This window comes from Myxocyprinus asiaticus, chromosome 49 (assembly GCF_019703515.2).
Source record: "Myxocyprinus asiaticus isolate MX2 ecotype Aquarium Trade chromosome 49, UBuf_Myxa_2, whole genome shotgun sequence".
NCBI lineage: Eukaryota > Metazoa > Chordata > Actinopteri > Cypriniformes > Catostomidae > Myxocyprinus > Myxocyprinus asiaticus.
The window spans coordinates 25354453-25472750 of NC_059392.1; the positions used below are offsets into that span (position 1 = coordinate 25354453).

General features: G+C 39.4%; 4 protein-coding genes and 1 long non-coding RNA gene across 6 annotated transcripts; 2 read left to right on the plus strand and 3 right to left on the minus strand.

The window, feature by feature from the left end:
- The first annotated feature begins 9712 nt into the window (after positions 1–9712).
- LOC127438353 (apoptosis-stimulating of p53 protein 2-like) lies at positions 9713–59207 on the plus strand. The gene is made up of 18 exons (XM_051693878.1): positions 9713–10239; positions 19864–20005; positions 23566–23679; positions 29414–29490; positions 29636–29737; positions 30165–30351; positions 42729–42913; positions 43439–43603; positions 47862–48036; positions 48172–48279; positions 48563–48642; positions 49016–49406; positions 50599–51356; positions 54285–54422; positions 54543–54676; positions 55184–55350; positions 57051–57250; positions 57947–59207. The coding sequence occupies exons 1-18, from the start codon at positions 10231–10233 to the stop codon at positions 57986–57988; spliced, it is 3174 nt and encodes a 1057-aa protein (XP_051549838.1). The 5' UTR covers positions 9713–10230; the 3' UTR covers positions 57989–59207.
- Positions 38833–39643, minus strand: LOC127438371 (uncharacterized). The gene is made up of 3 exons (XR_007896728.1): positions 39584–39643; positions 39412–39497; positions 38833–39024 (listed from the first exon to the last, which is right to left on the minus strand). It is a non-coding gene; the product is annotated as an uncharacterized LOC127438371 (long non-coding RNA).
- A 1814-nt stretch (positions 59208–61021) lies between the features above and the next one.
- On the minus strand, positions 61022–74394 carry LOC127438359 (GTP-binding protein 2-like). The gene is made up of 12 exons (XM_051693892.1): positions 73962–74394; positions 72345–72371; positions 72057–72241; positions 71840–71945; positions 70934–71131; positions 70630–70804; positions 68936–69155; positions 66932–67067; positions 66783–66841; positions 66189–66360; positions 65888–66052; positions 61022–62890 (listed from the first exon to the last, which is right to left on the minus strand). The coding sequence occupies exons 1-12, from the start codon at positions 74154–74156 to the stop codon at positions 62702–62704; spliced, it is 1827 nt and encodes a 608-aa protein (XP_051549852.1). The 5' UTR covers positions 74157–74394; the 3' UTR covers positions 61022–62701.
- A 6415-nt stretch (positions 74395–80809) lies between these two features.
- On the minus strand, positions 80810–86952 carry LOC127438363 (chromobox protein homolog 6-like). Its single transcript, XM_051693900.1, has 6 exons — positions 86845–86952; positions 86170–86213; positions 85601–85666; positions 85186–85252; positions 83494–84504; positions 80810–83020 (listed from the first exon to the last, which is right to left on the minus strand). The coding sequence occupies exons 1-6, from the start codon at positions 86911–86913 to the stop codon at positions 83018–83020; spliced, it is 1260 nt and encodes a 419-aa protein (XP_051549860.1). The 5' UTR covers positions 86914–86952; the 3' UTR covers positions 80810–83017.
- Positions 86953–92382: 5430 nt separating this feature from the next.
- Positions 92383–113924, plus strand: LOC127438355 (85/88 kDa calcium-independent phospholipase A2-like). 2 transcript variants are annotated; one of them, XM_051693881.1, is made up of 17 exons: positions 92383–92503; positions 93359–93573; positions 94058–94273; positions 94664–94844; positions 97144–97331; positions 97536–97632; positions 97705–97887; positions 99123–99231; positions 101855–101971; positions 103362–103452; positions 105448–105611; positions 106454–106604; positions 106695–106831; positions 107284–107438; positions 110692–110859; positions 111064–111137; positions 112721–113924. In XM_051693881.1, exons 2-17 carry the CDS (start codon positions 93365–93367, stop codon positions 112863–112865), a joined length of 2385 nt encoding a protein of 794 aa, XP_051549841.1. In that variant the 5' UTR covers positions 92383–92503; positions 93359–93364; the 3' UTR covers positions 112866–113924. The 2 variants fall into 2 exon arrangements, with proteins under 2 accessions (XP_051549841.1, XP_051549842.1); XM_051693882.1 differs by lacking the exon at positions 101855–101971.
- The last annotated feature ends 4374 nt before the right edge of the window (positions 113925–118298 follow it).

A 118298-nucleotide genomic window follows, 5' to 3' on the forward strand; every position in this document is an offset into this window, starting at 1 on the left:
AAAAGCACATAAAGGCAGCATAAAAGTAATCCATAAGACTCCAGTAGTTAAATCCATGTATTCAGAAGTGATATGATAGGTGTGGGTGAGAAACAGATCAATATTTGTCATTTTTTGCTAGACAGCAGGGGGCGATATGCAGAGAAGAATGTGAATCACCAAAAACTCAAGAAGAAGAATGTGAAGGTGATCTGTTTCTCTGTTTCTCATCCACACCTATCACATCGCTTCTGAAGATATTGATTTAACCACTAGAGTCTTAGTATTACTTTTATGCTGACTTATTTTTGTTTTAGCTTTAAAATGTTACCACCCATTCACTTGCATTGTATGGACATCTGATTTCAGCAGATGAAATAAAGTCATACACATATGGGGTGGCATGAGGGTGAGTAAATAATGAGAATTGTAATTTTTGGGTGAACTATCCCTTCAAGGGCTCTTGTCAGATCTGGATGAATTTGCCAATAAGAAGAGAGGTTTGGAAACATTTCTAGTAATTATTACAGTGAAAACGTGAAAATGTACCACAAGGACATTATATATATAATGCTGAAATATAAACCAAAGCAAGATCATGCTTTACTAATGCCTACTTTCGCTATTTCATAGCTTTTAAAGTCCTGTGTGGATTCTTATTTCAGTGTAGTTACAGTTTTCAATGTCGAAAGAATTTAGATCATTAGTTCTGTACAGCAGTACCACCGCTCTCTAAATGCAGAATACGCAGCCTAGTGAGTAGGGCACCAACCCCGGTCGTGGAACACACGCTGTGTCTGAAACCATCCCCTATCCACTATATAGTACACTATTTCAAGTGTCTGCCATTTTGTAGAGCTGGGAGTTTAGTGCTTTCTTCACTCCTGCAATGGTTTATTTCATGCTGGATGTATTAAATAACTTTCTGACAAATCATTATTTGATTAAAATAACATCATAACATAGAGAGGCAAAACAAACAGATACATTTTAAAATGTACTCTTTATTTGATAAAATATGTTTACTCTTTATATTAACACACAGTATATATTAAACATGACAAACAGAATGAAGATTTATTGTATTAATATATTATTTAATAAGAATAACAAGTAAGGCCCAAGTATTTTAAAATTTAATATGTGACGTTGTTTCTGCGACAGCCCCAGAGCTCCGACACTCGGTGTGTACGTCAGCATCCGAATTCACTCACTCATTTCGTTCACTCACTGCTGAGATATAGTGCACTAACTGCCATTCACTATATAGGAAATAGTGAATGAGTGAACGATTTCATTCAGCCACTCTCTTCGCCATACGATCGCCTCGCGCCCCTCGCTGTGCACGCGCAGAAATGCTGTCTGTTCGCGCTCCATTTGTCAATCACACGAACAGCAGAGCAAAAGGCATTTACACTTAACTTGGATGTTTACATGGATTTATACAGTTAATCCACCCGAAGTAGCTGCAATATTTTCCAGTAAATGCATAAATACTGCTCATGACATGCGGGATGCGGGACAAAGCGCACTGATATATTGCTGCACTGATTTAAAAATGTACACATAAAAACTGATGTCATAAGAGCCCAGTTACATAATCACCCTGAAAATGACCATCACATTACACCGAAAAGCCCACGTTAGCATTAGAGCCAAAACTTACCTCAGCGTGCTGTCTTAAGTTGAAGCTGTGATTTTAATCTTGAAATATCTGCTTGTCTTGGTGTTAAATGAAGGCATTGCATGACGAAACTATTCTTTTTTCACTGTGCGGAGCGAAGAAAGTGTTTCACTTTGAAGAGTGTGATGCTGCAGTAGTGATTGAGTGACAGTCTGTGTCAGCAGCGCACAGCTGTGTGAACTTCCGCTCTTGTAAAAGTCCCATTCAATAATCTCTCAATAAATTACACATTAATTAAATTAAACCCAGTAATGTAACGACAGGAACGCCACCCATTGTAAAGAAGTAAAAGTAAAACAAATTAATTAGAAATTTTCTTGAGTGAGAATAAAAAGTACCCACTTTTAAACCTACTCTAAAAGTTCATTTTTTTCCCAAAAGTTACTCAAGTAAATGTAACTGAGTAAATGTAGCACGTTACTATCCACCTCTGTGGAAATGCATCATGGCAGTATTACCGAGTTCTTTAAAGTACCTGTAAATATCATGGTACAATATGTTAAACGTTCAGTATCATGGTATATATATCGAAGTACCATGGTGTTAATATCTAATAGCATAACTGTACTGTCAAAGTAGTTTACATTTTTGAAAGTATTTCAACTAGAGCGGTGTCAGTAAATAAGTATTTGGTAGAGTAGCTAAATTTCTATTAGCTTGCCCAACACTGTGAATTCTTCAGTGCATTACATTAATCAAGTAGTAATATTTGTGCATATTTTAACAGGACCTATGTTTGCAAATTTTCACGTTTTTAAATATCTTAATTGTCTATTGCATTTCTTGAGGGAAAACATGAAAACATGTATTTTTTTAAATAATATGAAATGCAGATGTAATAGAAAATGTATTTAAATCTATGCTGTGACTTTAATAATCTTGTTTATTTCTAATATTTTTGTTTTGTCTAGTAGAAGTTCTGAATGGTTGGTTATTGAATATCAACCTGGCTATGATTACCTGCCTCATGTCAACGACCCGATCCCATGCTAATATACAGAACAGCACTTTTGCAATTGTTTCTGATCATTTTTTTGAAATGTTTTAGCATTAATATGATGCAGTATTTAGAGCCTAACAATTCAATATATTTTTAAATGTGCATATTTACAATACTGTTAGAAAACCATGTGCCACCCTGAAAATATAATATCTGGACCCATTGTGGCCACCACACTTGGCAAAAGCTTAAATGAAAGCACTAATGAGTATGAATTCAACCTCTCTTATAGGGATAAATTCACCAAACAGTTGTGACTTTATTGCGCATGTTGTTTCAGCACAAAACCTGCATCTTATTCAGAAAACACCTGCAATCTAGCTTAAAGGAATAATTCACCCAAAAATCTAATTCTTTTGATAATTTACTCACTTTTTTTCCATCTCAAATACGTATGACTTTCTTTCTATAGTGGAACATAAACATAAAAGATTTCTGGCTGGAGATATAGTATGTGTTTATATCTACAGTATACAATGCGAAATTCAATGGGAACCAAAACTTTCAAGCTCCAAAAAGGACTTAAAGGCACACAAGGAAGTACAATCAGCTTCAAATCATGATCGCACCAAGGAGACTGCAGATGTCAAGATTTATATTGAAAAGGGAGTTGCATTTTGTAACAGTTTCTCAACCTAAACCAGTGATATTACTTCAGAAGCCATAGATTAAACTACTCGAGTCGTATGGATAACCTTCATTCTGCCTTTATGTCCCTTTTGGAGCCCATTAACTTGCTTTGTATGGCTATAAACGCATCTGATCTCCATCACAATATCTTAGTTTTCTCAGAAATACATATCAATTTATTGTCATTAATTTCTGTGCAAACACTCCTTTTTATGTAAATTAGGCTCTGTGGAAAGCAGGCTGTAACCTAAGTTTTATTCAAAAGAGATTTTTGTGTAGTTCAGCAGTAATTTATCAAATAATGATGAAATGGTGGAGAAGAGGGTTACAATCTTGCATATATCCACATGCGCGGTGTAGTCGAGCACACTTTCAGCATGTTAAAGAGGTGATTCAGGTGTCTGGATCACTGTAGCGAAGTGATGCTTTACCGTCAAATTGTGTTCAGCTCCGATTTGCACAATTCCTTTTGTGTATCGAGCACTTAATCAGCGCATGCATATAAATACCGCTTTTACCAGGTACAGTTCATTCTTAGGGAATTCCCCCAACAATGTGTTTCCATCTCAACATGACCAAGCTGGATCTTAGCCTGATTTTGTTTTTAGCTACAAGAAGGTTTGTTCATTGGAACAAACCCTAGTAAAGGAACCCAACTGGCCAAAGTCTCACCCTTTCACAACATATTTTCCATCTCAATACTCTACCTAACAGAATCTTTGCATGCTGAAATGAATGTTTTGATCAAGTTTTTAGCTGCAAGAAATAGCTGAGTAGGATTGTCCATTGGAACAAACCCTGGCATAGGAACCAACAGGCCAAAACTTCGCAACTAAACAAACAATTCAATAATAAGTGTATTGAAAACATTCGGTGTGGCCCTCTACTGTGGCATGATGCTGCAACAAGCCTGGACAATGTTCTTGAAATTTTCAAAATGGCTCGGGATCAAACCCGGTCGAGTGTGTAATGATTATAAGGACTCCATTGGCTGTGACGCACCACTACTGGGATTAAAACGATTTTTTTGGGCTCTTACAGCCCTGTTAGGGCATCTGATCATGGTGCCGTGCATGAAGCCTGAACCCCATTTACAATAGCAGGGCAGGGCGGGAGGAAGCAGTGTGGAGGGCTGTTGTTGTCACAGAACCCCTAACACTACACGCACAGGGGCACAAAAGCTGCTGAGGGTGGGGGTGGAGGTTCATAGGGAGGGTGAACTACGCCATCTGCCATAAAGCTGGTGCATGAGGGTAGGGGTAGGAGGGGAGGGGTCATGCTGGTAGGGCTGTGTTAGCCCTAGATGAGTTCATGCAAGAGATGGACCTGGTCTTCCCTCAAATTAGACGCGACCCCCCCGGAGTGTAAGCCGCAGGAGACAGCCAATTCCTGCCTGCTTGCCTCTGTTTGCTTAGCAGCTTGATAATTAGAGAAATTAGGGACTGTCTGGAGATTAAACAGCACGAGAGGCACACCCCTATTATTTTTCGCTTCCCTTCCTCTGTTCTTGTCTTCTGTTGTCCTCTCTATGTGGCAATGGACAAAATGCGCATCAGGAAACACATATGATGTCAAGTGTTCATTTATTTACGTCATTGCTTTGGACATGTTTCTTGTGCACCACGTACAAATGAATGAGTTTTTTTAATTTATCAAAGGACACTCCCTCTCTCACACACCACACACACAAATAAACACTTGTTCAATGGGCAGTGGTTCATGGTCTGTTGAAATCGTTGTGACACTTTTTTTAAGAAAGGATAACTCTGCCTTGCAGCTCTTGTGCAAACAATTCTAGATGTGCAGTAGTGTCTGATAACAATTAAAATGGTTTGGTTTAAGATCATGTAGGACTAAATGCATACTGTGTTTGAAAGCATCTATGTACCACAGTAACATAGCGAGTCCTTTTTCCTTAGGCCTCTCTTTACTGGCTCAACAATCACAGGCATTCTCAAACTTTGTAAATACACATTTGGGTGAAGGATGATGCCAGTTTACAGCTGGAGCTCAGCAGTGAGTTATTTCACATGCAACCCTGACCACAAGTGCACTGCGTCATGGAGAGATGAGCTGTCCAGTTCCACTGCATTCAATGCTTCTTCATAGTGCCACCTAGTGAAATAATAGTACATTACAGGCAGCACATTGATCAAATCAAACACAGTGACAAACAGTTCAAGTTTTCTTGAAAAATATACTTTAAAGAATTAGTCTTCTTTAATCAATATAGAAATAATAGAAATCTCCAACTTAAAGTATTTCTACACACTTAAGATAGTTTCAGTATATATCGAAATACACTGAAAATCTGGGATTTAAAATTACATTTCAACCTGGAAATAAATAGGTCTATAGCTTAAAAAAAAAAAGAAGCAATGTGTGTTTAGGGTCATTGTCCTGTTGGAAGGTGAACCTTCGGCCCAGTATGAGGTCCAGAGCGCTCTGAAGCAGGTTTTCATGAAGGATATCTCTGTATTTTGCTGTGTTCAGCATTCCTTCAACCCTGACCAGTACCCCAGTTCCTGCCGCTGAAAAACACCCCCACAGTATGATGCTGCCACCAACATGCTTCACCGTTGGGATGGTATTGCGCAGGAGATGAGCGGTGCCTGGTTTCCTCCAGACATGACGCTTGCCATTCAGGCCAAACAGTTCAATCTTCCTTTCATCAGACCAGAGAATCTTGTTTCTCACAGTCTGAGATTCCTTTAGGTGTTTTTTTATGTGTCTTGCTCTGAGGAGAGGCTTCTGTCTGGCCACTCTGCCATAAAGCCCAGATCGGTGGAGTGTTGCAGTGATGGTTGTCCTTCTGCAAGTTTCTCCCATCTCCACACATGATCTCTGGAGCTCAACCAGAGTGACCATCGGGTTCTTGGTCACCTTTCTTACTAAGGCCCTTCTCCCACGATTGCTCAGTTTGCCCGGGCGGCCAGCTCTAAGAAGAGTGCTGGATGTTCCAAACATCTTCCATTTAAGAATTATGGAGGTCACTGTGCTCTTGGGAACCATCAATGGAACCAATTTTTTTTTAGCCTTCCCCAGATCTGTGCCTCGACACAATCCTGTCTCTGAGCAGTTCCTTTGAACTCATGGCATGGTTTTTGCTCTGAAATGCATTTTCAGCTGTAAGGCCTTATATAGACAGGTGTGTGCCTTTCCAAATCATGTCCAATCAATTGAATTTGTGGACTTTTTGTGGACAATCACTGTAAATATGGTATGGATGTGCTCATGCCCCCTGCTGCCTGTCAAACTACAACGGCAGTTTCTGGTTCAGTTTTGCTGTTTTGACCAAGGTTATAAAAGAAAAGTGTCAACAGTAAACATCTGATCTTAGATCAGCTTTGTTAACTGAAATGTGTTGTTTGTGATCTGAGACAACACATAGACTTATAAACAGGGTGGGACCTTATTTCACGTAGGTACAGCTATAGGCCGAAGGGGGCGGAATCTCCTAAAGAGGGTGGGGTTATTCCAAAAGGGGGTTGTGCCAACTCCAAAAGGAGGTGTCACTTCCACACACAATTAGGGTTGGGGAAAGGGTTCGTTTATCACTATATCTTAGCTGGTGGATCCAAGCTCCTGCCCCTTTTTGGAGCTCTGCCTGCAGCTATATCCTTCTCCCTTGTTTTGGGGGTGGTAATTCATGTTAGGCATCTGTCATAACTACATTTGTCCAGTAGGGGGCAGAATGAACACAAAAGAATATTAGCCCAGAAAACTGTAGGATTGAAAATAAACTGATTCTGCACTGTATATCCTACATTCTGAACAACCTTTTGACTGTTTTTACTTTGAAAATTGCAATGAAATCTATAATATCCATTCAGTAGAGGCTTTTTACTGCCAAACCTCTAAATCTGAGCCAAGCACCATTAATCTAGAACGTACAGAACCTGCCATAACATTGTCCCCAACCCATCAATCATGGGTGCTCTCCAAGGTCAAGAAAGAAACAGAGAATGAGAGATGTGAGGGAAAGGACAAAAGAGATAAGAAATGAAGATGAATACTGTAGATGTAGAAGATTTAAGAGACATTGCATTTCAAGTACTACAATAGTCTATGTTTTGATTAGATTTCTTGACATTTTCTGAAGAAAATGTCAATGGTGCGAGGCAGAAAGTAAACAGTGCGGGACGAGTTGTGCCAAAGTTTTTACTTAGTAATAGTGATGCTTTCCTTAGCAAGCACCACTAATAAATCCATTAAAGTGATTTGTAAAGTGTAGAATTGGATTTGTTCCTTATAAGGTCAGTTTGAATGTTGCTGTTTTCCTAATGCAGCTTCTTTCTTCATGGTTCAGGGAGTTAAACCATGACAATAACAGCTTTTGCTCTATATGTTTCTTGTCTTTTCAGCTATGGTTTTCTTCACATAACACAATCCAACTGCATGCTCAGACCATGTGTTCATACAAACCACCAACTGCCTATCGTCTCAGCCACAGTGCAAAAAGGCCATTCTGTTTATAGTTAAGATAGCTGTTCCACAGGCATATAACTGTACTCCATACTTGAGTTATCTCCAGTACTGCCATTACAGACTGGCCATTGACGTATCAGAACTGCTCTGAGCTGGGTAGGTCAGGCAAGGAAGGCTTGAGAAGTCAACACAGTATATCCTGGTCAAATAGCTCATAGCTGATTACGCTTACAAAAACAGTGCTATCATGGTAGATTGACAGTATCAGATTGATATATAGCAACCATGGTACTTAATGATTTCCATATTCATGCACTATGATGTTTACAAGATAATCCATGGCACTTCAAAGAGTACTACCGATGGTATGTCCACAAAAACATGGAATTAAGAAGGTACTGTGTCCAGAAAAAAAAAAAAAATTTGGTACTCCTTTGTGCTGAAAGTGCTCATTTCGTCTGTTTATCAATGTATCTGTAATTTGCCTTCTTGTTTGATCTGGTCAGGTGGTCTGAGTGTTCATTGACTTCTTAACCCTTGTGCGACCTTCGGGACATTTTTGTCTTTTTCATTTTTGTTTTCTCGATCATTTTGGCTGTGTTAATGCCAACGGCATGCATTTAGTCAGAGGTGTGTATTTTTTGGGGGAATTTTGATATTTCAACCTCAGTTCCTATAATACATCTATAATAGTCTGTGTACACAAAATAGTTACACTTAGGACCTTCAGGACAAAAATGTCCCCATTGAAACCCATTAAAACTGCAATATTTGATCCCAGTGCCATTAAAGCATAAAATCATGAATTCTATGATATTATGCTTTCATTACAGAGCCCTGGCATCAAAATTTTAATATTGAATATTTTCCACCAGATGGCGCCATTGTTCTCATGTTTAGCCTATGGAGCAAATACATGCTTTTTCCCTATTTTCTGTTTGCTGTATTATAGAGCACTGCAGGCCAACTGAATAAATGATGCAGATAAAATTCTGTGTGTGTGTTGGTATGGATGTCAGAGTGTATTTTGTATGTGTGTATTGAGAAATTTGTGTGTGTGTGTGTGTGTGTGTGTGTGTGTGTGTGTGTGTGTGTGTGTGTGTGTGTGTAAAAAACAACAGTGGCATTATATAAACAAACTGGCATTTAAAGGGTTAAAATCCTGAAAATGAATGAATATTTGTTAGTTAAGATCAGGACTGATGTTGGTTTAAATATCTAAGTCAGTGAAAGTGGAAAATAATATTAATATATAATATAACTATGGCAGTTTTTTGACGCTGACATTTTTGTCCTCTAAGGACCTCTGAGTAACTTATCTTTTATTGATGCACAAGTGTTATGAAATACTTGGTCATTTCTGACGTATTATGGCATTTGTGGACGTTTACACAATATTTTAGAGGTTATTTATTTATTTATTTATTTATTTTAAGAAATTATAGCTTTTTCCGTAATTGTAAAATGGAACTGAATGAAATAAATAGGACTTGTACAGTCAAGGGTCCATTGTTATAGTCTTGGGTCCATTGATCTCGCGCGTTTGTCAGTTCACCATTATTAACAAAAGGCATTTCATACTGTGCCGTATTGTTCGCTTCGAAAGCTTCCTAAAACATACGAAAGAGTGTGGGAAACATTATAAACGCTAGAGCATATAGAAACACGCAAACCGTTAAAGCTAACGGATCTTCAGAGATAGAGAACGATGTGTGTGGCCAGTGTTATATCCCGCTAGTCCCGTTAGGGTATGGGGTTATGGTTATGGTACGGTAGGGAAGGGTTAGGCTTAGGTTTGTTCATGGGGGAATGCATTCTGACAGCGGAGAATGTTACTGTCAGATCCTGTACCCCCACCATACAGATCTGCTGGAGGGAAACAGATCCCGACGGGGAAACAGAGTTCGACACAACACCGGAAGCGCGCGGGTAGCGCGAGGAGGAGTTTGTCATGCACGCGCCGGGGTAATTCGGAATCTCGCGCAGCGTCATTTTGGGTTGGGTTGCGTTTGTTGATCCAGCAGCGTAAAGCCTGGCTTGCTCACTCGCCGTACGACGCGCACGGATCTAATGTGGACCTACAATCAGCTTAGCGGACCGTAGCTGGTACAGGACATTCGCGAACGCACGTTATCTTTATATCGCCTATATATTGTATAGCGGCAGCGCATCGTGGCGATCACAATTGTTTCGGTCTTATATGTGGTCTGCGGTTCTCTGAGCCATTCGTGGAGGAACCTTTTCTTCATTTAGTGGGTTCATCTCGGGTTCATTCTGCAACAGGTTTCTGTAATAAACCAGCGCTACAAAGTTGTCGGACAACATCAAAGGAGGCTGCTGAAAATATAATGATGTGTAAACGAAGAGGATAATACATGCACACTTTACCTGCATATGTAACAACAATAAGAAACACTTCTTGGCAGACAAAGGAAAGACCGTTATATTATTTATATCTACAATATAAGGAAATATAAAGAATATACAATATCTTGAACTGCTTTTCAAAATGATGCCGGTAAGTTGAGTCAAGGTCGAGTATATGATACTTAAAATGTTCACCTCTATGCATCAACATGCCTCTTTTTCAAATGCTTTATTTGCTGAAATGCATGGACTGTATTGGTTAACTCAACAAATGCATTGGATAAATTACATTTCTTGTTTTTAACCAGGTTGTACTTATTGAAACATATGAATTATAATATTTAAACCCCAATAGGACTGTTATTTAATGCTGATATAGGGGATATACAGTGATATAAATAGAGGAAGGCACAGGATCTGAATTACCTTGTGTCTTGTACCTGTGTATAGACACCTGTTATCTAGTAATGTCCACAGAATGATCCGGAAAATTGAGTATACATGAAATAATTCCAGTAAAGTAGGATTTTCTGACAGATCCTTCAACACAGGTGTGATTAAAAACGGATAAAAAAAGAATAGAAAGGATTATATGCAAGCATGTGTAATGGTAGCCAGCTGGTAGGTAGCTGTGCTATATGTAAACCTCACTCCCCTGGCCTCAAGAGGCGCACTAGCGACTGATGCTAGAGGCTGTAGCCTTTAGCCTCCTTGTAGACGCTGGTTTGAATCCCGTTTGGAGCAGGACCGGTTACAGTGGTGCCGTGACCCGGATGAGAGTGAGGTTTAGGAGGGTGAGTGTAATGGTAGCCAGCTGGTAGGGTAGGTAGCTGTGCTGTGTGTAAACCTCACCCCCCTGGCTTCAAGAGTTGCGCTAGCGACTGATGCTAGAGGCTGTAGCCTTTAGCCTCCTCGTTAGCGCGCACGCCACACCAGAGACTTAGGTTCGAATCCCATTCGGAGCAGGTCGAGCAGGACCAGTTACACATGGTTTCATATAGACATGGCAATACAGTTACTACATAAACCTAGGCACAATTTCAATCATCTAACAGACCCAGAGTGGCATTATACAGTGTTTATATATGTATATTTATTTATTTTGGTAAAATATATTTTATATACTTCTCTCTATTGTAATAAGTCTTAAGTATGCTATTAGCACCTCTTTTCTCATTACTGTCACCACTCATGTGGGTGAGTCACTCATGGTGTGTATGGGTATGAGTCACACATTCATACACCATCCACAGTTAAAACATATGACAGTGTCACCTCTGTCCCAGTAACAAATTAATGAAAAGGGGCATTTGTCATTTTGACCTTCCAATTGTAATATGTCTGAAATGAAGATCCAGTATAGGGTAAAACCATGCCGTAAGTGTTAATTTTCAAATGTGTGCTTAATCTCCATTGGCTTTGTCACCGGATGTCCGCTTTCAATCTGGATGAACTGTCAGTAATATCCATGGATTTATTGCCTCTATGCATTAGTGTGAATCATAATCCCTTCGCACAAATTAGAATGGGACACTTTTGAGTTTTTATTTGACATATTTTCAAATGTCCTCTGAAAGAGACACTATTAATGAAAAAAAAAAAAAGGATTGTGGATGGAAGAACAGCTTGTGATTCGATTTCTTGGAATTGTTTCCGTGAAAATCCACAATTCTGAAGAACTGTGTACAGATTTGAAGCTACTACAACCTTTGGTTGTATCATAAGATTTTTAGTATTCAGTACCGTTGTCTAGCATTGTTGTGAGGTGGACACAGCAGAATCTTGTATTTAGCTTTCAAAAGAATCTACTCATAGGTGTAATTTGTTTCTACACTGTTTGCATTGTGTGTTTCACGCTGTAGATTTTAAAGAACCAGCTCATAAAAGTCATTCATCCGTGAACCGCATTACACTGGCCGGAATATGTTTTGCGCTGGAGATTCAAAAGAACCAGCTCATAAAAGTCATTGGTTCGGAAATACCAGTGTAGACCGGTCAGGCTGTATGCTTCGATCTGCTAATTCAGGGAACGTTGTAAGAGTATTTTGCCATGGTGTTGCGCCCGCATCTGCAGAGAAGTGCATGTTCGAAAACCTTTATAGGAACCAAAAGTTATCTTAATCATTAGGTTTGGATATTTAAAAAAAACATATATAAAAACGTTCTTAGGGGGGCCTGGGTAGCTCAGTGGTAAAGACGCTGGCTACCACCCCTGAAGTTCGCTAGCTCGAATCCCAGGGCATGCTGAGTGACTCCTAAGCAACCAAATTGGCCCGGTTGCTAGGGAGGGTGGAGTCACTTGGGGTAACCTCCTCGTGGTTGCTATAATGTGGTTCGTTCTCAGTGGGGCGCGTGGTGAGTTGAGAGTGGTTGCCGTGGTGGATGGCATGAAGCCTCCACACACACTATGTCTCCGTAGCAACACGCTCAACAAGCCACGTGATAAGATGCGTGGACTGACGGTCTCAGATGCGGAGGCAACTGGAATTCGTCCTCTGCCACCTGGACTGAAGCGAATCACTACGTGACCACGAGGAATTAAAAAGCATATTGGGAATTGGGCATTCCAAATTGGGAGAAAAAAAACATTCTTGGTTCCCAAACCTAGTGCCAGATATTTGAGGTTATACACTGTGTTTGAGACAACATATGTATATTTGAGCTTGTATTAACAGCAGGTTATTTTAGCAATGTGAGTTGTTTGAGTAGTGACTGTGTTCTGTGTTCACCCCATAAATCCTTTTGAGTTCAATGTTTTTGCTGTGAATTTCTCATTGCTGTAATTCTCAAAGTAGGATATTCCTCTCAGCATGACATTTTAGAGAAGTTTTTGTTTAGAGAACAAAAAAATACATTTCAAGGTATTGTTTATAGTTCCCCTAGAGAGGAACTTGCCTTTGGTTGCATAGCTTCCCTCTTTTCAAAGGTATTGTAGGGTCCTTGTTGGGTCATTGTGTGGTCATGTAAGTGCCCTGAGCAGTAATTTTTGAGACTCTAACTTGATTTGACAGGTGTATAGATGACTCGGGCTGAGAGTACTTGTAGAATAAGATTAGCTTGGAATAACTTAATTGTCAAACCCACTTCAGTTCAAAGGCTCTGCATTAGGAGTTATAAATATCCCTGATTGTTGTCAGGCCCTTTCAGCCACCTGAGGCCTCAGCGGGAAACAATGACCAGAACTGCGGTGCCCGGTGCCACGGCAACCGTTGCCATGGTCACATTCCACACAACAACATTGCTGCTATGCGGAGGAGTCCATGTTGGGAACACTCGGCTGAACTCAAGACTAATCCTCACATGACTCATGCTTTGTGTCAATCCAGTGCAGGGGCCATATGGCTGATTCTGTGTCCGCATACACTCACAAACACACACACTGCAGTCTGCTGAATCTGCGGCTTGTGTCCTGCGACTTACAGCAGAACAACTTCCTCAGTCATAACAAAACACATGCAAATTAATAAAATCCGTAATAATAAACTATTGGAAACTGTGCTGTTAGAAGCTCCTAATGTTGTGTATTGACAGATACTCATGTAGTGTTCAGACTAAATAATTGATACTCAGCATGCATTGGATTACCTCTTTTCTGTTGCCGTAGTGGCTTTTCCCAGACTTTTTGGTTGACTGCTTTTCATTCAGCCTGTCCGATGGGATTTCTGCCCACCTTTCCACAACCTCGAGTCTTTTCAAGCCAATGAACCTCTAGAGTTAATAAAAACCAGTACAGGCACCTTATGTAGATTGCATGTTCAGTACAACAGACGATGTCATTGGTTATACATCCGAGTTGAACAGTGCATCTGCTGTTTTCATCAACAGGAAGAATCTCTTAGCATGCTTCCTATTATGGAAATGTTGTAACCCATATGTTTTTCTCATGGCTTGGTTAGTTCTATCTAGACTTTTTAGGGTTAATGGGTGCATGCGTTCTCCTGAATATTGTTACATCATAGCTGCGCACTCCATTACACATGAGCTATAGACAAAGACTTGGTGTAATCACCAAACCTTTTTTTACTGTTTACTCTTTTGGAGCATGAAATGCAAAGTTGCCCAAGGCAACGCCTTTGACTTTGAATAGGGAGCGAGATTGATGACCTTTTTCTTCGTCCATTCAAAATGGCCTAATGAACTGGCTTACATACTGTAATCAGCAGGGCTGAACTATATTATTAAACAATAAATTGTTAGATTTGCTTAAAATATATATGTAGCAGTTTGCATCAAGCTTTTTTTTTTTAATTTTTTTATCCCCTTTTCTTCCCAATTTGGAATGCCCAATTCCCACTACTTAGTAGGTCCTTGTGGTGGCGTGGTTACTCACCTCAATCCGGGTGGTGGAGGACAAGTCTCAGTTGCCTCCGCTTCTGAGACCGTCAATCCGTGCATCTTATCACGTGACTCGTTGTGCATGACACCGCGGAGACTCACAGCATGTAGAGGCTCATGCTACTCTCCGCGATCCACACACAACTTACCACACGCCCCATTGAGAGCGAGAACCACTAATCACGACCACGAGGAGGTTACTCCATATGACTCTACCCTCCTTTCTGTCGTTTTATTGTTATTCTTCATTAACAGTACAAAAATGTACACAAATTAAACTGCACAGTCAAAATCCTCAAGTACAACTTAATTATTACTAATGACAATTTGTTTCCGCCATGATTCTTAAATCGATATGTCCTAAACTCTGAAAGTCGGGGCTTGACAGAGCTTCCCAATCGTATTTACGACTTTTTGGTGACATTCATGTACGTTCAACTCATAAATACAATAATTCCAACATGAAGTTATGACGCACCATAAGTTTACCTTAATAATTAATATTTTGTGTTGTACACATTAATACAGTAAAGCAAAAACAATTATAAATATGTAAATATCTAAGTGAGTAGAAGATATTTATTTACTTATGTTATGTCTTATGTTATGGCGAATCTTTTTTTTCTTCTTCAGTGTTGATAGTTTACATGATAAAATTTATATTAATGTATAAAGGAAAGTGAATATCTTTTGTAACTGGTCACCATTTCTTTTAATTTTTGCACCATTTAATCACTTCTTTTTAATCATCAGTTGATACGAATAATGCAATACAATTGAATACAATACAGTACAATTGTACCAAAAAAAATGACAAATTAGACAATTGTTTACATACAGTAAGTGTGTAGAGCTATGATATTAAAGTGGACAGCATAGCTCAGATAATTTAGAAGAATTTAATGAGAAATATCTGAGTTTATATTAAGATCTCTGACATTTTTTTTTTTTTTTTTTTTGCAGACTTTGGTATTTTGGCAAATCTGAGCACAGTGTGAGACATTGTTCGATCTCTTTTGTAACTAGAGTATTTCATGTCAACTATCCATACACCGAGAAGTCTCTAAAACATTCCGTGAATGTTCAGTATTTAAATGAGGAGGCCAGTGCATGTCTGCTGTTGGTAAATGCCAATATTTTTGCCTATTCAAACCCATTACATCACCTGAGGTAACCATTCTCAACATAAACAGTGCCCTGTTGCAAAATGGTAATACATTACTGTAATCCTAAAGCCCTGCCCCATGCTCTGGTACAGGATAATGTTATATCCCATCAAGAATTCTTAGAAATTTAACCCAGGAGATTGACTGTGGTATCCCCATCAGGGCTGGCCTTTGGCACATGGGTTTTTCTATAACAATCATCAGTTATCTGTTTAGGATTGTATGCCATTTTGGAACCAAACTCTGATTCCAAACCACTGTTCATATTGGTAGGTAGGTTGGAAGGTATATAAGATAGATAGATGGATAGATGATAGAGAGATATCTTAAGGCACTTTTACAACATAATTATGAGTTTTGTCTAGAATGATACTGAAATGAACATTAGGGGAAAAAGTACATACTGTTAGGGGTTTGTGGTTTATAAGTAGACATGAGGCAATATGCTCTGTCCATAATTCGATTTGAACCTTCTATGAGCTTATCTTATAAACCAGAGACAAATGAGGTTGCCATCTAACATTTTAGACCACTGTAATATACGACATATGGACATTAGATAAAGATATGCATTAATGGAAGATTAATGAAATGCCATTTCCAGCATGATTCTCAAAGGGCTGTTCATCCAGTAAAGGCTTTGATTGGTCAGTCTGAGATATAAAATGATGATTCAGGCAGTCAAACTCAGTCTGGTATCTAAGGGAAATAGAATTCCCTGACTTACTTATATAGCAGGGCTCTGGACTAAAACAATTACCTAAAATGAAGCACTTTGGAGCCAAATGACTTTGATTAATTGCCAAATTATAGATTTGCTCTATATCCATTAGAAAGTGATCTTCATGCTTACATTAAGTTTACCTATAAGTGATATATGCACCACTAGCTGCACCAAATTGACTTGCAAAAATGATGACCTTGTTTTCAAACAGGTTTTCCAAATACTCCCCCCATCTTTTTATTGAGTCGCTTCCAAGTTTTCTGATTTACTAACACATGCAGGACGCGCTCAGATTATTTTTTGTTGTTTATAGAGCAAATGGCTGTCAGAGTATAAATCTGTATATCTGGCATGTAGTGTGGACATTATGTGCATGGTTCCCAAATAAATGGTATAGTTGTTCATGGATAAGTTTTGTGGATGAATTTTGAGAATCCATTGCAGTGGTCAGAGTTCCACCAGGAAATGCTTTAAATGCTGCAATATAAAATTTGAAATGCAAATAAATTTCCAAAATGCATCCAAAATAAACTGTGGCTTATGTGACCATGACAACGCATAAGCAGTATTCTGATGGTTGTTTAAAGAGTGTGCATGTGTGTAAATCGACCATATAACTATGATTGAGCCCTGCATAATATCAACAAGTCAACACAGCAGAAAGAATTCAACATTTATGGGAGTACAGTGGGAAAATGGAAAAACACACATGCACACTATAAACTCTGCCAGTTTATACACACCAATTTAAAATATCGACTACTGTCCCTCATGTCCGCGTATATGCGCTCGAGTACATTGGGGGAATCCCGGAGTTTAAAGTAAGAGGGAAACCCCACTATTACAGCGCAATTCCTCTGCAGGTCGCAAAGGAAAATTAAGGAAACAAACAAAAAAATAACTCTGGAATATCTTAAAATAAAGTCAAGCAACAGAGAATAAAAAAAAAATAACAAAGTCGTCCTCAAACGCCATGTTTGTTATTTACACGTGTCGTTACGTTGTTGTGGAGAAAGCAGCTTACTGACTGAGCCGCATTTATATGGGAGTAAATAGAAAGCCGCTAACGCAGTGTATGTAAATGGGAATGTTGCTTTCAGTCTTAAGCTGCTTTCACAATAAACGGCTTTCTGGTGTCCATGTAAACAAGCTCATTTATTACATTCAATAAAGAGCCACAGTGGCTGCCCCAGTGGCTAAAACATCCATTTCCAAGGTGCCAATTTCCTCAGAATTGGCTATTTTGTTCTCTTGAACACATGGGATTCGCAAATTGCTTTTGCAAAATTCAGGGGGGTTTGCCTAAATTCCATTGCAACTTGGAAACTACAGAAACCTGACCATTAACAAATGAATTTTATAAAAAAACATCGTATCACCCTTTTCGTAGTTACATTTTATTGACCCTTTCAGATCAACTGCTTGGTGTCACAAAGCCTGCTAGATTACAGGACTAAACACAGTCATTCCTGTAACTTGTCAAGCATTAATATCTTACATACCTGTAGCATGACAGTGGACATTGATGAAATTGTCTTGCCAGTCATGTGCACATCCAAAGCCAGATTAAAATTGACTGAGTGTGTTTAGAAAAAGGGAAGGCCTCTTAAACCCTTAACGCTGGATATTGCACAGATCAGGAAATACTGATCACTGAATTTTTGAGGAAATTAAGGATGCAAAATTAGCCAGCACCATTTTGGAAAGCAAAACGGAGCTTGCCTGCCTTTCCGCCTGGGGAGGCGCGGCTGTCATCCACTAGAGGGTGGAGGAGTGGCCGAGGACCAGGCTACGGTGAATCGGAGAACCGGCTTACAATATAAATAATGTTTAATGATAAACTTAAACAAAAGACACAAACACATACGGGCAGCTGCCGCCTCCTGTCACATTTATCCCTCTCGGGCTGTGCAGCATCACGGCCCGGCCCCGCCCTCTGCCCTGCCACCAACATTCATAGGAAAGAAAAATTACAAGTGAAATCTCTTTAATATTTGAATTGTTTTTCCAACACAGCAATGACTTTAAGTTCAGTCATGAAACTCTACATGGCACACGCTTTAACATGTAACCTGTTAGCCAATCAACTTGCATACACCCTCTTTGACTATAATTTAAATTGCCTCAGTTGTTTGCAGGTTTCAATGCAGTGCGCTACAAGTTTCCTCACTGAAACCCTCCTCCTCCCCTGCACCACAGGTCTAGATCTGCTTTAAAGAGTATGTATGCATCTAATTGCGAAGCAACAGCATGTCTTATGTTTGTCTAATTGTGTAGCAGTATGTCTTACATGCTCAACACAGCATGTCTGTGTATGTTCTAGCAGTAGCCTTCGTAGCTGATCTGCAGCAGAAGCAGCCTAAGCAGATCTTGTCAGCCAAGACTGAACATACATACTTGTCATATCCATTCTAATAGTTTAAAATGTATTCAGAGAGTTATCATGAATGAAACAAGATTAAATTGAGAGCAAAGGGAGAACGTTCTGAGCTATGTTATTCACATTAATATAATAGCTATATACCGTACTTACTGTATGTCAACAATTGTCTCGTTTATGTCAATTTTTTATGTATTGTATTATTCGGATCAGCTATGTCTCAGATGTTTCTCCTAAAACTGAGTCTCCTAAGCTATGAAGGGGCAACCTCTGAGCAATGTTTTTTTTTAAGAGATTTTTTTTTTCTTTCATGAATGTATATTTATTTAATATATATTACTGAAATGATTTTATGCACATTGACAACAATTTCATAATTTTCCTGTGAAACTCCGGAACTGCCTGTCAGAATTACAATTCAATTACCTTCTTGCTTTCTGACTAATTACCCCACGCTTGTGTTTTATTTCTGGATAAGACCTCTCTTGATGTGACAGCCATCTGTGCAGGCTGCAGTTAAAGTGCCAAGACAGAAATAAAACATTTGTTCTTCTCTCGGTTAGCCATCCTTCTCTGCACAGCTGTATTACAAGACTGGAGTTAACCAGTCACACATTTATAAACAGTCTGAATGGTTGAGAGCATTCATTGAGAGCTATCTCCTTTTACTGATACTCTTAAAAAGAAAGGTTCTTCAATGGTTCTTTGCAGCGTAGGTTCAGCAATGAACCATATTCTTATCAAGAGCCATTTTGCTGTAGAGGGTTCTTGAGTTGGCTATATGGTTCTATGTAGATTAAAAGAGCCCTTGATGGTACTAACATTATAGACCTCGGGGTAGATGCAATATTTAATTTGATGTGAATGACTTACGTCACATCTATTTCACCAATGTCTTCTGAGTTTTTTGACATATTTTTAGCATTTTGGTTTAAATCACCTGTACATATGGTTTTCTGAAAGAATTAGAAAATAAATGTTCTTATGGTAAAACCAATGCTGTAAAACCAATTTTGGTTTTATTTTAAGACATAAGATAATATTCAAGCTGTACTGAGTCAACTAATCAACACTGATTAAGTTTCTGCAAAGGGAACAGTCTTAAAATGAGTTTGATGCCGTATTGTAACAGCTCCTTGTTGTCCTTTTTTTTTTTTTTTAATGGTCCAGATGTTTTTGACCGTGTACCTCAGCAACACCGACTTCACCGAGCTTCCTATTACACCGGAGACGCTGTGTCGAGATGTGGTGGACATGTGTAAAGAGCCGGGAGAGGTGGACTGCTATCTGGCCGAGATGTGGAGAGGATCTGGTATGTGCTGACCAGACCAGTTTTTGTGATGTCTTATTAAAGGAATGTTCCAAGTTCAACACAATTAAGCTAAATCGACAGCATTTGAAGCATAATGTTGATTACCACAGAAAATAATTTAAACGCTTAATAATAATAGTAAGTAAGGCACTTACAGTGGAAGTGAATGGACCCAGTCCATAAACTTTCAAATACTCATGGTTTCAAAAGTATAGCCACAAGATGTAAACATTATATGTGTTAAAATTTCTGTTCTACATGATTTTAGTGTGATAAAATCGATTCCAGGGTTTACCGGTGTTACGTTGTCACGGCAATGAAGTTGTAATTTTACATATAACTTACACAGGGAAGATAAGCGATTTTATCACACTAAATTCATGTTCAAATGTATTATGTTTATGTCTTGTGGCTATGAAATTGTGTGTTTTTTAATGTTTATGGACTGGCCCCATTCACTTCCACTGTAATAGCCTTACTATAACCATTTTAGTTTTTTAATGAAACAAGTGATTGGAGAGTTGAAATTCTTTTTTGTGGTAATCAACATTATGCCACAAATGCATAATTGTATATTTGAGCAAAACAATTTTAATGTGCTATTTTGATATGGCTTCACATAGAAAGAAATTATTCACCCAATACTGAAAGTTCTGTCATCATTTACTCACTGTAATGTCATTCCAAATTGAATGACTGTGGAACACAAAATATGAAATTTTGAAGAATCTTTACGCAACTCTCTGCCATACAATAAAGCACACAGTGACGGCAGGGACTATCAAGCTGTCATAGTCCCATGTAAGCTATAATACATGTGCACTATATTCCTAAGTCACAATCAGTCACAAAACGTGAGAACCAATGAGAAAAAAACAAGTTTGAAAAGTCTGAATACACACATGCACGATTGAGATTTGTGAGCTACTGTGGAAGCCAAGATTTCTTGTGAATCATAATTTAGGCTATGCCGACATTAATCCAGATACATTTGAAAATGCTGTTTTCATTTTTGATATGCTCCCTGTCTACACTACCATTTTCAAGCATTTTCTAAAAGTTGCTCATCCACACTGAAACGTATGAAAACTCTTAAATCCCCTTAATGCGCATGCGAAAAATCACCGTTCATTGTATGGTATAAAATGCAGTTGTCTTCGTGTTTCATCGCCGGACAGCAATTCCGAGTAAACTTCCCATTGCCTTTGAAGGAATGCAATGTGAAGGTTGTACAAAGTAAAATGTATCTTTAACAACGCTATCAAAGTGAATAGCAGGCACAACAAGGCTACAACATGGGTCGCCATCTTGATTGTTTTGGGTTGAATGGATCACATGACTGTGTGGGGTCATTCCTGTGTTACCAGGGTCCTATGTTCCCCAGATTTATATGGCACATACTGAACACATGACAAAGGGTCCTATGTTCCCCAGATTTATAGGGTTAGGGGTTAGGGTTAATATTTATGAAATATAAGGGGGCCTGGGTAGCTCAGCGAGTAAAGACGCTGACTACCACCCCTGGAGTCGTGAGTTCAAATCCAGGGCATGCTGAGTGACTCCAGTCAGGTCTCCTAAGCAACCAAATTGGCCCGGTTGCTAGGGAGGGTAGAGTCACATGGGGTAACCTCCTCGTGGTCGCTATAATGTGGTTCTCGCTCTCGGTGGGGCGCGTGGTGAGTTGTGCGTGGATGCCATGGAGAATAGCGTGAAGCCTCCACACACGCTAGGTCTCCGTGGTAACGCGTTTAACAAGCCACGTGATAAGATGCGTGGATTGACGGTCTCGGACGCGGAGGCAACTGAGATTCATCCTACGCCACCACGAGGACTTGGAGCGCATTGGGAATTGGGCATTCCAAATTGGGGAAAAAAGGGGAGAAAATAATATATATATATATATATATATATATATATATATATATATATTTATGAGATGTATATAATACAGATAATATTTATGAATACTTGAAACAGGTCAAATTTGACCCGAACACAATAGGAGGGTTAATGTGTGTTAACAGAATATTGAAATGGGGAACTTAGGACCCTGGGAACATAGATATGCTCCCGACTGCGTCACATGACAACGAATACATCATCGTTTTCGAAAATCTCAGTTTTCCAAGTCCACACTACAACGTGAAGACATCAATTTCAAATTTATCCACTTTGGAGCATTTTCGAAATGCTCCGTTTTCGCTGTCAAAAACGCTGTCTCAGTGTGGACGGATGGCCAAAACTTAGAGAAAAAGATGCGTTTTCAAACAAAAACATATTAGTCTGGACTTGGCCTAAATTTCTGTCTGTTCTACAGCTGAGTTAAAAAAAAAAAAAAGACAGATTCATCACTATCTTCATTTGAACGATCCCAATATCAATAATTTTATTTTATTTCATTTTTAAATAAATTAAATAAATGTCTCCCCTTTTTCTCCCAATTTGGAATGCCCAGTTCCCAATGTGCTCTAAGTCCTCGTGGTGGCGTAGTGACTCGCCTCAATCCGGATGTTGGAGGACGAGTCTCAGTTGCCTCCGCATCTGAGACCGTCAACCCGCGCATTTACCCTCCCTAGCAACGGGGCCAATTTGGTTGCTTGGGAGACCTGGATGGAGTCACTCAGCACGTCCTGGATTCGAACTTGTGAACTCCAGGGGTGGTAGCCAGCGTCTTTACTCCCAGGCCCACAGACCCGATATCAGTTCTTTAAATTACAAGCTCAGTCTTCTACTCCATGCCAGGGGTGCCTATTGACGATCACTGGTTAATAATGTTAATCAGGCCAAAAGGAAAAGAAAATTGAGAGAGAAACTACACAAATAGCGAAAATCTTTAAGATGACTTTTTTCCCCTAATTTTTAGTACCCGCTCGCTGTTTGACTGACTGACAGGCGGTTTATGTGTGCTTGTTTTATGTAAGCGTGTGCTCTGAGATCGCTCACAGAGTTGCGGTAATGCGGCTAGATGATTCGATACATTTGAAAATTCCAAGTTATGTCTAAAGTGAATGTAAACAGCAGACCAAAAAGATTTCTGTCAGTTTGAATCAAAATATCGGATTTGAGGTGTCAGTGCAGCACAGTCGACCTCCTGCTGTCTAGTATGCCATTAATATAAATCAGTTTGTTGTAGGATCAAAATTGGTATTGAGAATGATCAAATTGTTTTAATAAATAAGCAAAGTGGACATTATAACCAAAATATAACTAAATTAATTGGAATTGAATCAAATCAGATTGAAATCGTATTGATTTGGGAAATCTGTTTTAATACCCAGCCCTAGTCTGTTCTTAAAAACAATGTCATGTTAACTATTTTAATTGTGCTATTATTGTGTGTGTGTTTTTTTTTTTTTCTGTTTGTTTGTTTTTATGCTTTACAACTTCTGGTGACCGTACACTTTCATTGTATGGAAAGAAAGCAGGCTTAACATTCATCGAAACATCTCCTTTTGTGTTCCACAGAAGCACAAAGTCATTGCAGTAGTGCATCACTCTAGAATGGAACTTTGCCACCTAATTTGCATCTCATGTTTCTTATTGGTCGCTAACTTTCTCAGAGCGTGTGATTGGTAACAGCGAGCGAATCATTGAGGTGCTGCAGCGCTGGGGTCAGCAGAGGGCGGAGGTGCGATTCTTCCTGCGACATGACCGAGCACCCGGACACGATACTGGTGAGAGATTACATGGGACAGTCTGATTCATCTTGACTGTAAATGTCTAGTGTATGGAGGACTAGGAGTGCTACTTGAAAATAAAATGAAAAAAGCTTTTCTCTCAATGATGCTCATGTGAAAGTATAATCGGTATTGTAATTTGTGAGAAGTGTATGTTATAAAAATTAGGAATCTCTCCAAATGTTTCATTGCCAACCATGCTATGTTAAAAGGAGCGTGTCTTACAATTCAGTCAAAAGTTCACTGGTTGCTCCTGTGTGATGGCAGTCTGAACAGTCTGATGGCATTTTAAAACTGGATTCTCTTGACAGGTTTTGTGAAAATCACCCCATAGAGTCACCAAAATCTCTTTTTTTTTTTAATTGTTGACATATGTGAAACCTGGTTTTAGTTACAAACTCCTTGTAAATCTAAATTTAAATACTGATTTTGAAAGCTCCCACACAAAGACAACAGCAATCTTTACGAAAGTAGTGGAAGTGTTTGTTGTCAGTTCAGGGATTGTTTATAATTTACCATCTGTTGTATAGTTGGATGGTGATGGGAATATAGATCGGCTCTTTTTTATGTAAAATCATAGGCCCATTCGATTACATCCTCTTGCCCTTGGCAGTCTGCTGTTGTGGCCATGTGGCAATTGCCATTGTAGCGAATGGGCGTGAATGTCATTTCCTTTTATGTGGATAGAGGGTTGTAAATATGACATGGTAACGGCTGTGTTGGGGTATGAATAATTTACTGCAGATCGGCTTGTTGTGTGGGAATGCCTAAGGGGGTTTGGAACGAATCAGAATGGATCTTTATCTTGTGTACTGTAAACATGTCCACCCAAAGAACAATGGTATTGCTCAAAGTTTGCCCTTTCATAGCTCAATTATGTTTCATTTAAGTATCAACTTAAATTTCAGATGTTTCTCTTCAAAGTCTTCAGGAGAAAGGAAAACATGAGATACAAATGAGACACATCTTTCCATCCAATTTGTTGCGAATAGCCACTGTGGCTCTTTTATTAAATGTAGTAAATTACTTGCGGTTTAGAACGCACAAACAAAATGCTCTGACTAACTCATTATTCCTATTTGCTCAGAGTCACATGATGTTTTTGATGAGCATCTACATTCACTGAGCACTTATTCATGCATTTATTAAATCAGCTAATCGTGTGGCAGCAGTCCAATGCAAAAAATCACGCAGATATGGGTCAGGAGCTTCAGTTAATATTCACATCAACCATCAGAATGGGGAGAAATGTGATCTCAGTGATTTCGACTGTGGCATGATTGTTGCTGCCAGACGGGCTGGTTTGAGTATTTCTGGGATTTTCACACACAACAGTCTCTAGAATTTACTCAGAATGGTGCCAAAAACAAAAAACATCCAGTGAGCGGCAGTTCTGCAGATGAAAATGTCTTGTTGATGTGAGAGATCAACGGAGAATGGCCAGACTGGTTTGAGCTGACAGAAAGGCTGTGGTAACTCAGATAACCACTCTGTACAATTATAGTGAGCAGAATAGCATCTCAGGATGCACAACACATCAAACCTTGAGGCAGATGGGCTACAACAGCAGAAGATCATGACGGGAACTTTATTAGGACCATAGTGTTCCTAAAAGTGCTCAGTGAGTGTACATTTATATAAATTCTATAGGAATATATTTGGTAAATGTGTTTCTGTCATAGTTTTTGCTCATGTCATCTTACCATATAAAAAATGTACCCACCTCAAGCAAAACATTTTTATGCACATTTTGGAAAGTTGTGCATCTTGATGTTTCTATCCAGCATTTATGTGATATCCCAAAATGGCAGAAATATGTGTGGATGGAAACCCAGCTACAAAGACACTTGGGGCCGTTCAGACTAAATGCATTTTTGCGCTAAAAAAGCTATACATAGTGCAACAAACAGAACAGAGCGCAGGTGTCTCAAAACGCATTTTAAGTTTTTTTTAACTTTGAACTGCGTGTAAAAAATGCGGCAGTCCTGCACGAGACACTGAAAGAGAAGCACAGTACAGCACAGCAGTCAAAAACGTTTAAAAAACATTGCATAACATGGTCACAAAATTGAGCGTACATGCAAACAATTTACACTAATGCCTGCTCTCAAAAATCCTTTTAGAAAAATGTACTGTAGTGTTAACATGGTACAGTGGTTTATTAGATGGTGATATACCATGGTATTGTATGTTCCACGAACATTTGACAACCAGAAAGTGTCAAAAAAATGTGTAATCATTTTGAAAAGTAAATATAATACAGTATTTAATTTGTAAATATATTACAGTATTTATCATTCACAGCATAATAAACTTGTAAATATTTTAAATCTTTGAAAAATGTGATTGTTATATTTCTTTAAAATAAAACCATTTGCTTTTATATTATGTTAACTAATGGTAAAAAATAGTGATTCATTTTTCATATTTAATCGCGATTAATAGCATATTTTGAAAGTGCTTGAATTTGACCTTATAAATATACTTCTTTTCCTGTCAAAATGCATTTATTTCCTTTTTAGAAAAGAAAACAGTATGTAACAATATAATGCTTTATTAACATTTTCAAATCAAAGTCTTCCACAGTATAAAGATAGAAATGACCTAAAATATCACCAATTCAAGTAACATTAAATGTTTCACAAAGTCTAAGTGGGAGGTTGACCCATTGAAAGAATTAGTCCCCCATAGGTTGAGTATTCATTGCAATGGGCATTAAATCTCTTAAACTCTCATCCTCCACATTATTAATCTGCATGTAGACTGTGGCTATCCGCTTTGCTACAGCAGTGTTGAAGCTGCGTTCATGATTCGCATCAGGGCATTAAAGTCAGCATCAAGCGCGCTTTGAACTCCACATGAAAAGTGCTTGCAGACAAAAATGTCTCATTCTGTGTATTTGTGATAGTTAAGACTTGGTGTGCTTCTACACCAAGTCGCAAGTCCTGTCTGGGCTTGTTTTGTACAACAAATAGCGTTAAAATCTCCTTTCTCCATCATATGATCACTGACATAGAATCGCTGTTGTGTGCGTGTGTGTGCGTGTGTGTGCGTGTGTGTGCGTGTGTGTGCGTGTGTGTGCGTGTGTGTGTTTTGAAGTGTGTATCAGTGTAATTACTCCAGACAGACACATTACAAAGTTTCCACCTTTCCAACAAGTGTTTATGCTGTATTAACGGTACAGTAAATGCATTAATCACTATTAGGAAAAATGAACATGTTACACTTTTTCAATTAATAACATTCGTTAACACGTTCATTTTGACAGCTCTAACAAAACAAAACATGGTTTTACGATGGTACCATGTTTTTTTTGCTAGTAAAACTAATACGTTTTATAAAACTTCACACAACTTCCATAGCAACTATGATAAAAATGCTAGCTAGTTGTTGTTTTGTCAAAGTTTTCTTTAAAGCAAATATACCCTATCGTAATCTCTACTAATTTGTTTACCCAGCGTGTATAAAGTGAATCCTCCCTTTTCCCTCCCGAGAAGTTTAAACATCCCAGTCATGTGAAACCATGTGTGTGGTTTCAGATTTCTCAGAGAGACTTTAGCCCTCTGTATCGGACAAAGACTAGCAGTTACACAACAGCACAAGCGATATCACCCCTGTGGACATGGCTTAACCTCACAAAAGAGTGCCTTATTTATTTTGCCTTATTTTGAGCTTAATATTTGTCAGTAACACCCAGCTGGGCTCGCATTAGTTTTGTTTGTGGTTTGTTTGCACTTAGTATGGAGGTAAAATCCTTTACTTGTGTAATCTGTAAGCCCTGATTAGGACCCCTGTGGTGTCAGACTGTGACCAAGGTCATTTGTTGGCCATTGTTTTGCTTTTTTAGACCGGTTCATCCGGTAACCCATTTAAACAGCGCTAGCAGTGCCAGTGTTGATGTTATGTAAGTTGGATCCTGGCACCGACAGTCATAGGCAGGATAATTGAGTACTTTTGCTCGGCCAAACAGTCATTATGTAATGAGGTTCACCCCAGTCCCAGCTCAGTCACAAAACCTCACTTACTCGCTAAATACATTGCACCTGGCCTTCATTGGTAGTTTGTTCAAATTTAGACTGTTGTGAGCTTTAACTTGGTTTACACAAAGGGTAGGTTACCACATAGTTTGTGTATTTTGTGAAATGTTTGCAATCTTAGACAAGGTCTTGATATAGAATGAATAACTTTTTTTGTTTTTTGTATAGATTTGGTTGTTAAAGGGATAGTTAACCCCAAAATGAATGTTGTCCTCATTTACTCACCCTCATGTCGTTCCAAACCTATGTGACTTTCTGTCTTATGTGGAACACGAAAATGAGAAATTCTGAAGAATGTTCACACTGCTTTTTCAGTGCAGTAGAAGTTAATGGGGACTGAGGCGGAGGACATAAAAGCCCCATAAAAGTATAGTCCATATGACTTGTGTGCTATATTCCAAGTATTATGAAGCCATACGATAGCTTTATGTAACAAACAGACTGAAATTTAAGTAGTTTTTCACAGAAAATCTTCGATCGGTTGCGAGTAGGGAAGTCGATTAATCGAGTACTCGTTCAGCTTTAAATATTAGACTAGTAAAAGCACTACTCAAATTTCGCATATTGAAATTACTTTGTGCCTTTGCCTGCTGTGGGCAATAATGAAACTGCTAGTTTATGTTGTTAAAGGAATAGGTGACCCAAAAATGAAAATTCGGTCATTATTTAAAGTGATTGTATCGCTTCAGAAAAATTGGAATGTATGTTTCTGTTTGTTTTATTTTTGTCATTTTTTTAATCTAGATGTTGTTGTTTACGCATAATGCTAATTTTTTCTTAAGAAAAACAGGTTCAACGGTTAAGGTTGAACTTAAATTCTGTATTTCAAGTAATCGATTATTCGCTTTTTTACGTGTTCGAGTACTCAATTACAAATTAGTTACGAGACACGCAAAATCCTATGGCATTTGGCATCATTGTCTTAAAGGAATTATTCGTACAATACAATTAAGTTCAATTGACAGCATGTGTGAAATATCTCTTCTCAACTCTCAACTCTTCCTTCGTTTATAAAAAAATAAATAAATCCATAAGGTGGTTAATGGAGCCAGTCCATAAATGTTAAAATACCCATGGTTTCAAAAGTATTGCCACAAGACGTAAACATTATTAGCGTTAAAATGATTTTAGTGTGATAACTAACTATCTGTTTAGCTACGAAAAGCTGGTAAATAAAGTAATCTGGAAAATGGCATAGCGGCAGTAAATCCCTGATTTTATCACACTAAAATCATGTTAAGACTTATATTGTTTACGTCTTGTGGTATTACATAACATTATGCAAAAAATGCTGTTAATTGACTATGAATTGTTTTAAACGTGGAGCATTCCTTTAACACAGCAAGTTTTAACATGTGTATGCACTACTTTTATGGGGCTTTTTTGTCCTCCACCTCAGTCCTCATTCACTTCTATTTTATGGAAAAAGCAGTGTGAACATTCTTCAGTATTTCTCATTTTGTGTTCCACGGAAGAAAGAAAGTCATACGAGTTTGGTGAACTGTCCCTGGGATGGGAGGATGTATCCTGCTTATGTTTGCATGAATTTAAATGTATATTTGGTCTGTCCTGATGTCTTTGTGCTTCTGTCTGTGCAAGCTGTTATCTCTGTCACACTATTTGTCATGCTCTCCCATCTCTTTCTCTCTCGCTCTCTGTCTCCCTATCTCTCTATATGTCGCTGTGAACTCCAGGAGGTCACAGAGCTGCAGAGCCTCTTGTCAGGAGAAATGCAGTGAAGGGAATGATGGACAGACAGATGGAGAATGGAGTGAGTGTTGAATTTCTCATGGTTCCTGCTAAATTGATTGTAACTAAATCCATTTGTTTGTCCCTTATCAACGAACGTTTATGTTGACAGCACTGAGGCCCAATAGATGTCCACTATAGCTAAAATATTGTTTTCATTTTTCTAGATGGTTCCCCCATGTATGGACATCACTCTTAGTGAACTGCAAGAGATGGCATCACGGCAACAACAGCAGATCAATGCACAACAACAGGTCTTGGCCTCTAAGGTACAGTGCCATCGACTTAATGTTTGGAGATAAGGTCATTTGAATATAATGACTTAGTCAGAAGAAATACATGTTTATCATTATCCCTGCTAGTAAGAAAGTTTTAAACCAGCCTAAGATGGTTTTCTGGTCTTAGTTGGTCTCCCAGCCTGGTCAGGCATGTCTGTTTGCTGGTTTTAGATTAAAAAAAAAAAATTCAGCTGAAAACCAGCTTGCGCAGGCTGATAGACCAACTTAAACCAGCGTAGACCAGCATACCAACTTAGGCTGATTTAAGTTGTTTTTGTTTTTAGTAGGACTTTTTGCCCCAGCATGAATAAAAACAGATGGCCAATACATCTAAAAAAAATTATAATAATAAGACTTCTTGAGTCTTAATGAAGTCTGAGAATAAATTTGAGTGAGATGTTGACCTGACACCTCACAGGAACAGCGACTGCATTTCCTGAAGCTGCAGGACCAGCGGCAGCAGCAGCAGCAGCAGCAGCAGACATCTGATCAGGAGAAACTGCGACAGCTGCGGGAGAATGCAGAGAACCAGGAGGCCAAACTGCGCAGGGTTCGAGCTCTGAAAGGACAAGTGGAACAGAAGCGCATCAGCAACAGCAAACTGGGTCAGAATCAGTCGACTTCAGAGAATAAAATAGAAAATACAGGGACAAGAAAAAGAGGGTAGCATAGATCTTTGCAAGAATAGGAGAAGTTAAAAACAATGAAAAGTCTACAACATAAATAACTTAGACTTACATAGGAGGAACCTGAGCCTGAGCATTGGAGTGGGCTGTTTTGACTTGGGCTGGTAAGTAACCACCAAGAACAGCTTAGCAACAGCCTTGGAATTCCCTAGCAAAAAAATCAATCAAAATCAAATCACATTTATTGTCACACAGCCATATACACAAGTGCAATGGTGTGTGAAATTCTTGGGTGCAGTTCCGATCAACATAGCAGTCGTGACAGTGATGAGACATATACCAATTTACAATAATATCAGATTAACACAACACAATTAAAACATCTGTTATACACATAATTACACACAACAATATACAAGTAATAACATACAATGTACAGTATACAATACACACAATATAGATACACATTATACAATAAAAATAAAAAATAAAAAAGTATATATAGTATATATAGAATGTACAGTAGGTTGTATTGTACTGTATTGACATTCAGGCTATCGGTTGATAGTCAGTTGTTAAGAGAGAACATAATATAATAATAATAATATAATTTATGACAGTCCGGTGTGAGATATAAGAGTAAGAGTAATAAAGTGCAGTGCTGATGTATTTTGATCGTGGGAGATCAAGAGTTCAGAAGTCTGATTGCTTGGGGGAAGAAGCTATCATGGAGTCGGCTGGTGCGGATCCTGATGCTGCGATACCGCCTACCTGATGGTAGCAGTGAGAACAGCCCATGGCTCGGGTGGCTGGAGTCTCTGATGATCCTCTGAGCTTTTTTCACACACCGCCTTGTATTTATTTCCTGGAGGGAGGGAAGCTCACCTCCAATGATGTGTCTGGCAGTTCGCACCACCCTTTGCTGTGCTTTGCGGTTGTTGGCGGTGCTATTGGCGTACCAGGCGGAGATGCAGCCAGTCAGGATGCTCTCTACAGTGCAGGTGTAGAACCGTGTGAGGATGTGGCGGTTCATTCCAAACTTCCTCAGCCATCTCAGGAAGAAGAGGCGCTGATGAGCCTTCTTCACAACAACTTCAGTGTGGACGGACCATGTGAGTTCCTCAGTGATGTGGACACCCAGGAACTTGAAGCTGCTGACTCTCTCCACTGGTGCTCCATTGATGGTGATGAGACTGTGTTCTCTGTCTTTTCTTCTGAAGTCCACCACAAGCTCCTTTGTCTTACTGACATTGAGGGAGAGGTTGTGCTCCTGACACCAGAGTGTCAGAGTGTTTCATCATTGTCAGTGATCAGACCTACCACCATCGTGTCATCAGCAAACTTAATGATGGCATTGGAGCTATGTGTTGCCACACAGTCATGTGTGTACAAGGAATATAAGAGTGGGCTGAGAACACAGCCCTGTGGGCCTCCAGTGTTGAGGGTCAGTGATGAGGAGATGTTGCTGCCTGTTCTAACCACCTGGTGTCTGCTTGACAGGAAGTCCAGGATCCAGCTGCACAGCGAGCTGTTTAAACCCAGAGCCTGGAGTTTCTCATCTAGCTTGGAGGGCACTATGGTGTTGAATGCTGAGCTGTAGTCTACAAACAGCATTCTCACATAAGTGTTCTTTTTTTCCAGGTGGGAGAGAGCAGTGTGTATTGTAGATGCAATGGCATCATCAGTGGAGTGGTTGTTGCGGTAAGCAAACTGCAATGGATCAAGAGAGAGAGGCAGCACAGAGCAGATGTAATCTCTGATTAGTCTCTCAAAGCATTTGCTGATGATTGGGGTCAGAGCAACAGGATGCCAGTCATTTAAGCAAGTTATTTTTGATTGCTTTGGAACAGGCACAATGGTGGATGTTTTAAAGCATGTGGGGACTGCAGACAAAGAGAGGGAAAGGTTGAAAATGTCTGTAAGGATCGGGTTACATCCGCTACAGAGACGGAGAGTGAACTAACCTCTGTAGCTTCGGCCGCGAGAGCTCTCTCCGCGAGGGCGGTGTTATTTCCCTCAAAACGAGCATAAAAAGTATTTAGCTCATCCGGGAGAGAGGCAGCGGTGTTCATGGCGGAGTTTTTATTCCCTTTAAAGTCCGTGATGATGTTAATTCCCTGCCACATGCTTCTAGAGTTGGTGGTGTTAAACTTTCCTTCAAGTTTGTTTCTGTACTGGCGTTTTGCTGTTCTGATGTGGCTTGTTTATGCTCCTCCGCGTTCCCAGAATTGAAAGCGGAGGTCCGCACATTAAGTGCCGCGCAAACATCACTATTTATCCATGGCTTCTAGTTCGGGTAGATCCATATTGTTCTGGTCGGAACTACGTCCTCCACGCACTTTTTGATGAAACACTTTACGCTGATAGCGTAAAGCTCGATGTCGTCATCAGAGGCGGACCAGAACATTTCCCAGTCCGTGTAATCAAAACAGTCCTGTAGCGTAGAGTCTGATTGGTCCGACCAGCACTGGATCGTTCTGAGGGTGGGTGCTTCCTGTTTCAGTTTCTGCCTGTAAGCGGGCAGAAGCAGAATGGAAGAGTGGTCCGATTTGCCAAATGGTGGGCGGGGGAGGGATTTGTAGCCATCCCGGAAGGGAGAGTAGCAGTGGTCCAAAACCCGGTCCCCTCGTGTGTTGAAACTAATGTGCTGGTGGTATTTTGGTGCGACTGATTTGAAACTGGCTTTATTAAAGTCCCCGGTCACAATGAACGCGGCCTCAGGGTGCGCGGTTTCCTGCTCACTTATACTCCCATACAGTTCCTTGATTGCCCACTCTGTGTCGGCTTGTGGGGGAATGTACACAGCTGTGACAATGACCGCTGTGAATTCCCTCGGTAGCCAGAATGGTCGACACAGAAGCATGAGAAATTCCAGATCAGGAGAGCAGAAAGACTTGATAGAATGTACGTTCCTCTGATCACACCAGGACTTGTTGATCATAAAACATACACCACCATCTCTGCTTTTACCTGAGAGGTCTTTCGCTCTGTCCGCTCGGTGCACGGAGAACCCCGCGGGTTCAATGGCTGAGTCTGGAATCTCTGCAGACATCCAAGTTTCTGTTAGGCAGATAATGCAGCAGTCCCTCGTCTCTCATTGGAAAGAGATCCGCGCTTTCAGCTCACAGAGCTTGTTATCCAGAGACTGAACATTTGCCAGTAGAATACTGGGTAGTGGGGGTCGATTTGCGCAGCGTCTTACTCTGAAGAGAACGCCTGCTCTGTTTCCCCTTTTCCTCCTGCGTTTCCGTGTCCGGACTGCCCAGACAAAGGGCTCCGCTTGCAAGTTTGTAAACAGCGGGTCGGCATTGAGGAATTTGAAGTCCGGTTTACGGTGTGAAATTGCAGAAACAATGTCCAAAAGTGTTTGTCTATCGTAGAAAATAAGGCAAACAACATCCAAGACAAAAAACATAAGAATTGTGAACAAAACAAACAAAACACTGCCATGTTGTGTCGGAGCTCGCAACGCAGCAGCCATACTCGGCGCCATCTTGAGTCCAAGATAGGACTTGGACCACATAGCAATGTGCTAACAACCATTCTGAATACTTTAGAAACTGCATAGCAATGTGCTAACAACCGCTGTAAACACTTTCGCAACCACATAGCAATGTGCTAGCAACCACTCTGAACACCTTAGTGATCACATAATAATGTGCTAATAACCACACAGAACACTTTAGCAACTGCGTAGCATTGTGGTGACACCCACTCTGAACACTTAAGTAACCGCGTAGCAATAAGCTAACACCCACACTGAACACTTTAGCAACCGCATAGCAATGTGCTAACAACCACACGGACTACTTTAGTAACTGCGTAGCAATGTGCTAACAACTACCCTGAACACTAGCAACTACACAGCAATGAGCTAACACCCACACTGAACACTTTAGCAATCACATGGCAATGTGCTGACAATCACACGGAACAATTTAGCAACTGTGAAGCAATGTGCTAACAACCACTCTGAACACTTTACCAACCGCTTAGCAATGTGATAACAACCACACGGAACACTTTAGCAACTGTGTAGCAATGTGCTAACAACCACTCTGAACTTTTAGCAACTGCAAAGCAATGTGCTAACAACCACTCTGAACACTTTAGCAACTGTGTAGCAATGTGCTAACAACCACACGGAATACTTTAGCAACTGCGTAGCAATGTGCTATCACCCACTCTGAACACTAGCAATTGCATAATAATGTGCTAACAACCACACAGAACACTTTAGCTACCGCGTAGCAATGAGCTAACACCCATTCTGAACACTTTAGCAATTGCATAAAAATGTGCTAACGACCTCACAGAACACTTTAGCTATCGCGTAGAAATTAGCTAACAACCACTCAGAACACTTTAGCAACCGCGTAGCAATGAGCTAACACCCATTCTGAACACTTTAGCAATTGCATAATAATGTGCTAACGACCTCACAGAACACTTTAGCTATCGCGTAGAAATTAGCTAACAACCACTCAGAACACTTTAGCAACCGCGTAGCAATGAGCTAACACCCATTCTGAACACTTTAGCAATTGCATAATAATATGCTAACAACCACACAGAACACTTTAGCAACTTTGCAGTAATGTGCTAACAACCACTCTGAACACTTTAGCAACTGTATAGCAATATGCTAACAACTACACGGAATACTTTAGCAACTGCGTAGCAATGAGCTAACAACCACTCTGAACACCTTAGCAACCGCATAGCAATGAGCTAACAACCACTCTGAACACCTTAGCAACCGCATAGCAATGAGCTAACAACCACTCTGAACACCTTAGCAACCGCGTAGCAGTGAGCAAACAACCACACAGAACACATTGGCAACTGCGTAGCAATGAGCTAACAACCACACGGAACATTTTATCAACTGTGTATTAATGAGCCAACAACCTCTCTGAACACCTTAGCAACCGTGTAGCAATGAGCTAACAACCACTCTGAACATCTTGGCAACCGCATAGCAATGAGCTAACAACCACTCTGAACACCTTAGCAACCGCGTAGCAATGAGCTAACAACCACCCTGAACACTTTAGCAACCACGTAGCAATGAGCTAACAACCACCCTGAACACCTTAGCAACTGCGTAGCAATGAGCTAACAACCATTCTGAACACCTTAGCAACTGTGTAGCAGTGTGCTAACAACCACACGGAACACTTTAGTAACCATGTAGCAATGAGCTAACAACCACATGGAACACTTCAGCAACCGCGTAGCAATGAGCTAACAACCACTGACACCTTAGCAACCACGTAGCAATTAGCTAACAACCACTCTGAACACCTTAACAGCCGCGTAGCAATTAGCTAACAACCACTCTGAAAACCTTAGCAACCGCGTAGCAATGAGCTAACAACCACACAGAACACATTGGCAACCACGTAGCAATGAGCTAACAACCACTCTGAACACCTTAGCAACCACGTAGCAATGAGCTAACAACCACTCTGAACACCTTGGCAACCACGTAGCAATGAGCTAACAACCACTCTGAACATCTTAGCAACTGCGTAGCAATGAGCTAACAACCACTCTGAATACCTTAGCAACCGCGTAGCAATGAGATAACCACTCTGAACACCTTAGCAACTGCATAGCAATGAGCTAACAACCACTCTGAATACCTTAGCAACCGCGTAGCAATGAGATAACAACCACTCTGAACACCTTATTAACTGCATAGCAATGAGCTAACAACCACTCTGAACACCTTAGCAACCGCGTAGCAATGAGCTAACGACCACTCTGAACACATTGGCAACTGCGTAGCAATGAGCTAACAACCACACGGAACGTTTTATCAACTGTGTATTAATGAGCCAACAACCACTCTGAACACCTTAGCAACCGTGTAGCAATGAGCTAACAACCACTCTGAACATCTTGGCAACTGCGTAGCAATGAGCTAACAACCACACAGAACACATTGGCAACCACGTAGCAATGAGCTAACAACCACACGGAACATTTTATCAACTGTGTATTAATGAGCCAACAACCTCTCTGAACACCTTAGCAACCGTGTAGCAATGAGCTAACAACCACTCTGAACATCTTGGCAACCGCATAGCAATGAGCTAACAACCACTCTGAACACCTTAGCAACCGCGTAGCAATGAGCTAACAACCACCCTGAACACTTTAGCAACCACGTAGCAATGAGCTAACAACCACCCTGAACACCTTAGCAACTGCGTAGCAATGAGCTAACAACCATTCTGAACACCTTAGCAACTGTGTAGCAGTGTGCTAACAACCACACGGAACACTTTAGTAACCATGTAGCAATGAGCTAACAACCACATGGAACACTTCAGCAACCGCGTAGCAATGAGCTAACAACCACTGACACCTTAGCAACCACGTAGCAATTAGCTAACAACCACTCTGAACACCTTAACAGCCGCGTAGCAATTAGCTAACAACCACTCTGAAAACCTTAGCAACCGCGTAGCAATGAGCTAACAACCACACAGAACACATTGGCAACCATGTAGCAATGAGCTAACAACCACTCTGAACACCTTAGCAACCACGTAGCAATGAGCTAACAACCACTCTGAACACCTTGGCAACCACGTAGCAATGAGCTAACAACCACTCTGAACATCTTAGCAACTGCGTAGCAATGAGCTAACAACCACTCTGAATACCTTAGCAACCGCGTAGCAATGAGATAACCACTCTGAACACCTTAGCAACTGCATAGCAATGAGCTAACAACCACTCTGAATACCTTAGCAACCGCGTAGCAATGAGATAACAACCACTCTGAACACCTTATTAACTGCATAGCAATGAGCTAACAACCACTCTGAACACCTTAGCAACCGCGTAGCAATGAGCTAACGACCACTCAGAACACATTGGCAACTGCGTAGCAATGAGCTAACAACCACACGGAACGTTTTATCAACTGTGTATTAATGAGCCAACAACCACTCTGAACACCTTAGCAACCGTGTAGCAATGAGCTAACAACCACTCTGAACATCTTGGCAACTGCGTAGCAATGAGCTAACAACCACACAGAACACATTGGCAACCACGTAGCAATGAGCTAACAACCACTCTGAACACCTTAGCAACCACGTAGCAATGAGCTAACAACCACTCTGAACACCTTGGCAACCACGTAGCAATGAGCTAACAACCACTCTGAACATCTTAGCAACTGCGTAGCAATGAGCTAACAACCACTCTGAACATCTTGACAACCGCGTAGCAATGAGCTAACAACCACTCTGAACACCTTAGCAGCCGCGTAGCAATGAGCTAACAACCACTCTGATCACCTTAGCAACCGCGTAGCAATGAGCAAACAGCCACCCTGAACACATTGGCAACTGCGTAGCAATGAGCTAACAACCACTCTGAACACCTTAGGAACCGCGTAGCAATTAGCTAACAACCAATCTGAACACCTTAACAGCCGCGTAGCAATCAGCTAACAACCACTCTGAACACCTTAGCAACTGCGTAGCAATGAGCTAACAACCACTCTGAACACCTTAGCAACCGCGTAGCAATGAGCAAACAACCACACAGAACACATTGGCAACTGCGTAGCAATGAGCTAACAACCACATGGAACATTTTATCAACTGTGTATTAAAGAGCCAACAACCACTCTGAACACCTTAGCAACCGCGTAGCAATGAGCTAACAACCACTCTGAACATCTTGGCAACCGTGTAGCAATGAGCTAACAACCACTCTGAACATCTTAGCAACTGCGTAGCAATGAGCTAACAACCACTCTGAACATCTTGACAACCGCGTAGCAATGAGCTAACAACCACTCTGAACACCTTAGCAGCCGCGTAGCAATGAGCTAACAACCACTCTGATCACCTTAGCAACCGCGTAGCAATGAGCAAACAGCCACCCTGAACACATTGGCAACTGCGTAGCAATTAGCTAACAACCAATCTGAACACCTTAACAGCCGCGTAGCAATCAGCTAACAACCACTCTGAACACCTTAGCAACTGCGTAGCAATGAGCTAACAACCACTCTGAACACCTTAGCAACCGCGTAGCAATGAGCAAACAACCACACAGAACACATTGGCAACTGCGTAGCAATGAGCTAACAACCACATGGAACATTTTATCAACTGTGTATTAAAGAGCCAACAACCACTCTGAACACCTTAGCAACCGCGTAGCAATGAGCTAACAACCACTCTGAACATCTTGGCAACCGTGTAGCAATGAGCTAACAACCACACAGAACACATTGGCAACCACGTAGCAATGAGCTAACAACCACACGGAACACCTTAGCAACTGCGTAGCAATGAGCTAACAACCGCTCTGAACACCTTAGCAACCGCATAGCAATGAGCTAACAACCACTCTGAACACATTAGCAACCGCATAGCAATGAGCTAACAACCACTCTGAACACCTTAGCAACCGCGTAGCAATGAGCTAACAACCACTCTGAACACCTTAGCAACCGCGTAGCAATGAGCTAACAACCACTCTGAACACCTTAGCAACCGCGTAGCAATGAGCTAACAACCACTCTGAACACCTTAGCAACCGCGTAGCAATGAGCTAACAACCACTCTGAACACCTTAGCAACCGCGTAGCAATGAGCTAACAACCACTCTGAACACCTTAGCAACCGCGTAGCAATGCGCTAACAACCACTCTGAACACCTTAGCAACCGCGTAGCAATGCGCTAACAACCACTCTGAACACCTTAGCAACCGCGTAGCAATGCGCTAACAACCACTCTGAACACCTTAGCAACCGCGTAGCAATGAGCTAACAACCACTCTGAACACCTTAGCAACCACGTAGCAATGCGCTAACAACCACTCTGAACACCTTAGCAACCGCGTAGCAATGAGCTAACAACCACACAGAACATTTTATCAACAGTGTATTAATGAGCCAACAACCACTCTGAACACCTTAGCAACTGCATAGCAATGAGCTAACAACCACTCTGAACACCTTAGCAACCGTATAGCAATGAGCTAACAACCACTCTGAACACCTTAGCAACCGCGTAGCAATGAGCTAACAACCACTCTGAACACCTTAGCAACCGCGTAGCAATGAGCTAACAACCACTCTGAACACCTTAGCAACCGCGTAGCAATGAGCTAACAACCACTCTGAACACCTTAGCAACCACGTAGCAATGCGCTAACAACCACTCTGAACACCTTAGCAACCGCGTAGCAATGAGCTAACAACCACACAGAACATTTTATCAACAGTGTATTAATGAGCCAACAACCACTCTGAACACCTTAGCAACTGCATAGCAATGAGCTAACAACCACTCTGAACACCTTAGCAACCGTATAGCAATGAGCTAACAACCACTCTGAACACCTTAGCAACCGCGTAGCAATGAGCTAACAACCACTCTGAACACCTTAACAGCCGCGTAGCAATTAGCTAACAACCACTCTGAACACCTTAGCAGCCGCGTAGCAATGAGCTAACAACCACTCTGATCACCTTAGCAACCGCGTAGCAATGAGCAAACAGCCACCCTGAACACATTGGCAACTGCGTAGCAATGAGCTAACAACCACTCTGAACACCTTAGGAACCACGTAGCAATTAGCTAACAACCAATCTGAACACCTTAACAGCCGCGTAGCAATCAGCTAACAACCACTCTGAACACCTTAGCAACCGCGTAGCAATGAGCTAACAACCACTCTGAACACCTTAGCAACCGCGTAGCAATGAGCAAACCACCACACAGAACACATTGGCAACTGCGTAGCAATGAGCTAACAACCACATGGAACATTTTATCAACTGTGTATTAAAGAGCCAACAACCACTCTGAACACCTTAGCAACCGCGTAGCAATGAGCTAACAACCACTCTGAACATCTTGGCAACCGCGTAGCAATGAGCTAACAACCACACAGAACACCTTAGCAACCGTGTAGCAATGAGCTAACAACCACACAGAACACATTGGCAACCACGTAGCAATGAGCTAACAACCACACGGAACACCTTAGCAACTGCGTAGCAATGAGCTAACAACCGCTCTGAACACCTTAGCAACCGCATAGCAATGAGCTAACAACCACTCTGAACACCTTAGCAACCGCATAGCAATGAGCTAACAACCACTCTGAACACCTTAGCAACCACGTAGCAATGTGCTAACAACCACTCTGAACACCTTAGCAACCGCGTAGCAATGAGCTAACAACCACACAGAACATTTTATCAACTGTGTATTAATGAGCCAACAACCACTCTGAACACCTTAGCAACCGCATAGCAATGAGCTAACAACCACTCTGAACACCTTAGCAACTGTGTAGCAATGAGCTAACAACCACTCTGAACACCTTAGCAACCGCGTAGCAATGAGCTAACAACCACTCTGAACACCTTAGCAACCGCGTAGCAATGAGCTAACAACCACTCTGAACACCTTAGCAACCACGTAGCAATGCGCTAACAACCACTCTGAACACCTTAGCAACCGCGTAGCAATGAGCTAACAACCACACAGAACACCTTAGCAACCGTGTAGCAATGAGCTAACAACCACACAGAACACATTGGCAACCACGTAGCAATGAGCTAACAACCACACGGAACACCTTAGCAACTGCGTAGCAATGAGCTAACAACCGCTCTGAACACCTTAGCAACCGCATAGCAATGAGCTAACAACCACTCTGAATACCTTAGCAACCGCATAGCAATGAGCTAACAACCACTCTGAACACCTTAGCAACCACGTAGCAATGTGCTAACAACCACTCTGAACACCTTAGCAACCGCGTAGCAATGAGCTAACAACCACACAGAACATTTTATCAACTGTGTATTAATGAGCCAACAACCACTCTGAACACCTTAGCAACCGCATAGCAATGAGCTAACAACCACTCTGAACACCTTAGCAACTGTGTAGCAATGAGCTAACAACCACTCTGAACACCTTAGCAACCGCATAGCAATGAGCTAACAACCACTCTGAACACCTTAGCAACCGCGTAGCAATGAGCTAACAACCACTCTGAACACCTTAGCAACCACGTAGCAATGCGCTAACAACCACTCTGAACACCTTAGCAACCGTGTAGCAATGAGCTAACAACCACACAGAACATTTTATCAACAGTGTATTAATGAGCCAACAACCACTCTGAACACCTTAGCAACTGCATAGCAATGAGCTAACAACCACTCTGAACACCTTAGCAACCGCATAGCAATGAGCTAACAACCACTCTGAACACCTTAGCAACCCCGTAGCAATGAGCTAACAACCACTCTGAACACCTTAGCAACCGCATAGCAATGAGCTAACGACCACACAGAACACATTGGCAACCACGTAGCAATGAGCTAACGACCACTCAGAACACATTGGCAACTGCGTAGCAATGAGCTAACAACCACTCTGAACACCTTAGCAACCACGTAGCAATGAGCTAACAACCACTCTGAACACCTTAGCAACCGCATAGCAATGAGCTAACAACCACTCTGAACACCTTAGCAACCGCGTAGCAATGAGCTAACAACCACTCTGAACACCTTAGCAACCGCGTAGCAATGAGCTAACAACCACTCTGAACACCTTAGCAACCGCATAGCAATGAGCTAACAACCACTCTGAACACCTTAGCAACCGCGTAGCAATGAGCTAACAACCACTCTGAACACCTTAGCAACCACGTAGCAATGCGCTAACAACCACTCTGAACACCTTAGCAACCGCGTAGCAATGAGCTAACAACCACACAGAACATTTTATCAACTGTGTATTAATGAGCCAACAACCACTCTGAACACCTTAGCAACTGCATAGCAATGAGCTAACAACCACTCTGAACACCTTAGCAACCGCATAGCAATGAGCTAACAACCACTCTGAACACCTTAGCAACCGCGTAGCAATGAGCTAACAACCACTCTGAACACCTTAGCAACCGCATAGCAATGAGCTAACAACCACTCTGAACACCAAAGACTTAATTTTTCCGAGTGTATCAGTTTGGTCAGATAATTAGGTTTTCCCGTGAATAATCTTAATTTTCTTTAATTATGATCTGTATTGAAGTACATAATTTGAAGGCTTGAAATTTGTTTATATTTTATAATGAAAAATGTTTTAAGATCATTTACGAACATGTCATTTGTTGTGGTCTATTTGCCCACTGATGCAAACGTGTTATTCTACTGTTTCTGTTATATAAAATGCCATTAGTGACCACATTAATAAAGGGAGACAATAACAAATGATCATACTATTGGCCATGAGAACTTAATTAACAAGTGAAGAATATTCCTCCATTGTTTTCTCTCTCTGTCTAGTGGAGGAAATTGAGCAGATGAACGGTCTGTTCCAGCAGAAGCAGAGGGAGCTGGTGGTGGCTGTGAGCCGGGTGGAGGAGTTGAGCCGACAACTGGAGATGTTACGTGGCGGTAAAGTAGACATGCCTCTCGAGGCTGGACCGAGCTCCACTGGAGAACTAGAGCGACTGTATAAAGAGCTTCAGGTAGTAAATTTACTCATATTGAAACTAATTACTTCTAGCTGGAATCTTGCAACATTGCCTGGTTAGGACACGCTGTTAACAGCTATTTTTGCTACTGTACCTTTGATACTTCTATATGTTAATTACATCTTTTGTGATTGGCTGACCTCTGGATACTTATTGTTCACACTGACATTCATCTGGGCATGCTCAGTACAGTACATAATACTAATAAACTTTGGTATGTAAATGTCATGTTATTACCATGATGATTTTTGAATGAGCCAATTTTGCAGCTTAGCATATGATCTGAGTGGATGGAGGTGGGGGCTTTTTGTAAAGAATTGTAATGTTATGACCCTTTTTTAATAAAACACCTTTGATGTTCTGGCCCATAAGGCTTATCTACCTACAGTATGCATCCAATAATAAACAGGACACATTAACTGTAATGAGTAAAATGTAAGATTACAGTTGTAAATCGTAGCCTCACACACAAAATCCCACAGTCCCTCTTTTGTTCAAACAATGTCACTGTTTCTTCAGCTGAGGAATAAGTTGAATCAGGAGCAGAGTGGCAAACTCCAGCAGCAGAGAGACAATCTAAACAAGAGGAACCTCGAGGTGGCTGCCATGGACAAAAGAGTAGCTGAACTGAGAGAGAGACTCTGGAAGAAAAAAGCTGCTCTTCAACAGAAAGAGAACTTGCCCGTGAGCAACTTTTCTTTTCACTCCAAAAAAGAAGCTTCTTTATCATTTCCTTTTAAAACAAGATGCATTTACTTGAGAAGAAAGTTTGTGTAAGATATGACTTGTTTTCAGAGAAAATACCCACAAGTACTTTTTTAAATGATTATACAATATATATGTGTAATTTTATTTTAGAATTGATTTTTACTTTTATATTATATTTATATATATATATATATATATATATATATATATATATATATATATATATATATATATATACATACACAGTGTTGGGGAGTAGCGGAATACATGTAATGGGATTACATATTTAAAATACAAAATATAAGTAACTGTATTCCTCTACAGTTACAATTTAAATCATTGGTAATTAGAATACAGTTACATTCAAAAAGTATTTAGATTACTGAACAGATTACTTTGCATTTTATTGTCATTTTTTCATTTAATATTTAGTCCTTTCAGATGGAAAACATTTATACATATAAATGATGCGATCCAAAGTGCATTTGAACAGCGGTGAAACACTTTCTTATGATGTGTTACATTCATACGAGCAGACAGAGAAGTAAGTTTGAAGTAAGTTTGGAGCAGAAGAAACAGAAATAAACCTTGTGTAAATTGTTAGCTTTACGCTAAGTTAAAATGCTATTTCTAGACATTTTACATGCACGTGTTATCAGACACGATCATATTTTTATCAAGAAAATTCACTTTGGATCATAATTTCTATTTTTCTAGTAAGACCTTTGATATTAGGGCAAAAATCTTATTCTTGATAATAATTTTTGTATTGTTTTCCTGTAAAAATATCTAAAACTCCTTAAAACGAGATCAATTTGATTAATCTTGTTTTAGAAACAACACTGCATAAGATATTTCGGTTTTTCAGAGAATGTATTTTTAACGTGTATTTTGTCTTACTGTACTGCAGAGTTTTTATAGTCAAAACGAGTGAAAAAATCTACCAGTGCTGAAGAAGTAATCCAAAGTATTTAGATTACATTACTGACCTTGAGTAATCTAACGGAATACATTACAAATTACATTTTACAGCATGTATTCTGTAATCTGTAGTGGAATACATTTCAAAAGTAACCCTCCCAACCCTGTATGTATGTATATACACACACACACACACACACACACACACACACACGCTGAACAAAAATATAAACGCAACATGCAACAATTTCAAAGATTTTACTGAGTTACAGTTCATTTAAGGAAATCAGTCAATTGAAATCAATTCATTAGGCCCTAATCTATGGATTTCACATGACTGGGAATACAGATATGCATCTGTTGGTCACAGATACCTTAAAAAAAAAAAAAAAAGGTAGAGGCGTGGATCAGAAAACCAGTCAGTATCTGGTGTGACCAACATTTGCCTCATGCAGCACGACACATCTCCTTCTCATAGAGTTGATCAGGATGTTGATTGTGACCTGTGGAATGTTGTCCCACTCCTCTTCAATGGCTGTGCGAAGTTGCTGGATATTAGCAGGAACTGGAACACGCTGTCGTACACATGCTCAAAGGGTGACTTGTCTGGTGAGTATGCAGGCCATGGAAGAACTGGGACATTTTCAGCTTCCTGGAATTGTGTACAGATCCTTGCGACATGGGGCCGTGCATTATCATGCTGAAACATGAGGTGATGGCGGCGGATGAATGGCACGACAATGGGCCTCAGGATCTAGTCACGGTATCTTTGAGCATTCAAATTGCCATCGCTAAAATGCAATTGTGTTTGTTGTCCATAGCTTATGCCTGCCCGTACCATAACCCCACCGCCACCATGGGGCACTCTGTTCACAACGTTGACATCAGCAAACCGCTCGCCCACACGACGCAATACACGCTGTCTGCTATCTGCCCGGTACAGTTGAAACCGGGATTCATCCATGAAGAGCACACTTCTCCAGCATGCCAGTGACCATCGAAGGTGAGCATTGCTCACTGAAGTCGGTTACGACACCGAACTGCAGTCAGGTCAAGACCCTGGTGAGGACGACGAGCACGCAGATGAACTTCCCTGAGATGGTTTTTGACAGTTCGTGCAGAAATTCTTCGGTTGTGCAAACCCACAGTTTCATCAGCTGTCCGAGTGGCTGGTCTCAGACGATCCCGCAGGTGAAGAAGCCGGATGTGGAGGTCCTGGGCTGGCGTGGTTACACGTGGTCTGCGGTTGTGAGGCCGGTTTGACGTACTGCCAAATTCTATAAAACGACGTTGGAGGCGGCTTATGGTAGAGAAATGAACATTAAATTCTCTGCCAACAGGTCTGGTGGGCATTCCTGCAGTCAGCATGCCAATTCCACGCTCCCTCAAAACCTGAGACATCTGTGGAATTGTGTTGTGTGACAAAACTGCAAATTTTTTAGTGGCCTTTTATTGTCCCCAGCACAAGGTGCACCTGTGTAATGATCACGCTGTTTAATCAGCTTCTTGATATGCCACACCTGTCAGTTGGATGGATTATCTTGGCAAAGGAGAAATGCTCACTAACAGGGATGTAAACAAATTTGTGCACAAAATTTGAGAGAAATAAGCTTTTTGTGCGTATGGAAAATTTCTGGGATCTTTTATTTCAGCTCATGAAACATGTTGCATTTATATTTTTGTTCAGTGTATATATAATTTAACTTTTTCTTTTTTTTTTTTACGCATGCACTTTATTAAATATTGTTCGATTTATGCTTTTTGTCAATGGGATAAGAAATATATAAATATATTTTTGTATTATATTTTTTTTTTTATTTTTTTTTTTTATTTTTTTATGTTTAAAATAAAACAAAACAATTTTAGATGGGGTAAAAAATATATAGTTTTTATTTAATCAAAAAAAAAAAAAAAAAAAAATGTCTCCCCATTGGCAGCTTTTTTTCTTTTCTTTTTTTAAGAATAAACTTATTTTTATATTTATGCTTAAAACTGTACAAAAACAGTTTGTCAATGGAGTAAGAATTATATACAGTTTCAATTTAAATAATTGTATTTTATAATATTTTTTTTACCTCATTGGCAATTTTTTTTTTTTTTTTTTTTTTAAAGGGCAAACCTCATTTATTATTATTATTTTTATTTATGCTTAAAATAGGACAAAATAATTTGTCAATGGGGTAAGAATTATAAATTTTTAATATAATTTTTTATTTTATATATTTTTTTATCACAATTGGCAACATGTTTTTTCTTGTTTTAAGAATAAATCTTTTTTTTTTTTTTTTATGTGTGTGTGCATAAAATAGGACAAATACAATTTGTCAATGGGGTAAGAATTATATACATTTTCAATTTAATGAATTTAATTTTATAATTTATTTTTTACCTCATTGGCAATTATTATTATTTTTTTATTTTTTTTAAAGGACAAACCTCATTATTATAATTATTATTTGTATTTTATTTTTTGCTTGAAATAGGACATAAACAATTTTTCAATGGGGTAAGAAAAATAAACTTAATTCATACATATTCTCTGAAATTCTTATTATCTCAAGCTACAGTATTTTGCTTTCCAGGTAAATGTAGCTTGTTTTAGGGATGTTTAAATGTTTTTACTAGAAAACTAGGCAAAAATACTGATAAAGAAAATGTTTTTTGCAGTGTTTTTTTTAAGTCATTTTACAAGATTATTTTTTTTTTAGGCACAAATTTTGTTTCTGACATACACTACCAGTCAAAAGTTTTGAAACACTTACTCATTCTTTATTATAATTTATTTCCACATTTTATAATAATAGTAAAGTCATCAAAACTATGGAATAACATAAATGGAACTATGGGAATTATGTTGTGACTAAACAAAATCCAAAATAAATCAAAACTGTGTTATATTTGAGCATCTTCAAAGTAGTCACCCTTTGTCTAGAATTTGCAGACATGTACTCTTGACATTTTCTCAACCAACTTCTTGAGGTATCACACTGGGATGCTTTTTAAACAGTATTGAAGGAGTTCCCATCTATGTTGGACACTTATTGGCTGCTTTTCTTTATTATTTGGTCCAAGTCATCAATTTCAAAAACTTTTTTTTTTTTAAATAAAATTTTAGTTTTATAATGAAATATATGAATATGGTGACACAATTATATTTTTGTCTACAAAACTAATTTCAAACATTTCAGCATACGACTTTCAGATCAAAAGATTTTTAAGATCATGAGAAACATGTCAGTCAATTGTTTCAAAACTTTTGACCGGTAGTGTACATAAATTCAAGATTTTTTTGTTTTACTATCTTCATTTCCAGAAGCCTGAAGGGCAGAGCTCTCAGTCTACTGGCACACCCCGGGTTGCCGCCGTTGGGCCGTATATCCAAACCACCCCAGCCCCTCCAGTTCCTCCCAGGCAGGAGATTCTGGTGAAGCCTGCTTACCCCGACGGCACAGCCACCCTTCCCAAACCGCTCACCAAACCCACCATAGGTACATGTATATTTGTATCTGCAGTACCTTTACCTCCTTGCAAAACCATGTGTATTTGTGTTTGTTTGTGTCTGCCAACTGAGCCAGTAAACCCTGTCTTTTCCCGATTTTCTCCAATCACATTCCTCATGCCAGGTATTGGTTTCCTGACAAGTAAAATTTCCAACGCTGAAACCAACAGCAGCTCCCATGTCCACTCCTCCACTCTTCCCCGCATGACCAGCCACACCTCCCAGGAGAAAGGTACCATATGCCTTTCTCTGACCTTTAAAGACCTGCAAGGATGCAACCAGACATTCAAGATTTGGGGGGGTGGTCCATGGTTGCATTTGAAAGCTTGGTCTGCTGTCTTAGCAACTTACTTTCATCCTACCTCATCCAAAGCCAGCATCTTTCAGCTTTTAGATGAAGCCCATTTGTAAAAGTTTAAGATTTGTTTATTCAAAATCCACATTGACTGATCACAGTTCTGAAAACTAAAGGGAACAGGTCCCCCTCAGTGTATGTTCTGTAATTTCTGTTGTAGATCCTGAGGCAGATTTGAGACCGCCACCTTTGCCCTTGTGCAAGAACCAGAGTAGCGAGGACCTCTTGAGGGACGCACAGGTACTGCACTTAGTGTAAAAATTAGATATTATGCAGTAAATTACCACAAATGCCTAAAACACCTGAGATTTATGTTGTAGCCATATTTAAGCCAAGTTCACCATTGGAGCAAAACCATCTTTTTAAATAAACTGAATGGTTATTTGCCTGATAAGTCCGTATTTGAATTTGAGGTTCATTGAATTTGAGGTTCAGCAACATTCCCTGCTGAAAAGACAAGCTTAGAGCAGCATGAATTTCCATGCTGGTTCAGGCTTGTTTATGCTAGTTAGTGTTAGTTTGGTGCCGATCTAGCTGTTGGACCATGTTTGCAAATGGTACTTGATCCAAGCAATCCATCTTTGAAATCTTGTCTTCCTCTCTTCATCCCTAGTCTGCAGGTAGAACATTCGGGAAGGTTCCTCCTCCAGTTCCCAGCAAGCCAAAACCTGCTCTATCAGGCCAGTCAACCTTCAGCAAACCTCCATACAGCACCGGCACCTTCCCTGGCAAAGCCAGATCAGCCAGTCAGAAACCTCCAATGCCCCTTCCATCTCAAAATAACACCTTACCTTTACCTTTACCCCCTAAACCTGACACTTTACCCGCCGCAACAGTCCCTCCTTTCACATCAGAGACTTTGGCAGGGAAAGAAACTTCCACCACCCTCCACAAGCACAAGATGGGGGCAGCGAGTAGTGACATCATCTCGATGTACACCCAGCACAGCACTCTTGGGAAGGGCTACCAAGGGCAAAGTACGCTTATCCGTTCACAGCCTCGATGTAAGTATTGCCGCCTCAACAAACATCTTGTAATGCAACTTAAGTATCTATTACACAAGAATAATGCTATATTTAACTATACACTCACTAAGCACTTTATTTGGAACACCTGTACACCTACTTATTCATGCAATTATCTAATCAGCCAATTGCAGTGCAATGCATAAAATCATGCAGATACGGGTCAGGAGCTTCAGTTAATGTTCACATCAACCATCAGAATGGGGCAAAAATGTGATCTCAGTGATTTGGACTGTGGCATGATTGTTGGTGCCAGATGGGCTGGTTTAAGTATTTCTGTAACTGCTGATCTCCTGGGATTTTCACACACAACAGTCTCTAGAATTTACTCCGAATGATGCCAAAAACATCCAGTGAGCGGCAGTTCTGTGGACTGAAATGCCTTGTTGATGAGAGAGGTCAACGGAGAATGGCCAGACTGGTTCGAGCTGACAGAAAGGCTACGGTAACTCGGATAATCACTCACAATTATAGTGAGCAGAATATTATCTTAGAATGCACAACACAGCGAAACTTGAGGCGGATGGGCTACAACAGCAGAAGACCACGACGGGCACTTTATCAGTGTTCCATAGTGTTCCTAATAAAGTGCTCAGTGAGTATATATTTACTATATACAGTACTTTAACTATAATATTCCTAAAAGGCTGTTCGATAAAGCCGTTAGCAAAGTGTATGGTAACTTAAAAGTAATTTTGCGGTTTATGCTCATGTGATCATGGGTGACACATCCTTGCGATTATTTTGAAACCCGAGGCAATTTATTTAAGATCTTAACAGCTACAAATAGGAATTTTGCTGCCATGTTATCAAGGTAACATTCAAATTAAAAATAAAGTGGCATTGACGTGTGTCTTTGTATTGGGTGTACCAAACATGCGCAAATGAGACAGCAATGCCCTGCACTCTTCAGAGTAGTCATTTCAAGTGAGTAGGGCATAGTGATGCTCACTTTTGCAAAGGGAAAGTGCTCATTCCTTTGGTATATCTATTTGTAGAAATTAGGTTCCAACTTTGTGTCTGTAAATGTAAACACAAATGAGGATATATTCATTAAATAGTGTGCATTATCAATATTATGCAATGGTATACTTACTATGAAATTAGACACAACTGGTTTATAATAGCCATCTTTATAAACTGCCTGACCCTCACTCCTACCCTCTCACAGTATACGGTAAACCAGTCATCCCATCCAGCGGGGGGCAGTATCCCCAGGACAGCAGTTATCTTGAGAAACCTAGTGGTCTAGATAGTGAACAGGTGGAACAGGGCACCAGTGTGGCCCCTGCATCCTCCTTCGTGGAGGGCCAGGAAATGGAGCGTGTTCCAAGACCCCTTAGTCCGACCAAACTGCTACCGTTCCTCTCAAACTCCCATCGGCTCCAGAGCGACGTTGACTTGGAGGCCCTTAGAAAAAGACTGCACCACGCGCCCCGACCTCTCAAGAAGCGCAGCTCTATAACGGAACCTGAGGGACCTGCAGGTCCCAACATCCAGAAGCTCCTCTACCAGAAGACTACATTGGCAGCCATGGAGACCACCACCGGCACCCCAACAACATTCTTTCAGGCAGAGGCAGAGGATGGAGGCCGGCAGGCTGACGCTGAGGGCACTAGACCCCAAGAGGGACCCCATGATATGACGATACCCGAGTGTGAAAGAGAGGAAGAGGATCTGACCCCTCCACCCCTTCCTCCTCGATCTCCTATCCTGAATGATACCACCATCAACAGCTCTGGACTGAAGGAACCACCCGTGAAGGAAGAACTGGAAGTCTATGGTCCGGCTGCACCGGAGCCCTATATTGAGGACTACCCACCTTACCCCCCACCTCCATATCCCAGTATGACAGAACAGGAGGTACCAGGGGAAGAGAGTGCCGAAATGAAGGCTCCAGAGGTCACTGGACAAGTAACATTACCGCCGGTATGTATTACTACATTCAGTAAGGGCAAAACTACATTCATAGAGGACTAAAGGGGCATTCACACTGACAACAATTTGTCTTTGTAGTAGATTACAAGCAATCTTGAGATTTGAGTCAAGTATGGCCACAGATAATGAGAGAGAGAGAGAGAGAGAGAGAGAGAGGATGAAGACATGTCAGGTCAGCAGAGATTCCAATCAAGCCATTTTTTCTGGGCTGTTGCTTAGCAACTAGCCACACTAAGATTCTGTGCACTGCACACAGATCTCATTAAACATTTAAATGGTGCAGAAGTGGCAACCGGTGACCCTCAGTGGGCTTTTAAATATGCAAAATGGAAGAATGGTTCATTTTGAAGTTAAGCTAACACCTGGTAAGATTTCTTGATGGCCAAAAATCTTCCTACTTGCTGCATAAAAACATACATATACCACATATAGCCTATGGAATTGACAAATATATTGACAAATATACATAAGTCAGGCTGATAAATCAGACAATATTTGGGCATTTTGACATTATTGGCGAATAATTAATGTTAGCTCCCAATTGAGTCAGTTAAGAATCTACTGACAATTGAGAATGCACATTTTCTGTTTTCAAATATTTTTGTGAATTTAGTATTTTAGTTCATATTTAGGTAATATTGGGAAATAAACTGTAATAGACCGATATATCAGCCGGGCTGATTAATCGGCCAATATTTGGAGAAGGATATAGCTGCAGACATTGCTCCAAAAAGGGGCGGGCGCTCCAAACTGCCAATAAAGATATAGGGAACCCCTTACCTAACCCTTTCCCTAACTTTAACTGTGAATGTAAGTGACGCCCCCTTTTGGAGTTGCCGCAACCCTCTTTTTAAGTAACCACGCCCCCTTCTGAAGTAACCTTTAGAGTTACTCCATCTCTTAGGGAGATCCTGGCCCCATTTGGGGGTCTCCCGCCTGCAGCTATACCTACTTGAATATTTGGCCATTTTGCGATTATCAGTATCGGCCGATAACCATGTTCGCTTGGCCGATAAACAGATGTGTTAACTTCCTCTTCTCTCAGTTCTAAAATCTATCAATTGATTTGTCAATGGATAGTAAACAATTTCTCTCTTCAAGGTTTTTTTTTTTTTTTTTTACCAAGTTTAAGTGAATAAGTAAATATTATAATGTATAAAATAGATGTTCATTTCACAAAATTGAAATTTTATGTACATCTAATTTTCTGTTGTTAAATTGTATTATGTATATCGGCATTAATATCAGCCATCCTGCTCTCTAGATATCGGTATCGGCATCGGCCACTGGAGATATTTTTATTTATATATTTTTTTTTCTCCCATTTTCTTCCCAATTTGGAATGCCCAATTCCCAATGCGCTCTAAGTCCTCGTGGTGGCATAGTGACTCGCCTCAATCTGGGTAGCGGAGGACAAATCTCATTTGCCTTCAGGTCTGAGACCGTCAATCTGCACATCTTATCACGTGGCTTGTTGAGCGCGTTACCGCGGAGACGTAGCGCGTGTGGAGGCCCACGCTATTCTCCGCGACATCCACGCACAACTCGCCACGTGCCCCACCGAGGTCAAACCACATTATAGCGACCACGAGGAGTTTACCCCATGTGACTCTACCCTCCCTAGCAACCGGGCCAATTTGGTTGCTTAGGAGACTTGGCTGGAGTCACTCAGCACCCCTGGGATTCGAACTCGTGACTCCAGGTGTGATAGTGTCAGTACTCACTGAGTTACCCAGGCGCCCCAATGGAAATATTGTTAATATAAATATATAATATATTGTGCCCATTTCACAGCCCACGATGACGCATTTCCTCCCATTAATCTCTGTGTAGTTTGCGCCGCTATAGTTTTTATCCACATTGCAAGCACAAAAATGTGTATATTACGGCTGTCAAAATTTTTTTTTAATTTAAATTAATTACATAGTATGCCGATTATTCGAATTAATCAGTATAAATCGTATACATAAATATTTGCTGAGAAAGCCCCTCAAATAACAGTAATTCAATATATAATTATTAAATAATTATAAATATAAATATATTAAAAAAAATAATACAGATAATTAAAATGCATTACATTATTTTGGCACACAAGTGAAGCATTAAAAAAGACAATACAAAAAGTGTCTTTAGAATGCAATATACTGTTTATTTCCATATTATTGAACATAAGCCTATCATTGGTCTACAGTTCACAGCAATCCATTTTGCAACTGAATTCGTCAGTCAGTCCAAGATTTATTATAAGGGCTTGTCTAAGGACGCGTCAATGTACACCTGCGTCAGACGGACTCTTTTGGAGCGTCTCTGTTGCTTTGCATCATAAACATACTGTTTTTAGGTCGCTGTGTCAAGTTAAACGAAGAAAACTTCTTGAAGAAAAAAACATCTTGATATCCCTGCCTTCGGATTTGCGATCCATCAAGCTGTGTGTATGCAAGAACGTTTTCTCATCTTGTGATGTCTGCTCTCTGTAAGAGTGGTTTGTTCTCTGTATAAGATGCGCGTTGCCTATACAGCGAGTTTCGCTTACTGCCCCCTGAAGAAAGCAGGTGGTACTCCATGCTTGGATTGCCTGTATGGAAGGAATATTCCTTATTGCCTTCCGGGGACATGATTAATTGTGTTAATTTTTTAATGCATTATTTTAAATTGACAGCCCTAATATATATTTATTTAAAATAAATATTAAAAAAATTAAGATAAATAGAGAATAAATATATTGTTTAATTGCTATAATTAAATTGTATTACATCATGTAGCCTATTTTCTGTGTATCTGCATTATATTGGTTATCGTACACCCTGCTCTCTAGATATTGGCATCAACATTGGCTATTGAAAAACTTGACATCAGTCGACCACTATTACCAACTATCTGGCTGACCATCTATCCAACCTTTCTTGATTTTCTTAGGGCAAAAGGACAAACCTTCGTAAGACAGGCTCTGAGCGCATCAACCATGGGATGCGTGTGCGGTTTAACCCACTGGCACTCTTGCTGGACTCATCTTTAGAGGGTGAATATGACCTGGTCCAGAGAATCATATACGAGGTGAGTCTAAATTAGTAACCTATCCCTTGAACTTTTTAAATGAGATGCAAAAATGTGACTGTACATCATGTAAGAGCTTCGCATTTCAAGTGCGTATGTATGTGTGTCTGTCATATCCAGGTGGAGGACCCCAGTATGCCCAATGATGAGGGCATCACCGCTCTGCACAATTCTGTATGTGCTGGACACACGGAGATTGTAAAGTTCCTGGTGCAGTTTGGAGTGAATGTGAATGCTGCTGACAGCGATGGATGGTGAGCAAAAAGAATATACAGTAGGGTTCAAAAGTCGGGGTACAAACTGATTCTTTTTTACATTGCAGTTTTAGTTTTACTTTAATGACATTACGCACTCGAGCTGGCATGAATTCCACAAGTTTGTGCAAAAACAGATTTTCCATGTTATCCAGCATGATTTGAGAATGTTCCAAAGAGCATTCTTGGAAAAGGAAATCTGACCTTTTGTACAAAGGAGTTAACTTACTCAGTGTCATAACTTTACTCATTTAATCAGTGACCTAAAAAGAGTGCTGAATCCTTTTTATTTTATTTTTAATTAATTGTTGTTTTTTTTCTCTTTAATTTATAAGAATTTGTTAATTTTTTAAAACTTTGTTTCCATAGATTTTTTACAATGTGGACTCAGACCTTTGAACGCTATGGTATACAGTATATAATAGTATATACACTGTATACACTGTAAATAATTCTGTCCATAGATGCAATAAAACAAAATGAAACCTCTCTTTCTATGTGTGTTAGGACTCCACTGCACTGTGCTGCCTCCTGTAATAATGTGCAAGTGTGTAAGTTTCTAGTGGAGTCTGGAGCTGCAGTGTATGCCACGACCTACAGTGATATGCAGACAGCAGCAGATAAGTGTGAGGAGATGGAGGAAGGCTACACCCAGTGCTCCCAGTTTCTCTATGGTGAGAAACCAGTCCTCCCATTATTATTCAACACACACTAGTCACAATGAATGCAGCATTCATGCCTTTTGAGCTCTGGGTTTAGTACAAGTTAAGCTTAATCGACAGCATTTGTGGCATAATGTTGATTACCTCAGAAAATATTTCCGACTTTTCCTTGTTTATTAACCTCCTGAGACAAGAGCATGACTGCTGTGTGCATTTTCCATTTCCCTTTCTGATTTGTAACTAGTAGCACCTTATAAACAAGCAAAAACACAAAACAAAAAAATTCTTGAGCAAATAGTTTTCCTCATATGTGTGATGGCCACATAAGTTGTGACATTTTAAATAATACCAAGCTATAGAAAGTCAGATTTTATTAATCAAATAGTTTATTATGTTTCCAGGAGTGTTGATTATTCATGACATTGTTGACATTACATCAGAAATTAGCATAATTAATTCTGATTCAAAGTAATGTCCAGCATCATCCAATCACTGTCAACCATGTTAAAATAAAATGATACATTATAAATTCTGAATCTATGTACTGATTATCATTGTCACATGTCTGTCAAACATGTTGAGTGATCCAAACATCATCTGCAGCCTGAAACTGAACTTTTGATCAGATTTTAGGAGTGAATGACTTAACCTCCAGTGTGCTGTCTGTCTGCACTGGTCCCAGAACAGTTCGAAATGCACCTTATTTTCATCCTAACTCCATATAAAGACTCTGAAAGCAACATTTTTCAGCTTTTGGATGAACTCATTGATTCTCAATGTACAAATTAACAGTAAATGTATATTAATGCATGTACTAATTTTAATGAATAGAACCGTATTGTACAGTGATAACAAAATAAAATATAACGAAATGTATATTAAAATGAAGAGAAATGAGAGACAGATGTGTTGAAAGCTACAGAAATAACTAATGTGTTTTTTCTACTTTTGAGGGAATAATGTCCCATAATCCACATATGTGGACATCAGCGTTTATCAGCGTGCTGATGCGTGAAAAATGTATGCATATTTTAAAGCAGCATACCAAACGAAATTAGAGACGCAACTCTTTACACCCAAACAGGTTTTAATGAAAAAAACAAAGAGATTTCTTACCAGAGGCACTTTTGTTGGCTCTGCACCCGTAGAAGCACTTCACTGAAATCTACGCCATGTTATTGTGTCACGTGACTTGGTGCGTCAGAAGTTTAACCCTTAAATGACAGTCTAGAGTCTTGTGAACAGTATTCAGTCGGTTTAAATTAATTTAAATTATGCGTTGTGTATAGTGGAGCCAAAATACTATGTGCACGCGTGTGGATGAGGGGTCGCATGAGTTTAAATAAAAAAAAAAGGAAAAATCACGGTTACTTACAGTGGAAGTGAATGGGGCCAACAGATTAACATTAAAAGAAACACTTTCAAAGGTATAGCCACAAGATGTAAACATTATACATGCTAACATTATTTTAGTGTGATAAAAGGGTTTACCAGCATTGAGTCGTCATGGCAACAAAGTTGTATCATATTTGTTAATTTGACATAAATATATATATATATATATATATATATATATATATATATATATAAAAAGAATTGACTTAATATTGGCCAAAATGTGCATCCCCAGTTTTGCAAACGCAATGCACCAACTCTTCTATTGTTTTTAGAAAGATATATGTGAATCTATGCACATATGTGTTTGTCCACAGGTGTGCAGGAGAAGATGGGCATCATGAACAGGGGTGTTGTTTATGCCCTGTGGGACTATAAGGCTGAGAGCCCAGATGAGTTGTCCTTTATGGAGGGAGACTGTCTGACCGTTTTACGAAGAGAGGACAGTGAAGAAACCGAGTGGTGGTGGGCGAGATGTGCCGACAACGAGGGCTACATACCTCGCAACCTGCTCGGGGTGAGGAAATATCTTGCATAAGATGTGTTTATATACAGTATTTCTAAAAATATACACATGAATAAAGGTCAAGAGAAAAAAAAACAAGCATTGATTTATTGATTTACTATTATCTACTTTGGGGAAGGTGTATGCTGCCCTACAAAGTCAAAACACAGTAAGTACGCCAACACTGAAACTGAAAATACAGCTTCTAAGTTTGTTGGTTTCAATGTAGATTTTGGAGCGGCTGCAGCTTTCACACACTGTTTTCTCCAAATCTGAGCATAGCTGAGGCAAACCCATCTGTCACAGGCAGTGTTGTGTAAATTACTCAAAATAAGTAATCCAGTACAAATTACTAATTACTTCTTTAAAAATGTAATCTGATTATTTTACTGATTACTTCAGCTGAAAAGTAATCACATTACCAATTACCCTGATTACAAGAATGTAAAATGTAATGCATTACAGTACTTTTTTTTTTTTTTTTTTTTTTTACAAAAAAGTAATTAGATTACAGTAATTACTAATTACTTTATAATCAGATACACCCCCAACACTGGTCATAGGACAGATCGTGCTCTAAAAGACATGATTTCGGTCAAACCTCAATTTTGATGAAATGTGTTGTTACTGTGTTTTGCCTTTGCAGAGCAATATAGATGTATTTCTTTGCGTTCATTAACGTTAGTGTTAACATTTGTTTATTTGTAGCTGTACCCTAGAATCAAGCCCAGACAGAGGAGCCTTGCGTAAAATCTCCATTCAGATACTCCAAACATCACCATTCCGTCCGTATGGAAAAGGACATTTATGCACACATTCACCAGCGCTGATGAGCCTGAGGTTTCCCGGGGAGTTTTGTCAACTGTTTCAACAATCGCTTCATTCTGAAGTGTAAAAGAAAGTTCTGCTCTGAAGATGAACATATCACATTTACATTGCAATATCTGACGAATAATAGTTTTATAGTGGTAGGCTGAATTAGTGTATTCTGGGATACTTATAGAAATAGGTCACCCAAAAATGACAATTCTGTCATCATTTACTGACCCTCATGTTGTTCCAAAACTACAGGATCCAAAAGTACTGTATCATAAACATATTTCACGCAACTCGTGCATCATATTCCAAGTCTTCTTAAGGCTTATGATAGGTTTTGATAAAAACCCCGAAATGTAAGTCCTTTTTCAGTGAAAATGTTGATGTTCGTTGTGCTTCTAAGCGCTGAGAGAAGCTTGTTTACAGTGGCTCATATATTGCATTGTTTAGCGCTAAAAACAACTCGAGACTTGGAATATGATGCAAAACTACGAGTAAAACGGCGCACGATATTCATTAAAACATCTATTTTTGTGTTCCGCATAAGAAAGAAAGTCATACGGGTTTGGAACACCATGAAGGTGAGTAAATTGACTGAATTTTCATTTTTGGTTGAACTATTTCTTTAAGTTGAAAAGTCGAAAAGTCAAAGAAGTGTCCCAGACTACCCTATTTACCCTATAATAAACACGATTTGTAAGGTTAAAGGCTTTTTTCTACATTAGAACAGATAGACTGAACTTAGATGCACATTTTAGAGGCGGGGTTTAAGCATGTGTAGTTAAACTACGGGAGTATTTGTTAATGGTACAGATGCATTAATACAGTCATGTAAGTATTATGTCTAATATGAAGGATTGTCAGATTTAGTGATGTCATTTTTTCATCTTTCTGAACAAATGCTAATTTTCTGCTTCATTAGTTTGACAAATGGCATCTGGTTTCACAAAAAGCTGTGCAAAAAAAAGCAGATAAAAGGTTTTATATAATACTTTTTCTTTTTTTTATTTAATACATAATGCGACGTTATGTAAACTTGTTACTATGGTGCTTGCTGCTATGCTACAACAATGTGTTCTGTGAACAATTAACAATTTATTTTACTGCGCAAAGACGGCTTTTCATTTATCGTAATAAAAACTATAAGTCGGGACTCTTGCGTCTTTTTTCAGTGTTTTTGAACTATTTTGTATGGAAGTATTAATATAAGGACTTCAACAAAAATACAAGCTTTACCTGCCTTGTCCCATAGACTTCCATTGAAAGTGCATTACTATAAATGTGATTTTTGTTTATTTTTACAAACTAAGAGGCGAGTAGAAATTATTTCTGATGTTAATCAACAGCATATCACAGATGCTGTCCATACAGCTTAACTTCCTTTAAACCAAAATAATAAAAACAACAAAAACGAAGGACGTCCACAATGAAACATTGTTTCTTTATTACATAGTAACTAATAGCAAAGCAATAGATATCTAGTCCTGTTTGCAGACTTCAGTGAAGATACATGAACATCCAAAATGCAATAAAGCCAACCAGCTGCACTTCAGACAATATTAATTATTATTTGTGAAATCACAACATGCATTGTTGACCAATAGCTGTACTGATGAGATTTAAAAGAGTGGAACTCATCCATGAAACATGAGCAGAATTAATTTGTGTAAATAGTTCGTGAAACCTTTATGACATAAATTGTGGGATCAATGTGTTTTTTTCTGCTCGTGCTTGATGAATGAGGCCCAATGTTCAGATACTGCTGAAGAATACTATATTAGCAGTCACATTATTATTTCAGTAACTTCAAAACCATACATTTAGATTCACAATCAGTACATTCAGTGTTTTTTAGAATTGCACAATATCTCAAATATGAATGCACGGATAAAACTAGAACGCACAACACAAGGGTTATCTGGATTTCTGTGCATACGTAGGATCACAAGACAGAAACCGATCACAAAAAGCTGCCATATGTTTTCAGTCGAATCCTGTGAACCGTCTCATATTAACCAAACCTTGCTTCCAAACAAGTGCGCAATATGCACAATCTTTTGGAGTCATATCACCAAAAAAAAATGTAAATAGGCACAATGCAATCAAGACTGTGAATTTTTTTTATAACTGTATTGATCCTAAAACCCTAGAGCTCCAAGAATTTCCTGTTAATTCTTTTGTTGTGAAGACGGGGCGATAATTAATCACTCCAACAAACGCACAGAAACTAATCCAAATTTCCCAAATGAAAGCAAAGCTGTGAGGGATAGAAATTCAGTCAATGGGCCAAATTATGAAAACGAGAAGAACAAATCTGTGTAAATTGTTCGTAAACCATTTTTATGTAGTGTCGCAATGCAACACATTTCTGTGTAAATCATATGTAAAACCATTCTTACGTATATTGTTGCAATGCAAAGCATTTCTGTGTAAATTATACGTAAAACCATTCTTGCGTTAATTGTCACGATGGAACACATTTGTATAAATAGTTCGTAAAACGATTTTACTTACGCATTTCTATGTAAATCATACATAAATCCATTCTTGCATTAATTGTCACAATGGAACACATTTGTGTAAATAGTTCGTAAAACTATTTTTATGTAAATTGATGCAATGCAACACATTTCTGTGTAAATCGTTTGAAAAACCATTCTTGTTAATTGTCACAATGCAACACAATTCTGTGAAAATCATACGTTAAACCATTTTTGCGTTAATTGTTGCAATGCAGCACATTCGTGTAAATCATAAGTAAAACCTCTCACGTTGTCACAATGCAACGCATTCATCTAAATAGTTTGTAAAACCATTCTTGCGTAAATTGTCACGATGGAACACATTCGTATAAATAGTTCGTAAAATTATTTTACGTACGCATTTCTGTGTAAATCAGACATAAAACTATTCTTGCATTAATTGTCACAATGGAACACATTCGTGTAAATAGTTCGTAAAACTTTCATTAATTGTCACAATGGAACACATTCGTGTAAATAGTTCGTAAAACTATTTTTACGTAAATTGATGTAATGCAACATTTCTGTGTAAATCGTTTGAAAAACCATTCTTGTTAATTGTCGCAATGCAACACATTTCTGTGTAAATCATACGTTAAACCATTTTTGCGTTAATTGTCACAATGCAACGCATTCATCTAAATAGTTTGTAAAACCATTTTTAAGTAAATTGTCGCAATGCAACGTATTCGTGTAAATAGTTCGTTAAACCATTCTTGCGTAAATTTTCACAATGGAACGCATTCGTGTAAATAGTTCGGAAAACTATTTTTATGTATGCATTTCTGTGTAAATCATACATAAAACCATTCTTGCATTAATTGTCACAATGGAACACATTCATGTAAATAGTTCGTAAAACTATTTTTACGTAAATTGACGCAATGCAACACATTTCCGTGTAAATCGTTTGAAAAACCATTCTTGTTAATTGTCGCAATGCAACACATTTCTGTGTAAATCATACGTTAAACCATTCTTGTGTTAATTGTCACTATACAACGCATTAATCTAAATAGTTTGTAAAACCATTTTTAAGTAAATTTTCACAATGCAGCGTATTCATGTAAATAGTTCATTAAACCATTCTTGCGTAAATTGTCGCAATGCAATGGATTTCTGTATAAATCTTTCCTGGGGTCGTCTTGAGGTCGTATGTATGTCTAATGTTTACGACAAATGTTTTCCATTTTTTACATTTAAATTTGTGCAAAAAGTATTTTCAAAATTTAATCAACTAAAAGATTGTCACCCTGTTTTCTAGACTGTATTTCTGCCCCTCTCAGCCTCATTTTTGTTCACATTAAAATAAAAATGGTGTGTACTGTGTCTGAGATTTTTGCTTATGACTGTCCTGTGAAAATCTTCATAAAATACAATATGAATCTGAGGTATGCACCAATTCTACGAGGGTAACTAAGAATCTGAGGAAGTTTACGGAATTGACCAATTGAAAATTTCTCAATCAAATAAATGCTACGATTATGTTCTTATATCTGTAATGCAGGCTGTAGAGAGAAGTGTTCGTTTAACAATCTGCTCTAGATACCCAGCTAAGACCACAGCTTAGTGACTCAAAATCCCACATGCTTTACTCAAGGTCAAACAGCTTTAACTTAAGATGTGAAACCTGCACATGTGTAAGGTTTCCGAGCTCCATTACACTCCGTATATTATACTCTTATCCAGTGGTTTTCAACTGGTAGGCTAAATTTAAACATATAGTCCTGTATATTTAGGATTGCTAATCAGCTTTTCAGAAGAAAACGTTTTTGATCATCTTTTATCGTTGACGTCAAAGATTGTGCTGCCAATCCAACTCTACCGTATTTTGGCACAAATTCATCTCTCACTTGGTAGAAGGTAGTCAAATTATGCCAACATGGACAGGTTGCATGATATGCCCTCATATATATTCTATGTGTGTAAACCTCACAAAAGCCAAGAGCATTTACACACAGGCAAATCTGCGATTAATACAGGCAAATCTATGATAAAAGTAGTACGGCCTCTCTGTAATCTGAGTGTGGAAATGAAAGGTGCATGATAAAACTAGGGTATGCAAACTCAAGGCAAGGACAGGAAGTGACTGCAGTCGAGTGTCCTCTTTGGACTTATAGAGTATTTAATTGTGATTCTGGTTGTGGTTCTGGTCAGGCACATGGTTCTGTGTGGAGGGCAGGAGGTGCGTCACATGTCCGATGCCTTTGGTCACCCCCTCCCTGAAGAGGAGCTTTGCTCCCACACGCAAGTACTCAGGGTGCTTTAAGAATCTGAAGCACACTACGGCTCTCTCTCCTGTACGTAGCTCCTCCTAGAGGACACACAGAGACACACACATATATCTGTGATGTGCACACACAAAGCATCAGTTTTCAACATTTATATGGTGATTCAATTCAATTCGGGTCACTTTTGACTACCTGAAATTTAGAAAAATATGATTGCTGTCAATAGGAGGGCTGTCAATAGATTACATATCTATAAGGGCTGTCAGTAGATTAACATTTTAATATATAGATAATGTATATATACACAGTACCTATAAATAGTAAATCCAGAGAAACTGATCATTTTGCAGTGGTCTATTAATTTTTTCCAGAGCTGTATGTATGTGTGTGTGTATATATATAATATATATATTCACATACCTATTTAAATTGCTAATCTATTGACAGGCCTTATAAATAAATATTAATATTAAATATACACACAGTATTCAGAAAGTATTCAGACCCCTTCATTTTTTTCACATTTTGTTATGTTGCAGCTTTATGCTAAAATGCTAAATATTTTTTCACATCAATCTAGACTACATACCCCATAATGACAAAGCAAAAACCAGATTTTTGATAACTTTGCAAATTTATTAAAAAGAAAAAAACTGAAATATCACATTGACATAAATATTCAGACCCTTCATTATGACACTTAAAATTGAGCTCAGGTGTTTCCCATTTCTCTGGATCATCTTTGAGATGTTTCTACACTTTTATTGGAGTCCACCTGTTTCAGTCCACAAATTCAATTGATTGGACATGATTTGGAAAGGCACACACCTGTCTATATAAGGCCTTACAGCTGAAAATGCATATCAGAGCAAAAACCAAGCCATGAGTTCAAAGGAACTGCTCAGAGACAGGATTGTGTCAAGGCACAGATCTGAGGAAGGCTACAACATTTTTTTGGTTGCATTGAAGGTTCCCAAGAGCACAGTGACCTCCATAATTCTTAAATGGAAGATGTTTGGAACATCCAGGACTCTTCCTAGAGCTGGCCGCCCAGCCAAACTGAGCAATCATGGGAGAAGGGCCTTAGTAAGAGAGGAGACCAAGAACCCGATGGTCACTCTGATTGAGCTCCAGAGATCATGTGTGGAGATGGGAGAAACTTGCAGAAGGACAACCATCACTGCAACACCCCACCGATCTGGGCTTTATGGCAGAGTGGCCAGACGGAAGCCTCTCCTCAGAGCAAGACACATAAAAAAACACCTAAAGGAATCTCAGACTGTGAGAAACAAGATTCTCTGGTCTGATGAAATGAAGATTGAACTGTTTGGCCTCAATTCCAAGTGTCATGTCTGGAGGAAACCAGGCACCGCTCATCTCCTGTGCAATACCATCCCAACGGTGAAGCATGTTGGTGGCAGCATCATACTGTGGGGGTGTTTTTCAGTGGCAGGGACTGGGGGACTGGTCAGGGTTGAAGGAATGCTGAACGCAACAAAATACAGAGATATCCTTCATGAAAACCTGCTCCAGAGCACTCAGGACCTCAGACCGGGTAGAAGGTTCACCTTCCAACAGGACAATGACCATAAATACACAGCCAAGACAACACAAGAGTGGTTTAGGGACAACTCTGTGAATGTCCTTGAGTGTCCCAGCCAGAGCCCAGATTTGAACCCAATCGAACATCTCTGGAGAGATCTGAAAATGACTGTCCACCGATAGTCCCCATCCAACCTGACAGAGCTTGAGAGGATCTGCAGAGAAGAATGGCAGAAAATCCCTAAATCCAGGTGTGCAAAGCTTGTCGCATTGAACCCAAAAAGACTTGAGGCTGTAATCGCTGCCAAAGTTGCTTCAACTAAGTACTGAGTTAACGGTCTGATTACTTATGTCAATGTGATATTTCAGTTTTTTTCTTTTTAATACATTTGCAAAGTTAAATATATTATATACACTGATCAGCCACAACATTAAAACCACCTGCCTAATATTGTGTAGGTCCCCCGTGTGCCACCAAAACAGCACCAACCCGCATCTCAGAATAGCATTCAGAAATTATATTCTTCTCACCGCAATTGTACAGAGCAGTTATCTGAGTTACCGTAGACTTTGTCAGTTCAAACCAGTCTGGCCATTCTCTGTTGACCTCTCTCATCAACAAGACATTTCAGTCCACAGAATTGCCGCTCACTGGATGTTTTTTTGTTTTTGGCACCATTCTGAGTAAATTCTAGAGACTGTTGTGTGTGAAAATCCCAGGAGATCAGCAGTTACAGAAATAATCAAACCAGCCCGTCTGGCAGGTAGGTGTATATATACACAGTGTGTGTGTGTGTGTGTGTGTGTGTGTGTGATATATATATATATATATATATATATATATATATATATATATATATATATATATAATTCAGTTAATAAAAAATGAATTTCATTATTGTGGAAGACAAGTAAAGCACTGATTAGACAATACAAAAAGTGGCTTTCGAAGGCAATATTATTTCCATAATATTAAGCATAAGCCTTTCATTGGCTGACAGTTCACAGCAATCCATTTTACAAATGAATTTGTCAATCAAAATTATTATAAGGTCTTTTCTAAGGACGCATCTATGTCCACTTTAAACGTAGTTTGAAACATGGTTTATTGCCTGTACTACTGCGTGTTGCCCGTTCAGCTGGAGTTGCGCTTACTGCCCCCTGCTGAACTCACGAAAACACAAATGTGTTACTGTACTCCAAGCATAAATTGCTCTGATGGTAGGACAAATCTTTATTACGGCCCAGGAAATGTATTCATTTCGTAAATTTTTTTAGCGGTTACCTCAATCCGGGTGGCGGAGGACAAGTCTCAGTTGCCTCCGTTTCTGAGACCGTCAATCCGCGCATCTTATCACGTGACTCGCTGTGCATGACACCGCGGAGACTCACAGCATGTGGAGGCCACATGCCCACAATTGACATTTATTTTAATAAATATATTATACATAATACACATAAATATATAAAGTTAGAAAGCTACGTTTTGAAAGTAAAAAATTATTTAGCAAAACTTGAGGCTGTAAAAAGACAACTACCTTCCCAAGGAGGCACTCCACTGTTGCAGTCTGCCTCACGTTCCCCACGTGCACCGTGACCTGGAAACCACGGCGGAACGTCTTGGCGTGGAACAGGAGAACGATCGCAGCTTCAAACTGCCAGCAGATCGTAGGGTTCATCTTAGGACTCACCATTACCATGCCCTTAAAACACAATCATGACTTGTAAAGACTTGGCTTCATAAAGACTTCGTAAAGTCAAACTGATAAAGTTACTGTATCACAGTCTGTCTGATTCAATACAAAACGAATTGTTTTCTTTGTTGTTTTGATATCAAACCTTTCGTAGTAATGAGCGATCAAAGTTCCCCAGAGCGAGTGTGGCGGCCTGTCCAGCTCTTAGCACACGGCATCCAGAGCGATTTCTGTGAATACTGCATACTTTCAACCTCAAGAACCTACCATCATCTGTAGGGCCCACGACCAACCGGTCTCCCTCACGACAGACACCACTACAGAGAAAACGGACTGTCATTCATAAACAAGGAAAGACAAGTTCATCAAGACAAACTTTGAATGTTGGCTTGACATCTGAAAACGTTTAAGAAGCCTTGAAGTGTGATTCTCACTAAACCTGTCAAGAAAATGTCCTGGTCATATTTAACAGCAAATCACCACACAAAAAAAAAGAAAATAAAGATGACGCATAATGAAGCCTACATTTAGAGCAATTAAGATTGTTTGCAGTGTGGCATTATTTTCGGGACACTTTATTTCACGATTCTCATTACCGTAACACATCAAGACAACCTACTTTTAATATTCCCACTGTTTTCAATGATGATTCTCATATCCGTAACACAGTCATTTTTTTATTGTATTACATTACATTACATTTGTGGTGGTTTTTAGGGTGTTAGACAGATGCACTGACCTGTAAAGCGTTCCACCAACTACTGTCCCTACATCAGGAACACTGTAAATCTCATCTACCTGTAAGAATACATTGACATCAAAATTACATCTAGAATTGAGAAAACAGTATGTGTGTTGGCTGGAATGTGTGTTTAAGTGTGTATTTACCTGGAACTCCGTAAGCTGCTGCATTAGTTCCTCCTGCTCTTTGCTGTTGCTTAGAGGAGGCAGAATATTGAAGAAGGCCTTTAGAAGGTCCAGATTCTCCCCAGATACACTGGAGAGGGTGAAGATGGGCGTCACACTGTGGGGACAGAAATGCATAGTTTTTAATGCAGAATATGATTCCTTTAGCCCCTTAAACTCTGATGCATTTTTGGGCTGCCGCCCGCAAATTTTCACACTCAAATTTCAAAGCTCACCATTCGCACATTCTGTGGACTAATTGCAAAACAATGTGTCTAATTTTTTCAATTAAAAAAAGACTCCAATTAATAAATAAATAAATAATATTGTATCCGTTTATAATCTTATGATAAACATTTTGTTGTTGTCTAACTTTGTAAACGTGTAATTCTGGTTCTGTTCACTCTACCTCACTTTGAAAAGTCTAATTTTATTCCACTAGGTGGTAGAAAGCACTAGAAAAAGATATTTGTTTTCTATCACATGTAAATGTAGGTGGCTCTCTAACGCATTTTAGCCCTCACAGATGTGCTCGTCCATAGACATTCAGTCTAATTTTCAGTTCAAGCAACACCCTCATTGTTTCATCGAATATCTCGGCCTCTGAGTGGACTACAAGCTCAATCTAGGTATCATTAGAAAGATGAGATCGTCCCATTGTGATGATATAAAACATTTTATCATCAGTATTTTTCTGATGATTTGTTTTGCATGCTTTTCCTTCTAGATGGCATATTTTGTTCTGGACATCTAAGATACAGTATAACATTGGATTATTCAGCCAAGCATGCTCACAGAAAAGATTTAAAGTTTTTAGCTATTTGGGGCTTACAGCAGCAGTTATTGGAGCATAAAAGAGACGTTTGTATTTGATGACTTACAGAAATCATATTTCGCTTTGTGATTCTTCTGAAAAATCTTTCGAACTGTGGTATTAGGGCAACAAAATAAGCTGTACAGTCACATTCCTGAGAGTGATATATGACTTGTCCATTTATGTGAAGGAATTATATTTTTATATAAATATGTCTACCCCATTACTTCCAGGGGGCGCTAATTTTCAACATGAATGTTTTGAGGCCTTATTTTGTTATTTTAAGTAACATAAATGCAGAAGTTCAGATTCTAAGATTTCAAATGATACCTCATATGCCTGGCTTTTGGATACAGAGACTTTAACGTTTTAAGCGTAAACTTTTTTTAAGCGTAAACTCCCCCTTTGGATCTGCCGGCAGGCCCATAGTGTTTAAGGGGTTAATAGCCTCTTTCTCTCCTAAAGGGACAGTTCACCTAAAAATGTAACTTCTGTAATAATTTACTCTCATGCCATCCCAGATGTGTATGACTTTATTTCTTCTGCAGAACACAAATGAAGATTGTAAGAAGAATATTTCAGCTCTGTAGGTCCATACAATGCAAGTCAACAGGGTCCAAAACTATGAAGCTCCAAAAATCACATAAAGGCAGCATAAAGGTAATCCATAATACTCCAGTGGTTTAATCCATGTCTTCAGAAGTGATATGATAGGTGTGGGTGAGAAACAGATCAATACTTTTTTTAATATAAATTTTCCTTTTGTCCCAGTAGGTGGCGATGTGCACGAAGAATGCGAATCACCGAAAACAAAAGATGAACTCTTAAGAGAGAAGAGTGCTTAGGAGTGCTGTTTGAAAGTGGACTTAAAAAAATGTATCTGTTTCTTACCCACACCTATCATATTGCTTCTGAAGAGATGGATTTAACCACTGTTATGGAATACGTTTATTCTGCCTTTATGTGCTTTTTGAGCTTCAAAGTTTTGGACCCTGGTGACTTGCATTGTATGGACCTACAGAGCTGAAATATTCTTCTAAAAATCTTCATTTGTGTTCTGTGGAAGAAAGAAAGTCACACATCTGGGATGGCATGAGGGTGAGTAAATGATGAGAGAATTTTCATTTTTGGGTGAACTATCCCTTTAAACACACACACATTCACATTTGTACCTGGAGGATTGTGCAAACTGCTGTGCAGCGGTGACAGCATCATCAGGGTTTGCCACCACCATGGGGACCTTATTGCAGCCGGGCTGTTTGAGAACTCTCTCCAGCTGACGGACGGTTTTTTCCACAGTGCTTTTGCCGCACAGGTCCACCTTACTCACCACAATGAATATAGGCACCTTCAGCGCCATAGCCAAACCCAGGTGCTCCCTTGTTGTGCCAGCTGAGAGAGAGAGTTTGACAATATAAAGTATGTATTCCCAGTAGGACTAGGCAATGTAGCTAAAAAAAGTATTAAATGAATTTTTCAGCAATATTGATTTGAAATCATTTTTACTTTTATGCACCACTATAACAATGCAAAATTTCCAACCTTTTAAATACATGACAAATGCTCCTTTGAAGATTTTTGAACGGTGACACATTGTTTACTGACTGTATCCGGTAATGACTCTATCGCAATTTTGGAGGCTGAAATTTAAATCAGAGACACTACTAAAATACTGTTGCTTGGACGTGTGAAGTTGCAAAAGTAAACGGGTCATTCCTGGGATTCCTTAATATTTCAGACCCCCAGAATTTTTTTAAGTGGTGGTTCACTAAAAAGAAATGTTGAAAGCTTTTTTACAAGATGTTGATATGTCCGTTATAATTAATTAAAAGAATTATTGCATTAAAGTAATGTTTATCATAAAAGAATGTCTTCTTTCTATCTTATACCGAGCATTTTGTCATGTCCACTTTGATTGGATTTTAGGAGTGAATGCACTTAGCTGCATAAAGAGCTATAGGATGCTCCCTTGCTCCCTATTTAGTGAACGACTTAACCTCCAGTGTGCTGTCTGTCTGCACTGGTCTCAGAACAGTTTGAAATGCACCTTATTTTCATCCTAACTCCATATAAAGCCTCTGAAAGACACATTTTTCAGCTTTTGGATGAACACATTGATTCTCAATGTGAAAATGCACAGTGAATATTCACTTTATTCAGCAGGGTTGGGAACCACTGGTCTAATTATTTGTTTTTTCCGACACCCGCGGAGGTAAATTGGACCTGGCAGATCACATTCGGACAGCTATGATACACTGCACTTTTTCATAATACAAGCGTTTAATTGTTATACATGTAATTCTGCTTAATTTTTAGGTTTCAGCTTATTAATAATTTGTGTTAAAATGTGTAGTTGATATGAAATTTCCAACAGTGACTGCTCATATTTTTACACATGCAAGTTCAACATTAAAGAAAATTACAATTGTACTTTTTAAAATGAATTTGTCACCATACATTTTTTGAGGCTTAAATGTGATTAAAATTGTAGTAAACAGAATATAACATAAAACAGTCTAGAGTCTTGTGAACAGGATTCAGTCAGTTTAAATGAATTTAAATTATGCATTGTGTATAGTGGAGCCAAAATACTATGTGCACGCATGTGGATGAGGGGTCGCACAAGGTTAAGCTGGTATAGGAAAGGGTATTTCAACATCAAAGAAGTTATACACTTTAGTTTTAGTTCCCAAATAAAAATCTCATTAAGTTCTTTGTAATATTCACGATGTTGGTAAATGCTGTATTTGCAGCCCTAAATCCAAGTGTCATGGATTACTTTATGTGTTAAGAATTTTGCATAACCAACTTTTAACATCAAGTTCAAGTTTAAAAACGTGCAGCTTATAAATGAATAAATACTAACCAATGCCAGTGTTTGCCCCTACCACCAGCATGGCAAAGTCTGGGCAGTAGCTTGTCAAGCCAAATATGGTGGTCTTCAAGTACTTATAATGACCAGCCAGATCAATAAATGTGATCATTTTTGAAGAGCTCTCACAGATCTCCTCTGCTGTATGTGAATCGCTATAATTTACAACCTGAAATTATAAATATAAAAATCATTTCACAACTTCTTTAAATAAGGCAAGCAGGAGGTTGTTGGTTTGAATACCAGTTAATGCACTTGAAACTAAACTGCAATTGAAGGTTCTCAGTATTTTTCCCACCTCTCCTTTGCTGTTGAAGCCGAGGATCTCGAAACTGATGCTGGACGTCCGGCCGGTTTGAATCTCATGCAGGTGTCTGAAGAGGTTGAGTCTCGCCCTGCCTCGCCCGTTATCCAGCTCGCCCTGAGTCAACACGCCCAGCAGAGTCGACTTCCCTGAGTCCACGTTACCCAGAACAGCCACACGCAGATCCAGGAACTACACAAACAAACACAGAAATCACAACAACTTGACAATGTAATACATTCATTAGTGTGTCAATGAATAGATGATGAAGGGGGGGGTTAAAGTTACAGAAATACTCAAACCAGCCCGTCTGACACCAACAATCATCCATGCGATTATCTAATCAGCCAATCGTGTGGCAGAAGTGCAGTGCATAAAATCATGCAGATACGGGTCAGGAGCTTCAGTTAATGTTCACATCAACCATCAGAATGGGGAAATATTTTTATCTCAGTGATTTGGACCATGGCATGATTGTTGGTGCTAGATGGGCTGGTTTGAGTATTTCTGTATTTCTGTATTTCTGTGCTGATCTCCTGGGATTTTCACACACAACAGTCTCTAGAGTTTACTCTGAATGGTGCCAAAAACAAAAAACATCCAGTGAGCTGCAGTTCTGTGGACTGAAATGTCTTGCTGATGAGAGAGGTCAACAGAGAATGCCCAGACTGGTTTAAACGGACAAAGTCTACAGTAACTCAGATAACCACTCTGTACAATTGTGATGAGAAGAATATAATCTCTGAATGCTATTCTGAGATGCGGGTTGATGTTGTTTTGGTGGCATGAGGGGGACCTACACAATATTAGGCAGGTGGTTTTAATGTTGTGGTTGATTTATTACAATAACAACAACGATTTACAATGGCATTGAAACGTATTGTGCCATCACAAGCTAACCTGCTGGTCATCTGGCACTTTCCGCACAAGAACTTCTGCGATTTTCCGTCTAGCTCGATCACAATCCACCTCCCTCTCTCTGAGGAGTGTGATATCAGCTCCAACCCTGCAGAGAGTCACAGAGTCTTACCAAGACAACACAACATGCTTGTAAGCCATGCCTAACACACTGACATTAAAGAATACATGAATTCGATGTTTAAGTTCGACTACATACTTCTCGGCCATTCTGCGAAGGGTCTTCAGTGATGCTTTCATATCTTCCTCTGTCAGTCCAACCAGCAGACCGTTATCCTCCACCCCAATCTGATACACCGCCTCCCCACGGCCCTCCTGAAGTCGCCATTTCAACTGAGTGGCCAAGTGCTCGAATCGATACTGTGTAGGGTTCACTAGCTTCAACTGCACAGAGCATGAGTAAAGAAAAACAAGATCAATGTGTCGCTACTGAGAGTTCAACTTCTATTTCGTTGACTCAGATTGTGAAAGTGGGATTCGTTTGTACCTTGTATTCAATGTTTCCCTCTTCAGCCTGAAAAATAAGAAAAAAAAAATAAGGTTTGTCAAAAGAAGATTTCGAAAATAAATCCTTGCACATTCAATTACTTACTAAACACAAGCATAGTCATGTACTCTGGTCCTGGCCCTTAAAAAATACTTTAGTATTACCATGGTACATTAAAAAAAACATGGTATTACCATGTTAAATGCCCCAAAAACATGGTAATAATATGGAGTTTTTTGTTATTGATTTAATAAGATTCTCAATGCGTAACTGTGAAAAAAATGTATGTACACTGGTGGCCAAAAGTTTGGAATAATATACACATTTTGCTGTTTCGGAAGGAAATTGATACTTTAATTCACCAAAGTGGCATTCAACTGATCACAAAGTATAGTCAGGACATTACTGATGTAAAAAACAGCACCATCACTATTTGAAAAAAGTCATTTTTGATCAAATCTAGACAGTAGCCATCACTCCAACACCTTATCATTGAGTAATCATGATAAATTGATCATTTGGTACTAGAAAATCACTTGCCATTATATCAAACACAGCTGAAAGCTATCTGGTTTGTTAAATGAAGCTTCAAATTGTGTTTGTTTTTGAGTTGCCACAGTATGCAATAGACTGGCATGTCTTAAGGTCAATATTAGGTCAAAAATGGCAAAAAAGAAACAGCTTTCTCTAGAAACTCATCAGTCAATCATTGTTTTGAGGAATGAAGGCTATTCAATGCTTGAAATTGCCCAAAAACTGAAGATTTCGTACAAAGGTGTACACTACAGTCTTCAATATATATATATATATATATATATATATATAATTGTGAGGCCTAAAAATCTGTTTTATTTCAGTCTATTCTGTAGCCTAATTTATTCAATTATTCAATTTTATCCAATACAAGTGGATCCAATACAGAAATCTGACATATGGCAATATATGTAAAAGATACTGTATATTCAATAATAAAAAGTCATATACTTCTACATATATAGATCATATCTTTCAAAATACTACAAAAATGGCTCTATTCAAATATGTAATTTACATATCGCCCCAAATACAAGTGGAATTTGACTATGTACCTATTTGCTCAAGTTCATGATCTATAAATGTATATGTGTGTTCATTTATGCCCATATCAGATTTATGTATTGCTCCTATTACAGTGTAGTTACATCATTAGTACTATGTAATAACTACAAATAAGCAATCCCTTTCAAACATTCACCGTGGAAACCATATTATCCACCAAAATAGTCATTTTTATTATTATTAACAAAACACAAAGATTCTGAAAGCTTTGAAGGACACTCCAAGTTCATTGTGATTTTACAGTATTTATTACACAGTAATGCAGTAAATGTGGTATTTTGATGAAGCGACTGTATGGTTACCATGGTAAATTTTGTGCACTTTTTATGTCATAATTTGGCTGAGCAGCTTGTAATTACACATTATACGTGTTCTTGGTATTGCAATGGTGTAACATAACAGGCACAATCCCTCAATGCTGTTCCATCTGTTGAGGTCGTGTTTATTTATTACACACAGTGACAGTAATCTCATCTGGCTAATGGTTAGCATCAGTCTCATACACATCTATTTATTTACCTCCGGTGGTAAAAACGGCGGAGGCTCGTTGGCCTTCTTGCCCCTCCGTCTCTTCCCCCTTTTGCCTCTTCTCCTCTTCTTTGGTGCATTTTGTGTCCCACTTTCTGCTGCGTTATTCTGCGGGCTGTTTGTTTGCGGCGCAGACTTGATGCTGCTGCGGTCTGCGACCTGCACATCCATAGCTCGCTCGCACATAAACGAGATAAAGTGCTACTGTTTTAAACGAAAAGTTAAATATACGTGTGTTTGAAAAAATGCACCTCTTATTTATAAACGGGGTCTATGCATTTCCTTGCTTTCAAGTTATTTGCTATTGCACTGTGATACGCGATCTGTCTGGGATCCATGACCGCAGCGACATCCTCCTCAGTAGGCCGGGACAGAGCAGTGTTCCCGCCTCCATCATGTATTCCAGTCATTCGTCATCCATGGATTTAATCTGTCAAACACAGAGTGATATCTGCACCTTCTGTGGAAATCGAGCTCTAGGCTCATGCATACAGTATATATATATATATATATATATATATATATATATATATATATATATATATATATATACTGTATATGCATGTGTGTGTGTGTGTGTGTGTGTGTGTGTGTGTATATATATATATGTATATATATACTGTATACTGTATGCATATGTGTGTATATTTAAGCAATATCACACTAGCAAGAGTGCGATATGGCCCTACATCAGCACTGCTGTGATTTGGCTACAGGCCGAGTGCCATAGGTAATCACACAGTGCTGATTTAGGAACATACAGCATGATTGCGAGTGTCATATTGCTTATATACAACAGTTCAATGAACAAGTACATTTAAAAAAATTAGGAAAAACTGAGTACGGTCATAAAAACACATTTGTGCATGGAACTACTTCCTTACGCAACAGATCAGAATCTGCCGTTGCTGTCCAAGCCTCCGTTAGTAATTAAAAAATGTCACTTCAGAAATAGTATCACGGCTTGTGCTGTTTCTAACAAGTTATTGGATAAACAACGATGGATGTGTGTGTGTGTGTGTGTGTGAGAGAGAGAGACGGAGCGTGTGCGATCACCTGTTGCCAGCTTTCTGAAGATCAGCATTCTCAGTGGAAAAATAGCCGTCCAAGTGGGGGTATTCCTCCCTATTTCGCGGTAGCCGGTGCACAAGAGTCGATCACTATAGAAACCGCAAAGTCCTCCGCCATTTTGAACAGCACGCATTGTGTAATTAATCAGTATGTTGTGTCTCTCAGCTTTGATGAGCCATAATGCTGAGGTTGTTCATTTAAAGCCGTTTAAAGCTATTTCCTAGCTTTAGTAGTGTAGTAGTAATACAAGCAATCACGAAGAGCTGTTGTATGTAAACACTGGCTGATGTGTATTCACTTCACGTCACCTAACTGGCTCATATTACACACAAAAATGATATTTTGCCACCACCTGCTGGCTAACATATGTAATGTAAAAAAATACATGTAAAAGGAGACACAAACAGTAGCTCTTAACACATCTGCACTGCTCTTACACTTTAGTTTAGAACGGTACGAACACAAGCGGAGTGATACCCACAGTGAAGTGTCCGAGTGATGATGGTGTGAGACCATCAGTGCTCATGGAACGTCTCGCGTCCAATCAGATTCGAGGACCGGAACTAACTGTTGTATATACACACATATATACTGTATATCAAATTAAACAAATGTTCGTGCACACACTCCATAGGGACGCGAGCAAGCGAGCAACCAAAACAATGACGTAACGTACAAAGAGACTGAACGTGATTCACCGGTATCATGCTGACAGATGAGGTAGCATAATTCAAATTACACGGTTATGATTGTTTTACTACAAACTTTGAAATTAAACTAAAACTACTTATCAGCTAACATAGCATACTGATACACACATACAGCTACATACTACCGAACTATACCAGACAGTTTACTGTTGCATGTTTTGTATGTCGTATGTTGTACTACGATCAAGAAACCAGCGTATTTGCTTACATTTATCCTGTATACCTGACTTTTAGTATAAAGAGAATATCGCTGAAATTATTTGAAAGTTACGAAGCAAGGTAGCTTGCAATTCGTCAGCTTTAGCAGGCAAGATCAAGTTAGCTAAAATGACACAGATCAATCCTTATGGCACTATATTTCACATGCTTTGCAGTTATGTAAGCTTACCTGTCCAATAAGAAGAACGCCAATTCAGGGTCGGTTTTGATCCTCAAAACCAAACGAAGGTCCCTCCAGGAATTAAATGCCCTGCCGATGTTCACTCTAGTTTTCCCTCGACCACGATCATGTTCCTTAGCCAGACGGGATTCAGTAGAAGGCTCTCAGGAGCGTGCATAAACATCACATCCTTTGGATCTTCCTGGCAAAACTGACCCGCTCCCTTCGCATGAAAATCAGTCTACAGGCTTTAATAGGCAACATAGGAAGTCCGGGAAGGGCTCATTTTTTAAGTTGCGTTACAAGCCGTTCACACATTGGCAAAAATAATATTACATGAAAATTGTTACATACTGCACCTTTAAGAAAATAGGTCTAACATAATACATTTAAAATTAATGATCAGATTTATTAAAAAAAAAAGTAAAAGGGAAATTACTTGTGTAAAGTGTAATCTAAAAGATAACATTGCTGATTACAATTTTATGTAATTTGTAATACATAAATTACAATTACACTGCATTGTTTATTTGTACTAGCCTGCACTTGTTCATATTTGTATAGGAAGCACTTTGTTTTAGCAGATATTGTTCTACATTATATGCTTGTCATGTGTTCAGAAGTTCCCTAAATTTTAATTTCATTTTTTAATTTAGTTATTTTTCATTTCATTGTTATTCCCATTCCATTATTCATTAAAACTAAAAGGAAATGACATTAAAGTCTTTAGTGCCAGCACTTTGACGGTCCAAAAGTCATTTTTAGGCAGCATTAAAGCAATCCATGTGTCTCCAGTCAATCAATGAATGTTTTCTGGAGCAATATTTAAAACGTTTTCAACGTTTAAATCGGCTCTTCTGTCCAGGGCTCTGATGCTGTTTGAACTGGCCGAACTCTCGTGTGACGTTCGTTCTTCTGTTGTAAATAGGCACCGCTTCAGAATTCTCGTGTGAACTCGCCGGCACGCTTATGTCATGCGACAGCTACGTGCTGCGTCAGCTGCTGCCAGGAAGCGCTTTTTAAAAGTTAATACAATTTTAATTATTGATTATTTACACAAACGTATCGATTTGCTTCAGAAGACATTCATTGATCAACTGGAGTCGTGTGGATTACTTTTATGCTGCCTAAATAGGACTTTTGGACCATCAAAGTGCTAGCACCCGTGTACTTCCATTATAAGGACCTGACAGAGCTCTATCATCTTCTAAAAATCTTCATTTGTGTTCTGCTGAAGAAAGACAGTCATACATGTCTGGGAAGGCATCAGGGTAAGTGAATGAGAGAATTTTCATTTTTGGGTGAACCATTCCTTTAAGGATGATCACTTATGAATGGAACGCACCCTCAATTTGCTCTGTCCCTGCAAAAAGTGTTAGTTCATTCCACTAGATGGCAGCAAGTTCAAGGACAAAGGAATTTTCTTCTATCACCTTCCATCACAACATACAGATCTGAAAAGCAGGTGGCGCTCTAACATAGCTGAGCACTCACCATGTGATCCCACACATCTTCCCTAATGTTTCAAAATATCTCTTCTAGCCTCTGAGTGGACTAGAAGCTAAACCTAGGTGTCATTGAAAAGCTGAAATCTTCAGATTTGCAATGTTGTTTAATATTTTAATATTTTGTAGAATATGTTTCAGTTTGTTCATGATTTATCTTGGTTTCATCTTTTACATCTCAAATACAAAAACTTTAATGATGCACATACCTACGTCACATTTCCTTTGCAACTATAGAGCAATGCCACTTCCAGATGCTTCCAAACTGGTGGGTGGTGAATGAACGTTTACAAACGGATCACCCTAAAATGGCAAAAAGCTATTTCAACAATTAATGCAACTAAATAGATAGCAAAAAGACGGTGTCATTGAAGTAATTTTATTAAAAGTATTTTTCAAGAAACACAAAGCAACGACAACAAGACATTTAAATGACCTGTACAATTAGGTTTCGCAAATCATGCATCCGTTACATTACAATGTCATAGCAACAAGATTATTGTAATCATCGTCAGATTCTTCACCCTTACACAATACTAAATAGATTACTTATATAAATTACACTTAGTTGTTTGGGTTCACCATTCTCTCAAACCCAAATTAGACTATTAAAATTGAACAACAATGGCTATAAAGGCACCACATATCATTCACTTCTACGGAACCGAAATAATAATAAAACTCCTCAAAAAAAACATCAGATCTGCTATTTGAGGATGCAATTTACAGTATATCTTCATCCTCACCTTATTTTTTTAAAAACAATCTCATAATCTGTGATAGGCCCTGGTGGCTACATCCTACCCTAACACAAGCCCTATTGCATGAAATGTAGACCACATTTCATAGTGCTAAGCTACCTCTTTAGAAGAAACCATCTTGCACTGGTTCACACTATAGTGACATCTATTGTCAACCATTTCGAATATAAAGGTAAACAAAGACTTATCTGTTTGTATGTGGAACACTTTGTAGGCAAAGGTAACAACATCATGGGGTCAAACCGAGCAGCTAAAGGCCACACATGCTTCGGATATTCAATATTTTTATAAATGCACCACACATGACACCCTGAAAGGGGCAGCACCACAGATTTTTTTTCAGAATATCAGTTACTTCAGAATAGTTCAACCGAAAATTCTGTCATCTTTCGTTCTTCAAAATATCAAAAAATATTTGTTCCACAGAATAAAGGTCTTTTCCATTCAATGACAGTTCATAGTCACCACAGACATTAAGTTCCAAAAATGACCCAACCAACCCCAAAACAAATCATTCAGTCCAATTTCTGAACTGGATCAACTCGTTAATTAAAAGGAACGGACTCTTAAGAACTCTTTTGTGCTCCACGGAAAAATAGCATAATAGGTACGGAACGACCTAAAGGTAAATAAAGACCTATATTGTGGAAACCTGTACTAACTCATTTACTACATGGAAATGATCAAGGGAAAGATTTATAATTTTTATTCTAGGTTAGAAACAGTTTAAAATGATACATATAAAATGATACATATAAACTGTATGAATGTGTGTGTGTGTATATATAGTATCTATGTATGTGTGTGTGTGTGTGTATATATATGTATATATAGTATCTATGTATATATGTGTGTGTGTGTGTGTGTGTGTGTGTATATATATATATATATATATATATATATAATACACACACACATACATATATATATATACAGCTCTGGAAAAAATTAAGAGACCACTGCAAAATTATCAGTTTCTCTGGATTTAATATTTATAGGTATGTATTTGAGTAAAATGAACATTTTTGTTTTATTCTATAAAGTACGGAGAACATTTCTCCCAAATTCCAAATGAAAATATTGTCATTTAGAGCATTTATTTGCAAAAAATGACAACTGGTCAAAATAACAAAAAAGATGCCGTGTTTTCAGACCTCGAATAATGCAAAGAAACCAAGTTCATATTCATTTTTAAACAACACAATACTAATGTTTTAACTTAGGAAGAGATCAGAAATCAATATTTGGTGGAATAACTTTGATTTTCAATCTCAGCTTTCATGCGTCTTGGCATGCTCTCTACCAGTCTTTCACATTGCTGTTGGGTGACTTTATGCCACTCCTGCTGCAAAAATTCAAGCAGCTCGGCTTTGTTTGATGGCTTGTGGCCATCCATCTTCCTCTTGATCACATTCCAGAGGTTTTCAGGGGGTTCAGGTCTGGAGATTGGGCTGGCCATGACAGGGTCTCCGTCCACACCTTGATTGAGCTGGCTGTGTGGCATGGAGCATTGTCCTGCTGGAAAAAACAATCCTCAGAGCTAGGGAACATTGTCAGAGCAGAAGGAAGCAAGTTTCCTTCCAGGATAACCTTGTACGTGGCTTGATTCATGCGTCCTTCACAAAGACGAATCTGCCTATTTCCAGCCTTGCTGAAGCACCCTCAAATCATCATGATCCTCCACAAATTTCACAGTGGGTGCGAGACACTGTGGCTTGAAAGCCTCTCCAGGTCTCTGTCTAACCATTAGACGACCAGGTGGAGGATCGGTGATGATCTGGGGGTGCTTCAGCAAGGCTGGAATCAGGCAGATTCGTCTTTGTGAAGGATGCATGAATCAAGCCACGTACAAGAATATCCTGGAAGAAAACTTGCTTCCTTCTGCTCTGACAATGTTCCCCAACTCTGAGGATTGGTTTATCCAGCAGGACAATGCTCCATGCCACACAGCCAGGTCAATCAAGGTGTGGATGGAGGACTATTATATCAAGACCCAGAATGTTTGCAGCAGGAGTGGCATACTCCTGCTGCAAAAGTGGCATACTCCTGCGTTCTTCTTATCGGACAGGTAAGCTTACATAACTGCAAAGCATGTGAAATATAGTGCCATAAGGATTGATCTGTGTAATTTTAGCTAACTTGATCTTGCCTGCTAATGCTGACGATTTGCAAGCTACCTTGCTTCGTAACTTTCAAATAATTTCAACGATCTTCTCTTTATCCTAAAAGTCAGGTATACAGGTTAAATTTAAGCAAATACGCTGGTTTCTTGATCGTAGTACAACAATGCATTTTCTGCAAATAAATGCTCTAAATGACAATATTTTCATTTGGAATTTGGGAGAAATGTTCTCCGTACTTCATAGAATAAAACAAAAATGTTCATTTTACTCAAACACATACCTATAAATAGTAAATCCTGAGGAACAATTAATTTAGCAGTGGTCTCTTAATGTTATCCAGAGTTGTATATACACATACATACATAACCCCATACATAGTAATTTTTTAAGGAAGAAAAGTGACAATATACCATATTTTCTTGATTTTTTGACATAATACAGTAAATTCATAATAAAGGATCATTCCTCCCTAAAGGCACAGCAATAAAGAGTAAGAGTGCTCCATTAGAGGACTACATACAGAACTTAATAATGTTCTATAATTAAATCATATAATGAGGTTTGTCTTTGTCCTCCGGTGGATTCTGACATTTTATCATCCTTCCATGCACCTAGTTAGCTGCCATAAGCTGTGTGTTAACCTGGTTCTTCAGGCCTAATGTGACAGATTATCAATAGGTGTGTCTGCTAGGTAGGATGTGTCCTCTGTTGGCAGCGGTATACCAAGCATCCTGAACTTAGAATTAGCTTTGTTTAAACGAGATGGCCTTCGTTTGATAAGTGAAAGCCTACAGAAAGCCACTTGCGAGCGCTCTGTGTGAGAACAGAATCTGTTAGGTAAATTTTTGGAGAGTAATAATGACGTAGAGAGAAAAGAAAATGGATTTTGAATCTGTACTTTTATATTTACTTTATAATACTTAAATTTTCATTATATATTCTTATTATTTAACATATATTTTATACCCAATTACACAGGTACTTTTACTTGGGAATTAACAAAACATGGATTTAAAAATCATTGTAGGTTGTGAGTGCCAACGAAGGATACACCTCCAGCATCCTCTGAATTCCTGTGAAAGGAGGTCACATTTGGAGGCTCCATTCGGAGTGTCCCACTTGCTTTCTGAAACGAGCCTCTGTATGCGGCAAACAAACGCGACCTCCAGAGCATGCAGCCTCTTTAACGAAGCTGTATGGACGCATTCTACACATACGCACTACGACTGCTTTGTCATACTCTTTAGTACAGTCAACGCCAGGCGCATATGCAGACGGTGCACACAGACGCGGACTGTCCACGTGTCTAGAAAAACTGGGCTGCATACAGACAGTCCGCGCATACTGTGCTGATGACTAAATTTGCAGAAATCCAAACTATAATTCAACCTTAAGGGGCCACCTACATGCAGTCATAAGCACACACATAATACACATGGTCCCAGACTATCTCGTTTGAGAGTGCGAAAGAGGGTTTCATCAACCAAGGCAATTTGTTATATTTGGTAGGTTTAAAAGAAACCCAAGGGTCTCCTAAAAAAAGGTGTTTCAACTCCTCAATCAAGTTCTGTGAGAAATTACTGCTGGTTACTGGCCCCAAAGATATAGTATTTAACTATTAGTTGAAACACAAACTATTGTAGTCAGAAGGCAAACAGGAGCAGGTATTTCTCCGATAAGGGAAGTGAGTAGTTGAGTATGTGGAAGGTTTAACATACAGTTCCACAATCTCGATGCAGTCCTCAGCATTCACACTGGAAAATACATCAGTTTAGAGTCTTGGTGGACATCTGGATCAGAGTAAAGTTCAAGAATAGGGAAATAACTTAATAGTCCTCGGGATTCTGCAGCTTTGTGAGTGTGTATAAATACAGTCGTTTCTACGCATGTGAGATATAGTGAAATCTAAGATGACTTCGATTCTTCACTGAACCGTTGTCAGTTGAGAGAACCGTGAATGTTGTTCCGGGCCCTGTTATGAGGGGGGCCCACTAAGGTCCTCTATGCAATAGCCAATTATTGGGCCCAGGGAAGAAGGGGTCCACCTATAAAAAGAAGTTTGTCCCAGGTCCCGAGAATTTTAGCTATGACTCTGGTTCTTTGTGAGCAAAGAAGAAGTTTGGCAAGATCTATTCGATGCATATTAAGGATGCTGTGGCCTAAATGGGCATTTTGCCACGTCAAGTATTATCTAACAAGTGCGTGTGCAGATAATACACAATTGTCACCTAGTTGAACTTCATCTTTTGTATCTAATTGAAAACCCACCTTAAAATAATCAAGATATGCAAATGTCTTGGTGAAATGCCTTTAGTCCATTCGTAACTTAGATCAAGAAAATTGTATAACATTTGTTTGAAAGCTGCTGATGAGATGATTTCTCAGTTGGATTCTGAACTTTAGGTCTAGAAGTATGGGAATGGTGGTCTCTACAGGATTGCAGGTGACAAGAGAAGGCGCAATTACTGGCAAAAAGGCTAGGCTTTTGAAAGACAGGATCACTGTGGAAAAAAAAGGGGGAAGAACAGCATGAAGTACTACAAATCCATCATAACAATGCTGTTACACAACAACAGTTGTTTAAGAAGTATACAAGCCAAGGGAAGCACCCCTGTCTTTAAATATTACTTCAGTTCATCTCAATTTCATCAAAACATACATTTGAATTTAATTAATAGAAACTTTAAGGGTGGTTGAATATCATTATAGCAAGTTCTTGTAAGATTAAGGGGCAAATATTTGTTGGAGCAGTTAAGGGATCTTTAGGAGGCTGGGGCGTAAGAGGGTGGGTTTTTAGCTTGGCAAGGGGAGGAGGGTTCTGCACTCGCTACTGAATGGGAGAATTCCTTGATGGTGACATTGAGAAGGTTTGTGGTGACGTCAGTCACAACATTGGCACAGCTGGGCAATCAGGGTCCCCCTCTTTTGGTACCCTGTTTTTCTCTGGAAGTGGGGTGATAGAGCGGCAACTAACCTTGCAGACCGAAGCTCGAGCCGTCTGGGTTCGATGGCGAAGCTTTCGTTTTCCACCCCGAAATGCAGGGAGATTCGAAGAGCCCTGGTCTTCATCTTCAAGAGAGGACGGTGGAGAGGACGAATTAGAAGGTGAGGAAGGAAGGAACTGCGCCGGCCTGGATGCAGTGTTGGGCTTAGCTGCTTTTGGAGGTTGGGAGGCGTTGCAGGAACGGGATATTGGACCAGCTGCCGAAGAAGGAACTTCAGATTGAGGAGGAGCTGGGTGTTTCTGAGATGAAGAGGAGCTGCCGTTAGACCCACTGGAACTGGAAGGTGATGGTGGAGGCTGGTACTGAAATGTCTGCCCATTTGCAGAGAAATGGCTACCACTGAAGTTTCCACCTCTTTGATTGGCTGCATTGCCTGACACTTCACTGGTCATGGAAGATAATGGCCCAAAGGGATGGAGCCCAAAAGGCTGACCATACATGGGGAAACCCAACATTTTCATTGGATGCTGGAATGGCCTGTAGGGCATGTCCCCTTGCCTTTTCCCTATGATACGATTTCGGGATGGGATTTTCGCCCGCCCCACAAACGACTGTGGCGTCCTCCTATTGGCTACTCCACCACTTTCAGATTTGTCAATGACCTTCAGGTTCAAGATTATGCGACCTCGTTTTACCTCCCGCGGTTTGACCCTGCGGTTGAGGATGCGAACAGTTTCGGAGAACGGAGAGATAGGAGGACGGGATGAAAACATGGATCCCGTGGGGTCAGCCAGGGGGTCAGGACGAGGCAAAGGTCGACGAGACATCCTATGACAACGGTGGATGTCCTTCTTGAGTTTATGAGCAGCAGCTAGGGAGTGCACTCTGGGGGTTGGAGCTGTAGAGTAGGAAGAGGACGATGAAGGCTGAGGAGCTGCTGTACTTGCAGAACAGGAAGAGGTGGGAGGTCTCGCAGCAGTGTGAGGTGGAGTGCGTCTGGTTTTTATGCTTCGTGATGTTTCACCTGCCTGTGCTCGTGCCTAGAAAGGCAAAAAAAAAAAAAATGTGAGTGAGTGATTACTAAAGTATCAAGAAGGAAGTGTATTTATGGGTTTGAAATCAATCAAAACAGAATATAAACACTCACTGAACACTTAATTAGGAACATCTGTACACCTACTTATTCATTCAATTATCTAATCAGCCAATCAGGTGGCAGCAGTGTCATGCATACAATCATGCAGATACGGGTCAGGAGCTTCAGTTAATGTTCACATCAACCATCAGAATGGGGAAAAAATTTGTTATGCCCGACGGGCTGGTTTGAGTATTTCTGTAACTGTTGATCTCCTGGGATTTTCACACACAACAGTCTCTCGAATTTACTCAGAATGGTGCCAAAAACAAAAAACATCCAGTGAGCGGCAGTTCTGCGGATGGAAACACCTCGTTGATGAGAGAGGTCAACGGAGAATGACCAGACTGGTTCGAGCTGACAGAAAGGCAGTGGTAACTCAGATAACCACTCTGTACAATTATAGTGAGCAGAATAGCATCTCAGAATGCACAACATGCCGAACCTTGAGGCGGATGGGCTACAACAGCAGAAGACCACGTCTAGAACTTAACTAGGACCATGGTGTTCCTAATAAAGTGCTCAGTGAGTGTATATTAAACAATAAAAAAATTAGATGATGGCAAATATATAAGAAAACTCAAACCTTCAGTACAAAGTTTTTTGGTTTAGGCCCACGTTTCTTTGGGCCATAAAGTTCCTGCTCCCGTTCCCTGTGAATAGTGGGATAGCATTATTTAAGCCAAGGAAAATATTACATCACTTCAGAGTCAAGCCCAAACCATAACAATCTAAATGAAACCCTTTGAAGCTACATGCAAGCCATCTTTGTTTAAAATTCCAATAGGAAAGGCTAGTTTCCAGTCTAACTGGCATTAAACAAGCTACAAAACTCAAGCAAGTGATTACAAGAAAAATAATGTAATCATTTTCTTTCCAGGCTCTTACGTTAAATATTTTAACATCTGAGACGTAGTTTGGGACACATAGTTCAAAAGCCTATATATAAAAGTGAGAGATAGAGATAAAAATGACATATTTATCCTTCAAGTGTAACTCACTTTTGCTCAAAGGCTGTGATGAGTCGATCATCCAGGATGTTCTCCTCTGGTTCCCACGTGCTGTGTCTATGTTGCAAAACATTTTAATCTTAAAAGAGTAATGGGAAGTTGACAGATAACAGACATTTTTTTAATCATTATATACAGTAGCCACATAAGGTATTTTTGGGCACTAAAGCCACACTTATAAAATTTATGAATGGCACTGTGTTAAATAACAAAATCTACGATGCTACAATACATCTCAGAACTAACATTTTTATTAACTATTTTTTAATAACTGTTCTAAAGGTGATTTTAAGTGGATTTTGCCATTTAAAACCTAACAAACTTTTTTAATGTGAAACGTTTTGCTTAAAAATGTGTTTGTGCCATCTCTCTTTAAATTAAATGCACTACTAAGGACACTACCAAGTCAACAACCCAAATTCACTTTTACGATGACAAAGTCAAACCAAAGGTAGCCCTTTGGTTATAAGATTTCAGTTCTACTTTTGTTGGGTCAAACATATCTCCATTCCACAGTTGTTGTATTCTGGCCTGTGGGCATCCATATATTCTACACTTACTTTAATGCCCAGCCTTTCCATTTAACCAGGTACTCGATTCGACCCTGTTGCAAAAAGAGAGAAACAGGGAAATGTTCTTGGTTCAGCACTGACTAAATAATGCATGAAAGAGTTCACTCTGTTTCAACAACAAAAACACAGATGCACATTTGCATAAAAAGTGCATTTTTGGGGTGCTAAATAAAGTCTGTCTAGCTAATACATCAAAGCTAACATCTTAAACAGTGTTGCATGACATTATGCAGTACGTAAAACTTCTCTGTCCTCGTGCATTGCTGAGATCTTTGAATCTTGGGTCAGCCAGCATGCATTGATTTGGTCATGGATTCATGCCAGACACTTTGTACCTTCTTTCTCCTCGTCTTGTTGCTCTTTTAGAGGGCTGTTTTCAATGCCCAGTGCTACATACCCTAATTGTATGACATAAATCACAAGTTGCATACCCAATTGTCCCATAGTTTACTTGTTATTTCCAATATGACCGAGAAAACAAATGCACTTGGTCGCTAAATCGAAAAACATCTGCAAGTAGGCCTCCCCCTCTTGTCATTGCAGGCGCCTTGCAGCTCCGCATCGCGAGACAAATGAAAGACGACCCTCTCTCTGTGCTGTACATCAAAAAAAGAAAGAAAAAAACATCCCAAACGCCATTTAACATCTTCGTTCATTACTCACTTTCCTAACGCGGCTTTTCATGATGGCTTCCGCGGCGAAAACCCGGTCTCCTCCCGCCGACAGCTCCATTTTTTCGGTGCGCGCGTTCCAGACGGCTGTCTCGCGGCGCTACACTTTACAAATCTGTGACAGCAACAAACCCCTGCGCCGTCACGTGCTCCGGGTCAACCAGCCCCGGTAGTCCTGGAAACGGCTCGAGGGGTTAGTCAAATATTGCAACACAAACTATATTATTTATATATATTTTAAATCGAGCGTTTCTTAAGTGGGTCGTTCCTACTATACAGCACATTATCAGTTTAATAAAAGATATTTAGGTGTTTTTTGTTTGTATATGTCCTTAAAGGTGCACTCCATTTTTTCCTGACTAAAAAAGTTTTACTCCAAAATAAATGAATAGCTATTTTGAAACATATGTATGAAATCCATGAGCACTCACATTAAAATGAAGACTCCAGTCATATCAGTAACCTTATAAAAGCTGTTTTATTCTACATGGAGAGGGTCTCCTCATGGGGGCGGCCATGTTAGAATCACATGACCAGCCGAACACTACTTGCTTTATCTCAGTAACCGCGCTGTTTTTGGACACTTTCACTCATGGATTAAATTAATCATGGCTGACTGTGAACAGTAAATGTCTACAATGGCATCTGTAAATAAAAACTATTGTGTTTGGATGATGCAGCATCCACGCCCCTAGGTGTCAGTGTAAGTCCAAGAAGATAAATTCAAAAAAATTACTGAGTGCACTTTTAAAGTCACTTTCCATCCTATAAGTCTTTTGAAATATCTATTTAACTAACAAAAGCCATTTTTGAAATCATCCTATAAGAAGTTACATCACTTTTGGTGAGAAAACAACACAAAATTCAAAAGGTAGTGTATAACAGGAATGACCCAAATGTAAATGTATGTAACCTATATATAATTTTTTGTTTTATTACTAATACTTTGATCATGTAAAGCTTTTTTCCCCACCATACCAATAAAGTTGTTTTGTCTATTTTATCTCATTATTTGTAGTTATTCATAGAATAGAATATAGAATAGAATTCTATTAGACTGCCCTGATCCCTTCAAACACACGCACTCTCTCCAAAACCCCGCCCTCCACAGACATGTCAGCCAACCCAATGTCAGAAAACCCAAACACACAAAATGATTGACAGGTGGATAGTATTTCTGATTGGTTAAAATGGGCGGGCCGCTCCCCTGATTCTTTTTTCTGTTTATAGAGAGTATATATATATATATATATATATATATATGTACAGATTTTGCTGTTTCGGAAGGAAATTGGTACTTTATTTCACCAAAGTGGCATTCAACTGATCATAAAGTATAGTCAGGACATTACTGATGTAAAAAACAGCACCATCACTATTTGAAAAAAGTCATTTTTGATCAAATCTAGACAAGCTTACAATAAAAATCAAATTTTCCTTTGTGTTCAATATTCGAAGATGAAAGTTTTATTTATCTGTTTTTTTTGTTTTTGTTTTGTTTTGTTTGTTTGTTTGTTTTACAGCTAATATTTTTAATTTTTAAATATATTACTTTCACTTTGATCTGAGGACAGTCTCTTAATCTAATTCATGACCTCTTTCAGCAAACTGTCTTCAGCCAGCTTTGCACCAATTTGATGTGTGCTCTCCGTTCATCTAGCAAAGCTTTTAGCTAGTAAATATCCGAAAGATGAACAAAAGTGATTCTTTGTTCCTTGGCTCTTACAAAGCACTCCTAATTTGTTTTATGGACTGAAAATGGAACCGTCTGCAGTCATTTTATCCTCTTCTATAATAATACATCTTTGCTACAGGAAAAAAACTCCTCAAAAACATCTTTTAAATTGGATGATATATCTTAGTAGTATTATTATTATTATTATTATTATTTTTCTGACATAAGTCACATAATGTGTCAGTTTGTTTGGTAACATCTGTACAAATTATGCTGTAAAGCATTCAAAATATGCTCTTTATGTCTGGATTGCCAACTCTTTTAACTTGAATTCACTTGCTTCTTCTTTTTCACTGTCTTCCATGTTGACTTAATGCACGGTTCCTTTCCAAACACCAAAAATGTATGTCCTGCTTTGGAGAGTCACTGATGCGGAATACAAGCATTTACAGTTAACTAATCAAAACACATCTTAATTTTATTTATTCACTGATGTGCAGCATGTATTAGACAACACTGGTCTAAGAACTAGCTTCCAGGATATTCTCCAGATGTCTGCTTGTCCTAAAAGATACTATGCATGTGTTTAAACACCCCATCATACATAAATTGCCTAAATAATCCATCAATTGTTTGCTGGGTTAATCCGTCAAATTACTAAAAGTTTGGACAGTACTTTGAGGCCAGCTAGAGAAAGATCAAATGTTCTATATATACTATATATATACAGGTGCATCTCAATAAATTAGAATGTCGTGGAAAAGTTCATTTATTTCAGTAATTCAACTCAAATTGTGAAACTCGTGTATTAAATAAATTCAGTGCACACAGACTGAAGTAGTTTAAGTCTTTGGTTCTTTTAATTGTGATGATTTTGGCTCACATTTAACAAAAACCCACCAATTCACTATCTCAAAAAATTAGAATATGGTGACATGCCAATCAGCTAATCAACTCAAAACACCTGCAAAGGTTTCCTGAGCCTTCAAAATGGTCTCTCAGTTTGGTTCACTAGGCTACACAATCATGGGGAAGACTGCTGATCTGACAGTTGTCCAGAAGACAATCATTGACACCCTTCACAAGGAGGGTAAGCCACAAACATTCATTGCCAAAGAAGCTGGCTGTTCACAGAGTGCTGTATCCAAGCATGTTAACAGAAAGTTGAGTGGAAGGAAAAAGTGTGGAAGAAAAAGATGCACAACCAACCGAGAGAAGCGCAGCCTTATGATTGTCAAGCAAAATCGATTCAAGAATTTGGGTGAACTTCACAAGGAATGGACTGAGGCTGGGGTCAAGGCATCAAGAGCCACCACACACAGACATGTCAAGGAATTTGGCTACAGTTGTCGTATTCCTCTTGTTAAGCCACTCCTGAACCACAGACAACGTCAGAGGCCTCTTACATGGGCTGAGGAGAAGAAGAACTGGACTGTTGCCCAGTGGACCAAAGTCCTCTTTTCAGATGAGAGCAAGTTTTGTATTTCATTTGGAAACCAAGGTCCTAGAGTCTGGAGGAAGGGTGGAGAAGCTCATAGCCCAAGTTGCTTGAAGTCCAGTGTTAAGTTTCCACAATCTGTGATGATTTGGGGTGCAATGTCATCTGCTGGTGTTGGTCCATTGTGTTTTTTGAAAACCAAAGTCACTGCACCCGTTTACCAAGAAATTTTGGAGCACTTCATGCTTCCTTCTGCTGACCAGCTTTTTAAAGATGCTGATTTCATTTTCCAGCAGGATTTGGCACATGCCCACACTGCCAAAAGCACCAAAAGTTGGTTAAATGACCATGGTGTTGGTGTGCTTGACTGGCCAGCAAACTCACCAGACCTGAACCCCATAGAGAATCTATGGGGTATTGTCAAGAGGACAATGAGAAACAAGAGACCAAAAAATGCAGATGAGCTGAAGGCCACTGTCAAAGAAACCTGGGCTTCCATACCACCTCAGCAGTGCCACAAACTGATCACCTCCATGCCATGCCGAATTGAGGCAGTAATTAAAGCAAAAGGAGCCCCTACCAAGTATTGAGTACATATACAGTAAATGAACATACTTTCCAGAAGGCCAAAAATTCACTAAAAATGTTTTTTTTATTGGTCTTATGATGTATTCTAATTTTTTGAGATAGTGAATTGGTGGGTTTTTGTTAAATGTGAGCCAAAATCATCACAATTAAAAGAACCAAAGACTTAAACTACTTCAGTCTGTGTGCATTGAATTTATTTAATACACGAGTTTCACAATTTGAGTTGAATTACTGAAATAAATGAACTTTTCCACGACATTCTAATTTATTGAGATACACCTGTATATGCCACAATATGCAATAGACTGGCATGTCTTAAGGTCAATATTAGGTCAAAAATGGCAAAAAAGAAACAGATTTCTCTAGAAACTCATCAGTCAATCATTGTTTTGAGGAATGAAGGCTATACAATGCTTGAAACTGCCAAAAAACTGAAGATTTCATACAAAGGTGTACACTACAGACTTCAAACACAAAGGACAACTGACTCTAACAAGGACAGAAAGAGATGTGGAAGGCCAGATGTACAACTAAACAAGAGGATAAGTACATCAGAGTCTCTAGTTTGAGAAATAGACGCCTCACATGTCCTCAGCTGACAGCTTCATTGAATTCTACCCGCTCAACACCAGTTTCATTTACAACAGTAAAGAGAAGACTCAGGGGTGCAGGCCTTATGGGAAGAATTGCAAAGAAAAAGACACTTTTGAAAAACAAAAAGAAAAGGTTCGAGTGGGCAAAGAAACACAGACATTGGACAACAGATAATTGGAAAAGAGTGTTATGGATCTTAACCCCATTGAGCTTTTGTGGGATCAGCTAGACTGTAAGGTGCGTGAGAAGTGCCCGACAAGACAGACACATCTATGGCAAGTGCTACAGGAAGTGTGGGGTGAAATGTCACCTGAGTATCTGGATAATCTTTTTTTCAAATTGTAATAGTAAATAGTAATTTTTCACGTTATTAATGTCCTGACTATACTTTGTGATCAGTTGAATGCCACTTTGGTGAATAAAAGTACCAATTTCCTTCCATAAGAGCAAAATCTGTACATTATTCCAAACTTTTGGCTGCCAAACACACACACACACACACACACACACACACTAATATCAAAGATCTTACTAGAAAAATAGAAATTATGATCTAATGTGAATTTTCTTGATAAAAATATGATCGTGTCTGGTAACATGTGCATGTAAAATGGCTAGAAATAGCATTTTATCTTAGCGTAAAGCTGGCAATTTACACAAGGTTTATTTCTATTTCTTGTGCTCCAAACTTACTTCAAACTTACTTCTCTGTCTGCTCGTATGAATGTAACACATCATAAGAAAGTGTTTCACCGCTGTTCAAATGCACTTTGGATCGCATCATTTATATGTATAAATGTTTTCCATCTGAAAGGACTAAATATTAAATGAAACAAATGACAATAAAATGCAAAGTAATCTCTTCAGTAATCTAAATACTTTTTGAATGTAACTGTATTGTAATTACCAATGATTTAAATTGTAACTGTAGAGGAATACAGTTACTTATATTTTGTATTTTAAATATGTAATCCCGTAACATGTAATCCGTTACTCCCCAACCATGCACACATACATATGCTAGGGCCATTTTATGTGTGGTGGTATTAAAAAAATCGTTTTAAGCATGTTTTAAAAAAGCACAGCTTTATTGTTTATAAAGTTTTGAAACTATTCGCCCTACTAAACCCTTAATTAAACATTAAATTATTCCTGGATTGTTTTCAACCCGACAAAAAAAGGCCTCCTCGCCCTCATTGGCGGAACACGGATGCTGATTGGCTCTCGTGCCTGTCAATCACGCATACTACACAAGGTTGGTTGTGATGCAGTGCATGTGATTTTTGATGTCCTGTCAAAAGTCCCCGTCCCCGATCTGCACACCGTAACCGTACGGAAGAATGAAATAACTTAAAGGTAAGGTGATTAAAATGAAGTATTAGACTTAATATGTGATTAAGAGGCTTCATAATTCAATCGGAATGAACGCATAGATGTGTCATTATGACTAAAATGAGTGCTGACTGTTCTTGGTGGCTCTTAACAAAGTCGCGTGCACGGATAACAGTCATCTATGATAGTTTTTGAACGTTTAACTCATTGGTGGTTCTGTTTTAAGAAGTAAAAGTGTTGATTTACGTTAGTTGCATAGTGATTGCGAGAATCAGACGATTAAACTGCGACACATCACTTTCGGTTTGAGATTAATGAGTGTGCACGCGACTAACAATGCATACATTTTTATCAAACCAGCCAATGCAGAGGCTACTCGGGGTGGCTATGGTTGCAGTTTTGATGAACACTAATATTGCAAGATTTTGCATTGGCTTGCAGCAACAGTTTGATCAAGATTTTCTAAAGACCTGAATCTCACATTAATGCCACACATTGTCAGATTACAGTCCAGAACTGCAATTTGCATCTGTAACCAAGCTCTATGTTTGTCCCTGGTTCATATCTTTCATGCTGATGATGTGTCAGACAAATGTAATATTTTCAGATATGCAAGTATCTGATGCATGTTGAGAAGCCATATTATCAGCTAGGATCATTACAGGCCATTCAGAGCAGAAGAAAATGAGTCAATGTTCTGGGAAAACCTGGAAATATCAGGGGATTTTAACATGATTTGTAGTATAAACAATTAAAAGGCATAGAAATTTTTTAGTGAATGCACACTCCTTGTTCGGTATTCCGGACTGGAAAAGTCATGGAAATGCATTGGTCAAAAGGTGTGGGAACCTGATAAATTCATCTACTTTCTTACCGCAGGTCATCATGCAGTTCCTGGGTCGTATATTGGACACAGTGAGCTCCGTGTCGACCCTCTTCTCCAACCCGTACCGTGTGAGGGACGTGCAGCTGTCGGAGTATAATGGGAAAGTGCTGCTGAAGCAGGAGGGGAGGTTGGCCCTGTACAGGAACCAAAAGAGCCAGTCATGGGACTGCCTTCTACTCTGTCCCGAGTCCCCATCCATGGCTCTGAGGTGAGGCCTAAGTGTGTGCTTCACTGCTAGAGTATAGAATAGATCGAGATTTAATCTAGACTAGTTTTAGATTTGTAAGGTGGGGGAATTCAAGACCTTCTGTAGTGTTTTTATTGGCCACGTCCACACTTAGCCTACTTATTTTTGCCATGTTGTTCATTCATCGACAATGGAGACTTTTGAAAATGCTCTCCATATGGGATTTTTACTTCCAGAACCAGACGGTTTGAAATATTGGGGAAACTCAGTTTGTAGAATCGATTTGCTTCACTGTCAGCTCATGTCTGTAACCAGTAGTGGAAAGCTTTGGCCACAAAGAGCCATTGTGGGTCCAAGCTCTTGTTAAATAATGCTAACATGCTAAATATAATGTCTCACAAATGTCTTAGTGTATGCAGTTTTTTAGAACCAAAGGTAGCTGTATGCATACAGTAGACCTGAAGAAATCTCTTTGTGATTTGGTTCTCTTATTTGTTGCTCTCAGGATGTTCCAGGTAGCTTCAGAAGGAGACGCCATGAATTGGTTTCCTCAATATGCCCTCAAACTCCGCCCATTTTATGAGATGCTCCACCCACCACTTAAACCCGAGATGCTCCAGCCAATCGTAGATTGTTTGCGGAATCACCCAGACTGGAGCTCTGCTCACATCGCTGTGGAAATTGGACTGAGAGACTGTCTGAAACATAATTATATTTTGAGGTGAGAGATCCTGAAAGGTCAAAGGTCTTTTTTGAACTGAATGCATGCATGTTCCATAGTATATACTGTATACTGCTTACCGTTTTCCCAAACTAGTATACAAAGCTGTATATAATATGCAACAATAATCATTTCAAACAGTAGTATACTACGTTGTTGTGACATGACCTCATTAAAGGATTGTCATGTTTAATTTAGCAAGCAGCGTCTGGTTATCTTGTAACTAAATATGGGTATTTTGCTCACATAAATCTCGCATACTATGTACATCATACATACTCCATACTACAAAATAGGATGAATGGTATGCTATTCCGAGCATAAGTGTTCATCATTTTCATGTTGTATGTCTTGCCAAACTGACCATGTTGTTGTTGACGGCCCCTGCAGCCAGATGAATGCCCGTAACAATCAGGGACAGACTCCTCTGCACCTGGCTTGTGAGAGGGGAGATGTGGGCTGTGTGCGTGAACTGCTGGAGGAATGCCAGGCGTGCACAGACGTCAAAGACAAAAATGGAGAGACGCCCATGCACTGCGCCGCTAAACAAGACTCTACCTTGATTATAGAGGTGAGAGGCAAACAGAGAGTTTAGATACCAGGGCTCAACAAGACTTTTTGTGTAGACCCAGTTGGACCAGTAGTTCAGATTTGTACTTGTACTAATATTTTCACCGGCCTTCCACAACATTTTTTATTCTTAATATTGCTTAATATTGTTATATGTTCCAGAAAAAAAAATCTCTAGGTTTTTAAAATAATAATAGCTATAATGGCTAAATGTGTCTGGAAAAAATATTGTTCTATTTAATGGAAAGTTTTATTTACAAACATTAATAGGATTGTTTTTTTTTTTTTCTCCCCAATTTGGAATGCCCAATTCCCAATGCGCTCTAAGTCCTCGTGGTGGTGTAGTGACTCACCTCAATCCAGGTGGTGGAGGACGAGTTTCAGTTGCCTCCGTGTCTGACACCGTCAATCCGCGCATCTTATCACGTGGCTTGTTGAGCGCGTTACCGTGGAGACGTAGCACTTCACGCTATTCTCCGCGGCATCCACGCACAACTCACCACGCACCCCACCGAGTGTGAACCACATTATACCGATCACGAGGAGGTTACCCCATGTGACTCTACCCTCCCTAGCAACCAGGCCAATTTGGTTGCTTAGGAGACCTGGCTGGAGTCACTCAGCACACCCTGGATTCGAACTCGTGAACTCCAGGTGTGATAGCCAGCGTCAATACTCGCTGAGATACCCAGGCCCCACCCATTAATAGGATTTTTAATTTATAATTATATTTAAAGTAATAGTTATAATAGCTACTAGGGATGCACTGATATGAAATGTTTAGGCCGATACCAATAAAAAATAAATTTAAAAAACTCAATACCAAAACAGATATTTTGCCACTTAACCTTATTTTGTCCTCGGATCACTGAAATGAAAAAAGGTTATTTTGTACTTCTGTTTTTGCAGTTCAAATCAGCGGAACTCCCACTTGACAATAATATCAAATGTGATCATTTTTAATTAATAATAATTCAAATAAAAGCTATAATAGCTAAATATGTCAAAAAACATATTTTTTATTAAATGTTAACTTTTCCTTATATAAATATTTCTGGGTTAAGTTAGGTTAATGTTTTTATTATTTTAAAATGGAAATATTCAGGAATAGTATTCATTAAAATAACAGATATAATAGCTTAATACGTCTAGGGAAAAAAAAGTAGTAACACTTTAACTTTTAAGGTTCCCTTGGTTAACATTAGTTTACATGAACTAAGAATGAACAATACTTATTAAGCATTTATTAATCTTAGTTCATGTTAATTTTAACATATAGTAAACATATAGTAATACATTTTTAAAATCAAAAGTTGTATTTATTAACGTTAGTTACTTACTTGAACTAACAATGAACAATATTATTTTTAATAACTAACATTAACAAAGAATAATAAATCATATACAAATATATTGTTAATCGTTTGTTCATAATATGTAATGTATTAACTCGTTTTAACAAATGGAACCTTATTGTAAAGTGTTACCAAAAATTCTTAAATGGTAAGTTTTATTTACAAAAGAGAATAGAAGTTATAGCTATAAAAGCTAAATATGTCAAAAAATTCATTACATTTTCTTTGTAAACAAATAATAAAATAATGGTAAGTTTTTAATTAATTAAAACAATAGCTATAATAGAAATATGTAAGAACAAATAATGGTAAGTTTTCTTTACAAAAAAAAATGATGTTTTAATACTAAATTAAAATAATGACTATAATAGCTAAATATGTCAGAATTATGTTTAATTAAATGGTAAACAAAAATATACTAGTTTTATACTTATAATTAAAATAAAAGCTAAATATCAGTAATAGCTGTAAAATTTACAGCTACTGTGTGATACCTTGACAGCTATCAATTTATAGACACACTTTTGCTGGAAAATGATGGGAAATGGTGCAAACCATCACTGATTGGTTTGTCATTTTCAACTCATTCTTACTAATGCCTCGATATTATAACAATAAGTATGACTATAGCAATCATTCTTGCAATTTCCAGAAAACCTTGTTGTTTGCTGTCTAGAGAACGATGTTCAAAACATCACAGAAAACCATATGTTGAAGGCATTAAAACACACATGGACATGAGCAAATGTAAGAGTGTAAGCTTATAGTTCCCTCAACTGTCCAGAAACTCACTGGCACTGGCTCCGGGCCAGCGGGTCCTCCTTAAAGTTGAGTCCTGCTTACTACCTGCAGAATGTTTAAGTCTGGTTTCACAGACATTCAGGTATTCAGGTATTCGCATATCTCTGATTGTGTATTTTTCTTTGTTCCTCTGGATTATTTTAGGCTTTGTGCGCTCAGCTCTGTGCGGGTGTGAACGAGCTGAATGCCGCTGGGGAAACGCCTCTACACATAGCATGCCGTCTTGGCAGGGTGGAGGCGATCAAGGGCCTGCTAATGGGCGGAGCCCGTTGTGACATCATGGGAAGTAATGGCTATCCAATCCACACTGCCATGAAGTTTAGTGAGAAGAGGTGTGGGCAGATCTTTGGGTTAGGGGTTAATTGCATTAACGTTAACAATGAATGAGTTAATTGATCATCAAATTTAATGAAAATCTACCATAGAAATGCCAACAAATTGACATTGCTGTGTTACAACTTAAAGTACATTTACAAATCCATCTAGACACATATTATTGATATATCTCATTTTCATTTCAAATCCTCTTTATTTAGTTGTGCTGAAGTAATTTTATCCATTAACCCGAACCAACTTCTGGCAGAGGATCCTCTCTATGGTGGAACGCCTCTTCACTGGGCCAAGACTGCAGAGGTTAGGAATACTTCATGCTTTTTCTTTATTCACCTGAAGAATGTTCAGCCCTCTGACTGTCCCGCTCTGTAGATGAGTCGTCTACTGCTGGACCGAGGGTGTAACTTGAACTACCTAAGTAAGACGGGAGAGAGTCCGTTACACATCCTGACCAAGAGAGGGCGCTTTGAGGCCGCAATGACACTGCTGACACATGGAGCCGACCCCAACATCAAGGGCCAGGATGGAAACACAGCCCTGCACCTCGCCATGAAGGTATGATGGTCAGTCTCTTGAAATCAAGAACCTGTCAGGGTCATGTTTCACAGCAAGTAAAAGAAAAGTAAATACTTTGCAGAAAGAAAATGAAGCCTATTTTTACATCAGTTAATTTGGGGAATTTTTTTATTTTCATGCGAAACTGCATACATCGCCCCTACCCCAACACCAGTTCTCATTACTGTAATGCAATAAAATTGAATTGTCATGACTGATGTGCTGATTTGATTTAACCATTGTATTATAGTTTGGAGAATCATCAAGAATAATTGCTTTCAGATGCATAACGGCAAAAATGTGCTTAATGGTGATGAAAAGAATGCCACTCTGCAATAAATATAAATTATATAAAAATGGGTTTCATTTCCCTAATGCAAAATTCAAATATTTTTTCTTATATAATTTCTTATACTGCCTCTGTGACCTGAATCAATACATAAATGCATGTAAATGAAAATCCTCTCATTTACTCACCCTCATGCCATCCCAGATGTGTATGACTTTCTTCAGCTGAACACAAAGAAAGATTTTAAAAGAATATCTTAGCTCTGTAGCTCTATAATGCAAGTGAATGTTGACCAGAATTTTGAAGCTTCAGAAAACCCATACAGGCAGCATAAATGTAATCCATACGACTCTAGTGGTTTAATTCAAAGAGCAGAATACAACCAGCCTATTTGTTTTACTCTCAGACAAGATATAGTGAGTAATAGGTAAGTATATGTCTTTGACATACATGTTACATGTAAAAAGGTGTTGCTTATATGCTGCGATGACTACACGAAAAATGATCACATACCATTACTTATAGGAGGTGATTATCTTTAAAACAAGCCCAAACACAACGTAATCAGATGCGTAGATCATTAGATAATCCACACGAAGCACAATGTGCACAATCAATTCTCAGTCTTGTCTGACGGGCTGTATTCAACGATACAGAAGGCCGTATACGGCCCGCGGGCCGCCAGTTGCCCATCCCTGATCTGTATGATTTAAAATTTTTAGCGTTTTCTTTAAATGACACCAGTCACTTGACCCTCCTTGTTTTGTTTTTTTTTGTCAAGTTATAAGCCTTTAATATTGGGTATGCCACTTAAACAGGAAATCTTTAAAAACACCCTCAGAGCTTAAAGGGAAACTCATCACACCCTGACATTTTTTTTAAAAATTGTTTTCAAAATGATTATAAACTATTTGTTTCTTTCATGCTGTAATGTCTGGTCTCACAGTTGGACCACATGGATCTGATCAAAGCTCTCATGGTGTTTGGAGCAGATGTGGAGATTCACAATGACCTGGGAGAGACACCTGGACTCATCGCTGCCCGTACCAGCAAGGGTGAGAGAGTGAGAGAGAGAGAGAGGGATGGTATAAGAGGTTTATGTGAGATTGCACATTAGTTTGAAGACTAGTAAAACAGTCTCCAATGAGTTAAAGCTCTCCCAGTTTCTAGTTGCACAGATTTTTAGAGCCCTCTATATAAGTGTGTTGCATGACATCATTTGGGATGTATGCAAGATGCAACCATAATCTTATCTAACATTATCTACCATATATTTTGTTGATATGCATATATACAACATATATACGCAACAGAGACACAGTATTACACTGTTCAGGGATATAAACCTATGAATTGTTTACTAATAGGTGTCTCTGCATTATAAGCTGGGATGGAAGAAAGTATTTAAACAGAGACAAAATAAGACACTTAATGGGAAAAAAAAAAAACTCTAAAATGTTCTTAATTCACTAACAATTCAAATATATACACTGACATTATGACCACTCACAGGTGAAGCGAAAGCATTGATCATCTCCTAACAAGGCCACATGTCAAGGTCTGAGTAGATTAGATGGTAAGTGAACAATCAGTTCTCGTAGTCAACATGTTGAGTGCAGGAGAAATGGGCAGGAGTAAAGACCTGAGCGACTTTGACAAGGGCCAAATTATTATGGCCAGACGACTGGGTCAGAGCATCTCTGAAACGCCAAGGCTTGTTGGGTACTCCCGGTCAGCAGTGAAGAGTAACTACTGACAGTGGTCCAAGGAGGCAGAAACCAGTGACAGGGTGTTGGGCACCCAAGGCTCACCGATGTGTTAGGGCAACGAAGGCTATCCTGTCTGGTCCGAACCGACATAAGGTCTACTGTGGCACAAGTCACAGAAAATTTTAATGATGGTTACGGGAGGAATGTGTCACAACACACAGTGCATCACACCCTGCTGCGTATGGGGCTGCATAGACGCAGATCGGTCAGAGTGCCCATGATGACCCCTTCCACCATCAAAAGCACCTACAATGGGCATGAGTGTCAGAACTGGACCTTGGAGCAGTGAAAGAAGGTCGCCTGGTCCAACGAGTCCCGTTTTCTTTTACATAACGTGGACGGCCGTGTACATGTGCAACATTTAACTGGGAAAGTGATGGCACCAGGATGCACTGTTGGAAGACGACAAGCCGGAGGAGGGAGTGTGATGCTCTGGGAAATGTTCTGTTGGGAAACCCTGGGTCCGGCCATTCATGTGGAAGTCAGTTTGACATGTGCCACCTACCTAAGCATCGTTCCAAACCAGGTACACCCCTTCATGGCAGTGGTATTCCCTGATGGTAGTGGCCTCTTTCAGCAGGATAATGCGCCCTGCCACACTGCACATATTGTTCAGGAATGGTTTGAGGAACATGATAAAGTGTTCAATGTGTTGCCCTGGCCTCCAAATTCTCCAGATCTCAATCTGATTGAGCATCTGTGAGATGTGCTGAACCAACTAGTCCGATCCACGGCGGCTCCACCTACAACTTACAGGACTTGAAGGATCTGCTGCTAATGTCTTGGTGCCAGATACCACAGGACACCTTCAGGGGTCTTGTAGAGTCCATGCCTCGGTGAGTCGGTGCTGTTTTGGTGGCACGCGGAGGACCAACAGCATATTAGGCAGGTGGTCATAATGTTTTGGCTCATCAGTGAATATATACAGATAAGCCACAACATTAAAACCACCTGCCTAATATTGTGTAAGTCCCCCTTGTGTCGCCAAAACAGTGCCAACCCGCATCTCAGAATAGCATTCATAGATTATATTCTTCTCACCACAATTGTACAGAGTGGTTATCTGACTTACCGTAGACTTTGTCAGTTCAAACCAGTCTGGCCATTCTCCATCTGGCACCAACAAACATGCCACGGTCCAAATCACATTTTTCCCCATTCTGATGGTTGATGTGAACATTAACTGAAGCTCCTGACCCATATCTGCATGATTTTATGCACTACACTGCTGCCACACGATTGACTGATTAGATAATCACATGGATGATTGTTGGTGCCAGACGGGCTGGTTTGAGTATTTCTGTAACTGCTGATCTTCTGGGATTTTCACACACAACAGTCTCTAGAATTTACTCAGAATGGTGCCAAAAACAAAAAATCATCCAGTGAGCGGCAGTTCTGTGACTGAAATGTCTTGTTGATGAGAGAGATCAACAGAGAATGGCCAGACTGGTTTGAACTGACAAAGTCTACAGTAACTCAGATAACCGCTCTGTACAATTGTGGTGAGAAGAATATCATCTCTGAATGCTATTCTGAGATGCGGGTTGGCACTGTTTTGGTGGCATGAGGGAGAAATACACAATATTAGGCAGGTGGTTAGTTGACAGCTATCACTATTATCTTGAAAAACTGGCAAAAGCTGTCTGATGGGTCCTGATGTTTTGATCGGCTGTAGTAATTGTCTGAGTTAACCATTCTTGTGAGATTATCTCTGCATAAATGCATTGCCTACATGATGTTGTTTGCATGTCTGTGTGTTTGTCTACAAAAATGCAATGCCAGTTTTTAAACAAAAAGCTCTTGTGTTTTTTCATTCGTGCATTTAATCATTTCATAATCTCTTTCTTGTGTTTGTGTGCATGGTGTGGGTGTGGTGCATGTGTCTAATCCTGCGCTTATATTGAAGGGCCCAACCGTAAGGTGCTCTTGAACATGCTGTGTAGTGTAGGGGCCGAACGGTGTCATCCACCCTACTTTGACACCCCCTCCCCCAGTGTCAACAAAGCTCCGCCTCATGGCATAGGTAAAGCCCCACCCCCAAACTTCTGGTTTCCTCTCAGTCTTGACATTTTAACCTCTGTCCATCAGCCCCTGTTTCTAGTGGTTAATAATGATTTTTTTTATTTTATTTCATTTAAGTTGGCCACGAAAATGTGACTTTTTCTTATTATCCTCGTATGATATTCTATCCTGCCTTCACTCTTTCAGAAATTTTCCTCAATCCATAAAAAGACCTTCAGCGTTTCTTAATTTGTTAAAATCCTTGACTTAAATCCTTTCTTTGAAGCTCTTTCCCATGGTTATTGAAGCAGCATTGTGATCATTTTATAAAAGTGTAATTTCCTAATTACCAGTGCCAGAACGAGTTTTGAAGTGGGATTTATCAACGTTACACAAGCACAATATGTCCTGTGTTTTATACCTTTTTAAAGCAGCATATTACATTCGACACTGTTTGACTTGAAGAGTTAAGGGTTAAAGTTATTACCTCATCCTCAGTAATAGATATAAAGCAATATTTGTTCATTATCCTACTTTGTCTAATTCTGCTGACTTTATGACTGATCTTCGATATCAAACTTGTCTTACTGTCAGAGGCGCAAAAAACATATGCAAGGTATGCAATGCATGGGGCGGCATGTAAAGGGGGGTGCCAGCGGCTCACTAAAGGTGGTGCAATCGGCCTTCTCAACCCCTCCAAATACCCCTCCGCTCAACACTTATAATGGATGACACCCACAATCTCGCCTGACAGATACATGGGGCACAAAGTTTAGTTTTGCATACCCGCTTCGGAAATGTGTATTTGCACTCCTGCTTACTGTGAATTAAGTCAAATTTCCCTCTTGAAAGAAGAAGAACACAAAACCCACATAGGTTTTAAAACACCGTTATTTTACTTGATAAGCTTGATAACATTGTGCAAACAGTATATGGTCATTCTACGACTATCATACAAGTCATATCGTGCAAGTTATAACTACTTACATAAACTTCTGGACTTGTGTATAACGGAACATCTTATGGTTCAAAGCTTAACCAGTGTGATGTACGCTTAGAAGCATTAGATCGAAACTAATTGTTTAAGATTTGAAAGCTTTATGAAGTATGTCTCTTAAGTGCCCATAACTTGTTAAAATTTGCTAAAGCCTTACCTTTTGATTGCTTGAGGTAGACATCCGTTTGATCATTATTTTCTATCAAGATTAGGAAAGCAATGACTCAAAACAGCTAGTAGTCACTCCTTATCAGTCAGTTCTCATGCTAAACTACTATTAAAGCATGCACCTGAAGTGCGCATAGTTCCGTTGAGGTGTAGGCCCAAACCCCCCATTTTTCCAATGCACCTGACAGAAGTAGCTTTTATCTGATCGGTTCAGTGCTCTCACATCTTGCCTTTGATTGGCCTACAGGGTTTGATGACATCATGTATGTGACGGCAGCTGTTACGGCAATGAGTCGGAGATTTGCAGAGGTGGATGGACTCAAAACAGGAAGCGGGAAGTATGTATTTGATTTTGTTTTTATGCTTGACTTATCTGTCAGTGGAGTAAAGATATCACTTATATCTTGAATATTATAAATCAATCTTTTTTTTTTCTCTCCCCAATTTGGAATGCACAATTCCCAATGCACTCTAAATCCTCTTGGTGGTGTAGTGACCTCAGTCCGGGTGGCGGAGGACGAATCTCAGTTGCCTCCGCATCTGAGACCGTCAATCCGTGCATCTTATCACATGGTTTGTTGAGCGCGTTACCACGGAGACGTAGCACGTGTGGAGGCTTCACGCTATTCTCCACAGCATCCACGCATAACTCACCACGCGCCCCACCGAGAGCGAGAACCACATTATAGCGACCTCAAGGAGGTTACCCCATGTGACTCTACCCTCCCTAGCAACTGGGCCAATTTGGTTGCTTAGGAGACCTGGCTGGAGTCACTCAGCACGCCCTGGATTCAAACTCACGACTCCAGGGGTGATAGTCAGCGTCAATACTCGCTGAGCTACCCAGGCCTCAAAAATCGATCTTAAAAACCAAGGCCGATTAATCGGTTATCTGCCTTTCCCACCACCTTAGTTATCGTATCAGCAAAATCCACTATCGGTCGACCTCTACTTTATATCCCTGTATCAGTATTTTTGTTTTGTTTGTATCGATAATTTATATCTCTGTTTTAATTTGTTTTGTTTGTATCTATGCTTTATTTCCCTGATGCCTGTTGCACGAAGCCGGTTTCAGTTGCTACCCTGGTAAGTTTGAGTAAACTCTGTTTTATCGGTCTCAAGAAGGCGTGATGATTTTTAGCCGTGTTCTTTGCCATAGCAATTTACACTTCACGGATAACCTGCTCCGGAGCGGGTTTTATTCTGGGTTACAGATCGCAAACAGATACTGAAACAATCAGCTGTGAGAAAAGTGACATCTCTGACGCAATAAAGTCATTCCCCCTGTATCTCTAGCTCCAAATTAAAGCATGCTTCACAAGGAAATGTATATATTAAATGAATGTAGATTTACATATTACTATTTAATATATTAAAACTACATATTAATATATTATAAGGTGGTTTATTTGAGAGATCCGGGAACCTTGTATCTTTTGAGCAGCACATTAAAAATGTATTATTGCGTTTCTTTGCATGTCTTTACATACTGTACCTGTATGCAATGCCTGATACTGTTTACAGAAGTGTTTCTAAGGTGATTCTCACTCTTTAAAGACTCATCTGTTGTGGGACGAGTCTTTCCACCTGAACAAATATACTGTTTTAAATAATATTGTAAACTGTCACACAAATTGACATGGTTTGCACTTCAATAAATTATAGTAGGCTTTTAATTAAAATGAATATTAAAGCTTTTACATTTTAGATAAATATATGGATTTTTATGCCTTTTAAAAAGCCTTTGTTCTTATTGTCAACCTATAGTTGTTTTTTTTTTTTTTTTGTGGCAGCAGCTGTGTTTCTTCATGCAGTGTAAATGTTTAAATTCTTCATATTTTCATAATGATCTCTTGATCTTCAGTGGAGACGCTGAATTTCTCACGTGAAGTAAATCGCACCGACACCCTCCAAGCTTCACGCATTGGGCTGTTGGTGGCAAACGTCACTCATTCATGTGCACGAGCTTCAAGGTTAATCACAAACTCAATCAAGAGTTGACAGAGACCATTTATAGCAAGCTTCTTGAAATCGCTGAACCTGATCTAAACAGGTTTGGCTCTATATGGAGCTTCATGCAACAGGCCTCTGTATTAATACGTTTTGTTTTTTTGTATTGATCAATTTATATCCCTGCATCAACATTTTTAGTTTCGTGTTCTTTCGGACATGTTGGGGGTCTCATGTGTTTGCCGTAGTTTTAATTGCAATCCACTTATGAGATTCTGATGTATGTACAAGGTGGTTGGCGATACCCAGCTCTTGTCTGATCATTAAAAGACAACGCGTGTACACAGAATAATCAATCACTCACTTGCTTTTCTTTTCTAAAGAATAGACAAATTGTTGTGTCTGGATGGTGGAGGAATAAAGGGCTTGGTTCTGATCCAGATGTTGATCGCTCTGGAGAAAGAGGCAAGACGGCCCATCAGGGAACTCTTTGACTGGGTGTCTGGAACCAGCACTGGTGGCATACTGACCTTAGCCATTGTACACGGTGGGTAAACATATCAAAAACTTCAAATAAAAAATGACATGTAAATACTAGGATTGTCCAATTGTTAAAATATCACCTGGGCATTTCTTTGTGAGATTTGCCCAAATTTTTCAGGCATTTCTATGCAACTGCCCCAAGTGTGCACATCTATAATATCACAGTGTTTGTGATAAGGACCTGTAGAACTTGGTGGAAGGTGATTATTATTAATAAGTCTTTTTTTGGGTGGGGGGCCTGGGTAGCTCAGCGAGTATTGACGCTGTCTAACACCCCTGGAGTCATGAGTTCGAATCCAGGGCGTGCTGAGTGACTCCAGTCAGGTCTCCTATGCAACCAAATTGGCCTGGTTGCTAGGGAGGGTAGAGTCACATGGGGTAACCTCCTCGTGGTCGCTATAATGTGGTTCTCGCTCTCGGTGGGGTGCGTGGTGAGTTGTGCGTGGATAACACGGAGAATAGTGTGAAGCCTCCACACGCGCTAGGTCTCCGCGGTAACATGCTCAACAAACCACGTAATAAGATGCACAGATTGACTGTCTCAGATGCGGAGGCAACTGAGATTCGTCCTCGGCCACCCGGATTGAGGCGAGTCACTACACCACCACGAGGACATAGAGTGCATTGGGAATTGGGCATTCCAAACTGGGGAGAAAATGGGAGAAAATCACAAAATAAATAAATAAATATTTTTTTTTATATATTATTATTATTTTTTTTTCTTATCATATTGCAAATTATAATATTGCTTTTGCCTAACAACACCCTGTAACCCATGTAAATATACTTTAACGCACTGCCGTGGCTCTAGCAGCATCATTTTTGCATGCTTGTTTACCTATGCAGGTAAATCGATGGAGTATCTGCGCTGCCTGTACTTCAGGATGAAGGAAGAGGTGTTTAAAGGTTCTCGGCCGTATGAGTCCGGCCCTCTGGAAGAATTTCTAAAGAATGAATTTGGAGAAAATACCAAGATGATGGACGTCACACACCCCAGGTAGTGCTGTGTATACATGTTCAACTGAATAGGTACTGCATTTTTTATATTAGCTTATTAAGTATATTTTCTCTGTTGTCTTTATCTCAGGGTGATGGTGACCAGCGTTCTCGCTGACAGACACCCTGGAGAATTGCATCTGTTTCGTAATTACAACCCGCCAGCCCTGCAGAGAGACCCTCCATATAGGTCTACGGCCACATTTCAACCCCTTACTGTGCCGCAGGGTAACTTCGCTCTCTTGCTTGCATTAATTCTCGGAATCTCGTTACACTAATTATGTTTGTGTCTGTAAAAATAATTATCTTCCTCTCTGGCTCTTTATGAGCTGAGTCTCACACGCTCAGGGTTTGTTAGTTATCTTCTAGCTGGAGTTATCTATCTCAACTGATGCATAAAGTTGCGTTGTCGCTGTTACAGGATGGGAGGACGAAGATGTTTTGATAGTAGGATATTCTCAACCTCCCAGAAAGCGTAGAAAGGTGACAGATGAAGGTGTGTGAGTGAAATGGAAGGGTCACTGTATGCAAGATTTTTGGTGATTATATTGTGCAATCGTGCACCACGTTAGAGCTAATTGGTCGTTAGTTTCTTTAATGGTAAAAAGTGTCCGGTTAATCATCATTTACACTCTTTTTCACTCGCTTTCATTCGCATTCATTCTCTTTCTTTCTCTTAGAGCAATTAGTTTGGCGTGCCGCCCGTTCCAGTGGAGCCGCTCCCACGTATTTTCGGCCAATGGGACGCTTTCTGGATGGAGGGCTGCTGGCCAATAACCCGACGCTTGATGCCATGACAGAAATACACCAGTTCAACAAAGACCTGAAGGCACAGGTATGTTATACCCCTATTCAAGACTCGCTTTAGCTAACAAATTAAACTGACTATGCCATATTTAATCTAGTGCTGTCGATTTAGTGTGATTATTTATATAAAAAATAATGCGTTAAAAAAATTACGCAATTAATCAGGCATCCTGACCAGTCAGTAAATTCCATAATAAAAGTACGTATTTTCCTACTATCGCAGCAATTAAAGCTTGAAGTACATGTATCTTTGTGTTTTTATGAGCCGCGTCTGCAGGGGGCAGTCAGTGTGCCTCAACAAACCTCACAAGCAGTGCAGCCACGCGAATCAGGTCACATTCTTGACAGCTAGACAAAGCACAACAGAATGCAGGAATCTCAAAACGTGATTTTCATAGTTTTAACTACTTTTAACTCGACAGCGTCCTAAAAACTATAGGTCGACCGATAGTGGATTTTGCTGATACCGATGACTAAAGTGGTGGAAAAGGCAGATAACTGATTAATTGGACGATAGTCGTTGTTTTTTAATTTGTAGTCTTTCCAGACTGTGACGGGAATCCAAAAAATAAATAAATCCCATATGCAAGTTAATAGTCAACCAAAAATCCCGATAATAACCCCCCAAACACAAAAAATGAGGATTTGGTGCATAACGTGCGACTTTTTAACTATAAACAAACCTGAAACACACAAGGGGACTCTGAGACTTGCTTCCGTTATACTGGTCTATATTTAAGTATTTACCAAATTAAGCCTTAAAGGGTGCTTTCACACTAGCTCTTTTGGTGCACACCCGGGGTCGAATGACATCAAAGTTCGGTTCGTTTGGATAATGTGAACACTGTTTTCCGAACTCGGGTGCGCACCCGTGAACCGTACCCAGGTCCGCTTGAAAAGGTGGTCTGGGGTACGGTTCATGTGAACTCCAGTACGGTTCGCTGCTGATATGAACACAATCGTACCAAATCACGGAAGTGAACCACTTGTGATGACGTTAATTTGCATCTTTGCAGGCTCCCGATCGCAATTATTATGGTAATTGCATTCTTCACATCTCTTGCAACGCATCCGTGGGCTCGTGGCAGACAAACGCTAATATTCATCACATCATTGCACATTCAGTGCATTTGTGGGAGACAAACACAAGTGTTGTTCTGTGCATGGCAAGTTTTCGTGGTAAATCCAAAGAGACAAACTTCAATACTTCACTTAACACAGTGACGTCTTCTCTAGTTGTTACCTAGATAAAGTGGTAAACAGCTGCTGCTTGTACTCACGTTGGTGATGTAATCGGACTGCGGTTCAGACCCAAAAAATATGATGTGAACAGAGACCAGAGGGGGCAGGGGAGGTGGGAGGAAACGAACTCTGGTCCAAGCAATCGAACCAAGTGTGAAAGCACCCTAAAAGTCTATATATTCACCAGATGAAGGGTTTTGTGTATATGCATATATTTCACTAGATATACCAGGTTTAATGAGTAATAAGATTTATTCTTATTTACAATTTAATTTGCTTCAATTTAAAACACTTGTTTGTCTTATCAGTCCAAATACTGGATATATTGAAGTGAGGATAAAAGCATGGATGAATATTTTCAATGATGAGAGATTTAGATACAGCAAATCCTCATTGTTTTTATTTTATCTCTAGAGGCCGCTGTTATACTGTAGAACCAAGCCGGTCACAGGGAAATAATAAAAAATTAAAACTAAATATCGGCAACTGTGGGCAAGCATCGTTTTTCGCCGATAACCGATGGTTCCAATAGCAACTATCGGCAAGCATTGATTTTCACCAACAAACGATAGTTCCAACAGCAACTATCGGAAAGCATTGATTTTCACCAACAAACGATAGTTCCAACAGCAACTATCGGCAAGCATTGATTTTCGCCGATAACGATAGTTCCAATAGCAACTATTGGCAAGCATTGATTTTCGCCAACAAACGATAGTTCCAACAGCAATTATCGGCAAGCACTGATTTTCGCCGATAACGATAGTTCCAACAGCAACTATCGGCAAGCACTGATTTTCGCCGATAACGATAGTTCCAACAGCAACTATCGGCAAGCACTGATTTTCGCCAACAAACGATAGTTCCAATAGCAACTATTGGCAAGCATTGATTTTCGCCGTTAACGATAGTTCCAATAGCAACTATTGGCAAGCATTGATTTTCGCCGTTAACGATAGTTCCAACAGCAACTATCGGCAAGCACTGATTTTCGCCGTTAACGATAGTTCCAACAGCAACTATCGGCAAGCATTGATTTTCGCCGATAACGATAGTTCCAACAGCAACTATCGGCAAGCACTGATTTTCGCCAACAAACGATAGTTCCAACAGCAACTATCGGCAAGCATTGATTTTCGCCAACTAACGATAGTTCCAACAGCAACTATTGGCAAGCACTGATTTTCGCCGTTAACGATAGTTCCAACAGCAACTATCGGCAAGCACTGATTTTCGCCAACAAACGATAGTTCCAACAGCAACTATCGGCAAGCACTGATTTTCGCCGTTAACGATAGTTCCAATAGCAACTATTGGCAAGCACTGATTTTCGCCGTTAACGATAGTTCCAACAGCAACTATCGGCAAGCACTGATTTTCGCCGTTAACGATAGTTCCAACAGCAACTATCGGCAAGCACTGATTTTCGCCAACAAACGATAGTTCCAACAGCAACTATCGGCAAGCATTGATTTTCGCCAACAAACGATAGTTCCAACAGCAACTATCGGCAAGCACTGATTTTCGCCAACAAACGATAGTTCCAACAGCAACTATCGGCAAGCACTGATTTTCGCCAACAAACGATAGTTCCAACAGCAACTATCGGCAAGCACTGATTTTCGCCGTTAACGATAGTTCCAACAGCAACTATCGGCAAGCACTGATTTTCGCCAACAAACGATAGTTCCAACAGCAACTATCAGCAAGCACTGATTTTCGCCGTTAACGATAGTTCCAACAGCAACTATCGGCAAGCATTGATTTTCGCCGATAACCGATAGTTCCAACAGCAACTATTGGAACCGATTAATCGGTAAAACCGATATATTGGTCTACCTCTACTAAAACGCACAATTTATGATGCTGAAAACCAATGATTTGCGATTTAATTTGATAAAAAAAAAAAGTTAAGCTAATGACAGCCCTAATTTAACCATAATATCTATATATTTAAATTGAATTTCGTACAGTTTTTGTAAAAATGTTGTAAATGCATTCCAATTATAGGCTAATATATCTCTTTCTCGCTTTCTTAGGGTCGTGAGGCAGAAGTGTGCAGGTTGGGTGTGGTTGTCTCACTGGGTACCGGTAAACCCCCTCAGGTAGCGGTGAAATCTGTTGACGTTTTTAGACCTTCAAACCCTCTGGAGCTGGCCAAGACCTTCGTTGGCGTCAGAGAACTGGGCAAGATGCTCGTGGACTGTGTGAGTTTACACATACAAAAATACCTCATGCTGAATATTAATCTGATATTTAAAGAGTTGTCTTGGCGAAAACAATCTGTATTTATTTCTTTTGGATGGATGGAAATTCTCACAGTTAAGCATCACACACATTTTTGTGGTTGTAGTAGAGCATTGCGCTTGTGTTATTTTTAGTTAAATTCTTTTTTTTTTTTGGTCTCTCAGTGCACAGACTCAGATGGCTGTGCAGTGGACCGAGCTCGTGCGTGGTGTGAGATGGCCGATATAAACTATCACAGGTCAGTGCTGTTCATTCTCTCAGTAATATTGAGTTAGATGATATAAAGAGCCATGTGGAGAAACATCCTCATGACTGATCACTCATACACAGTCTCATTCCAACAGTAATGGTGCGTTATGCAAATCTTCAGGCTTTCATGAAGTGTGAGACAAAGCTGACCTTTCCTTCTCTCCTCTGTCTTCTCTTCTCTAAATTCCCCTCTCCTATCATTTAATCTCTTTTATTGCTCATAACCTCACTCCCCTTTGTCTTTAATCACTTCTTCATTTCAATGTCTTTTTTTGTCCTTTCTTCCTTTTTCTTTCCTTCCATCCTTCTTTTTTCATGCTTGCTTGCTTTTTCTTTCATTTAATTTTCTTTGTCTACTCCACACCACTCTGATCTGCCTTTTGTTTTTCCTTCCTTCATACCTTCCTTCTCTTTCTTGCTTGCTTGTTTCCTTTCATTTCATTTTCTTTCTTTCTACTTCGCATAACTCTGTTCTGCTTTTTTCCATGTAATTTCCTTCCTTAATTTCTTCCTCCTTCCTGCCTGCCTTCCTTTTTCCTTTCTTCCTCCTCCCTTTTTCCTTCCTCCTTCCTTCCTTTTTCCTTCCTGCCTTCCTTTCTTCCTCCTTCCTTTTTCCTTCCTGCCTTCCTTTCTTCCTCCTTCCTGCCTTCATTTCTTTCTCCTTCCTTTCTTCCTCCTCCCTTCCTTCCTGCCTTCCTTTCTTTCTCCTCCCATCCTGCCTACCTTTTTCCTTCCTGACTTCCTTTCTTCCTGCCTTTCTTCCTCCTTCCTTCCTGCCTTCATTTCTTTCTCCTTCCTTCCTGCCTTCCTTTCTTCCTCCTCCCTTCCTTCCTGCCTTCATTTCTTTCTCCTTCCTTCCTGCCTTCCTTTCTTCCTCCTCCCTTTCTTCCTGCCTTCCTTTCTTACTCCTCCCATCCTGCCTACCTTTTTCCTTCCTGACTTCCTTTCTTCCTCCTTCCTGCCTTCCTTTCTTCCTCCTTCCTTCCTGCCTTCATTTCTACCTCCTTCCTTCCTTCCATCCTTCCTGCCTTCATTTCTTCCTCCTCCCATCCTGCCTACCTTTTTCCTTCCTGCCTTCCTTTCTTCCTCCTTCCTTCCTGCCTTCATTTCTACCTCCTTCCTTCCTTCCATCCTTCCTGCCTTCATTTCTTCCTCCTCCCATCCTGCCTACCTTTTTCCTTCCTGACTTCCTTTCTTCCTCCTTCCTTCCTTCCTGCCTTCCTTTCTTACTCCTCCCATCCTGCCTACCTTTTTCCTTCCTGCCTTCCTTTCTTCCTCCTTCCTTCCTGCCTTCATTTCTACCTCCTTCCTTCCTTCCATCCTTCCTGCCTTCATTTCTTCCTCCTCCCATCCTGCCTACCTTTTTCCTTCCTGACTTCCTTTCTTCCTCCTTCCTTCCTGCCGTCCTTTTACTTCCTGCCTTCCTTTCTTTTCTTCCTTCCTTCTCTTTCTTGCTTTCTGTCTTTCTATTGTCAATTCCTTCCTTTTTCTTTCCTGCCTGCCTTCTTTCCTTCCTTCCTTCCTTCTATTCTACTCTTTTTTTTTTTTTGCTTGCTTCATTTCATTTCACAGGTTGAGTCCTCAGCTGTCTCAGGAGGTGATGTTGGATGAGGTCAGTGATGCTGTGTTAGTTGACATGCTGTGGGAGACTCAGATGTACCTGTACGAGTACAGAGACATCATACAGACCCTCTGCCAGCAGCTGCTGCAGCTCTGACAACAGAACAAACATTGAAAGAGATGAATGGAAGCTTGGCTTGCTTAATATGCATAACTAATTTATATTAATATAAATAATGGGTTCATTTACAGTGGTGTATATATTTTATAAGTCATTGTTTATGATAGATTTAACCTATTTAAGGAAAAAATATATTTATTAAAAAATATCTACAGATTGTATCATATACAACAAATAGGACCAAGTTCAGAGTGTCATTGTATGGAAACTACTACTGTGATCATATATTTGAAGCAAGATGCACCACTGTGGAGATATTTTTATATTACCTAGTATATTTATGGATGCTAATATACTCAGTTATGTTTGCAATTGCATTACTTTGTAATTGCACTGTTAAAGGTGACCTAGTGGAAAGTGCTTATTAGGTGCTTTAAACAGGTATTTTACTCATGCACACCTCACTGTTACATTTAACAGTTATCTAACATATAACATTCCTTTTGATCATGTTACACATTTATAGAGTAACTAATAGAAACTGGAGTTTGTTTTCCTGGAAATATCTAGTACATGCAGTGTGAAGTGTCTTAAAGTCAAACAGGATCAACAAAAAACGCAAATGTGATTTTAAGGATTTATCATACCGCAGGTGAAATGCAGCATTTTTTACATTAGGAAATTATCTTTATTGTGACATTTCTTTGTTCATTGTCTTGTATGTCGTTTGCTCTTTGAAGGAAAAGCCTTGCTTTGCATTGAAATTTTGTGTTACAATCTGTGAAGACGAGAGATGTTACTGGTAGAAGATATTGAGATTTTTAACAATGAAGACATTTTAAGTATAAACTGAATACCTCCTGCAAATTTTCATGTGCCTTGTTATATTGATAATATTGTTTGTCTACCATTACTGAATTTGTTATTATGAGTTGATAACTTGACATTGGACCTTCAAATCGGTTGTTTAGAGACCAAAGTGACCATTAATATGCTTCATACCCATAACTTGCTGCTATGGCACTGATTTGAAACATTTATAGACATGAAGTGATTATAAACCTTGAAAGAAAATAAAAATGATAATTATTCTTACTGGCATTCTGGTTAAATGTGAAATAACTTTGTCTTTTATGTCCCACGAAGACGTTTATACACAAAATGTATAAAATGTCCTGCATTAGAAATACAGGTGCTGGTCATATAATTAGAATATCATCAAAAAGTTGATTTATTTCACTAATTCCATTCAAAAAGTGAAACTTGTATATTATATTCATTCATTACACACAGACTGATATATTTCAGATGTTTATTTCTTTTAATTTTGATGATTATAACTGACAACTAAGGAAAATCCCAAATTCAGTATCTCAGAAAATTAGAATATTACTTAAGACCAATACAAAGAAAGGATTTTTAGAAATCTTGGCCAACTGAAAAGTATGAACATGAAAAGTATGAGCATGTACAGCACTCAATACTTAGTTGGGGCTCCTTTTGCCTGAATTACTGCAGCAATGCGGCGTGGCATGGAGTCGATCAGTCTGTGGCACTGCTCAGGTGTTATGAGAGCCCAGGTTGCTCTGACAGTGGCCTTCAGCTCTTCTGCATTGTTGGGTCTGGCATATCACATCTTCCTCTTCACAATACCCCATAGATTTTCTATGGGGTTAAGGTCAGGCGAGTTTGCTGGCCAATTAAGAACAGGGATACCATGGTCCTTAAACCAGATACTGGTTGCTTTGGCACTGTGTGCAGGTGCCAAGTCCTGTTGGAAAATGAAATCTGCATCTCCATAAAGTTGGTCAGCAGCAGGAAGCATGAAGTGCTCTAAAACTTCCTGGTATACGGCTGCGTTGACCTTGGACCTCAGAAAACACTGGACCAACACCAGCAGATGACATGGCACCCCAAACCATCACTGACTGTGGAAACTTTACACTGGACCTCAAGCAACGTGGATTGTGTGCCTCTCCTCTCTTCCTCCAGACTCTGGGACCCTGATTTCCAAAGGAAATGCAAAATTTACTTTCATCAGAGAACATAACTTTGGACCACTCAGCAGCAGTCCAGTCCTTTTTGTCTTTAGCCCAGGCAAGACGCTTCAGACGCTGTCTGTTGTTCAAGAGTGGCTTGACACAAGGAATGCGACAGCTGAAACCCATGCCTTGCATACGTCTGTGCGTAGTGGTTCTCCCCCACATTTTTGAATGGGTTTTGTTTCACAATCCTCTCCAGGGTGCGGTTATCCCTATTGCTTGTACACTTTTTTCTACCACATCTTTTCCTTCCCTTTGCCTCTCTATTAATGTGCTTGGACTCAGAGCTCTGTGAACAGCCAGCCTCTTTTGCAATGACCTTTTGTGTCTTGCCCTCCTTGTGCAACGTGTCAATGGTCGTCTTTTGGACAACTGTCAAGTCAGCAGTCTTCCCCATGATTGTGTAGCGTACAGAACTAGACTGAGAGACCATTTAAAGGCCTTTGCAGGTGTTTTGAGTTAATTAGCTGATTAGAGTGTGGCACCAGGTGTCTTCAATATTGAACCTTTTCACAATATTCTAATTTTCTGAGATACTGAATTTGGGATTTTCCTTAGTTGTCAGTTATAATCATCAAAATTAAAAGAAATAAACATTTGAAATATATCAGTCTGTGTGTAATGAATGAATATAATATACAAGTTTCACTTTTTGAATGGAATTAGTGAAATAAATCAACTTTTTGATGATATTCTAATTATATGACCAGCACCTGTATAGCTGTTTGTTAATTATTTTTTAATAGAAGTATACTTATGTTCTAATATACTAACTAAAGTTCTCATAGTCAACTTGTTGAGTGCAGGAGAAATGGGCAGAAGACCTGAGAGACTTTGACAAGGGCCAAATTGTTACAGCCAGACGACTGGGTCAGAGCATCTCTGAAATGGTAAGGCTTGTTGGGTACTCCTGGTCAGCAGTGATGAGTACCTACTGACAGTGATCCGAGGAGGCACAAACCGGTGACAGGATGTTGGGAATCCAAGGCTCATTGATGTGCGAAGGCAACAGAGGCTATCCCATCCGAACTGACAGAAGGTCTACTGTTGCACAAGTCACAAAATATTAATGATGGTTACAGGAGGGGCCTGGGTAGCTCAGCGAGTATTGACGGTGACTACCACCCCTGGAGTTGTGAGTTCGAATCCAGGGTGTGCTAGGGAGGGTAGAGTCACATGGAGTAACCTCCTCGTGGTCGCAATTAGTGGTTCTTGCTCTCAATGGGGCTTATGGAAAGTTGTGCATGGATCAAGGAGAGTAGTGTAGGGGATTTTACAGTTAAGACCCAAAGACCATATATGATGAATGAAGACCAGGAGGCAGAGATGCAATCAATTAAAGAAGATTTTACTGAAGAATAGTTTGCAGTTTCATCAAGCAGAAGTCAGCTTCACACTAATGAGGAGTTCGTAGGCCGCTCTACCTACATTCTCATTACAGCAGCAATTATACTCTAACACAAGTCACTAAGCTACGTCATCATGTCAGGTTGAATGATTCTGATTGGTTAAGACACAGATAAACTTTAAAAATTTCCACATATGGGCTGTTAGCCAGAAGAATATCTCCATTAATTATCAGGACGTCAGTAAAATCCTGGTTTAGGCACAAAGTGACCCACTAAGGTCACTATTCTGAGGTACTAGACGCCAGTTTGTCCCATCAGATGGTCATTTCACCTCCCCTGCGTGCCAGTTTTTCATGTCAGGTCCTGTGACAAAAGAGTAGCAGATACACACAGATACACAGCTTCTTCAAGCTTGGATTTGGTCGAGCTCTATCTCTCACCATGAAAATTTCCCAAAACATACTGATTAGATATGCTTTCTCTCAGTAAGAGGTTCAGACAATATTTGTCATTATTCTCTAGTGATTGAAGATGAAAAGTAAAACAAATGCTTTAACTAAGAATTGTCGCAGGCAAAAGGCCTGAGTGACCCGCAGTGACCTAGGCTGTCAGGGTCAGCTAGAAGAGTAAATATAGGTTTTAACAGGTGTTAGGTGCTTTTCTTATAAACACGCAAAGAGAGAGCACATTTCAGACATGTAATTTTATAACTAGTAAATCTTACAAGCTTGAAGTCATTCAAATCATTTGATATTTAGAAGGATAAATATTGATTAATAACTCGTTTCAAATCACTCAAAGGATATATATATATATATATATATTGAAGAGGCAGGGGGTTCCAGGAATGCACTGTAGGAAGACGACAAGCCATTGGAGGGAGTGTGATGCTCTGGGAAATGTTCTGTTGGGAAACCCTGGGTCCGGCCATTCATGTGGATGTCAATTTGACTAATTCCAACTGCCTAAACATCGTTGCAGACCAGGTACACCCCTTCATGGCAGTGGTATTCCCTGATGGCAGTGGCCTCTTTCAGCAGAATAATGTGCCCTGCCACACTGCACACATTGTTCAGGAATGGTTTGAGGAACATGATGAAGAGTTCAAGGTGTTGCCCTGGCCTCCATATTCCCAGATCTCAATCCGATTGAGCATCTGTGGGATGTGCTGAACCAACAAGTCCAATTCATGGCGGATCCACCTACAACTTACAGGACTTGAAGGATCTGCTGCTAATGTCTTGGTGCCAGATACCACAGGACACCTTCAGGGGTCTTGTAGAGTCCATGCCTTGGCAGGTCGGCGCTGTTTTGACGGCACGCTGTGGCCCAACAGCATATTAGGCAGGTGGCCATAATGTTTTGGCTCATCAGTGTAAACGCAATATTATAAAAAAATATGCAGTATTATAAGCAGATTTTCCACAGTTTTGGAAACATTGAAAATATCAGGGAATTTTAAAACTGATTTCTAGTCTTAGATGATTTACTTAAAAAGACATGGAAATTCATTGGTCAAATAGTGTGGAAACCCTGCATTATTTATTCTAATTACTTTTAATTGTTTTATTGTCCATTATAATTATTATTGTTGTTACAAAACAGCGAAGATGGTAAATATCCATCAGATATGGATATTTGGAAAATGCAGTATATGAATGAAATTACACTCACTAAGCACTTCATTAGGAACACCTGTACATCTACTTATTCATGCAATTATCTAATCAGCCAATCGTGTGGCAGAAGTGCAATGCATAAAATCAAGCAAATACAGGTCAGAAGCTTCAGTTAATGTTCACATCAAATGTGATCTCAGTGATTTGGACCGTGGCATGATTGTTGGTGTCAGATGGGCTGGTTTGAGTATTTCTGTAACTGCTGATCTCCTGGATTTTCACACACAATATTCTCTAGAATTTACTCAGAATGGTGCCAAAAACAAAAAACATCCAGTGAGAGGCAGTTCTGTGGATGGAAACGCCTTCTTGATGAGAGAGGTCAACAGAGAATGGCCAGACTAGTTCGAGCTGACAGAAAGGCTGTGATAACTCGGATAACCACTCTGTACAATTATA

What these genes read in the sequence shown, in the direction of transcription:
- LOC127438363 (XM_051693900.1), bottom strand. Translation starts at nt 86,913, where the DNA reads ATGGAGCTGTCGGCGGGAGGAGACCGGGTTTTCGCCGCGGAAGCCATC. An exon ending in TGAAAAGCCGCGTTAGGAAA is followed by an intron (nt 86,214 to 86,844) that starts GTGAGTAATGAA and finishes TTTTTGCAACAG; the next exon opens with GGTCGAATCGAGTACCTGGT. An exon ending in CAAAAAACTTTGTACTGAAG is followed by an intron (nt 84,505 to 85,185) that starts GTTTGAGTTTTC and finishes TTGCCTTTCTAG; the next exon opens with GCACGAGCACAGGCAGGTGA.
- LOC127438355 (XM_051693881.1), top strand. Translation starts at nt 93,365, where the DNA reads ATGCAGTTCCTGGGTCGTATATTGGACACAGTGAGCTCCGTGTCGACC. An exon ending in AAACATAATTATATTTTGAG is followed by an intron (nt 94,274 to 94,663) that starts GTGAGAGATCCT and finishes CGGCCCCTGCAG; the next exon opens with CCAGATGAATGCCCGTAACA. An exon ending in CTCAAAACAGGAAGCGGGAA is followed by an intron (nt 103,453 to 105,447) that starts GTATGTATTTGA and finishes TCTTTTCTAAAG; the next exon opens with AATAGACAAATTGTTGTGTC.
- LOC127438353 (XM_051693878.1), top strand. An exon ending in ACAGACAGATGGAGAATGGA is followed by an intron (nt 29,491 to 29,635) that starts GTGAGTGTTGAA and finishes TCATTTTTCTAG; the next exon opens with ATGGTTCCCCCATGTATGGA. An exon ending in TCCAGAGAATCATATACGAG is followed by an intron (nt 54,423 to 54,542) that starts GTGAGTCTAAAT and finishes TGTCATATCCAG; the next exon opens with GTGGAGGACCCCAGTATGCC.
- LOC127438359 (XM_051693892.1), bottom strand. Translation starts at nt 74,156, where the DNA reads ATGTGCGAGCGAGCTATGGATGTGCAGGTCGCAGACCGCAGCAGCATC. An exon ending in AGGGGCAAACACTGGCATTG is followed by an intron (nt 69,156 to 70,629) that starts GTTAGTATTTAT and finishes TCTCTCTCTCAG; the next exon opens with CTGGCACAACAAGGGAGCAC. An exon ending in AGCAGCTTACGGAGTTCCAG is followed by an intron (nt 66,842 to 66,931) that starts GTAAATACACAC and finishes GTATTCTTACAG; the next exon opens with GTAGATGAGATTTACAGTGT.